Source organism: Eublepharis macularius, chromosome 5, assembly GCF_028583425.1.
Source record: "Eublepharis macularius isolate TG4126 chromosome 5, MPM_Emac_v1.0, whole genome shotgun sequence".
NCBI classification, from domain to species: Eukaryota; Metazoa; Chordata; class Lepidosauria; order Squamata; family Eublepharidae; genus Eublepharis; species Eublepharis macularius.
The window spans coordinates 161,831,985-161,976,163 of record NC_072794.1 but is presented as its reverse complement, the minus strand read 5'-3'; the positions used below and the strand labels follow the sequence as shown (position 1 = coordinate 161,976,163).

The 144,179-nt window shown below is 44.6% G+C and overlaps 1 protein-coding gene across 2 annotated transcripts; it reads left to right on the top strand.

Moving 5' to 3' along the window:
- The first annotated feature begins 73,586 nt into the window (after positions 1 to 73,586).
- Positions 73,587 to 135,389, top strand: GATA5 (GATA binding protein 5). Of its 2 annotated transcripts, none has more exons than XM_054980669.1 (7): positions 73,587 to 73,705; positions 104,251 to 104,920; positions 124,354 to 124,523; positions 127,977 to 128,102; positions 132,868 to 132,955; positions 133,808 to 133,923; positions 134,764 to 135,389. In XM_054980669.1, the coding sequence occupies exons 2-7, from the start codon at positions 104,389 to 104,391 to the stop codon at positions 134,917 to 134,919; spliced, it is 1,188 nt and encodes a 395-aa protein (XP_054836644.1). In that variant the 5' UTR covers positions 73,587 to 73,705; positions 104,251 to 104,388; the 3' UTR covers positions 134,920 to 135,389. The 2 variants fall into 2 exon arrangements, with proteins under 2 accessions (XP_054836644.1, XP_054836645.1); XM_054980670.1 differs by lacking the exon at positions 73,587 to 73,705 and adding an exon at positions 100,048 to 100,134.
- The last annotated feature ends 8,790 nt before the right edge of the window (positions 135,390 to 144,179 follow it).

The following is a 144,179-nucleotide window of genomic DNA, read 5'->3' as shown; positions in this document are numbered from 1 at the left end:
ATGAGGTCTGGGTAACCAGACCTGCATTGAGAATTCTGATGTCTTTTTATGGTACTGATTGGCTAAGGGCTGAGCTGCAGAGCTATTAAGCTGTGCACCAATGAAGGATTTGAGGACCCAGCTGCCAAAATGTAGGCTATATATAGATCCTGGCAAGCTCAGCGAGCCCATTCAGCTGGGGGTTCGGGTGCTGCAAGCCCCTGAAAAAAAATTGAAATTTGACCAATTACAGGGACGAATTTCTGAGACCGTATGAAATGGGTATTAGAGCATAATCTAAGGTCAATATTAAGTATTTCAACCCACTGGCTTATGATTCGGTCACTAAAATAGCATTATTTTAATAACAAACTCTCTTAAAAACTTCATCAATTTTGTTGAAAAATACACTTTTTTTTTAAAGTTTGTTCAAGGCCCCTCCAGAATTAGGGACCCTGAAGCTTAAGATTCATTGATTTCATAGTAGATCCACCCTGGAAAGAACTTCAAGAAATTCTCCTAAATGGCATGGGTTCATGCTGTGCTTTGACATTTAGTATATTATTTATTTATTTATGTACTTTGGATTTCTATTCCGCCCTCCCCATGGAGGTCTCAGGGCGGATTACAACAGTTTAAAAACATATTAGAATTAATTTATACAGTTAAAACCATAAATAGATTTAAAATAAAATTTAAAAGAGAAAATCACTCATAAAATATACACTAATTACAGTCACATGGCGGCAATCAATAGGCAGCAAGCGCAGCTCGACAAGATATGGTGGTTGACAGCCCTCGTAGGGAGGGATTCAAGTATTATATTCTTCTCTGGGTTTTTTAATCCAAAAGTAGTTCTTCTGTCCAAAAGTAGTTCTTTAATCTTTGCTGCATGTGTGTGTGTTATTTGTAGAAAAATTTATAAGCTGCCTCTCCAGAGATCTGTGCAAGGCAGCTCAAAATGTTTTTTAAATTTCAGTAAAATCAGATGTATATGTATATGTATATGTATATGTATATGTATATGTATATGTATATGTATATGTATATGTATATGTATATGTATATGTATATGTATATGTTTGCTCATTCCCCATACCCTAACGGCTCAGATTTCCAACGTATTTCCTCTCAACCCCCATGAGCTGCTTGCAATTCATCCAGTGCTGCTCTGTACATGCAAGATTACCAGGCTCAGAGATTTCACAAGTTACAAAGAGTCAAACTCTTTAATTTTTTAAGAGGCAAACTCAGGTTTGCCACTCATGTGTACATTCAACGGAGAACTGCCACCCATCACAGCTCCCTGACCCATGTCCCTGTAAGATATCGTGGGTTGGCACATGTGTTTGTCGCATTCATTTGTAAGTGTTCACTTGGAAAAGAGAAGTAGTAAAAAAAAATATGTGAAGTCACACTACTCAAAGAGGTCAGGAAGAGTTTGCACAGCCAAAAAGGAAATGACTTTTCCCCAAAACCAATCTGATTGATTTCCCACTGAGATTAAGATCCAAGTGACCATTAGCATTGGTGGGCACGGGATCAGGTCACTCCCGGATGGGAAAAGATACGAGCTAGTGGCATGCCTCCACTGTCGGCAATCCCTTTCTGTGGCTATGACAGACGGATTCCTTTGAAGTGACCTTATTATCCAAAGACAAGCAGCTCCTAACAATGCATCTCCCGCCCTCTCCGGAGAGCTCTGCATAGACCCTGCATTGCAGTCACTGCATCAGGAGCAATCACCATTGCAACTGTTTCTGCATTCTGTCCTCCTGACCCTTTGACCTGAAGGCAGACGCGTTGCCAGCTAAGTTGCAGGCACCAAATCTGACTGTGATCACTAAGTGCGCTGCAAATATGAACTCCAGGGAGCATTCGGGTAACTGGAAATACCATTTCTTTCCTGGGAGGGGGATGGGTTTGAGGGTTTTTTCCCAAGGTCTGTGGAGAACGGGTCGTGTGCAAAAAACTGTGCATGGGCTGCATTTCTGCACGAGTGCAGGGAAAATGTGCATGAGACTCTCAGCTTCACCCCCTTTTTAAAAAATCTCCTAGCCCATATGATTGTGAAGATGTGTCTGGAAGTAAGTTACACCTGGGAAAAGTTCAGAAGCCAAATTCTCTATTCTCTTATTGCTGTCTCCTGCGGATACAGGAGACTATAGGATGCAAAATGAGCGAAAGCGCACACATATGGTCAATGTGCATACATTATAAAGGCTGGGCATTCTTGTAACGCATGACGCGGATGGGATCACTTTCTGTCAAAGAGCATTTGCCATTTTCTTTGGTGGAAACCTGAATGTCAATTGCCTTGTTTCTCTGTCAAACCCCCAAATTACTAGACCCTCCTTGGGGCTTGAAAAAGCCAACCGCCTTTCCACTTTCTCCAGTCTCTTTCCCCTCTCCCTTGAAATGATGCTCAAAGAATGTGCTCAAGTCCTTATCAGAACACTTTGGAGGAAGCAGATTCAGAACAGGGCATTATGCAGGAGAGCAGAGGTGGCCCACCCACTGGGTGGCCCCAATTTGCCTGGGGAACCAGAGAGTGGGGGTGCCAGGGGCCCTAAAAACAGGTGCCCCTGTGCCCAGCACCTCCGCCCAGGGTCATCAGGACAGCCTGCAGCTCAGGGGTTGCCTGGGCAGCTAGCTGGCTGGCAGGTTGTAGCATGCCCTAGTTGGCTGGCTGATCAATGGCTTCAAGCATACCTAGGCCAGATGGCAAGGTGGCATACCCAGGCTGGCTAGTGTAGGGCTTCAAACCCCATAGGTCAGCCCTGCAATGGAGGATTTAAACCCATCGAACCCTACACCATTTCCCATTGCCTATCTTCCACCCCAGCTGCTATTTTCCAATAGTGGCAAGTAGCAGCTCAAAGGAAAGTGTGTTTTGCACTGGGAAAAGGAGTTTAAACCTCCTCCTTTACCCTGTAACTCTGATCCAAACCAGGTCCCCCCTTTGAGGCTGCTTTAATCTTGAATACTGCCCTCAAGTCATAGTTGACTTCTGGCAACCCTTGGAGGGGTTTTCATGGCTAACAGAGGTGGTTTGCCACTGCCTGCCTCTGCAACCCTAGTCTTTGTTGGAGGTCTCCCATACAATTACTAACCAAGGCTGACCCATGCTTAGCTTCTGAGATCTGACAAGACCAGGCTCACCTGGATTATCCAGGTCAGCATTTAATCTTAATCTTGAAACAAAATGGGAAATTCCGGTCATGGGTCTCTTACATCTTGTTTAGTTTGGTCCTTCTCTGGCAATCTTGTGAAACAGTTCAGAGAGATGGGGGATTTACCCAGATGGCAGAGGCAGGATTTGAACCTTGGTCTTGCTGATGCATATGCTGAGTCGCTTGGCCACTACACTACAACACCTCTTACAAGTCTTTCTTCCTACCAATGGGCTCCCCAATTAAACCCTTAAAGAATTTCTTGCCTTGATTCTGCCCTCTCTCGGTGACAGCAATTTATCCCGTTTAATTTCTTCTTCAAAGGAGATGGGTTTTTTTTTAAATCCTCCCCAGTAAAATATGAGGAGTTGGCCATTTAAAAAAATAGTTCCTTCTAAACCTTTACGGCTCAATGTGGACTCAGATCATTAGAAGTGGCTTAATACACAGCTCCATCCAGTGCAAGGGCCAATTCTGCTCATTCTCTACCCAGCAGAAAGAATCCCCTTTTCCCACCAGCAAGAGCACCGTACTTAATCACAACTTCGCTTATTACAGGATTTAACAAGCTGTATTAAGCTTCATCGGCCCGTGCTTGCTTGCAGATTCAAAATGATCGCTCTCGTCTCCCTTATTACAGGACCTCATTTGTTTCCTTTATTCTACAAGGTAGTCACATGCCAGTGAGATTTTACACGCGCGTAATATATGACGGATGTCACCAAGAGGTAATTAGGTTTTTAAAGGTTTGATTGCAGGAGACCCGGCCACCCTTCTGGCTTTACGGCGGCACTGCGCCACCATCGCTTTTATGACGGCTGTTGGTTTTGCAAGTATTTCATAGATCTGTCAATAGGAATAACTGAGATGACATTGGCTTGGACCGTTAATCAGCAGGAAATACAGTCTACCATTCTCCTTGGGCTGGTGGTGACTGATAGAACATTCGCCGGGGTTGAAATGAATTTAGACAAGAGGATAGGGAAGGATTTACTCAGATTCTCAGATCTGGAAGGGAAGGAATCAAAATTTCATAATATGCTTTTTTTTTCAAATTTGAAGCATGACATGGAAATGGCAGGAATTTCATTCTTGCTTCAGACAAACAATGGGTTTTGCCTGACACCTACAATACAATTATGATTGCTAACTCTAGGGATATTTCTGTAAGGTTAGGGTCTGAGGCAATATTTCCCAGCCTATGGGTCCTGCCCCCAAAGTGCACTGCAAAGCTTGTGAAAGTGGGAGAGGAGTTTTATTGGTTTGTGCATGCTCTTGTTTTTTCAAATGGTCACCGTACCAAGTAAAGTTGTGGATCACCATACCAAAAAGGTTGGCCAGCACTTGTCTGGAAGATATTTGTTCTTTTGCAGCTTGCAGCAACTGTGAAGACAAATTGGGGTGTGCGGAAAATGGGGGAACCCGAGATATGAAAAAGTGCTCCACCTTTACAATAAATAACTGACAAATTAATGGGACAATAATAATGTATAATAGAAAAATGACAATCTATTGGGGACACATACCAAAGAAGTGAGTATATCCAAAATATGCCATCCACAGTATATTAATCTCTATTATCTTTATTATAATAATAACAACAACAACATCCGATTTATATACCGCCCTTCAGGACAACTTAATGCCCACTCAGAGTGGTTTACAAACTATGTTATTATTATCCCCACAACAAACACCCTGTGAGGTGAGTGGGGCTGAGAGAGCTCTAAGAGAGCTGTGAGTGACCCAAGGTCACCCAGCTGGCTTCAAGTGGAGGAGTGGGGAATCAAACCCGGTTCTCCAGATTAGAGTCCCGCGCTCTTAACCACTACACCAAACTGGTTCTCTAATCTTTATTATTAATTCTTTATTAATCATAAAACTAATCCAATTGGACTGTAGATCCACCTCATGTGTATTTTTCACTGTTCATTTTTAACGCCATAGCATTCTGTTATCCAACTGGATTCTGAATCTTCTTCTTATATTCTGGGACTGGGGAGGTGCCGGGTTAAACCTCCATTCTGCCATGAAGCTCACGGGATAATCTTGAGCCACAAACACTTCCTCCCTTAGCTTAACCTACCTCACAAGGTTGCTGTGAAGATTAAAAGAAAGAAGTGAGAACTATGTACAGTACCCTGGCCTGGGCAGGAGAAAAATGTGGATAGACAGATATTATATCCTTATTCCTTAATGAGAGATTGGTCCTTTATTTGTTTCAGAATCCTCTTAGAGCAAACGGCTCTTCTTTTTGCACAGATTCAGTGAAATCTTATGCAAAGTTATTCCATTCCAAGCCCACCGAAATCAAACCAATTTATTTCAGTGGGATCACACTGGAGCAACTCTACATACTCATGTTTTCGACATCATAAAAGGCATAAAATGTTAAGACACCAAAAAACGGTGTCATGGTTGGATGAGGATCTGGGAGGCCACAGTTCAAATCCCCTCTCTGCCACGGAAGCTCTCTGGGTGATCCCCAGCCAGTCACATTCTCTCAGCCTAACCTACCTCATAAGGTTGTTGTGAGGAGAAAAATGGAGGGACGGAGAATGATGCAAGCTGCTTTGGATTCCCATTGGGAGGGAAGGTGGGGGTACAAATTAAGTAAAATAAATACATTTTATGAGGGTGTGTCCTAGTAGGGTCTCAGAACACGTTTTGCATAGTCAACATTCTAGTTCAATCTCTGGTATCTTCAAATAAGGTAAGAGGACTGGGAAGGGTAGTTTAAAAAGACAGAGCTGGTGGCAGGGCAAAGGCTTTGCTATACACTGGAGCTGTGTGAAGGGGCTGTGAAATGCCAGAAGGGAAACTTCAGCTCATTATATCCTCTCTAGATCCAAGCCTGGCCCTGGAAGGCAGTTCCAGCCCATTTCCATTCCTGGCTGCCCTCTGGTTGGGATCCCACACACTTTTAGACTGGGGAGGTGAAATTGATGGGGAGGCAAAGATGAAATTAACAAACTTGCTGAGGAGCGCTCTCTGCAGGCTTTGTTTTTTTAAACTACACTTCCTGGCTAACATTGTGTCTCTCTACACTTGACAAACATGTGCAGTCATCTCGTGTAGAGTGATAGTAGTAGAGAGTGCCCTCAAGCCATAGCTGTCTTATGGCAACCCTGGTGGGGTTTTCATGGCAAGAGGTAGTTTGCCATTGCCTGCCTCTGCAACCCTGGTCTTCATTGGAGGTCTCCCATCCAATGCCGACCCTGCTTAGCTTCTGAGATCTGACGAGATCAGGCTCACGTGTAGAGAGACTCACACAGAAATGTGCCTATTGTGTGCCTAAAACACGCAGCTGACAGGCTGCCTCTCTGCATGAATGGAGCACAACGCAAAGGGTTTGGGAAAAGTTTTAGATTCTAAATTCTGTATCTTCAGCCCCATCCAGACACAAAAAGAATATTCAGAGGGACACAGAGAGAGGGGAAAGAGATCACACTCAGAGCCAAACTACAAGTGACGTCTTACACAGGTCGGACACTAGTCGGCTTCCCTCAAATTTTGATGGGAAATGTAGGTGCCCTGGTTTTACAGCTTGGCTCTCCATTACAGCTGCAAGACCAGGATGTCTACATTTCCCATCAAAACTTGAGGGAAGCTGACTAGTGTCCAACCTGTGTAAGACGTCACTTGTAGTTTGGCTCTCAGTGCTCCTGTCCCCTGAACTCTACTCTTTCAGCACAAGGTCTGAACATATCCCATGTATAGACAAACTCTTGATCAAGAACTCTTCCTTCTGTACAGCTCCTGCACAATGTATGCACATAACTGGTACACGCATAGATTCCCTCACACTTCCATCTGAGTAGCCTGGAGTTCAGGGGTAGAGGGATCTTGCCCTTTCTCTTCAGGCACTCAATGAATGCATTAAAAGGATCTCTAAGAGTCCAAGAAAATTTCTTCACATCCCTAACCTATTTTTGACCGATCCAGAATCGAGCCTTTCGTTTCAGAAACATTGGGGAACTGGTGCTTTTTTCTTGTATGTTTATCAAACTGGGGTCTGCTGAGCACACACGTAGCATCCCAGTTATGAAAGCAGCCCACATGTACTAATGCCTCTCTTCAAAATACATGGAAATTGACCTTTCCTGCTCACCCATATGCGTACTTCGAAGGGAAAATAGAATTTATGCACTTATGCAGAAATAGCTGATGTGCTGCTTGTACTTGGGAACCTCAGGTCAAGGCAGGCTTTGCTTTGTAAAGCAAATTCTGAATTGACAAACTGAGAAGGCATCCAAACGCAAGTTAGCAAAAGAATTACCGCTCTCTGGAAGCCTGTTCAGCACATTCTGCCCAGATATACTCCAGCGCTGAAAAAATTAGCTCTATAGGGTTTGCTGCAGAAGCCCGCTGGGCTTAGCACCGATTGGCTGGTAGCTGTAACGTCACAGACCTCCTTCCTCCCCTGAGTATTGTTGCTGGGAGAACGAGAGTACTTGGCTCCCCAGGGCTACTTGTTAGGTCAACCTCTTGTTTATTTTGTAGATCTGCCATGTGTTTCGGATCAAGCACAGCAAAAACGGCCTTGAATCAATGGAACTGAACACAGCAGGGCACTCATTATTTGTCGAGAGCAAAGTTTCCCCACACCCATTGCTTTAATGAAGGGGATTTCTGACTCCTTTGTAATTTGTAGTGATTTGAGGGATTCCTTTGGGCTCCATTATTCTAAGAAGGCACGCACTGGCATTTTTATCCTAAGTGCTGCATCTGTCTTTTATCTGCTGATATACCCCAGAGAATCTTTTCTAGGAGTCCTAATTAAACTACTCTAAAGAAGTGGGGAGGTGGCAGTGGGCTTGGAATATGTTCATAGTAGTCAACTGGGGTGTGATCTTTTTTTCTTTTTCACAAAGTTTGTCACTTGCATCGTCTTCTCCAAGCAATGGGTTTGTTCACACGTCCTAAAGTGATTTATTTTATGTCTAAATTTTTGCTGGTTTGTGAAAGGGCTTGCTGATAGCGAGCATGTGTACCAAGTGAGGACGCTCAAACTACCTGTCCCTTCTTGTACACACAACTGAGAGGAGTGGTAGGATGCCATGTTGAGGTTGCTCAAGGGTGGGAAGGATCCCACAATATAGGTTTAGAGATCTCTGTCCCAACAAAAACTCTCCCTTTCTTCTCACTCTCCATCCAGACTGGTCAATTCCCAATCCCACCCGTTGGTCTTCAAATTCTCCATGTGTGCTTGCAGTATGGACGCCTTCTCCCCACAGTGAGGTCATAACTCTGGCTCCTCCTCTTTGTGCCATGTGACTCAAATGTCAACTGGCTTCCTGTCATGTGTTTGTGCTAAGTGAGTCCCATGCTGCGACCTGGATGGATTTCAGATCCGTAGAAGCTGAAGACTGTCGCTCTATCAAGCTTTCTACTCTGACTGGCAGTAGCTTAGATGTGAACCGTCTATTGTTTGCTATCTGGTGAGGGTTCTTTCATATAGGGTTCCCAGTTCTGCACTGGCCAATGACAGAAGATTTGGGGGGAGGTGCCTGGGGAGGGTGGAGTTTTAGGCAGATGTGAAGCTCTAGGAATTTCCCCGATCTCTATGATAAAGACCATACAGAGTAAGGGCAATTCCTAGAGCATGGGCATCAGTGCCATTTTCTCACCAGCTCATGTTATTAGTAGACCCTGAAACTAGAAAAAGGGAGAGTGTCAGGCAGGAATTTCACCCAAGCATATCATTGAGTTCTACCAAAAAAGAACATGTCAAGAAACTCTGAGATCAGCTGGTGAAGCTCTGCAAAGCTAGATTGTCATCAATAAGGAGCAGAGCTTTCTCTCTGGTGAACCCAGATTGGTGGAATACCCTTCTTTGGGAGTTGTCTGTCTATCTTCCTCTCTATCTATCTTCCTCTGCCTATCTACTCTCCATCTTCCTTTGGGAGACTGATCTTAGGATGTTACGTTTTTACTCTTTTATAATACTTGTTATATTCTTTTTATGAAAATTGCTTTGAGAACTCATGTATAAAAAGCAGCATGTGGATACCGTAAAGATAATAATAAATATATTTTAGTTTTGTTTTACTCAACATGGGGTGGAGCCAAAAGCTTTTGCAGAATGCTGGAAATCATGTCTAGATACCCTTCGGTCTTCAGTGATTTCTGCAGGCATGGACAGTGCAATCCTAAACAGCATTACTCTGGTCTAAGAGGAATTGGTTTCAATAGGCTTAGACTGCATTATCTCTGCTTAGGATTGCACTGGGAATGTCCTAGATGTTGATCATATTGAGTTGCATTGTGTAATCCACCTTGGGTCTCAGTGAGAAATTTATTTTATTTATTTATGTCATTTATTGTCCATCTTTCTCACTGAGACTCAAGGAGAATTACATAGAGTAAGATTAGCACAGTCAGTATCAAGGAAAGGACATTTCAATAAACAATACCATAGGGTAAAAAAGTGCAAGTTTACAAAAGCACATTAGCAAAAATTCAATACAGAGTTGAAGAAATGCTGAAATGGAGTATAAGCAATTCTACGACTGACATTAGTCAATATAGAACTACCCAGTAGGGTCATACTTAAAGCACATAGAGCACATACTTTAAAGCAGCAGATAGGATGTAAGGCAACATAGTAGCGGAGTCTATGGTCCCTAACTTGTTAGTGAACCATTTCTTTGAGATTTTCTCCCTACAATACAGCCCTCCTATCTGAGTAAAAAGTCCTTTTGAATAATTCAGTTTTGATTCATTTGTGAAAACCCCAGACAATAATAATAACAACAACAACAACATTCAATTTATATACCACCCTTCAGGACAATTTAATGCCCACACAGAGCAGTTTACAAAGTGTGTTGTTATCGTCATGAGAATCATCCTGTGAGGTAAGGTGGGTGGGGCTGAGAGAGCTCTGAGAAGCTGTGACTGACCCAAGGTCACCCAGCTGGCTTCAAGCAGAGCCATGGGGAATCAAACCCGGCTCTCCCAATTAGAGTCCTGCCGCTCTTAACCACTACCAAACCAAAGATCCCCCTCAAACAATAAATATGATAGCATCTATAGCATCTATAAATATGAAAAACTCTATTCAAAAGTGTGAAAGTGAAATAGTGCCAACAATGTTATAAATATATAGACCATGTATACAATGAATCAACACAATCCTTGTGCAACAAGTATCAATAAATAGGAATAATCAATGATCTTATACAAAAAGTCAAAATCTATTCTATATAATTTACATAATCAGTGCTTAAAGGTACAGTTTGTATCAATGTTGTAGCTCCTAAAGAATCAGCCTGATTCTTGTTCTTGGTACAGGTCGATGACCTCATACAAATGCTCCAGCCGAAACGCGGTAACTAGTACTTGTAATATTCCAGATTAAACTGTGTTTTCTGTTCAATTTCAGGCCTTCACTCTATCGGCTGAACGCCGCCGGCTGCAGCACCACCCGACAGGTGGCTAGCCCTGCCTGTTTCACACCAAAGTGCCTTTTCGAGGGCTATTTGAAGTATCTGAACAAGAAACTTATATAACAGGCTCATAGCATCTAAAATCTTACATTAAAAAAATTAATAAACATTATTGAGCTGATTAACTTACTGTCTTCATTCACTTCATTTGTACCGACGTACCTGATTTTTCTATCCACCACAATGTTGTTTCCGTGAGCATTACAGGTAGTCCTATAGCTTATATCCTGTTACTACATGCCAATGACTCTCTAAACTTAAAGGGGCCAGTCTCATAAAAAGCACAATTGATCCCACTCCTGGTTCAAACCTTTCAGGTATCTGGATTCAAGCTCAAACATCCAAAATGCTTCCCTTTGCAATAGGTATTTTTGTACAGTTCTACTCTCTCTGTTACGCACTACTTCCAACACAGTATAACGCAATTCCCTTTCATGTTGATGATGCTCAAGAAAATGTGTAACCAGGGGAGCTTCCACCACCTCCCTCCTGATTTTCTAAAGGTGTTCTTGTATCCTATTACAAATCAGCTGCATAGTACTACCCAAGGGTCATTTCGTAGAAAAAGAGCTGCAGGGACTCATTAGCATAACTTATTAGCATATGTCACGTCCCTTGCCACTACCGGAAGTGTGTTATTAGCATAACTGATTTGCATATGCCACACACCCCAGACATCACCTATCCTGGCTGTTTTGGACCCAATTGTGGCCATTCAGGGCCGAAATTGGGCCCAAAATGGCAAAAAGGGACTGAAAATGGCTGAAAAGGGGCCCAAAATGGTCAGAATTGGACCACTGCTGAGCAGGAGAGTGATCCACTAACCATCAGAGGCCCGATCCTGGCCATTTGGGGACCAATCCTGGCTGTTTTGGGGCCCAATCCCAGCTATTTTGGGCCCAATCCAGGCTGAAAGAGGCCTAGAATGGCCAAAAATCAGGTGGGCGGGGCCACCTGATATATGACCTCTTTGGAGAACTACCGGTACTGCATTCCTGTGCGTTCCCCCTCAAAATGAGCCCTGGTACTACCCCCATAAATTAAGGAACAACAGCATTCTATCAAATATACAGCTCCTGGAGTGCTACAGGTTGAAAAATGCCTGATCCTATTAGTCCCATTAATCTCTTAACCACTACACCAAACTGGCTCCAGAAGCTTGCCCTTTGGGGGGAAAACACACAGAGAACTCAGGAAGCTGAATACAGCACCCAATTTCACATTCCCACCGAATGACCAAGGGTTTGATCCAGGCTGAAATTTCCAGTGGTAGACTGCCACTTTCCTGGCTCCACTCTCCCCCTACACACATACATTGCAGGCCGCTGATCCGCAGAAAATGGGGCAATGGGGAATCTGAGGAATGATATGAGGTGGGTCTGCAGTAGGAAGGGGGAATTGGTGAAAATTGGATCCAACCCAATGTACAGCCTTCTTCACAGTCTTCAGGCTCTTTGAAAAGCTCACCAATGGAAGGAGAAGCCTCCAGGAGAACAGCATAGCCCAGGTCTTTTTCATCCTCGCTAGAAATCCCCATCTGTCTGCCATTCCCCCAACCATCTTTGCAGAACTTGACACCGTATAAAGAATCCCATTTCCTCTTTCGACTCAAGTAACACTTTAAAATAATGGTGCATTGATACCGAATCACAAAGCAATTCCTTCAGACGTACACACAGCTTAAGGATTATTAACACTGAGCGCACCTGCTGTGATTTATGTTATCACTTTGATTTTGCATCTCATTTGCCGTCTTCTCCAGATCACTTTGCACTTTGTAGTGATTCTGAAGGTACCCACAAAATTACCATGTGATTCGTGTTCCCTAAATCAATGCAGCTCCCCCCTCCCTCCTTGCCTGGCAATAAACCTTTTTTTTCCTAATACTTCCCAGTAGGTAGGTCCTTGTGAAAACTGTATTACAAAGTCAAAGTCTGGAGTTTGACTTTTGAGGGGCTCCTGCTTTGCTCCTGAACTTCTCAGAGGCATTTGGACGGCCTAGGATAGCCCGAATGAGCCTGATCTCATCAAATCTCCAAAGCTAAGCAGGGTCTGCCTTGGTTAGCAATTGGATGGGAGACCTTCAGCGAAGACCAGGGTTGCAGAGGCAGACAATGGCAAAACCACCTCTGTGATACTCTGATGTTCCCTCGTCCTTAAACAACAGAAAATTCCAAAAATAACTCGTTTGTATACTTTAGAGGGGAAAGGTCAGGTGAAATCAGGAGTTGAAATTTATGAGGTAATATCTGAGTTAAAATTAGAACACGCACAGGCTTTAGTTCTTATGCTCTGCACAAATACTTAAAGGCTTCTGTTTTGAGGCTTTGGTTCCCTTGTTTTTCCCCAAGCACTTTAGTATTCTTTCAGTATTCTATTTCTCTTGTGGAGTTAGGAAAGTGGGTATCCACTTACTAGTACCCAAAGCCCCTTCTCTTCACAAACTGCTTCCCTTCAGTCATTAAGTGAGTCTGAAAATCTCCTCAGTTTCCAACCACACCCAACCAGGGATCTCTTCACTCTCCAGAGCTACCTCCCTGTTTGACTGGGTAGGGAAAATCTCCTCTCCTTAAAAGGTTTAACCCCTTTCTTTGACCCGTTCGGGAGCCTGCACCTACTTTCCCCAACCTCCTTGTCAACTTTCCCCAATTCTCCTCCCGTTGTTATAACTGCTGTCTGCTAGGACTCCATCTCCCAATTCTTCACATTTGATCTCTCTCTGCTAGGATTGAAAACAGATCCTTTCCAGCTCATGCTACCCAATCTGATGCCTTGGAGTAGCCTGTTACTCAAAGCTCTCTCATTCTGTGAGGGATTAACTCTTAACAGTCCTGCAGCTGTGTGTGAGTGTAGCCCTTCCTGGCTTTTTAAAACATGCACTCTGTCACACGTGATCTGGTTCTGTCCTCAAGTTCAGCTCCCTGCCTTAACACCTGGTTCTTCTATGTGAACCCTGCTTACTGGGCCGATACTGGTGGTATAAATGTTTGTTCAGAAATGTTATGCCATCGTTATAAGTATTATATTATTATGTGCTTCTATCTTATACAAAGACACGATCAGTATTACTCTTAACTGTAACACAACTGACATTTGTTTATCAAATGTTTTCCCACAAAAGAAAGGTTCACATGGCCATCCAAAAATCCAAAAGGCAACTGTTAAAATAATGAAAACACCAAATATCAAAAATCCACAAAGCCCCTAGAGGTTACAGTGATGGTCCCCATTTTTATTTATTTATTTTATTCAATTTATATTCCGCTCTCCACTCAAGTGGGCTCACAGCTCATCACAGGTTGTAATAAATACAATAAAAGATAGCCTAAATTAGATTAAAATGTATCAATCAGTACAATAAAATCTAAAACAGACAGTCGCACTCATATTGCACATCCACCAAGCATTAAGACACATCTGTGGGGCAGGGTGGACAGGTGTGAGATGGCAACAATCTGGGGGGCAACACTCTCCCCCCGGGTAGGAGGTTAGTTTTTCAGCCCACCCGCCTCAACCTCCATACGCCTGGCAGAACATCTCTGTCTTGCAGGCCTGGCAGAAAGATAGTAGTTCCAGCTGGGCCCAGGTTTCCACAGGCAGAGAGTTCCACCATGTTGGGGCCAGGACCAAGAAAGCCCTGGTCCTAGCTGAGGCAAAGCAAAACTCCCTAGGGCCAGGGATTACCAGTAGATGTTTATCTGCTGAACGGAGCAGGCTCCAGAGAATATATGGCGAGAGGTCGTCCCACAAGTGTGCTGGTCCCAGTCCACTAAAGGCTTTAAAGGTTAAAGGAGCCTCCTTCCTTGGCACATACACACTGGAAGGCTATCCCGCACACACTAAGCCAAAGCAGAAAACACGAGGCCAACATTAATCTGCCATGTGCTTACTCAGCCCACCTCAGCCAGTTGGCCTGGGTTCATCTAGGCCAGTTTGGTGTAGTGGTTAAGAGCTCAGGACTCTAATCTGGAGAACCGGGTTTGATTCCTCACTCTTCCACTTGAAGCCAGCTGGGTGACCTTGGGTCATTCACAGCTCTCTCAGAGCTCTCTCAGCCCCACCCACCTCACAGGGTGATTGTCGTGAGGATAATAATAACATACTTTGTAAACTGCTCTGAGTCGGTGTTAAGTCTTCCTGAAGGGCAGTGTATAAATCAAATGTTGTTGTTGTTGTTCTCTATCCCATCTGACGAAGAGAGCTGTGGTTCTCGAAAGCTTATGCTACAATAAAGTTGGTTAGTCTTAAAAGTGCTACCGGACTCGGCGCCACGCTGGGATCTTCTATATCCTATATTAGCTCAACTTTCAGTGTTTTCTGATGATTTTAAGGTTCAGTTTCTGCTTGACAACCCAGATGGGGAAATAACTGAAATAGTAGCAAAGTTTCCCTACAGTGCCAAGGCTATACGCCCTGACAAGTAATATTCTGTACTGGTTTTGCTGCACTGTTGCCCTGTTCCTATCTGTAATTTTAATCTCATTCTGTATTTAATATCTTATATTTTATATATGTCAATAAAGGCTTGCTTGCTTACTTGCTACTGGACTCTTTACTATTCTCTTCTACCCCTTCACACTTTGATTTCCTCATTGTCTATGATTACATGCTATAAGGTGATGGTGGAGAGTACCCTGAAGTCATAGCTGACATATGGTGACCCCTGGTGGAGTTTTCATAGCAAGAGACTAACAGAGGTGGTTTGCCATTGCCTGCCTCTGCAACCCTGGTCTTTGTTGGAGGTCTCCCATCCAAGGCCAACCCTGCTTAGCTTCTGAGATCTAACAAGATCAGGCTCACTTGGGCTATCCAGGTCAAGGCATACTATAGGGTGTAAGGGAGGAAAAACAGGGCTGTAAAATTAGGATCCCTCCAATTATAAGCACAGTGCACTCACCTAGTGGGAAAAAATGATTTGCAATCCTTTGTATCTTAAGAGAAAAGGCAAAAAAGGCATTCATTGCCTGGAATATACTGTCACCTTTGTGGTGAGATGCTTAAAAGTGACTTATAACTGGCTGGATATGAGCCTTAATTCTTGTATAACTCCATTCTCCTTTTGGCTTCAAAAGGAATTTCATTTTAATTTCAAAAGGAAGCTGCCCATAAAATGGGATCATTTCACGACAGCTCCTTCGTAACTGGTGCATCCATGTAAACAGAAGGAGGTGTTCAGCTGTCAGTACCCACCAGCGGGTCTAATGATTTTTTAAAAATAATAAAATTGCATGGAATTGTTAGCAGCCAAAATTGCACAAACGGAATAGGGGGAAAGCATGCGTGTTCCTGAAAAAGGTAACCACATGCTCCAATCAATCCCGTCCTTTAAGCCAACTAGTTATTGTCTGCATTGCTCATAAAACACATCTCTCCGGAAACCCCTTCCTGATGGAAGAAGCCATCCATCATCTCGCATTACTATTCATTTTCTGTGCGCGGAGAGAGCAAATGTCATTCTGATCTTTACCGTTCGCTCAAACTGTATTAAAATACATAGTCTGGCGTTACATCTTTTGGAGCCTCTCTGTTCATAAATTGTTGCCACTGATTGGGACATAAAACATATTTTATAACGCCATAAAGCCCCCAGAAGATACAAGATCGCTCAGGTTTGCCTTTATGGCTCAATGCGTGAGGACTTCTTGAAGCAAAAGCCCGGTGTATTTCACACCGGCAACAGCAGGAGGAGAATACTGGTGGAAGACGGCACGGAGCGTTTCAATAAAACATTATGACCGTATTCCGTGATGACTACAGCACTGTTGCAGGGCGAGATTCTAAACCCTTAAATTGTCAGCTCTAAACTGATGGATTTTCTGTATAAATCAGACTTGTTTAGCGGTGGGTGATCATATTCATTGGTCAAAATGTTATAAAAAAAATGTTCTCTTCAGATATTACAGAACATCGGTTTTAGGATGACTTCTGGTACAACTTTGGCCACAGGACTTGCGTGTGGGGCTCACTCCAGCAAACTTTGGTTCAGGCCTTAAACATTTTGGCTCCGATTCAGCTTCCATTCAGGTTTTCTGCAGCGTGCCAACGGGTCTGAGAAGGGGGTGCATGTGGTTCCCTCCCGCACCATGACAGATCTGTCAGTTTCAAAGGCAGCACAATGAGCCGAGAGCATCTTTGCTGCATTCAGGCAACAGAGTGCAAACCGTTTTGCAAAATCAATGGCGTGCACAAGGACCCCAATGAGATATAATAGTGGGAGATCGGAGAACTGATGCTCCTAGCATTTCTAAAGGGAAAGCGCAGCTATGAGAAGCCTTGATTAGGATTCAGCCTGTCTTGTGGAATGAAAGAGGGGTTCACCCTTCCCCTCAGGTGCAATTTCGTTTATCAAAAAATATCGTTCCTCGCTGTTATAAGCCATGGAAGAAAAATAAAACAGGAAAAGAGAGAGCCTGTCTTTTTCCTATCGGGATGAGAAGGGTTAAAGCCAGGGCTTTTTTTCAGCTGGAATGTGGGGGAACGGAGTTCCGGAACCTCCTGAAAATGGTCACATGGCTGGTGGCCCTGCCCCCTGATCTCCAGACAGAGGGGAGTTTAGATTGCCCTCCGTGCCGCTTGGCGGCACGGAGGGCAATCTCAACTCCCCTCTGTCTGGGGATCAGGGGGTGTGGCCACCAGCCATGTGACCATCTTCTCTGAGGACAACCCACTGAGTTCCACCACCTCTTTTCCCAGAAAAAAAGCCCTGGTTAAAGCCATTATCTTTCTCCTTCACATCTACATCAGGGCTTCATCCCTAATTGTAAAGAGGCTAATTCCCTTTAAAAGCGAGGGGGGGGTCGTTTTCTCTCTCACTCTCACTCACACTACATCACATCACTGGAAGGCACCCCCAGAGGCCATCTAGTCCAACCCCCTGCACAATGCAGGAAAATCACAGCCACCTCCCCTACCCCCCCCCCCCGTGACCCCTGCTCTATGCCCAGAGGAAGGCAAAAAACCTCCAGAATCCCCAGCCAATCTGCCCTGGAGGAAAATTCCTTCCTGACTCCAAAGTGGCAATCAGCATTACCCTGAGCACATTAGAAAGAGCCATGAGAGCCTAGCACCAGTGCATCTCTTCCTGTTTTCTCTCTCTCACAATCTACCTAAATTCACACTGAGACATAGAATCAGCATTGCTGTCAGCTGGTCATCTAGCCTCTGCTTAAAAGCCTCCAAGGAAGGAGAACCCACCACCTCCTGCTAATACCGCCCAATAATACAATGCTTCTGTGTGGCCAGGCTCCACATCCCATGGGTAAGACGCTCCCTATATGAACCTGTCCGCCTCTTGAGGCCATCATCAAAGAGTCTACTTTGTATTCCCACAATGCAGGAGGTATCATCGTATGCATCAAGGAGCAGGTCCTTTTTGGTAGTGGCCTTGGGACTGTGGAGCAATCACTCTCAAGGGATGTGGCCACATCTCTCCAGGCTAGTCTTTAGGTGTTTGTATAAGGCCTGCTTATACAGGAAAGGTTTAGAGTTGGTTAAAGTTGGACGGTAAAGAAAGCTGAAAGGAAAAAAAATTGATTCATTTGAAATGTGATGCTGGAGGAGAGTTTTGCAGATACCATGGACAGCCAAAAAGACAAGTAAGTGGATACTAGATCAAATCAAGCTGGAATTCTCTTTATAAGCTAAAGTGACAAGACTAAAGTTATCATACTTTGGTCACATCATGAGAAGACAAGATTCTCTGGAAAAGTCAAGAAATGCTAGGAAAAGTAGATGGCAGCAGGAAAAGAAGAAGACCTAAAATGAGATGGTTTGGCTCAATAAAAGAAGCCACGTCCTCCAGTTTGCAGGATCTGAGTAGGTCTGTTAGAGACAGAACGTTTTGGAGGTCTTTCATTCACAGGGTCGCCATAGGTCGGAAACAACTTGATGGCACATAACACACACACACACACACACACTCTTTGTCCTGCTTTGAACAACAAACGGTGGAGTAGTTGGAAATATTTTTATTGTTTCTATTGCGATGTGGCTTTACTGTAGAGGGTTTATTGATGGAGGGGATGTTGGACTGTTAGGCACCTTCAGGTTTTGAAAAATAGAGCATGACTGGGAGATTAGCACTTTGCCAAGAAACCACCCCCTTCCTGTAGCACTTTTTTTAAAAAAAAATAGCATGGCCAAGCGGTGGAAGTCTGTGCAGTACAGAGAACAGCCGCCAGCGTTTAAGAATTAAAAAGCATTTATTTAAAAAATGAAAGTTCACATGCATACTCGCAAGCACAGCAATAGATTGAGCAGGGGATCCCAAAAGAAAGGTGTAAAAATGTGGTTTGCGTGCCCCTCTCTCCATATATTTCCTAGCTGGTTTTGTTCCAAGGCAGGCTCTTTAACTTAAAAGGTACGGCTTTCTCCCATAACCCTGTAGTCCACCTGGGTTTGGTCTGCAGCCCTCCACGTGGCAATGGCCACAGCCTGTAGGAGCCAGGTGAGAGATCCTCCTAGTTCAATGGAGTCAGTCCAAAAAGGAGACCTTCCAACCTGTGCTAAGAGATTTCATTATCTCCATTTGCCCATCCACTGAAAGAGGGAAGCCAAAGAAGCTTTTTTTCTAAATCCCTAGGAAGAGTGTTTCTAGCATGTATTGTCGAAGGCTTTCACGGCCGGAGAACGATGGTTGTTGTGGGTTTTCCGGGCTGTATTGCCGTGGTCTTGGCATTGTAGTTCCTGACGTCTTTTGGTGCTACACCTCTGAAGATGCCAGCCACAGCTGCTGGCGAAACGTCAGGAACTACAATGCCAAGACCACGGCAATACAGCCCGGAAAACCCACAACAACCATCAGTGTTTCTAGCACTTTGAACCTCGCAGCTCTCTCTTCCCTGCTAGTTGTTATTGTATCCAACCATGGAGCCATTAGTATTTGCAAAAGACAGTTGGATGTGGCTTGATTCCCCCTCCCATTCCATTCTCTACTAAGACAGAGAGAGAGAGAGGGAAAAAGTAACAAGTATTTCTCCACAGCCTCTTCAAGGGAAAACATAGAGATAACTGAGCAAGGTCTGAGTCTAGTAGCACCTTAAAGGTGGTGGAGGTGGCCCTCAAGTCATAGCTGACTTACAGCAACCCCTGGTGGGGTTTTCCTGGCAAGAGACTAACAAAAGTGGTTTGCCGTTGCCTGCTTCTGCAGCCCTGATCTTCGTTGGAGGTCTCCCATCCACTTACTAACCAAAGCTGACCCTGCTTAACTTCTGAGCTCTGACAAGATCAGGCTCACCTGGGCTATCCAGGTCAAGGCAGCAGCTTAAAGACCAATAAGATATCCAAGGTATACACTTTTGAGAGTCAAAGTTCCCTTGTCAGAGGTAGCTGTATATTTCCCCTCTGCCAGGCAAGTTACAATTGGAGGGGAGCAGTTTGCTTCAGGAAAATGTGAACAATAACCCACAACAGAAGGGTCTACGGACCAACAATTTACAATAAATTAATTATACAGTATCGCTTCTATAGCATAAAAGTGCCAAGTGCTTTTATATTTTTGCAGTTCACATACAACAAAAACGCACAAACCAAATTGCATAAACTCCCCCCAAAGTTCGCAATCCCAAGACAGTCTCTTTATTGAAGGACTTGAATTTTCTTCTCTTATCTGCAGTGGTCCCTGACGAACAACTTTCCAGTTACCAACTCCCAACCACGGGAGTCCGCAGTTGGGACGCAGAGCTTGCAGGGAGAAAAGCAGCCACCAAGCGCTCAACAGGGCGCAAGCTGAACTCCTGTTTTGGGGTTTCTTTTTCAAGAGCACAGGAAGTCAGTGGTTGTGCAGTTCCAAAGTTTTACACTCTCTCCTCTAGAAGCCAGATACCTCCTCTGAAATGCCGTCCCTCTTGTACAAGGTGCTATTTTGTGACTGGCTCCACCTAGAAAGCCAAGATCTAGATTGCAGGCTCCTGTGGGAAGAAAATTAAGTAGCTCCCAGAAACGTAAGTTGCCTTCTCCTGACTTAGATGACCCACTTAACCAACCCTTCCAAACATTACTACTGTGATTTGCAATTTATTGCCTAGCCCGAGGTGATCTATTCCTAACTGTGCCTGGATTGTAATCTTCTCTTTTAAAAAAAAAATCCAAGTTTTAAAGCCATGCTGTTTTGGTGAGCAAAAGGAAGAGAGGAACACTCATCTCGCCGCATTTATAGCCTGATAACTAATGGAACTTGCTTAATGGGCATTGATGGGCAATTGATGTTCCAAGCACCCTCCACCTACCACCGCGAAAAACCGATCTTTCAAAACTGATCTTTCAAAAAAGAGTTGAAACAAATTAAAAGCAGCTTGGAGTTGGATGGTAGATAAAGTTTTGGAGACGTTGGGATGCTGATTTTGTTTGGGGAATGCTGTGTGTTTCCTCCGGAGCCCCCTTCATACCTGCTCAATGATATCTCTGAAAATGCACCAGTTATTGCCAGCCGCACCATAAGACTTCAACGTGCACTCTTCCAAAACATATTGACAGTGTGAAATAACAATAATAATGCCCAAAATTTAACATCGCTTGAGAAAGGGGGGGGGCAAGTAAAGCTGTATTACTCCTTGGTGTCCTTCAGCAATGTACTTCTTTGAGTCCTGCAGAATACGTCTAATTTGCTCTGCTCAGCCAGATGTTAGCAACCCAAGAAGTCCATAAGACTAGTGCAAGTTATGTGAGTCTACCATATAACCATCCTAGGCAAATTATTTAGTGCCTGACTACATGTTATACTTTCCATGGGTCTGCCTCATGTTTGCCCTGGGTCAAGTTCTAGAAGCTGCCAAACAAAGGGGACAACTCCCAAACAGACCCAATTGTTGCAAAACCTCTTATGCCACAGGCAAGGATTATCCAAATCAATGTACACTTAAAGAATCCACATCTTCATTCCTTTCAATCCATCTTTATTCTTCCCATTTTCAGGGTAAACATTCAACCCACGATGTGTTATGCAGTGAAATCGTCCTGCCGTGCCGCCCCGAAGGGAGCTCCCGGCAGGAGATTGGCAATGGGCTCGCTTGCATCGGTTTTTCCCGTTTCGCCACAACCGCTTCTTCACAGCCTTACCAATTGCTTATTTTGACTTTGTTATTCTCTACTCCAAAGTTTTTTTGCCTCTAGAAGCTGACATTTACAGCACAACCCTAAACAGAGTTACTTCAGCCTAAGCCCATTGATTTCAATGGGCTTAGACTGGAATAACTCTTCTTAGGATTTCACTGTTAAATTCTCAGGTGTGCGAAGGCCTGATTCACATTGGGATCATGGTGCACAGGCACTAATGTACTGTAGGTGTTTCCAGGGGTCATTTCATAGAAAAGGAACTCATTAGAGGAACTCATTAGCATAACTTATTAGCATATGCCATGCCCCTTGACATCACCAGAAGTGTATCATTAGCATAACTGATTTGCATATGCCACACCCCCTGACATCACCTATCCTGGCTGTTTTGGACCCAATCCTGGCCCTTCAGGGCCAAAATGGGGGTCAAAATGGGCAAAAAGGGGCTGAAAAGGGGCCCAAAGTGGTCAGGATCAGGCCACTGCTGAGCGGGAGAGTGATCCACCACCTGTCAGAGGCCTGATCAGGGCTGTTTCAGCCCCAATCCAGGCCAAAATGGGCCCAAATGGCTGAGAGTCAGGTGGGCAGGTCCACCTGACATGTGACTTCTTTGGGGAACTGCCGGAACTGTGTTCCTGAGTGTTCCCCCTCAAAATGAGCCCTGGGTGTTTCTCCAGCCAAGCAAACAGCAGATTCCCCAGGCCCTTTCAAGTCAGAAACAATGCCAGAAGAGGCTTTATTTATTTCATTTATACCCTGCCTTTCTCCCCAGTGGGACCCAAACAGGATTGCCAGACCTCCTGCTGGCAATCCTTGTTGCTAACAAAAAAAGTTTTTTAAAATATCAGTCTTGTGTGCATCACAATGGCACTTTTGGGGGAAACCCAGAAGTGACTTCAGGTAGATCTAGAGTCTTTGACAGAGTTTCCTCTGTGCTCAGTGCTCAGGACTAGAGATGGGCACGAACTGAACTACGAACCAAAATTAAGCACGAACCAGGCCGATTCATGGTTCGTGAACCGTGGTTCATCAGATCCCAGTTCTGATGAACTGCCACGAACTTTATGCTGGTTCATTTGGTTCAGTTTTTGGTTCGTGACTGCAGACAGCCTGCTGCCAATCAATCAGTTTTCTAGGCAACAGGGGACGGACTTCCTGCAGACCTTCTGCTGACCTGGAAGTGATTATTTTCTGGCCCAGATGTGATGTTTCCATGAACCAAACAAACCGGTTCATGAACCAGGGGCAGGTTCACGAAAGTTCGTGGTTCATGAAATTTGACGAACCACAAACTGCATGGTTCGTTTTTTTTCTGGTTCGTGCCCATCTCTACTCAGGACACCATGCCCCCTCACATGTCCCAACCCTGAAGACCCAAAGCAGCTTACATCATCCCTCCTCCTCCATTTTATTATCACCATGACCCTGTGGGATAGGTTAGGCTGAGAGTATGAGTTTCTCTACATGAGATCGCCTGGTACGAGTATGTCAAGTGTAGGGAGACGCAATGTTAGCCAGGAAACATAGTTTTAAAAGGCAGAGCTGGCAGATGGCTCCTCAGAGAGTTTGTCAATTTCATCTTTGCCTCCCCGAAGGTTCTGTCAATTTCACCTCTTCAGTCTAAAACTGTGTGGGATGGCATCCAGAGGGCAGCGAGGAATGGAAATGAGCTGAAGCTGCCTTCCAGAGCCGGGCTTGAACCTGGAGAGGTTATAATGGGCTGAAGTTTCCCTTCTGTCATTTCACAGCCCCTTCACTCAGCTGTAGTGTATAGCAAAGGCTTTGCCTGCCACCAGCTCTGTCTTTTTAAACTATCCTAGCATTGCCTCTCCCGACACATGTCTTCTTGTGTCAGATGTCTCATATAGAAAGACTCTCAGTGACTGGCCTAAGGTCACCCCTCAAGCTTCCATGGTAGAGTGGGGATTTGACCCTGGATCTTTCAGATCCTAGTCCAACACACTAACCATGCATAACACTGGCTTTCCCCAGACACCACAGATCAGAATTGGGGGGCCCCACCAGAGAATCTAAATTCCAGCAGGAAATTCTAAGCATGAGTTAGAGACCGTAGACTTCATCACTATATTGCCTTACATATTATCTGCTGCTATAAATATGTACTGCTATGTACCACCTGTACTCCATGTTGTCTAATGTTAGTCCTAGAACTGATTATGTTCTGCTTCAGTATTTTTTCTACTCTGTATTGGATTCTTGCAAATACTATGTTTTAAACTTGTATCTATTTACCCTATGGTATAGTTTATGAAAAGTCCTTGATACAGTATTGAAATGTACTTGATACTGATTGTACTAATCTCATACTGTGTAATCCGCCTTGAGTCTCAGTGAGAAAGGCGGACTATAAATGACATCATTATCATCATCATCATTATGCTAGGTTCTGCTCTGGTTGCCACTAGGCTGGGTGCCAGCACGCCTGATCCTGACTCTGGGAGGTCATCAGGGACAACATAGATTCTTGCTCTGTGAAAAGAGGGAGGTATACATCACCCTCGCTCCCTCTCAGTCCACTCACAGGCCTGCTCAACCTAATGGAGTCCTGGCTGCCTCCCCTTCCTTCTCACCTTCCACAGCCTTTGGCCTCCTTACTTCCTCCAGGTTTGGTCTTCCTCCATCTTCCTCCTTCCAGCTCCTCTCCCACTCTACCAAACTCCACCATGCACCTACACAATCCACACCATCCTCCTTCTCTCTCTTCCTGCTCTTAACTCACCACCCCACCTTGTGAGATAACTTCCCTTATATCCACCCATTCCTGGCTCCACCTGCCAGCCACACCCCCAGCACCCCAGCCACAGCCTTGGCTGTCTTAGGCAGCAACACTTGTGGTTGCTTTGCTGGCTGCCGTGGCTTTCTCTGCTAAGGGCCTCAGGCAGCCCCACCTGTGGCTCTTTTGCATTCAGCCCCACCTGGTTCTGGCTGATTCCTTCTAGCCTGCCTGCAGGCTGGGACGTGGCCCTGTGCTGCCCTTCCTCTACTGCAGGTAAGGCTGCTGGCTGTCTTGCTGCTAGTTGGCTGTCCCTGCTTCCTGGGCTTTCTCCCTCTGGTCTGATCCACTCCTGGCTGCCCTCATTCTCCCTGCCTGGGCTCTTAGCCTCCCACCAGAGGGTGGGGCTAGCCAGCTTCCACTTGCCCCATCTAACCCTCTGAGGCTTCGGTGCTTCTTTTCCTCCCTCTGGTGCTGGTGGACTCTGGCCCTGGGTGTCTGCTGGGGTGGCTGGGAACTTGTCTCCCGGCTGTCTCCTGGCCCCTCCTCCCAGCAAGTCTGGGGGCTGAGCCGCAGACCCTGGATAATGATGATGATGATGATGATGATGATGATGACAGCTTATCAAGACCAAGGATGGATATGCAGACCTGTAAATGATGTGACATATAATTAGGCCCTTGATACACCTACCAAATGGTAAAGCTAGATTCTGCGGTGCAGGCTGAGTTTTAATTCCCCAGTTTAAAGGTCCGGCTGCCTCCCGTCCTGTTTTCCCTTGGCTTTTACTGTGCTAGTGCCACCGATCATAATGACTTCAATTTGCATTCAAGTAAGGACTGCAGAGGCTTTTTAGCAGACATTCCACTTTCATTTAGCTTTAACGATTAGACACTTAGAATAATAGGTAACTGGAAGCAAGCAACTTGTGCTTTATTTAGCATGGCCATTTCAAAAAGCAATGACTTTTTAATCCTTTATTCCCCACAGCCTCCACTGGGGGGGAGGGGGGAATGGCTGAAAAATGTGCAAGATTTCAGGTTCAAATAAAAATAAAAAAAGATACTGTCGTGTTTAAACAGTAAAACATGGTGTTTCATAATGGAAAAGCCTTGCTGCCAAGCTAAGGTTGCCAATCCTCATGTGGAGCCTGGAGATTTCCCAGAATTACAACTGATCACCAGACTACCAAGATAAGTTCCCCTGGAGAAAATGGCTGCTGTGGAGGGTGGATTCTATGGTAATATACCCTAATAAGATCCCTCCCCTCTCCAAACCCTGCCCTGTCCAGGCTCCATCCCCCAGATCTCCAGGAATTTCCCAACCCAAACCTGGCAACCTTAGAAAGACCCGCCTTCCCACGAGTGATTGGCTTCTGCTTTTCCCTCCATTTTCTTCAACCCAATCAGGCTTGGAGGGTGCTTGGTGAGCTGTAGGCCTACCAGTAAATTGACACAAGGCCTCAGGCCTTTGCAGAAGGGAGGCTTTCTTGAGACCCACAAGCCGCTCATTTTTCAGGCTCAGGCCCAGGATCATGACAGTGTTATTTAGACAGATGACTGCTTTAGAGGTAGGGTTCCTAGGTGCCCACCAGTGGCAGGCAAACTCTGAGGATTTGTCCCCTCGTCTGCCAATCACCCAGTGATCGGTGGGAGGGGGCAAGCTCCTGGAGTTTGCCCACCACTGGCAGGCACCTCAGGAGTGCACATCGTGTACATGCTCCCAACCGGCACAGCGACATCACTTCTAGAAGTGATGTTGTTGTGCCCCCGCGGGAGCATTCCCACGCTTCATTTGGGGCTTTGGGCCCCAAACAGGCCGAATCGGTCCCGTGCGAAGTGCAGCAGTGCTTGCACGGGCGGTGTGATGATGTCACTTCCAGAAGTGATGTCATCACACCAGCTCCGGCACGCGAAGCACACATGCAAAAGGAGACCTCGTATCCAGAACAAGGTAAGTGCCAGGGATAACACCCTCCCAACCGAGGGTGGACTCTATGGCATTATACTAGGCTTACCAGCCTCCAGGTGATAGCTGGAGATCTCCTGGAATTACAACTGATCTCCAGGCAACAGAGATCAATTCACCAGGAGAAAATGGCTGCTTTGGAGGGTGGACTCTATGGAATTATACCCCACTGAGGCCCCTCCCCTCCTCAAACCCCACCCTCTTCAGGCTCCGCCCCTAAAATCTCCAGGAATTTCCCAACCTGGACCTGGCAACCCTACATTATGTTGAGATCTTTCCCCTTCCCAAACCCTGCCACTCCCACACTCTACCCCCAACTCTCCAGGAATTTCTCAACCCAGAGCTGGCAAGCAAGAATATTGGAACAGGGTGCCTGGTTCTCTCTTCCTCCATTTTATCTACACAACAGCCCTGTGAGGTTAGACCAAGACTGGCCCAAAGTCACTCAGATGTAATGTTAAGCCCATGTTTCCCAGGCCCTGGAAATCCTTAAGACCTCAAATGTGGTGTAGGGATTAGCATGTTGGACTAGGAGCTGAGCGGCTTAGGTTCGAATCTCAGTTCTGCCATGGAAGCTTGCTGGGTGACCTTGGGCCAGTCACACACCCTCAGCCTCACCTACTTCACAGGGCTGTTGTGAGGATAAAATGGAGAAGAGGGGAATGAGGAAATCTGCCTTTGGTCCCCGCTGGAGAGAGAAGCAGGGTATAAATGAAGTAAATAAATAAATAAACAATAAAGAAAATGGTAGCAGAAGGAGAGAGACAATTGAAAGGAACTTATGGGTTGGACAGTGTATAGTTCCACAACCATATGGAGCATGGGGAGCCTTTGACCCCCACTGACCCCAGGCATGGTGTTGTAGTTAGTGGCTCTATAGGATCTGGGAGACTGGGATTTAACTCCTCACTCCTCCATGGAATTTTGTGGGGTGACCTTGGGTCCATTGAGCTCTCTCTTGCTACCCTACCTCACAGGGTTATTCTCAGGGCTTTTTTCTGGGAAAAGAGGTGGTGGAACTCAGTGGGTTGCCCTCGGATAAAATGGTCACATGGCTGGTGGCCCCGCCCCCTGATCTCCAGACAGAGGGGAGTTTAGATTCTAAACTCCCCTCTGTTTGGAGATCAGGGGGCGGGGCCACCAGCCATGTGACCATTTTCGAGAGGTGCCGGAACTCCCTTCCACCGCGTTTCCGCTGAAAAAAAGCCCTGGTTATTCTGAGGATAAAATGTAGGAGAGGAGAATGATGGCCTAAGCCACTTTGGGTGGGTCCCCATGGGGGAGGAATGCATGGTATAAATATCTAAATAAAAAAATAACACACACACTACACGTGCATACTTATTGCAAGGTTTATCTGCAGCATGGACCCTACACTGTGTCGACAGGGAGATAAACAATTATGTTTCAGCTTTTCTGAGCTTGCAACGTTACCTGTGAACTGGCATGTTTAATCTGAAATTTTGAGTCCTCCACCTACCATTCTTCTGATACAGCTGCACCCATCTGGAAATGTCTTTTTTCACTCACTTCACCATAAAGTCTTTTTTTTTTTGGTCTCTCCTAAAAGGCCAAGCATCATTCCTGCTCCTTATTTTTCCTTCTTTTCCATCTGCCACATCTCCTTCGCCATCAACACCATCACCAGCCTGGGCTTTGTTGAAACTGTCACAATTGAGGGCAGGGATTTTTTTTAAAAAAAAGCATCAATCTATGTACTGTTGCAGATAGTGCTTTTATCTGCAACAGCACAGCCCGGAGAGTGCTTCGTTCAGCAGATAAGAACTTGCTGGTGATCACTGGCCACAGGGAGACTCGTTTGGCCTCAACCCGGGCCAGGGCTTTTTCAGTCCTGGCCTCAACCTGGTGGAACTCTGTCTGAAGACGCTCAAGCTCCGCCAAGATCTGGTATCATTTCGGCGGGCCTGCAAGACGGAGATGTTCCGCCGGGCACATGGTTGAGGCCAGTATTAGGACCATCATTGAGCCTCCCGTCGCCTTCTCCTATCCAATGACATCTCGCCCATCCGGGTGTCTCCCTCTTTATATATGAGGGCAGGAATGTGCAATAGGCCATCTGAGTTATGATCTTATGATATGATTTTAATTGTATTTATATAATTATGTATTTTATTAATGTTGTACCCCGTCCTGAGCCCGCTTGCAAGGAGGGAGGGCTAAATACCAAATGAAGAAAAGTTAAACAAGATTGTGAAACTGGAAAGATCTCCATCTTGTCAATTTCATAATTTTGTTTGGATCTCGGTACCCTGGCAGGCTCTTCTTCTTTTGCCTTGTTAATTTTATAAATCTGGCACCGGGGAAACTGGCATTTATGTACTGAAAATCTGCGCTGCCCTTCTGTTAGTTCAGCATAGTTATAGAGGCTAGAGTATTGAATGAAAAAAACAGCAGTCCCGGGTTCAAATCCTCCATTACTTATTTTCATTTTATTTTCATTTTATTTTCACGGTGGGGGAGTGCCAATGGAGAAAGCTTTTGAATTTGTAGCAGGAAGGTGAGCCAGTTGTAATGAGTCCACAGCCCGAAGACATCATCCCACAAGCTCAAACAAGAGCTCAGCCCCGCCCTCCCCCACCTTCTGGGTTTCACCATTACCCAGCGAGAAGTGGTTGGCTGAAACTGACAAGGCTTCAGTGGAAACTGAACAGGCTTAGACAGCAGTTAACTGCAGAGGCATGCATTGTTAATAATATCCTATCTGTGTTTAGTTGAGTTCCATGGGACTTTTTTTCTGATAAGAAGGCCAGGCACATTGCCTGGACAATTATGCCTGATTTAGTATGTGGCTTTCTTATGCTATGCACAATTTGACTAATATTTTTAGTGCTTTCTTGGTTTCTTTGGCGAACCTTGGTGTCATTTCTGCCTGTTAAATGGTCTTTAAGGGCCTCATCAAAAAGAGGTATAGTTTATACTTCTGATGTCTGCTGACATGCAATAATCCACCCTATCAGAGAGGCTGTTAAAGGTCAGCATTCTACCACGCTTCTATTATTAGCTTTGATGTTAGAAAAATCTCTCTCTCTCTCTCCTCTCTCTCTCTCTCATTTTAAAGAGAAAAGGGGCCTAAAAGTCATTGTTTTCTGCCAGATTGTTTGTCGACATAATTGTTAGCCCTTTGAGATCTACTCTTGCTTTCAGCAAAATATGCCATAAATCTAATGAACATAACTGATAAAATTAAATTAAATTAAAAGAAAATCAGATGGAGACAAAGCATACTATGAAATAGTTTTGGGAACAGAGCTAGAAAATGGAAAGAAAATCAAAGAGTCATAGAGCTGGAAGGATCCCCAAGGGTCATCTAGTCCAACCCTCTGCACAACGCAGAGAATTCACAGCTACCTCTCACACACACCCCTTATTATCCACATGACCCCTGCTGTCTTCCCAAAGGAAGGCAAAATACCTCGAAGATCCCTGGCCAATCTGGCCTGAAAGACAATTCCTTCCTGACCCCATAGTGGCGACTGGCATTACTCTGGACATATAAAAAGACCCACAAGTGCCTAACACTGGTTCATCTCTTCCCTCTCACAATCCACCTGAATTCATACTGAATCAAAGAATCAGCATTGCTACCAGATGGCCATCTAGTCTCTTCTTAAAAACCACCAAAGAAGACGAGCCCACCACCTTCCAAGGAAACCAGTTCCATTAAGGAACCACTTTGTCAGGACGTCCTTTCTAATGTTTAGCCAAAAAACTCTTTTGGTTTAATTTTAACACATTGGTTCCAGTCCTTAAAATGGCCAATTGCATTCTTGAGCCGGGCTGCTGCAGCTGTTCACAGCTATGTGAGTAATTACCATCGAAGAGACTCTTTCAATGCTTCCAAATTCTGTCCAGCCAGAATTTCCCGGAGATGAACTTGCCAGTATGCCTGTCCACCTCTTTGGCCTTGAAGACTGTGCAGCCTTCCTCTGGGAGAGCAGCATCCTATTCCATCCTTTGATGACAGCAGCAGTGTCTTCACTTGGCCTGAAGATGGCACTCAAGAACGTCTGTCCGTGAGAGCTGTAATGCAACCCAAGGTTCTCTGCCTGTGATAGCCCAGCCGTCCAGATAGCCATAAACTGAACGTTCATGTAGTTCATTAAAAAATGTACCTTAGAATACCAGACCAGGGAATGATGGAGACAAAGCAGCAGAGGTCAGTGCGGACTTTGCAGAAAACAAAACCCCAAGTTGTTAGGAGGGGAAGCAGTTCCTAACCGGGATCGATGCTGTTCCCCCACATGAATTATTTGCATTTTAAAATGAACATCCAGAATATATCGACATAAGCAAGATAACACCCTCTCCTGACAGTTACAAAAATATTCATCCCATTTCCGTCTCCAAACCTTGCACCTTCAAATATGCCCACAAGCGGGGCTCATTTCGAGGGGGAATGTGCAGGAACACAGTTCCGGCAGTTCTCCAAAGAGATCACATGTCAGGTGGCCCCGCCCACCAGACTCTCCGCCATTTGGGGCCCATTTCAGCCTGGATTGGGGCCGAAATGGCCCGGATCGGGCCTCTGACGGGTGGTGGACCACTCTCCCACTCAGCAGCAGCATGATCCTGACCATTTTGGGCCCCTTTTTAGCCATTTTCAGCCCCTTTTTGCCATTTTGGACCCAATTTCAGCCCTGAATGGCCAGGATTGGGTCCAAAACAGCCAGGATAGGTGATATCAGGGGGTGTGGCATATGCAAATCAGGTATGCTAATGACACACTTTCAGTTATGGCAAGGGGTGTGGCATATGCTAATGAGTTATGCTAATGAGTTCCTCCAGCTCTTTTTCTACGAAATGACCCCTGCCCACAAGCGTCACATTTTAGAAGAGAGGGATAAGGGGGGGGGTGAAAGGGCAGCCTGGGCAGACAGGGAGGAATTGGAATTGACACCCCCCCTTCTTTTCCACCTTGGATTGCTTTTTTAAAAGCTGTTTTGCATTCATAAAATTTACTCAGATAGGAGGGCTGTCCTGTAGGGAGGTGGAGATGCTTCTCTAAAGAGATAGGAACTGTAGACTTCACCATCATGTTGCCTTACATCCTATCTGTTACTGTAAGTATGTGCTATCTGCTGCTTTAAGTATGATCCTACTGGGTAGTTCTGCATTCTTTAATACCACCCTTAGACTTGTGCATGCTCTGTTTCGCATTTCTTCAACTCTGTATCAGATTTTTGCTGACATCATGTCTTTACAGATTTTCCTTTATATACCCTATTACATTTTTTATAGAAGTGTCCTTGATATTGACTGTACTAATATCACACTATGTAATCCACCAGGAGCCTCAGTAAGAAAGATGGACTATAAAAGGCGGGCGGGCGGGCGGGAGGGAGGGAAGGAAGGAAGGAAGGAAGGAAGGAAGGAAGGAAGGAAGGAAGGAAGGAAGGAAGGAAGGAAGGAAGGAAGGAAGGAAGGAAGGAAGGAAGGAAGGAAGGAAGGAAGGAAGGAAGGAAGGAAGGAAGAAAGAAAGAAAGAAAGAAAGAAAGAAAGAAAGAAAGAAAGAAAGAAAGAAAGAAAGAAAGAAAGAAAGAAAGAAAGAAAGAAAGAAAGAAAGAAAGAAAGAAAGAAAGAAAGAAAGAAAGAAAGAAAGAAAGAAAGAAAGAAAGAAATTTCATTTATACCCCACCTTTTTCCCCAGTGAGGACTTGGAAGTGGCTTACATAATTCTCCCTTCCTCACTTTCATACACACAACAACCCTGTGAGGTAGGTCAGGCTGCAAATGTGTGACTGGCCCACGGTCACCCCACAAGCTTCAACAACAGAGTGAGGATACAAATCTGAACCTCACAGTTCCTAGTACTGCACTTCAACCACCACACTGCACTGACTGTCCCAATCTCATAGGGGAAAAAACAGCTGAAATATGGGGAGAGCAGGGGCAAGGTCCCAGTGCCCTCTCCTAGTCCCCCATGCTGTGCTTTAAATCAGGGTTTTGATGGCAGACCTGATTCTGCATGTAGATCTTCCCATCAGTTCGATCCTAAAAGATACTTAGCATATCTTTTATTTAGTAAGGCTGCCATCCTCCAGGTGGGTTCCTGAAGTCATCCTGGAATTACAACTGATCTCCACACTACAAAAGAGGAAATGGTCGCTTCAGAAGGCAATGGAATCACATTCTTGCTGAGCTCCGTCCTTGACCCAAACTCCACCCTCGCCAGCTCCTCTCCCAAATCTCCAGGAATTTCCTATAAGAGAGCTGGTGGTAACTCTACTATTTAGACTCCTGCTGTCTTGGTTGATTGGAACAGAACGAGCAAATTAGGCATGGAGCTATTCTTTACCGGACAGGCTCTGATGCTGGAAGGGTACATAGGTTTCCAAAGAGACATAGAATTGTGTAAGGAGAGGGAGGTAAGGTCTAATTCTTATAAAGAGAAGATGAAGGAAAGCCATGTTTGGGCTGTCCCATTTCAGACCACAACAGGGGACTCAAATAGATGCTCCTCCATATGAAACACATATAGAAACACATGTAGAAAATGGGAGAGAAGGACATGACTTGCATTGCTGCTGCTTCTGCTGCTCCTGCTGCCACTCCTGCTGCCGCTCCTGCTGCTCCTGCTGCTGCTCCTGCTGCTGCTGCTTCTTTGCTATGGAAGAATCTGCTGATATGCATATCGCTTCCATTTTCCATTGCTAATAAGAGATTCTTTACAAAAGCAACCATAGTAATCCAGTAAAATTAATACAAAGTTTAAGACCAGAACAAAAACACTTCTCCACTCAGGGCATCTTTACAATATGGAACCACCAACTATGCACTGACCGGCTAGTATAAATGGATCGTTGTTTGTTTGTTTGTTTATAAAGATCAGGAAAGCACATCAAGTATAAATTTAGGTGGCAACTAATGATAACCAACATTGCACTAATCAGATGCAGTAACGGGGAGTAATAGCATAGTAATAACATAGTAACAGAGGAGGTCACTGAGGGGCGGTGGATGAAAGGGTGGTGCAGTCTCTGTGGTGCAGATGCTATATTGGACGACAACGGATGCTGTTCTCTTTCTGGATATTGCTGGCCATTCTCCAAGAACAGCCCAAAACAGTCTTGGCCACCCCCAATACCTTCAGCACCACCCAGTGGCACCATCTGGTAACTACACAGACCTCTTTCCTCCCGCCGTGAGTCTCACCCACCAGTTCAATTCTTGTCTGTTGCTTGCATATTTAGTGACATAGGGAAGCGCTGTTTTACTTTCATGGGACTATTTTAAAATGTGAAACAGCAGATCCTCTTCTCTCTACACCTTGATAATGTCAAGGAGTTGAGCTGACCAGGGGCAAGAAGTGATTTCTCACCTTCCCCTTTAAAAAAATACTAGATTACTTAAGAGAAACGTTCACCCCCTGATCAGATCAGCAGTTTCCCCTCCCATGCATCTGCAAAATGTCAGAGCCACAACCAGCTTAAATCTGGCTTTATTAATTATAGAGATACCTGGAGTCAGTGGTTGGCTTAGACTTCAAGGTTTACAAAGACACTTACCTTTTAATTCACTTGGGGCTTAACTTTTAGTGCTTGGGAATTCCTAGGATCAGTGCCAGGTTTCATGGGGGAAGGGTGCTAAGTGTCAGAAAAATCTCAGCAAGTCATTGGCTTAGACAGGAAGGCTCTCGGTGGAGGCCTTTCTCTGGAACATATTTCGGCCTGAAAAGATGGATGGAGGGTGCACATCCGTGGGGGTGCACATCCGTAGGAACTTCCATTGACACTGGGCTCTGCACAAAACGGAAGATGTACTTTTCTTGCCTGCTGGCTATAGCTACACTACAAGAACTTCCTGACAGTTAGAGCGGTCCCTCAGTGGAACAGGCTTCCTCGGGAGGTGGTGGGCTCTCCTTCTTTGGAGGTTTTTAAGCAGAGGCTAGATGGCCATCTGACAGTAATGCTGATTCTGTGAACCTGGGCAGATCGGGAGAGGGAGGACAGGGAGGGTTGCATCAGCGCTTAGTTCCTGTGGCCCCTTCTTGCATGCTCAAGATAAGGCCGATCACCGCTTGGAGTCAGGTAGCAATTTTCCACAGGCCAGTTTGACTAGGGATCCTGACAGTGTTTTGCCATCGTCTGGGCATGGAGCAAGGGTCACTGGAGATGAGGGGGGAAGGTAGTTGTGAATTTCCTGCATTGTGCAGGGGGCTGGACTAGATGACCCTGGCGATCTCTTCCAACCCCATGAGTCTATGGTACTGAGACCAGGGCCCGGCAGGATCTGTTATCGTTTCACCAGGCCTGTAAGACAGAGATGTTCTGCCAGGCATATGGTGGAGGTAGGGCTTGGCCTCTGCTGGCTGGAAAAAAAAATAGAGAAGAATATAAAACCTGAAGGGCTGACCGCCACCTTATCTGGTTGAGCCGTGCTCGCTGCCTATCGATCGCCACCATCTGATTGTAATTAGTGTATACTTTATGAGTGAATTCCCTTTTAAATCTATTTATAGTTTTAATTGTATAAATTAATTCAAATATGTTTTTAAACTGTTGTAATCCACCCTGAGCCCTTCGTGGGGAGGGCGGAATAGAAATCCAAAGTAAATAAATGAAATGCTGAGCTCTCTTATATAACTTCAGCTGTCGTGGTTTCCCCCCAAAGACACCTGGAAAGGGAAGTCTGGCCACATTCAAGGCATAGCACCTCCATCAATTTAAGTGGTCTAATCATTCCCTCTTCTTTGAAAAATCTAGGACTTGTAGTTCTATGGGGATGCAATGCCTGGTCTCTAAAAAAGCCTTCTCTGCTCCTTTTGCCTGGGGGAGGAAATCATGTCAACTCAAGTGGAACCCAGCAGCTGAAGTCTTGGGGGTGGATCACTTTCCATTCTTCATGCTTTTCCTGGGGGCGGGGCTGCATTTCCAGCTACATTGGTGTAGTGGTTAAGAGCAGCAGGACTCTAATCTGGAGAACCAGGTTTGATTCCCCACTCCTGTACATGAAGCCAGCTGGGTGACCTTGGGTCAATCGCAGCTCTCTCGGAGCTCTCTCAGCCCCACCCACCTCACAGGGTGATTGTTGTTGTGGAGATAATAATAACATACTTTGTAAACCGTTCTGAGAGGGTGTTAAGTTGTCCTGAAGGGCAATATATAAATCGAATGTTGTTATTATTATTTATTAAGTTGTCCTGATGGGCAGTATATAAATCAAATGTTGTTGTTGTTGTTGTTGTTGTTCTTATTCCAAAGGAATTTGGGGCCTGAGCAAGTTGTACTCCAAATCCCACTGCCTGTGTCAAATTTCAGGAGGATCCAAGCTGTAGAATCCAAGAACTGGAAGGGGTCTAGGCCTAATCACAAGAGGAAATCCGAAACTAAAATATACCGATAGATGGCTGTCCAGTCTCAGCTGCTTGAATAGAAATATGTTTTATAGTTTAGCCAGAGAAATCCATGTAACGTTCCGCAACTCCGACTTCTTCCCTCCCCCCCTCCAGAAACCTTTCCTACCTAACATGCAAGGATATATGGAGGTGGACTTGACCCTTATCAAGACTGAGAGTCCAGCCATAGGAAATATTTCACTGCTATCCTTCCATTCCTCCGTCATCGCCATCATTCTTGGCCTTTAGAGATTCCCTCTGGATCTTCCTTTTGTTTACACTCAGTAATGAGGAGTTAACCGGGAGGGATCTCGAAGGAGAGGTCAGCAGACATAGTTCAAGCAGAATTAGGAAGCCACTTTCCATCCTTGCTTTGATCTGCTAGGAATTTATTCTGCCCAGAGAGGGACGTGAGGAATAGCAATATCCACCAGACAGCCGTCCCTTGGAGCCACTTTGGAGGGCTCCGTCCACGTCTCCCCCACCCTGGCTCCTCCGCTGCTGCGATTTACACCCCGTCCTCTGCAAGTTTATGACTCGAAGGTCTGTGAGTCAGCAGGCCCCGTAACTGGCAGTACCATGCAGAGAGCCTCCTACCCTGGGCGCTCTTGCCGACTTATTTGCAATTGCTGAGGCAGGCTGTTTGCTCCTGCCACGTTTCACAGCAATGCAGGAGAGGTTAACAAAGGGCTAGAGTTTAATTGGGAGTTTCTCAAAACACCCTCTCTGGATTCATTTGGCCTGTAGTCCAAAGTCCGGCTGTTGTTGCCGCGGAGAGATTTGTGCATTGATTCGGCTTTGAATGATTTCTGGTGGGTTTTCAAAAAAATGCAAAAGAAGCACCACATACTTATCAAGTGGCAATTAGCAGTTTTATTTATGACATTTATGCCCCACTTTTCTCCCCAATCGGGACCCACAGAGGCTTACGTCATTCTCTTTTCCTCCAATGTATCCTTGCAATGACCCTGAGAGGCAGAACAGCAGATTTGAGTCCAGTGGCACATTAGAGACCAACAAGATTTTCAGAGTCGTTTGAGGGTCAGAGCTCCTGAAGTACAATCTGTACATGGTCGGAAGTCATTTCAGGCAGATATCTGTGTTGTTCTGCAGTCCAATGGCAAGACTGGAGCCCAGTGGCACCTATAAGACTAACCAGGGCTTTTTTTCAGCAGGAATGCGGGGGAACAGTGTTCCGGAACCTCTTGAAAATGGTCACATGGCTGGTGGCCCCACCCCCTGATCTCCAGACACAGGGGAGCTTAGATTGCTCTCTGTGTTGCTCCAGCTGTATATAAAGCGTAATCATATTCAGAGCTATGCCTTTTAAAGTCTGTAGATTTACTTACTATTTATTTACTTCATTCATACGCCATCTTCATTTGTACCCCAGAGCAGCTTACATCATTCTCCTCTCCTCCATTTATTCTCACAACAACCCTGTAAGGTAGGTTAGGCTCCGAGTGTGTGACTGGCCCAGGGTCACCCAATGAGCTTCCTTAGCAGAGTGGAGATTTGAACCTGGGTCTCCCGATCCCAGTCCAACACTCAAGGCACCACATCACATTGGCTAAGTGTGTTCTAAGCCTGCGGAAGTCGATGAATTTAGACTCTACTCAAAGCCACACTGTGAGTCTTTAGTTTAGGATTGATTGAGACTTTGCTACAGATGCGGGACGTGCAGAAGTGCACATGGTTTGGGGCTCAGGCTCCCAGCTTTGGAAGCAACATGTGGGAGAATTTGCAGAGGAGATTCTTCCTGGCCCAGCCACCCAACCCTGAGGACACAGCCGTTGTCAGAAAATCATCAGCCACTGTGGAGTTTTGAGCAACCTGCACTTGCAAGGTTTAAAGACTGGCCTCAACCGTATGCCTGGTGGAACCTCTCTGTCTTACAGGCCCACCAAAAAGATATAAGATCTTGGTAGGCCTGGGGGTCCTCTGCTGCACCCTGCACTAATGAGCTTCTGAGGCCACCGCTAATGTCAGACAGTCTACACTGCAACCTGCCATGCGGGACTCAGCACCCAACAGCAGCAGATGCCTGAAGCTGCCAACCTCTAGTTGGGGCCTGGAGTTTCCCCACAATTACAACTGAGCTGTAGACTACAGGAGTCAGTTCCCCTGGAGAAAATAGCATCTTCAAAGGGTGGACTTTATGGTATCACATCCCTGCTGAATTCCCTCCCCAGGCTCCAGCCCTAAATCTCCAGGAATTTCCCAACCCAGATTTGGCAATAGAGTTGCCAACCTCCAGGTGGTGCCTTGAGATCTTCTGGAATTACAAGTGATCTCCCAGACACAAAAGATGAGTTCTGCTGGAGAAAATGACTGCTCTAGATGCTCCTGAGGTCCTTCCTCTTCCCAAACTCTACTCTTTCCAGACTCCACCCCCAAAATCTCTAAGAATTTTTCAACCTGGAGCTGGCATCCCAGCTGGCCTCGACCAGGGCCAGGACTTTTTCATTCCTGGCCCCAACCTGGTGGAAGTCTCTGTTGGAGGACACCCGGGCCCGCCAAGATCTTATGTCCTTTCAGCGGGCCTGTAAGACGGAGGTGTTCCACCAGGCATATGGTTGAGGCCAGTCTTCAACCTTCTGATTGCTTAGGTGCCCCCCTACTGGTCTCCCGCTAGAGGGGTGACAAAGTCATCTGCCCCCCGTAAGTGCTGTCACCAGAACTATGGTCCCCACCCACTCCTCTTGGATTGTTATGTTCAGATTGGGGAAATTGGAGGGGGGGCACTATCTGATAAGTTGTTTTAGGTATTTATGTGTTTATGTTTTAGTATTTCAAATCTTATTTATATATGTTATATATTTTAAATGCTCATTCAGCATTTTATTGTACCCTGCCCTGAGCCTGTTTGCAGGGAGGGAGGGCTAAAAATCGAATAACTAACTAACTAAATGAATAAATAAATAAATATAGTTGGCAACTATCGTGTGAAGAAGGGGACTGGGCCCTACATCTCCCTCTTTTGCACAGTGCATCAGAAATAGGGAATCGGTAGCAAGAGCTGCTCTTATTTCTTCAAGCTGCTCTTTTTGGAACACCAGTCCTCTATCCAGGCAAGAAATTCCCTTTGTAGAGCCCTACGACCCACGGAGCATCCTTTAGACAGCTTAGGAAAGCCCCAGTCCCTTAAGGGGCCTGGCCGGGGTGAATGGAGGGTACACTGTGTACCTGCTGCTGATTCCTCTTTTGTTAGCTGTTAATATGTTCCGAGACTGACCTCTTGCATGGAAAAGTGGCTAAGCCCTAACAAGACCTGGTTCAAACAAAGCCTTAGTGAAAGTCAACAGTCTTGCAGCAGAATATACAAAGCCCTGCGTGTCAACGGAAACTGCCAAGGTTTCTAGCTCAGCGATTCTAGAGATTTGCTTTGGATGTGAATATAATTCCAGCAGGGTAGCCGTGTTAATCTGTTGCCACAAATCTAACAGGAGTCTTGGTGGGCAGACTCACACCAATTTATTCCACCTTTTGTAGACTCAGCTTTTGGAGCTCACTTCTTAGCATTGCCAGGTCTCAGCCCTCAACAGCCAGGAGCATTGGGGGCAGGGCACAAGGAGGGGAAGGAGTTGTTGGCATCACAATGTACTTCTGGGCTTCACCTGGGTTTCTGGGTTTCATCATGCTCCGGAAAGTCCCCAAAACTCTATGGTTTTACCATGGAAATTTGGGGAAAATCCTAGAGCATCATGATGTCACTTCCGGATTTCACGACTCCATGATTCTGATTGATCTCATTTTTCCCCATCCTATTTTCCTTCTTAAATGAGCAGTGAGCCTGGGAGGTGGAGGCTGGAGGTCTCCCAGCATTCCTGGTAAGCTGGCACCCCTTCCACTTCTTCAGATTGGATCTTCACTAGGCTTCAGAGCACATATGGAGCTTCCTTGCCTGAAAATAGAGCCAAAGCATGGGAGTGGGAAGAGGTTGGTACGCTTGACTGGGACCTGGGAAACTAGAGGGCCCAAAATAAATGCAAGCTCATTGGTCTATTTAGAAGGACAAATGGAAGGATGCTTGGAAGGACAAGGTCCATTTTGGAAGGACATTGGAAGGACACTTCAATAATCAGACAGACATTTATTTCTTGACTCATGAGATTGTATGTCAAGATAGAGTTGAATAATGGACCTCTTGTTTGCACCCATGCGCCTATCCTCTTTGGGTGGCCATAGGCATGCCAGGTGGCCACCTGTATCATGCAGCCTCCAGCTCCCACCCATTGTCCCATCAAGCAGTGGGAGAGAAATGGTGGGAGGAAATGATGTTGCAAATACCATGACCATGCCTCCTGGGCTATTGCCTGGAAGTGATGTCACTATTTCCACAACACTCTAGACATTTCCCCCATCTCAACGGTCTTTACCTGGCCTGTTTCCTGATACCCCATAAGCAAGGCCCTTCATTTCACACTCCATATCTACTGTGTGTATGGAGCTTCTTCTCCATCAAAGTGAATGGGGCAGCCTACATGAACAGGAGCCCTGTGTATGTATTAGAACTAGCATGGAGCTCCGGACCAGGCAATGTTCATGAAGGTAAATTCATCCAAGGGGGGGAATTTTATCCCATGGAATCATGGCAAATACCTCAAACCAGGTGTCTCTTCCCTGCCAATTCCCTCTGCACATGGCTCATGGTTTTACTTTGCACTTGAGTCCATTGTTCCCTCCCAAAGCTTTTCTCTTTCCTTATCTCCTTCTGAAATGTTAAACTCCTTGAGTCAACGGAACCCTAATGTTTCAGATTGTTGTTTCAAGTGAGTTATCAGCCCCACCAGAGCTGTTAAGGAGACATTATTTGCAAAAGTTTGTTTTAAATATTTGGAAGACAAGGTAGCTTGGGAAAACATGAATGGAAATTTTTGATGCAGTTTCATGGGGGGGCAGGAACAGACAGACAGACAGACAGACAGACAGACAGACAGACAGACAGACTGGGCACGATCCATCTGGATTTTCTTGTAAGCAAGAGTACTTCCATGGGATCTGTTTAGTCTGGAATTTTCAGTCTTTGTTCACTCAGTTTTAAGAATCCAGATGCTGCTATTGGCAACCACAGAATTTCTGTATTTCCCCCCTCTGTCATTCCGACTTTTATCAAACCTGATTTGTGGTGATTTTTTAAAACATAAAATGCAACTGCAGCACCAATTTGTCCCCCATGGATAAGTACTAGTAAGGCTCCTCAGAGCTATTGTTCCTTGACATTTTCCTATTTTCTTTTTACTTCTAGGTTAATTACTTCCTTCCACATGGAAGCCCTGGTTTTCATTTATCAACCGTTAATTTTTAGTTTTTGTTGGGAAGAAGGATGAAGTTCAGTTTTCACACTGAAAGCCTCTTTCCTTTTCAATTTTATTTTTGGAACAATTATATTGCTATTACAAAATTATGAGAGAAAATAAAATTAAAAATAATGGGCAGCAGTTTGTCCTGAAAAGTGAAAAGCAGCTGTTAATTCCTCCCCACACAAAAATCCCACTGATAATGTGACAGGAAAAAATAGGAAGCAATTAATAACACTGAAAGCAGAAGAAATAAAAGGGAAATTACTGAGAATAGAGGTACTTTGCTGAATGGGATTTCCTTCCAAGTAAACATACAAGTAAACATACAATTCTGCCAAGGCAGCTTGGCAGAATGTTGGACAAGTGACAGTTGAGAAGTCCATTGGACAGCAGTCAAGCTGCAAGACCAGGATGCCTACATTTCCCATCAAAACTTGAGGGAAGCTGACAAGGGTCCAACCTGTGTCATTCGTCACTTGTAGCTTGGCCCATAGAGAGCGCAATCCTAAGGAGAGTTACCCCAGTCTAAGCCCAATCATTTCACTGGGCTTAGACTGAACTAACTCTTCTTAGGATTGCTCTATAAAAGATTGTTATGAATACAGTGCCATATTCAGTGGCATGTAGAGATGCAGTTTCAATTTTACTTCTAGATGATTGTAGCAGAATAATCCTTCCGCCATGAAAACGTTCCTCATGGGAAAATAGGAGCTGCACAAAAAGCATGGATCCGCTCAGTTACAGCTCCCAGTGATTTCAAATTGGATTTGCATTGGAAAAGTTCCACACGGCTTTTTCTTTTCTATCCCCTCCTGCCCTGAAAGCCTGGCTGGCAGCATCAGTATAAGTACCCATAAAAAGAATAGATCCAGAGGAGTTACCTGTGTTAGTCTGTAGTAGCAAAATTGAAAAGAGTCCAGTAGCACCTTTAAGACTAACCAACTTTACTGTAGCATAAGCTTTCGAGAATCACAGTTCTCTTCGTCAGTTCTCTTTGTCATAAAAAGAATAAACACCTTAGATCACACATTTCTATTTATACAAAAATCAGCAACCTGCTCAGGATTGTAGGTTGGATATTGGGACTTTGTGTATTTAATGCCACCTGGATGGCAAAATTTAGATATTATTTTTGGGGCTAAATAGAATGCAAAATCATGTGTGTTGAGACATTCTGTGCTTATCTGTGCAGAATTGCTGATGGGGGGAAGTTGCAACTAGTTTCTGAAACTTGTGCACATAGAAATAGTGAGAAATGTAGCCACTTAGGGGAAACCCGTGCGCAAGGCAAGGTTTCCACATGCGTCTATGAGCTGTCAATACAAAACGCTTTATTCTGTGTACTTGAAGTAGACTTGAAAAGAGCCTGGATCTTCTCTGAACGAATCTGACATTTTATTCTTATTTTTTTCTCCACTTTCAGTGGTATTTTGGACCACTCTAGTGTGAATTCCAGATTTCTGTTTGTTGCGGAAATAACCTAATAAATATGAGAATGCTATAAATCAGCCAACCAGACCTTCATGCCTATATATATATGGAGATTACGATGATCAAAGTCATTTCACACATATTTGAAATGTGTTTTCTGAAAACCATGTTGCACTTTTTATTGACTTCATTTATACCCTGCCTTCAAAGCGGCGTACGTCATTCTCCTTCCCTTCATTTTAGCCTCAAGACAACCCTATGAGAAAGGTCAGACTGTGTGACTAACCCAAGATAACCCAGCAAACTTCCATGCTAGAGCAGAGATTTGAATTGGGGCCTCCCCATTAAGACCTGACACTAACCACTATGCCACGCTATCTCTCGCTTCCAAATCAGGAGAAAAAGGTTACATAAGAATCGACTACATAAAGTGCATTCTATATTATAAAAGATTTCAGTTGCTCTTTATCACATGCATCTGACGAAGAGAGCTGTGATTCTCGAAAGCTTATGTTGCAGTAAAGTTGGTTAGTCTTAAAGGTGCTACTGGACTCTTTTCGACTTTATCCACATGCAGATATAAAGAAAGGTACAAAAATTCCTCGTCGATACAAAATAATACCAATAATGTTTCAATTTCATTTTCTGTTCCAGATTCCACGAAGCTGTCCCACCATCCTCATCGCAGCTCCCAATATCTTGTAACCCAGCTGTGACCTTATCAAGGCCTGTCCTTGACAGCCACCTTCGCCAAGCTGACCCCCACACCTAGGGATTCAACAGATAAGCACCAAGGCTCTGCTACACAACTGACCTTTGCTTGACCTGCACCGTTTGGCAGATCACTCAACAAAGATCACTCGGCTTGGCCTATCAGGTCATTCCCAACTGGGATCTTGGGATGGCCCTTCTAATAGTTATTTATTTATGCATATGTTGCCTTTCTCCCACGATGGGATGTTCAAGGAGGGCTGTAACACAATGATGACATCAAAGTCAACAACAGCAGGGGGGAAACACACTCACAGACAAAAAGATTCCTGTAGCACCTTTAAGACTAACCAACTTTACCGTAGCATAAGCTTTCGAGAATCACAGTTCTCTTCATCAGATGTGTGGAGGGTAAGAAGAAACTGGTCAGATATATAGGTGGAGAGGGGAGGAGGGAGTAGATGCAATCAGTAACTTCTGATAATGGGATTAGTTGGCTTCTGATAATGAAATCAGTTACTTCTGATAATGAGATAACCATTCATAGTCTCTATTCAATCCAAGCCTGACTGAATCAAATTTACATATGAATTCCAATGCAGCAGCTTCCCATTGGATTCTGTTTTTGAAAGGTTTCTGTTGATCTACAGTGAATGACCTTTAAGTCCTTGATGGAATGTCCTGGTAGACTGAAGTGTTCTCCCACTGGTTTCTGGAGATTGCTATTTTTAATGTCAGATTTGTGTCCGCTCACAGTGCAATCCTAAACAGAGTTCTCTCCAGTCTAAGCCCACTGATTTTAGAAGGGAGTAATTCTACCTAGGATTGCTCCAAAAGATCAGCGGGCCATTGACCAACATCTAAAAAATGACACAGATGGTGAAGATTCCATGTTTCCAAGGCAACCGGAAGAAAGATCAAGATGGGTAGCCGTGTTAGTCTGTCTGTAGCAGTAGAAAAGGGCAAGAGTCCAGTAGCACCTATAAGGCTAACAAAATTAGTGGTAGGGTATGAGCTTTTGTGAGTCACAGCTCATTTCTTCAGATATCTGAAGAAGTGAGCTGTGAGAAGTGAGCATTGTTTCAGGCAACATCTCTCTCCTTCATCTCCCTCCATCTTGGTAGCATGGATGCAGGACTTGTCCTAGCATCCATGTCCATCCTTAGGCTAGATAGGTAGTTAGGATCTGTCTCTCCTCCTTTCCTATCAGAGTATGGAGTTCCTACAATAAAGAACTCTTATTTCCTTTCTAAATATAAGCAAGTATATGCTTTGTTATTTTCTCTCCTGTGCACCCACCAGCTAGCATAACCAGCCCACAACCACCTATAATAACACTAGACTTTGCTACCAGCCCAAACATGGAATCATTTAATTAAGTTTCTGGGGCCTACATAATGATTTATTTATCAGTTACAAGCTGGATTCGTAGGTCTCTTCCTTGCCCTCATCTCAATGAACACTGTCCAAATATTGTCATTTCTTTTTTTTAAGAAAAAGTTGTTGCTAGGAGCTCTGATATACACGTGGAGCTCTATGTACAAAGAGGATTCTACTTGCAAGGGAGGACACAGTAGGAAGTTCCCATGTTTGTACTCCTGCTTTGACTGAAACTCAAATAGCAGCTCTGGGGTACAACTGAGGACCAGAAAGCATCTGAATCCCTTAAGACACACACAGAGAGAGAAGTAGTTACTTACACTATAAAACTGTGGGCGGCCAACACAGTACAGTAGTTGGGTCTGGGGTCCCCACCCTGTATAGCAGTCAGATATGAGTTGTGGGTTCTCCTCAGTTCTGGCACTCAGAGTGCCCAGTTCGGAATGGGATGGCAGTACACACCAAGAAGGGGTTTCAACATTCCCTCCTGGACTATTTTTTTCCAGTCTGAAGCAGTCAAGGGGGGACCTCTTTGGCCCATTGGGGAAACCTGTGCATATCTGAGGAAACCTGGGTTTTCTCAAAGAGCATCCTCCAGGACAATTCGGGGTCAGGAAAATCAAGTGGCGATGAAGCTCCCTCTCTATGCATGTCACAGACTTAGTCCAAAACTGGTACCCCACATGCAGGAACTGAGGAAGGCCGGCAACAGACCCAACCTATGTACTCCATATTGTATGAATCTTTCACTTTTCACTCTTTAACTAACACCTCTTGTGTCCTTTCCTTCTGTCTTTCCAATAACAGTGGCTTTATTCCCACATCATGTGCCCAACTCCAATTTGAATCCCTCCTTCATATGCTTAAAAAACCATGGGATGTTAGTTCATAGAGCCCTAGGGTCATATCTACCTTAAAGTAGATGAGGTACCTTGAGGTTGATAGATATGCTAGGGGGCACGGGAGAAATCCCTTGAAGCCAGAGTAGGTCCTAGGCCTAGGGTCTCTATTTGCCTAGTTCTACTGTAGCAGCTATCCCTGGAACTTCCCGGCATTCAGGGAAAAGGGAACCCATGAAGGAATCTGAACGTGGATCAACGGTTGGTTTTGAGTTCAGATTATGCTAGAGTATCTGTACCTTGGCCCTCGCCATAAATCAGACAATGATTGAGAAGCCTCTTACGGAGAATGAGAAACTCCTTCCTTAACACCACATCACTCCATCAAGATTTGGGTTGTCCTCTTTCGGCGTCATCGTTTCATGAAAGATGCTAGCATTTAAAACATTGGACCGTTTAGCAAACCCACTCTGCGATGTGTGGAAATGCATTGAGAGGAGGGCCTCCAGAGACCGGGCGGGGGGGGGGGGCGGATAACGTAACCCTGCAATGTCACGTTGAATCCAAACTAAACCCCAGAAGCTTTCCCCTGTTTCTTCCCCTCTCGCTTTCATCTTGCTCGGCAGGTCACGCCATCACTTACCAGCTGCAGCTCAAGACAGCAGTCGCAGAGTGAAGAACCTGGAGTTCAAAGTGAGCCATAAACCTTTGCCTGCGAGATAAATCATACAAATTACTTTACAGAAATAAATAAAACGTTTGGGAAAGAGGTTATCTCGTTGCCTTCAGTTTACATCTCTAAGGACTATAAAGTTCGCAAATGCCTTCAGTCCAGGAATATTAACATTGTTTTCATTGCTCCCCGCCCCCCACCCCTCCATGAATATTGATGACCCTTCTGGTTTATCGCATGGCCACCGTTTGTTTGGAGAGAGAAGACTTTTTCTCTTTACCCCATCAAGGTATTAGAACTAGGACCAGCATAATGATATTGCTTGGCATTAGGAACATCGGCAAATTTCTCTATGGTCTTTACCACAGAGATTAGAGGAAATTCCTAGAGCTCCACCCAGATGTGACATCACATCCTCTCCAAAATTCATCCTCCCTCTCCTGGTATTTGCTAGCAACGCTGCTGGGGCAGTCACTCTCTCTCGGCCTGATCTACATTGCAGGTTTGCTGTGAGGATAAAATGGAAGAGGGGAGAATGTTGTGAGCCATTGGGGAGAAATGTGGGGTAAATAAATAAAGAGGCTTGAATCCTAACTCCGTTTTCCACTTGCAGAAGGAAGGAACTATTTTTGCCAGTTCCTCACTTTCACTGCAGACCCTCCTTTGTCCGACCTTGCTGATCTGGGGGGGGGGGGGGGGGTCTACTCACATCCAATAGCAGGATTTGAGAGTCCTGCTGAGAAATCGCAAGAGAAATCGTGCAAAACTCCCGGATAACAGCGTCTTCCTGGCGCGATTTCACATGAGAAGTCGGTGTCTTCTGGGTCTTTCGTGTGATGTTCCGCAGGCAGGTAAGACGTGTGGAAACGGCCCGGAGCATTTTGAAGTGGGTGGAAGGAGTCGGAAAGTTCCATTTTGCAAGCACTGCTGTTCTCCTAAAGCATATGACCCAAGCTATGATTCTTTACCAAACCCAAATACTTTCTCTGCACTGGACGCTCACTGGGTATCCTTGGGCCAGTTACTCACAGCCTAACCTACCTCACAGGGCTGCTGTTGTGAGGACAAAGTGAAGCAAAGAAGAATGATGTAAGCTGCTTGGGTTCCCCACTGAGAACCAAAGGTGGGGTATAAATGAAGTAAATAAATGAATCAATAGAGCATGATTATAGGATTCCCTGATGTGAGCAGGGCTGGCACGTCCATGAAGGTGGGTCCGGCAACCGCCTCGGGCGCTGAGACACCAGAGAGGGTGCCGGAGCCAGGGGCGCGTGTCATGGAGCTGGGAAGCCGGCTGCCTGCTGCACCTGGCCAGCAGCTGCTGTGCCTGGGCAGGAGCACGTGCTGGCGGGGGCAGTGCAGGGCAGTCTGAGCGGGCAGTGTCCCAGCCCTCCCACTCAGTTGCCCTGTGCTGCCACCGCTGCCGCCTGTTCACAACTGCAGGCCAGGCACGGCAGGCAACCAGGGTGGCGTGGGGCAACTGAGTGGGAGGGCTGGGAGGCCACCTGCGCGCCGTCTCAGCTGCCTGCTGCGCCAATGAGAGTGGCAACCGCCCTGAAGCTGCCCCCAGCCTCAGGCGCCGGAAACTCTGGCACTGGCCCTGGCTGTGAGGATAGCGCCTCGCTTAGAAGGTATTTAATAGCCTTTGTGGAGACCGGGTCTATCAACCAATATTTGTTGTGATAACCAAATGGAACTTCCACATTCAGAAGTAGTGTATCTCTCAATAAGAGGTGGTGCTGGAAACAAAGAGGAGGAAGTCATCTTCTGCATGCTCGGTTCATGAACCTCTGGCCAGCTTCTGCAGGAAAGAGAAGCTGGACCTTGGACTGATCAAGCAAAGCACTTCCTACATTCTGAATCACATTTTATGTCCTAGATAAAGGCGAATGCAGCCAGAAGTTTCCATTCATTTGCTTCCTCCAATACCAGTCCAGGATTAAGGGCAGCCAGCTAGCTGCTGCAGGAACAGAATACTGGATTATTCTGACCTTTGGTCTAGTCAATTTAACATTTTTTAAAAAACTTACGAAATGCAGAATGCAACCTTCTCACATATCGTCTGCTACTTTGCCCATTTACACACGTCTTAAACATCACGGAAAATCATGCAAAACTCACAGAACGAGGCATCTTCACGGCGCGATTTCTGATGTCATCACGCCACAAAAACGGAATCATGACAGAGTGACGTTAGAAATCGTGCCATGAAGATGCCTCGTTCTGTGAGTTTTGTGTGATTTTCCATGATGTTTAAGACGGGTGTAAACGGTCCTTGTTCAAGAAGCTTCCTTGAGCATGCATGTGGCAAAGCAGATACAATTTGAATCATCCCTTTAAATCCATTTATAGGACATTGCTAGCATACAGGGACTAGACTGCAAGCAAAGTAAATGGTGCTTGTAAGCTTTCTGCTTTGTTTAGAAACCACTGAGACCAGGGCCGGCGCACCCATTGAGGCAGGTCTGGTCCCTGCCTTGAGCACTGAGGCGCCAAAGGGGGTGCCAGAGGGGGCACCAGGAGCAGGGGCGGGGGTGTGCTCTGTGCAGCTGCTGCAGCCTGCCAGCCCTCCGCCACCGTCACCACCACCACCAACACACACCCCTGGCCGGGCACAGCAGCCGTGGGCCAGGTGCGACAGGCACCTGGGGCAGCATGTAGAACCTCCCCAGCCACCCACCGCACCCAACTGGGAGTGCGGGCAGCCTCTGTGCATCATCCCAGCCACCCACCAGCCAATGGGTGCCAGCTTGCTGCGTGATGATGTCACATGCAGTGATGTCATCACACAGTCCAGGAGGGGCAGTCGCAGGTGCCAGAAACCCTGGTGCTGCCCCTGACTAAGACCTCAAAAAACTGATGCCCAAGGTCACAGGAGCCATGTAGACAAAAAATCATGCAGCCAGAAAAACTGCAGTGAGGAGGAGAAACCCGGTGATTCCGCATCCATCTCCTTCTTTGGAGGTTTTTTAGAAGAGGCTAGATGGACACCTGACAGCGATGATGATTCTATGATTCTATATTAATGTATGCAGATCGGGAAAGGAAGGGCAAGAAGGGATGAACTGGTACCAGGCGTTCGGGGCTCTTTTTTATATGCCCAGGGTGATGCTGATCACCACTTTGGGGACAAGAAGGACTTTTCCTCCAAGCCAGATTGGACAGAGATCCTGGAGGTTTTTGCCTTCCTCTGGCCACAGAGCGGGGGTGATGGGGGAGGGGAGGTAGCTTCTTGTATTGTGCAGGGGGTTAGACTAGATGACCCTTGGTATCCCTTCCAGCTCTATATTTCCTTTTCCACCCTTCTGCCAAGAGGTTCTCTTGGCAAGGTAGAGGCAGACCTCCAACTCATACGATCCAATCCACAGTCTTCATGAACAAATGTTATTCCCCCAGCTGCCTTTTAGTGGTGGGGTTCCTGCTCCGTGCTCAGGCATCATAAGGGCTGCGGCTCAGTGGTGGTACATCTACTTGGCATCCAGGAAGTTCCAGGTTCAGTTCCCGGCATCTCCAATTAAAAATCCTGGCAGTAGGTAATCAGAAAGACCTCTGCTTGAGACCCTGGAAAGCCAATGCCAGTCTGAGTAGGCAAGACTGACCCTGACAGACCAAGGATCGGGTTCAGTATAAGGCACTTCGGGTGTTCATCAAACCGACAGACTGTGACTCTCTCACATGAACATATGTCTCCATGACCATTTGTTCTGTGCAAGCACCATGTAATTACAGGGTTGGTATATTGGCTGTGGAATTCAGCAGCCCAAGAATATCTGTGTTGTTGTTCTTTAAAGACAGTTTACAGATGCCTTGGCGCGTGTTCAAGTGTAGGGAAGCGTAGTTTAAAAAAATGGAGCCGGTGGAGATTGCTCTTCAGAGGGTTTGTTAATTTCATCTTCACCTCCCCAGGCTATGTCAATTTCACCTCTCCAGTCTAAAACTGTGTGGGATGGCAACCAGAGGGAGGTGAGGAATGGAAATGGGCTGGAGCTGCCTTCCAGAGCCATGCTTGGACCTGGAGAGAATCTAATGTGCTGAAGTTTCCCTTCTGGCATTTCACAGCCCCTTCACACAGCTCCAGTGTATAGCAAAGCCTTTGCCCTGCCGCCAGCTCTGTCTTTTTAAACTCCCCTTCCCGGCTACCATTGCAGGTCCAAATCTCCTCTCTGCTTGCTGGGTGACCTTGGCCAGTCACGCAGTCTCAGCTAACCTACCTCACAGGGCTGTTGTGAGGATGAAATGGAGAAAGGGAGAATATCGTAAGCTGCTTTGGATCCCCATTGGGAAGAAAAGCAGGGTATATAACTTAAATATATAAGTAAATCTTCTCTAAGCCAATTCAGAATGTATAGTTCTTTTCCTGCCTACAATTCTTCTTTGAGACAAGCATCTAGCTACAAATGGAAAGAACGACAGAATTCATTCCCAAAAGAGTTCTTTCCTTCCTTTCTTAATGCATCTAGCATTTGGTCAGATCCGGTCCTCAGCACTTCATTTTCTCAGACAGGAGCAAGAATGCCACACATAAGACATAGCAACGAAACAGATTCGGTTCAAGGTTACTCTCAAGAACCCTTATCTGATCCTTGACAGTCATTTATCAAACAGGCCCCATCATTAGCGTCAAGCTGTTTTATTACCCACTAACTTAACACTGTTTTACTAAGAGTCAAGTGTGATGTCACTCATGTTAAAATAATTTACAGCTAATAGATTGGAGGAAGGAATCTCAGAGGCAGCTTGTGGTACATCCTCCTCCATGCTTTGAGGTTGCAATTCTTTCACGTCTTGCCCAGGAATATCAAGAGAAATCTGCTCAAAGAGAAACACTGGAAAAGTTGACATTTATATTTTTGTATTGTGATTTCTTTGGCATAAGGCACTTACTAAGCACTCTCAGCATGTGTGTGGCTTTAAAATCTTTATCAATAATCCCATGCAGAAGAACATGAATAGAGCCATTCTACAAATTGAGAACTGCGGCTGGGAGATTTGTCCCAAGAGCCATCCAGGGAGGTACAGCTTCAGATATGCTTTTCCCAAGGATACTGAAACACAAAAGCCTCGACCCACTTAAATGGCCACTTCACATGTTACAAAACCTTTGTGCACCCCCACCCCACTCGTCCCACCACAGGACAGCCAGATGTGCTTGAGGAGTTCTGTGATCAGAATTTAATTCCCAGATATGCAGAGCCCTGGTTCAGAGTGGAATTGTGGCACACAAGGAAAGGGGGCTGTAAACCTCCCCCCAGGCCACTTTTCCAACCAGAAATAACACCAGGAAGCTGCTTAAGAAAATGTGGATGTGCTGATGGGCTACATGCAAGTTTCCCCAAAGGGGGAAAGAGCAGCTCCTTGGAGCATTTCAGGCAGGGAAAATAAAGTGGTGGGGTGGCAGGCTTAAGCCTTCTTTCCCCACATGCCAAGATCGTATTCCAGACTGGGCTTGTATGCACCTGGGAATTAACTTCCCAATACAAAATTCCTACAACATGTCTGTCAACCAGACATGCAGGAGACACAAGGACTTCATAATGTCTCAAATCCTCATCACAAGTTGCAGCGTATGCATGTACAGTCCACGTAAAGTGTTCGCTTGATTGTTCTTTGTAACAGCGTTGAGTAGAGATGGGCACGAACCTAAATACGAACCAAAGTTCATCACAAACCAGACTGGTTTGCAAACCGGCAGTCGTTGGAGCTCATTTCTGACAAACCGCAACAATTTTTAGAGCAGTTCGTTTGGTTCATTTTTTCCGGTTCGTCCTTGCAGACAGACTGGCACCGATCAATCTGTTACCTTGGCAATGGGGTGGATGGGCTTTCTGCAGACCTTCTGCAGCCCCGAAAGTGACATACTCACAAACCAAACGAACCGGTTTGCGAACCGGGCAAGTTGATGGAGGTTCATGGTTCGTGAAATGCAACGAACCACAAACCGCAATGAACCACCATTTTCTTGGTTCATGCCCACCTCTAGTGTTGAGTAATTTTCATGTTACGGACGGTCAATGCATGTACAGCATTTATACAAAATAGCAAAGAGTCCAGTAGCACCTTTAAGACTAACCAACTTTATTGTAGCATAAGCTTTCGAGGGCCACCGCTGAGATAACAAAGAGAGCTGTGGCTCTCAAAAGCTTATGCTACAATAAAGTTGGTTAGTCTTAAAGGTGCTACTGGACTCTGCTATATTGCTACTGCAGACTAACACGGCTAACTCCTCTGGATCTATAAGCATTTATATAGGTACTGGTCCTATCGTTTCTTTTGTAAAGTAAACATGTGTTCGCTCTTCTTTACAAATAGATGTACACATATGCAGGCAGAACTGACACGAGTTCACTGTAAGATGTGAGCAGGGCTTTAGTAATTTGTATTTCAAAGTGAAGCGATTAGGACTTTCTTTTCCCAATACTAGCCACAGGCAACGGAGTCTGGTAGCTGGAACTAAAAAAAAAAAAAGACCTTCCACATTATTGATCGGTTTTGAAATTGTTGGTATTTGAAGTCACTTTGGCTGTGGCCTGATTGCCACAGCAGGAGATTCTCTCATTTGATTTCAATGGGCTTAGAGTAACTGGAGTAACTCCACTTAGGATTTCACTGTCTCTATTCCACACTCACAATGTAGAGATGGTCTTTCCTTCTAAAAATTAGGATTTAAAAAAATCAGTTGTAACGTCATACCAAATAGAAAGTTTTTCCTTCTTTCATTAGCCTTTGGAAGTCTAACATGCAAACAAATGCGTATGTAATCTATTAAGTGATTAAAAACTAGATGACAAATCAGCAAACAAACTCTATAACCGAACGATAGTTTTGAAATGTACAATATATACTTGAATTAATCTATAAATATTCATTATACTCAATATACTACACCTTCTTACAGCACGATTAGTGAAATTTATTAAGATAGTGCAGAGATAGCAATAAATATTCTGCCGAGTGAGACAGGAAATTTGTTGCTTTTGGGGTCTTGGAACAACAAACTCCTGCAGTTGAACACAGATAAAGATCAGGGATGAAGCCTGATCAGATTTGGGTCTGGAAGTGTAAGAGGAAACAGGAAACGTTTGCTTGGCACATAGTGAGTGCAATGGGTTAGATTGGACTAATGGGATAGGATAGGATAGGATAGGATAGGATAGGATAGGATAGGATAGGACAGGATAGGATAGGATAGGATAGGATAGGATAGGATAGGATAGGATAGGATAGGATAGGATAGGATTGTCTGGAGTAGGTGTGTTCATGATGCCATATCTAATATTAAGAAACACCGTACTGGCTTTGAAACAGAGTCATTCTGTGATGAATGAAGACTATTAACTACAAACAATTTTTCTTTCACCACCCTCCTTTTTCTTTCCTGCCATTTCACACCATCCAAAGGTCAATCCCAGCTCAGGGATATGCTGTTTTATAATAATAATAACATTCAATTTATATACCGCCCTTCAGGATGACTTAATGCCCTCTCAGAGTGGTTTACAAAGTGTGTCATTATTATCCTCATGACAATCACCCTGTGAAGTGGGTGGGGTTGAGAGAGCTCTGAGAGAGCTGTGATGGGCCCAAGGTCACCCAGCTGGCTTCAAGCAGAGGAGTGGGGAATCAAACCCGGTTCTCCAGATCAGAGTCCTGCCACTCTTAACCACTATACCAAACTAGCTCTCTTTTGAATGCACATTTTCCATTTCAAAATCTTGTTATATATGTAGTGAATATCTTTGCTGAAAACCCCAGATTCTATATTTTAGACTTGCTAGAACTTTCAGAACTAGCTCTTAATGATATGTATGATAGGGTGATTAGATCTCTCACTGTAGCAAGAGGTCTTCTTGCTTGACAGGGCAGCCAGGGAAAAATGAGGGAGGGGGTAATTTGGTGTCTTGCTGACACTGAAATGTCACTTCTGTTGCAAACTGGAAGTGATGTCATTGTATCTGCATAACGCTCGATGGATAAACATGAGCTCCTTCTAGGAAAGGCAGAATAAAAATGTACAAAATAAATAATAAATGTCTCGCCTCCCAAGCATACTGAGGCTAAAATGTACCCCCAAATCATTTTTAAATTAGAGATCTGGTGTAGAATGGAAGAGGAGGTCTCTCTTCCTAGTGTTGTAGCTGCAGGCCATCACAGGCTTCCCTTTCACAGCTGCCAAAGAACATCCTAGGAGCTCTAATCAGGGAACTCCATCATTTGTACCAATAAAGCCCAAATCTGTTCCTTGTGGGAAAACTGTTTCAACCCCTGATTGCTTCTCTTCTTCTTCTCCAGCTCTACAAATGAGACAATCAAAATGGTAGATCTTTTAAATGAGACTGTTCCTTTATGTTGCCATACAGCTCTTTCTCTCGCCCACCTAGATCCTGTTTTGCTTTTTTAAAAAAAAATAATCCTGTCCATTGTCATGGACAGCCACAGGGGAAAAAAACATGGCAGCATGAACTGTTATTTCCAAAGAGCCCCAGTGGCTAACTGCTTTAAGGATTAAAATTTAACTTCCCTCCAAATCTCCGGTAAATATCTTTCTTTTTACAACACACCTGGACAGTAAATCATTGCGACGTTCGCCCTGTCAAAAGCCACATCGGACCTGTCAATATCTGTCTTGGTTGGCAAATTCTGTTTGGTCAACAAGCCTTTGGACAGCGTGGCTATTCAGTGGTGACCTCAACTTCAACTCAGGAAGTAGCATACAGTCAGGGGAGGTCTCGGCACAAGTTGATTTCAGCATTTTTGAGCTAGATATGGGTAAGACTGGTCAACCAGTCAAGGGAATTAATTGAGTTATACTCTGGCTATGGAAATCTAGGTGACCCTGGGACAAGTACAGGTAATAATAATAATAATAACTGCACTTATATACCACTCTTCTAGACAGATTAGTGACTCACCCAGAGCAGTGAACAAGTTAGTGTTATTATTATCCCCACAATACAGCTGGGGAGCTGGGGCTGAGAGGAGTGGCTTACCCAAGGCCACCTACTGAGCTCATGGCAGTCATGGGATTCAAACCAGTCGAGTGCTGGTTCACAGCTGAACCATTTAACCACTGTGCTACAGCAGCCCTACAGCAGTAGGAGGGTTAACTTAACCACTTCTTTCAACATCTTTCCTAAACTGGAGGAGTACAGCAGATCTGGCAGCTTTATACCAGTGTAGGACATACAAATTTAAAATGAATCAATAAATGATAGTCAGGAGCTCATCATGACTCGTGCTCCAGTGTTGCCTCATGCTCTGGCCCAGGAGAATTCTTGGTGGTTGTGTGAATTAGCAAGTGTCCTAGCTTGAATTGCCTGCAGTTCCTTCCTTTGCTTACTAGGCTTCAACCAATCAACATAGTTGACATCAGAGCTGTGGGATATCAGATAAAAATTCCCACTAGATTGTCTTCACAGATCCAAACCAAATGTCATATGGAAACAATGTACTTTACTTGAACAGCTCCAACCATTCCCCCCACCTTGTTCAATCTGCCTGAAACTTGGGGGTTCTTTAGATTAGAGGGAGGGCTCTGTTCTGTGCAATTTTGGTGCTCTTAAGCACAAAAACAGCTGCCCCAGAGACTCCAATTGGTCCCCCTCCCTTTCCCCATTGAAAAGATCACCCACGAAAATCATGAGAATGGGGAAAAATGCTAACAAATTGCATCTCCAACCCAGCAATGCCCCACCAGAAAACTACCAATCATGATAAATATTTCACTCCACAGCAATGAAAAATGTCTTGATGCATGCCCCTGGTAGACAGTCTTTCAGGTACCTCAGTCCCAAGCCGCATAGAGCTTTAATGGTCAACACCTGTGCCTTGAATTGTGCCCAGAGACAAATGTGGGAGCCGGTGTAAATGGGTCAAGACTGGAGTGACATGGCCCCTCTATGGCCCACTCCAGTCAACATCCTGGCTGCAGCATTCTGAGCCAAGTGAAGTTTCCAAACACTTCTCAAGGGCAGCCCCACATAGAACGCATTGCAGTAATCTAACTTAGATGTATCCATTTTCAGGAAGGTTGCCTTGTTGGTCTGTAGTAGAAGAGCAAGATTTGAATCCAGTATCACCTTAAAGAGCAACATCTGTAGCTGGTCTTTAAGGTGCTACTGGACCCAATTCATGCTCATCTATGTAGCTGTAACTACAGCATATTCCACAATAGCCAGGTATTTCCCGTCCAGGAAAGGTCACAGCTGATTTGCCGGTCAAAACTAGTAAAAGGCACTCCTGGTCAAAGCAACCACCTGCTTACTCAACAGTGTTAGTTAGTTAGTTAGTTAGTTAGTTAGTTAGTTCGTTCGTTAGTTCGTTAGTTAGTTAGTTCGTTAGTTCGTTAGTTCGTTTGTCGTTCGTTCGTTCGTTCGTTCAATTTATATCCTGCCCTCTCCACAAGCAGGCTCAGGGCAGATCACAACATCATAAAATCATTAAAAACACAATTTAAAAACAATAAATAGTTAAAATCATTTTTAAAAAATAAAATAAAATCCACAGATCTCATTAAAAAGTGGGGTGGAACAAAGGAAAACAGGCAAGGGATCAGCGGGATAGTTTGCCAGCTCCTCAACCACTCTCATAGGCCTGGCGGAACATCTCCGTTTTACAGACCCGGTGGAACTGTAATAAGTCCCGCAGGGCCTGAGTCTCAACTGGGAGGGCGTTCCACCAGGCCGAAGTCAGAGCTGAAAAGGCTCTGGCCCTGGTTGAGGCCAAGCAAACATTTATTTATGTTATTTACTTATTTACTTTGGATTTCTATTCCGCCCTCCCCACGAAGGTCTCAAGGCGGATTACAACAATTTAAAAGCATATTAAAATTAATTTATACAGTTAAAACCATATGAGAGAAAAGTTTCTCCCGCACTTAAAGAATGTACGGGAATGGAGAGCATTATCACGGAACGCTTTAAGCATGTGCTAAGTGGACATGCATGATGGGATACCATTCGCGCATCTGGGAGGAAACTCATGCCAACACGTGCACGGGATCAAGTACAGGTCAATAGTCTGGGGGTAGGCCTGAGTCCAAGAGCACCCCCAGACTACATACATGTTCCTTCAAGTGGAGTGAAACTCCATCCCGAATGGGCAATATGTTGTCAGCACTAAACTCACACCAGCAGAAAAACCATTTGCCAACATACAAGGCCAGCCCTGGAGCAAACAGTGCCTGAAGTAAGAAGCAGCTCTGACACATACACACTTCTCCAGTTGTTCATAGTTGAATACTTTATTTTTATTGCTTTTATAACCAATTTCATGACCACGATAAATAATTTGCATACATGATTTATCCCTGTCATCCTGGCAATAAATTTGCATGCTGGGAACTATAAAAGTGTATTTATTCCTACCATATATACACAAATAAAAACAAATGTGTTTCCTCTAATCTTACCAAAGCTTTAAAAAAAAAGAAGAAGAACGGAAATGTTCTAGCATCAAGAAATCGAAATGGGCACCAACATGGGGTAGAACTGCATTTCAGCAACAGACAGAACGGGAATGTTCATCGTTGTCCTACCATTTATCTGTCGTGTTTAATCCATCGAGTAGGGCTCATTTCGAGGGGGAACACACAGGAATGCAGTTCTGGCAGTTCCCCAAAGAGGTCATATGTCAGGTGGCCCTGCCCACCTGACTCTCAGCCATTTCGGGTCCGTTTTAGCCTGCATTGGGGCCGAAACGGCCCGGATTGGGCATCTGACAGGTGGTGGATCACTCTCTTGCTCATCCGTGGCCCAATCCTGACCATTTTGGGCCCCTTTTCAGCCATTTTCAGCCCCTTTTTGCCATTTTGGCCCAAATTTCGGCCCTAAATGACCAGGATTGGGTCCAAAACAGCCAGAATAGGTGATGTCAGGGGGTGTGGCATATGCAAATCAGTTATACTAATGACACTTCTGGTGATGGCAAGAGGTGTGGCATATGCTAATGAGTTATGCTAATGAGTTCCTCTGGCTCTTTTTCTATGACATGACCCCTGCCATCAAGTCTCAGTTGTGGCCACCTGGCAACTATTCACTCCTGAGAAGACTCACTCACGGATCTTCCCCATTGAGGCTATTTTTTGGTCCTTGGCCTAAAGATTTTCCATCATTTTTCAGAGTTCAAAACTTGAAAAATATAAAATGCCTCAATATTAGTGTGATGGTGATGGAGAGTGCCCTCAAGTCATAGCTGACTTATAGCGACCCCTGGTGGGGTTTTCATGGCGAGAAACTAACAGAGATGGTTTGTCATTGCCAGCCTCTGCAACCCTGGTCTTCGTGGGAGGTCTCCCATCCAATTACTAACCAAGACCGACTCTGCTTAGCTTCTGAGATTTGATGAGATCAGGCTCACCTGGGCTATCCAGGTCAGTAGAAAGCTGAAAATTAAGTTGGTTGGTTGGGATGAAGCTGCATTATACCGAACCTGACTCTTGGTCCATCAAGGTCAATATTGTCTACTTTGATTGGCAGTGGCTGTCTAGGGTCTCAGATTGAGTCTTTCCCATTACCTGTTGCCTGGTCCTTTTAACTGGAGATGTTATCAATTGAACCTGCATGCAGAGCAAAAGCTCTTTCTCCGAGCTACAGCCCTTCCCATGGAAGGCACAGTCACAGCAGCAGTAGAGGATAGCTCTTTGCCTACCTTTCTATAGTCACACACCTCTGGCTGTTAAGGAACGATAGTTCTTCTGCACGAAAAGGTAGAGGTGCGGAGTCAGGGCAGCTGGGGGAGCCAGAGAAGAGCCAAACTGACCTTCATTCAACTATCCTAGAATATATACTAGAAGCAAGTTATGTGTCTGTATGTGCATTATTCAATATATGGCTTTCCTTGATGTGAGCAGATGCTACATATATATTGAAAGTGTCATTCTGTTGCATTACTCATAAAGATTTTTGATGTTCCTTCATGGGGAAGATTATTATACTCGTAATAGATGAGCAGAGGAAACGACATGCTTGAAGACTAAAAGAGGAGCCCAGAATACGAGAGAATCATCCTTTTGAAGACCACTTACATACAGCTTCAAGCACTCGTAGATAAAGCGATTGCATTAACTCGATGGGTATTTCAGTGTTTATCACATCAGTGTTTTTATTAAATAATTTTGCGCAGGGCTCGGAATCAAGGCAGAGAAGAGGCACTCATGGGAACAGATGGATGCGGTGCTATCAATAATAAATGAAAAGTCATATTTTCATCTCGTTGCCGCAGGAGTTTTTACAGCACAGGAAAGCACAGCAATCCAGAAATGACACTGGAAGAAAATGGCCCCGGAAATGAAAGCCAGGTGGTTAAATGGCAATTGGAAAGTGCACTTTCACTTTGTCTTCAAAGACATACCGTCTTCGTTCGTGGATGTGGAAATGGGTTTCATCCGTAGGTCAGCCCTCCTTGCATATGAGAAACTGGCACAGCACAGAGAAATGTATGGCAGAACTAAAGAACACAGGGCTGCTGCTGAAAATGGCAGCTCTGTTGTTATATCATTGCAATGTTGGCTTCTCTTCACCTCCGCTGCACATCATTGTCTGCCGCTCATGGGAAGTGGGAAAACGCATCAGAATAATATCAGGACAAATGATAAATTGAGCCTTTGCAATGGGGTAGTTAGGGCATTGGTCGAGGACTACAGAGATCTGGGTTCGAATTGCCCATCGGTCATAAAGCTCACTGCATGATCGTTGAGTAATCATTTGACACAATGTACACCTTGGTCCCTCCCACTAGGCCACTAGGTTTCTTCCTGCATAACCCCTTATGGAGGGGCCAGGAGATTTTAGCTCACCTGCATCCTACTTTTCTTGATTCCTCTCCTCCGTAGCCTGGAGCAGGACACTGGTAAATCCTCACTGCCCACCTCCTCTGTCCTCTGTAGGATTGCCACTCAGCACATTCCCCATTATGGCTTCCTGAGAGCCACAGGGGAGGAAAGATGGTGTGGTATAGCGTGATCTCATCAGATCTCGGAAGCTAAGCAGGGTCGCTACTTGGATGGGAGACCACTAAGGAAAACTCTGCAGAGGAAGGCAATGGTGAAACGTTGGTTGCAAGTTGACAGCACATTTGTACATAAGAGCCATAGAGCTGAGAAATAGGTTGGCACAGCCACCCGCCCCCACCAGGCCTCAGCTGAGCCGCTGCCAATTAACTATAAATAAGACATTCTCTTGTGACCTAACCTACTCCATAGCATTGTTTTGAAGATTAGATGACGATGGGGAGGATTCTGCCCTGTATGTATTCTACTGTAACATCCATAGAGGTAAAATAGGATAAAAATATGATTGATAGAACTGAGCATTGCAGCGAGAGAGAAGAGCAATTGACACAGGGTTGCCAATTTCAGCGGCAGTCCTCTGATCTCTGTAATATGTCCTTCTCTCTCAGAAACTAGCCCCTTCCTTGACTTTTTAGTTTTCTACATGCGGAATTCTTTTTCAATGTGGGGAAAACATTCTGAAATATGGCTACCTACATGCCCTTTGAGGACATATTGAGAGTCAATGTGGTATAATGGTAATAGGGAGACCTAGATTCAAAGATCCGTTCATTGATGAAGCTCACTTGGCGACCTTAAAGAAGTTGTTCTGCCTTTGCCTAACCTCCCTCACAAAGTTGTTGTGAAGATAAAATGGATGTGAGGAAGAGGCTGCCGTGAGCTCCTTAGAGGAAAGGCAGGATACAATTTTAGTAATAATTATAAAAATGGTTCAGACTGCTAATGTTTTATCCTGCATAACGTTTAGTAAATTTATAATCTTATATCATGAATTTCCACAAATCTGCAAGCTAGCATGCCTGTCCCATCACCTCCTCATAAGAGAGGGACTTATCTAGATGCAGAGTTATGGGTCATTGTGACATTAACATCTAACAAGCCAACCATCTCCCTTCTCTTTCTTCTATTTGCATGTTAGAACATTCCAATCTATAAAGGTTAAGTTGAGCCATATTTCAGATTTTGAATGCAAATAGCATTCATAGAGGTCACCATAGAGGTCTACAAAATTACGCATGGTGCAAAGAAAGTGGACAGAGAGAACCATTTCTTTCTCCCCCCACCCCTAATACTAGAACTCAGAATCACCCTACAAAAGGGATGGACAGTGGACTTGAGACAGACAAAAGGAAGAATGAACTTCACACAAATGAGTAGCTGAACTTGTGGAACTCACTACCACAAGATGTGGTATTGGCTAGTGGCTACTGCCTTGGGTATGTTTAAGAGTTGCTTGGGCAAATTTATGGAGGGTATAGGTCTTATCAGCCCTGGCCTGGATAGACGAGGTTAGCCTGATCTCATCAGATCCCAGTAGCTAAGCAAGGTTGGCCTTGGTTAGTAGTTGGATGGGAGACCTCCAACGAAGACCAAAGTGGCAGCGGCAGGCAATGGCAAACCACCACAGTTAGACTCTTCCCATGAAAACCTCGTCAGGGGTTGCCATAAGTCAGCTATGACTTGAGGGCACTCTCCACCACCATATGTCTTATCAGTGGTTATTAGCCACCATAGCTGAACAGAACCTCCATGTTCAGTGGTGGAATGCTTTTGAATGTTAGGTGTTGGGCAGCAGTCAGCAGATATGGGCTGCAGGCCTCAGTCCTGCTTGTGGACTTCTTTATGGTATCTGCCTGGCCACTCTTAGAAACAGGAAGCCAGACTCAATAGACTAAAGTTCTGATCCAACAACTTGAAGAACCAGTTTGGTGCAGTGGTTAAGAGCAGCAGGACTCTAATCTGGAGAGCCGGGCTTGATTCCCCCCTCCTCTACCTGAAGCCAACTGGGTGACCTTGGGTAAGTTACAGCTCTCTCAGAGCTCTCTCAGCCCCACCAACCTCACAGGGTGATTGTCGTGAGGATAATAACAACACACTTTGTAAACTGCTCTGAGTGGGTGTTAAGTTGTCCGGAAGGCCAGTATATAAATCAAATGTTGTTGTCATTGTTGTCGTTGTTGTCGTTATGGGCAGGAAGTGGGTTTGGGGGGGATTGCACAGTCTACCAGCTTGGAAAGAGCAACTTTACATCAGGGCCGAGATGGGTACCCCTTTTCCTTCATCCCAGCTGAACAATAGCCAGCTGGGCCGCTGCTTCCCCCGCCTGCCCTCCATCTATAAATTTGCCGGAGCGAACAGTTCCCAGGATCTGGCAGAAGGCGAGAGCGGGGAGTGAGCTGAGAGATAGGGAAATGACAGTCTGAAATGAAACACAGAACTGCTGGGGCAGCAGCCGTCAGACAGGAGCCTGGCTCTCTCTCCAAGATTAGTCCAATCCCTTTGCCGGAGCCCTTCGCATTCCCCAAACCCCTAGCAACAAAGTGCTGTCTCCCAGCCTCCAATGAATCATGTGAATTTAACCTTTCACCTGGCCACAAGGAGGTTAATAAACCAAAATAGCCTCTTTGCTTCTCTCCCCTCCCTACCCCCATTGTCTTTGGGGGGGGGGGTATCCAGCAATGGTCAGTGGAAACCAAGCACTTCTAAAAGAGGTTTCATTTTTTTAAAAAATGTTTGTTTGTTTGTTTGTTTATAATTCTCCTTTCTAGCTGAGACTCAAGACAGATTAAGCAGTGGTCTATACAAATCAACAGGATGGGACGTTCGATAAACAATGCGATCAGATTGCCAAAATCTGGGGCCAAGCAGAAATCTGGACAGAGTTGAAATAAAGCATAATTTGTAACATAACGTGCTAAAGGGTGCAGAAATGACATAGCAGGATCCTACTAACAGACAGCTGAACTTGCCTCTCCAAAGGTTATATTGATTATAAGAAATTAAGGAATGGCCCAGCTAACATTGAAGAATGACTTAGAGAGGACGTGTGGTGTAGTGGTTAGAATGTGGTAGTAGTAGGAGTTAGGAGAGACCTGAGTTCAAATTTCCGCATAGCCATGAAGCTCACAGAGTGGACTTGGGCCAGTTTCCCTCTCCCAACTTAAACTACCTCACAAGGAGATAGATCAAGCTGGGTTGTCATGTTAGTCTGTGCGTAGCAGTGGAAAAGAGCAAGAGCACCTATAAGACTAACAAAATATGTGGTAGGGCATGAATTTTTGTGAGTCACAGCTCACTTCTTCACTTTAGATATCTGAAGAAGTGAGCTGTGACTCACCAAAGCTCATACCCCGCCACAAATTTTGTTAGTCTTGTAGGTGCTATTGGACTCTTAGTCTTTTCTACTACCTCACAAGGTTGTTGTGAGGATAAAACAGAGGTAGGGAAAATGAGGAACACCCTCTAGAGTTCCTTGGAGGAAGGGGGTGGATTAAAAAAATGAGAATTAATCAGAATAATACTAATAATACTAATTATTAAAGAATTAATTAATTATTATTATTTAATTAATAATACTAATTAAAGAATTAATAACAACAACAACAACATTTCATTTATATACAGCCCTTCAGGACAACTTAACGCCTACTCAGAGCGGTTTACAAAGTATGTTATTATTATCCCCACAACAATAATCATCCTGTGAGGTGGGTGGGACTGAGAGCAGAACCACAAGTGACAAAAGGCACAGATTGGACACTTGTCTGCTTCCCTCAAGTTTTGATGGGAAATGTAGGCAGCTTGGCGGAATGTTGGACAAGTGACCGTTGAAAAGCCCATTGGACAGCAGTCGGAGAGCCAAGCTGCGAGACCAGGACGCCTACATTTCCCATCAAAACTTGAGGGAAGCTGACAAGTGTCCAACCTGTGCCTTTTGTCACTTGTAGTTCCGCTCTGAGAGAGCTCCTAGAAGCTGTGACTGACCCAAGGTTACCCAGCTGGCTTCAAGTGGAGGGGTGGGGAATCAAACCCAGTTCTCCAGATTAGAGTCCCACACTTTTAACCACTACAGTCGAACTGGCTCTTCAGCACTGGTTCTTAGCACAAATGAGGCACTAGGCATTGGAGGGAGATGAGAATCCCACCCCCGCCACCATAGTTTCAATTAATTCTTTCCCCATTGATTTTGTTTGGTGTATTTGTTTCAATTAACAGTATTTACATTGCCATTTCTGTGCCTCTTCATGATATAATCATATGATCAATTTAATCTCCCAGAAGGGGTCATCCAGATAACCTCTTTATCAAGCATTTTGCCTCATATTTCCCCCTGGAGTGTGAAAAAATCACTACTGCAAGATGATTTCCCAAGCTCTGTCTGAGATTGCCACACCTTCTACAGCTTGTTTTGCCACACATTTGCACCTGATGTGTGAAAGAACCCTCTTTAGTCCTGTTCATGTTTTATAGTGATTGCACATGCGTCCTGCCTGTACACACATACATCTGTTTGGAAGAAAGAGACAATGTGCGTTAACTTTACAAATGAAACTGGGAACTAGTCCCTGGATATATCTGTGGTTTCAATCAGACATTCAGCTGTGCTGGCGTTGCATGTACCATGTGAATTACAAAGTGCACATATAAAGAAAAATGAAATGTATGCTGTACATGAATTTATGTACATTCACTGTAACTTGTGAACAGGGCTTTTATTGAATGGGTGACACAGAGTAACACACAAACTACCAAGCTATGAGTCTCTCTACATGAGACGCCTCGGGCGTTTTGTGGGGAGATACAATGTTAGCCAGGAAGTGTAGTTTAAAAAAACAAAGCCGGCAGAGAGCGCTCCTCAGCAAGTTTGTTAATTTCATCTTCGCTTCCCAAAGGCTCTGTCAATTTTACGCCTCCAGTCTAAAACTGTGTGGGTTCACAACCAGAGGGCAGCCAGGAATGGAAATGGGCTGGATTTGCCTTCCAGAGCCAGGCTTGGATCTGGAGAGGTTATAATGGGCTGAAGTTTCCCTTCTGGCATTTCTCAGCCCCTTTACGCAGCTCTAGTGTATAGTGAAGCCTTTGCCCTGCTGCCGACCATCTTTTTAAACTACCCTTCCCTGCTATCATTGCATCTCCAGAGACATGTTCTTCATGTGTGAGATGTCTTGCGTAGTATAGAACAACAGCTCATATGAGGGTTGTCAGAATTTTTTTTCCCAAGAGATAAAGTGAACACCACTTAGTCAAATGTTCAAATATGTCCGCCTAAAGTAACTATGGTCAAGGGCCTTCTGTGACATAAAGCTGCAATAAAGTTCAGTCAAGAGCTCCAAATCCACACAGATAGCATTCAAGACTTATGCACACGTGCATTACTTCCATGTTAACTCCCTGTGGAAGGAAGCTTTTTAAACATTGTTTTGGACTGCTTTTTTCCCATTTCAGACGGTTGCTTGCCTGGGCAAGCAACTTGCAACAAAGTGTGTGGACTAGTAACTTTCGAAGGTTTGATCCACATTAGTCTGTCCTAGCAAAAATGAACCAGGAGCCCAGAAGCACCTGGAAGGCGAGCAAAATTGATTTCAGCACCAACCGATCCCCTTCAGGCATCTGCAGAAGCGAGCTTGGACTCATGACAGCTTATGCCGAAATCAGTTTTGTCTCTCTTTAAGGAAGGGGCTATAGTTCAGTGTCAGAGCATCTGCATTGCATGCACAGGGTCACGGGGTCAATCCCCAGCATTTACAGTTTAAAGGATGAAGTAAGAGGTGATGCGAAAGACGCCTACTTTAAACCCCAGAGAGGTGCTGCCAGTCAAAGGAGGCAATGCTGACTTTGGGAGACCAACTCGGTATAAAGCAACTTCATGTGTTCATGGTACCACTGGACTCCCGGTTTTATTTGGGGGATTAACCACTGCTGTTCTTGATTTCAGAGGTATTAAATAATTTAAGAGCATCCACCAGGATAGAAAAAAGATCATGGATGTTTTGTCATTATTATTAATTTTTTTAAAGCTGTTTAATGATTTTTAACAGAAGAGAGCATTCAATGTGATCTGGACACCATGAGCATCAACCCTCCCGCATTGGCAACTTTGACAGCACCGGTCACCCGTTCGGAAGTGACGAGGACAAGAACCTCACCTTCTCTTCTATTGAGAAAGGAGACACCAGTGTGATGTCATGGTGAGAGACTCAGATCTGGGAGACCCAGGTTCGAATCCCCACTCTGCCACAGAAACTTGCTGTTGTGGCCCTGGGCCAGTCATTCACACTCAGCCTAACCTACCCCACAGGGTTGTTGTGAGGATAAAAATGGCAGAAAAGGGGACTATGTATGCTGTTTTGTGTCCCCAAATTGGGGAGAAAGGTGGGCTATAAATGAAGTAAATAAATGAATAAATAAAAGGAAGGCTGGCTTCAGTTATTGGCTTCCCCAAACAGGTGGTTGTCACTTTCCAGCACCAGGCAGCTGTTTGACTTTTCCTGTGCCATTCACAATCTACTACTGATAGCTATAAATAATAGTAGTAACAACAACAACAACAACGATGACAACGATGGTGATGATGATGTAAGGATCCAATTTTATGTAGATATCTCCTGATCCAACAAGGGAAGAGTGGATAGAAATTTGCTCCCTTTGTGCTTAGTCTTGGCTACCAAAACAAGAGCGCTTTCATCCAACAGGCTTGCTTGCACACACACTTTGGCCACGTCCACATGATACATTTCAAGTGACCATTTAAATCATCTGAAGTAATAATCTGAAACTGTAGTATGTGCAGCAGTTTTAAGTTTGCTGTGAAAAGATGTGAACACAGTAGACAAGACCTGGTAAACTGGCCTGCATGCAGCAGCAACGATTGAAAGATGCTGTGAGCCTTTTATTCAAAAAGGGGGGAGACCGACGTGCTCGATTTAGCCACTGATTTCATTCGAAGAGGCGTAAGCCTTTGTTTAACTTGAGCTAGATTGTGTGGGACATATTTTTCCAAAGTGTCTGATGAAAGGAAGGCATATCTGTCTCTGTAGTAGTGCGTGCAAATTGTCCACAGAAAATGAGTTCTGAGTTATGATTATGACCTCCTGAAAGAGCTGGTTTCTACAATGCTGTAATGTCCATACTGAACATTCACTCCAGTAAAATTCTGGACTTCATAAAGCTTATGATTAGATTGATTTATTAAATACCGATAAATGCATTTTAGGTGTCAGTTAAAAAAACTGTGGATATGGAATTGACTGGTGGTGGAGAGTGCCCTCAAGTCATAGCTGACTTATGGCAACCCCTGCTGACGATTTCATGGGAAGAGACCACTGCCGGCCTTAACAACCCTGGTCTTCACTGGAGGTCTCCCTTCCAATTACTAACCAAGGCTGACCCTGCTTAGCTTCTGAGATTTGACAAGATGAGGCTTACCTGGACTATCCAGGTCAGAGTATTGAGTTTCTTCGTCGGGCAGACTAACTTGGCTACTGACATGGTATATATATCGCCAGCATTCACTCAGTCACAGGATGAAGTATTTGAATTAAACGTGGCACTCCCATCAAGGTAATGCAATTTCTCCCTGCCCTTTACTTCCTCGATCATTATTACAACCCATGACTCCTTATTCAGCTCTTTCCAATGACCTGCCCTTACAATAAACTTGGAAGTCCTTGAATTGAAGGTGGCTGGCACCTGGATCCTAAACACTTTGACACAAATGTAAGGCTTAATGGTTTAGTCGGCATTTACAGTGCAATCCTGTTTTCAATGGGCTTAGACTGGAGTAACTCTGCTTAGTATTGCAGTGTTCGTTGCTTAAGTAAGTTAAGGCTCAGCTTTCAGAATTTTTGGAACTTTCAGGAATACTTTTAGACCAACTGGTTCTTCTAAAAAAAGAAAAGAAACCCCTTAAGGTTAAATCGATAGGGGTTAATTCTTTGGAAACTGTGACACCTCGCTGGTCAAATCATATTTTGCATCCAGCATTATATTTTTTACAAATCATATTTTACAGCCGCCCTACCAACTCTGGAATCGTCCAACAAAAATCAAGCTCCCCCCCCCCCAGTCCTGTGGAAATGAGAGACATTTAAGACCGTGTTTGAACTCCTTAATTTCCTGCTAATCCCAGAATGCCAGTCCCTCTCTCTTGGATTTTAAGAGATTTTGCTTAATGGATGACTGGCATGCTTTTGGATACATTGTTTTCCCTTCTCTCCTCCCTGTAATTAAACAATGTCCTATGATTTCTCAACACACACACTTTACACAAGAAAGCACGTTTTTATCGAGACTGGAATAAATTGGGCCCCCAGACAGAGAAGGCGAAGTCGCACTTTTCAATGCAATCCTAAAAAGAGTTGCTCGAATCTAAGCCAACGGAAATCTCTGGTCTTAGACTGGAGTGACTCTTTTTAGGATTGCGGTTGGGCCATTGAAATCAACGCGATTTCAGTTGCCGTGCTTACTAACCCACAGGCGTGTCGGCGGGCCGGCTCCTGGGCGTGTTTACTCGTGAGTAGGTCACACTGAGTTCCTCGGGGCTTACCCCAAGGAATGCGTGCCTGGGATCGCAGCCTTCGGCTCGATCCATTGGCTCTGAATGGAAGTCCTGACCTTGTTAGGCGCATTCGACCCGGTTCGAAGCCGGCGCAGGAAACTGGATTTCCCTCTTGTTCCGAGCGGGCCATTCCAGGCGCTTCCAAGATAAATATTTCCCTGCTGGGAGATCTATTTGTTTAACCCTTTCCGGGGAGAGATTTCCCCGGCTGGCCAGGCGCCTTCCGACCAACCCTCTCATCGCCCCTACCAAGCCAGAAGGCAGTTTCCCCTCGCCCTGCATCATCCATCTTCCTCTCTCTGCCTTCTCTCTTTCTCCCTCTTCGATCATTTTTTAAAAAATCTCCACCTTCCAACAGCAAAAAAAAAAACTCTCTCTTTTTCCAACAATCTGCTTGTTTTCCGTTGCTGAATGGCCGGCGGACATTGCCTCCTGGGCTTGGCCACTGTAAATGCAAGAGGGACCTGAATTCAGGATATGCGAAGCTAAAAAGCCTAGAAAAACTGCCTTGGACGGGTAGAGGAAAAAAGGTAACATTGTTGACGGGGGGTGGTTGGCTTGCTGGATTAATCCTTCAACTGATTTAAACCGGAGTTGTCTCTGCATAGGTTTAGCTGGGAGGTCAATTTCACAGGGACGCCGCCTGGAAATGAATCGACCGGAGGTCCAAGCTCGAAAAGCTCCCATCTCCGTGCAAGCTATGGCCGGGTTGTCACTCAAGTGGTTGCGGGAGAAGGCGCTTCCCTGCCCGGCTTAAACCCAAGCCTTTGCCTCGATCTGCTCCGTTGAGCCTTGCGGAGCAACGAGGCAAAAGAGAGCGCTAAAACTTCCTCCAAAACGCACGCTGGGCTCTTCCCTCCGCAGCAAAAGCTTGGCTGGCAAACCGAAGTAAATGGCTTCACACCGGCTTGATACCCCAGATCCCAACTCCGGGCAGCCGGGAGCCATCGGATCGAGCTCTTTTGGGAATCCTCACCGGGCTATTCATTTTATTTGTTGCATTTGATTTATGTTATTTATAGTCCGCCTTTCTCGACGAAATTCAAGGCGGATTATACAGTGTAAATCAGTACGGCATCAATTTCAAAGGCATTTCGATCATCACTATCACAGAGCATTGTTTTATCGTTTTAATTTTTATTTATTGTATGTGTGTTTATTTTTATGTATATTTATTTATATTTATATAAACCATATATATGTGGTTTTATGATATTGAGACCCACCTTGAGCCCGCTTCTGGGATGGATGGGATATAAATCCAACAAATAAATAAATAAATACATGCAAATCTGCAAAGATTTTAAATCAGCAGAAATCCCCAAAGTTGTTCTTCTCTAGCCTTTGAGACAGGAAACAGGGGGGGGGGTTGAGTCCAACCCACAAGCAGCCCCTTGTGAGGTGTCAGAAGTGTTTTTTTAAAACGAATAATTAAAATATTCATAGTGGTAGTGACAGTAGTGATAGAGCCTGGGGCTGTCTGTGACTTAATAAACCTCCTCTTTGTCTGGAGCTGGTTAGCCGTGTTTACAAATGCGAAGTTTTAATTTTTTTTAAAGGGAAAAATGTAATCCTTAGATCTCTTTAACAAATAGGCAGCTGGATAGATGGGCATAGTGACAGACAGACCGATAACTAATTCCATATCTCAGTCGCCCGGTCCTTATAATAATGAATGGGCCTCACTAAAATCAGAGACTTGGCATTGAACGGTCCAGTACAGAACCGTGGCCTTGGTTTGGACCGGATGAGGCACTCAGATCATTACAGTTAATGCTGAAGAAGTGCTAAAAGGAACCTGCTCGATATTTGACTGGCTTTCTGTATAACTGTTTCGGGACACCTATAAATTAGTTTCAGGTCTGTAGTGGAAGAACAAGATTTGATTCAAGTAGCACCTGGGGAGGACAAACTCGCTTTCCAGGGTATAGGCTTTCCACAGTCAAAGGGAGCTTGAAAATCTAGTCGATCTTTAAGGTGCTATTGGACCCGAACCTCGTCATTATAAATAACAATATCTGAAGAAGTGAGCTGTGACTCAGGAAAGCTCATACCCTACCACAAATTTTGTTAGTCTTATAGGTGCTGCTGGACTCTTGCTCTTTTCTACAAATAATAATTTGTTTAATTGGGACGATCTCTTGTCTCTCATTCCCTTGACTCGTCAACGGACGTTCACACACGTTGTAAATTGATATTGCTGCTTATATATTCCCCCGAGTCTTTTTTTTTAAATCCGCATGAAGGCATGAAAGCGTTGCTTATATAAAAAAAGATAATTTAGGTTTCCCAAGACAGGTTGCGCGACGTTCCCAAAACAAAGCAACAGGCGCGCACACTTATTTTAAGCCATAGCGGTATCTGCTTTAGAAAAACGAAACCGAAGTCCAGCGGCACCTTAAATACTAACAGTGAAATCCTAAACAGAGTTACTCCAGTCTGAAATCAATGGACATAGACTGGAGTAACTCTGTTTAGGATTTCACTGTAAGGACATTTGTTCCAGCGTGAGTTTAAGCCTTATATAAATTGATGTGTTGAGATATCTTTACATCCTATGAGGCTTAGGTAAACTCAGTCAGAAAATTATTCTGCGTCTATAAACTTGTACTAAACAATGGATTATCTATTTCTATGTGCAGTTACCACCGCCGCCTCTCAAAATATCTGACGTGTGGATAAAAGCAGTCTCTAACTCACAGAATATCAATATACTGGACGTCTCCACATTAATTGTATATACAATTAAGGACCAGGTCAGGCGAGGGAATAAGTAATGCATTGGGGGGGGGGCAGCCTTCTTCGCGTTTTTAAAATCGAAAACGGTGCGTGACAATCTGAAAAATCAGGAAACAAGAAAATGTCAAGGGCTCTTTGAGGCTCCAGGTGATTTTTCACCTCTAGGGGTGAATCGCAGTTTTGTTTTGTTTGTTTCTTTTAAGCTGCCTTCCTTGTATCAATTTTCACATTTTGGCGAGGAGATCTGGAAGGTTCAGAAACAGGAGAGCGGGGCAGAATCGGGTCCCAAATTAAGTACTTCGCAGGCCATAAATTGTACGTCCCGTGATTTGCCAGTAAACCTCATTAAAACTCAGTGCGGCTCCACCGCCGAGACAAAACGTGCGGGCTGCTCTTCAGTCGAAGGAGCCGAGCACATCGTTAACTCTGCTGCATTTGAAAGGAACTGGGCTTCTCTCCATGGTGTCCTCATAGGTTTGAAGGCCCGGTGTCAATCCTTCCCCGGTTGCCACAAACTGACTGCTGAGCCTTAACTCAAAGAAATGCCTTGGGAAGAGACAGGGACTGTAGACTAGGCTACTGGGTACTGTCTGCTGATCTAGAAACGCTCCTACTGGGTAGTTCCATGTTGCTGAAGATGTCATGTTAATTACTTATGCTTTAATTCGGAAAGGTTTCCTCTACGTGTTTTCAAATTTGCGGCTACCATACCCTATTGGATCTGTTTTCATTGAATGTTCCATCTGCTCTGTGAACGTCCTAACTATTGATTATATCGTATTCACTTGCGGTATGTAATTCGCCTTGGATCTCGGTGAGAAAGGCGAACAATAACAACAACAATAATAACAATCATAATTAGGACAACAACACTACTACTACTACTACTACTACTACTACTACTACTACTACTACTAATAATAATAATAATAATAATAATAATAATAATAATAATAATAATACATCTTCCAATGATTTGGAGAGGACCAGCGAGAATTCTCGCTTTAATTTGCAAAACTGGCTGCATCAAGAATGGAAGACTAGCAGCCAGCCACTGCCTGCCAAAAGCTTCCTCCGAGAAACAGCGAGATTTTGAATATACGCCACAATTTCATTGTAGCAGACGCTTGTAGGCGCCCAGTTCTATTAGGCGAGTCTTGAGGGACTTAACGGGCCTTCTGTCGACTGGGGGATTGTTCAGCTGCAGGCATACCGTATTTCCTGGAAAGGAAGACGACCCTGAATGTAGGAGGACCACCCTAAAATGTTATTATAAGCACACGCACAAAATAATTACTGGGCACAGCTGTAACTTGTATGACCAGCCTTTCTTCTTCTTCTTCTTCTTCTTCTTCTTCTTCTTCTTCTTTACAAACTGTTATTTTATTTATTTAGATCTTTAATTTTCCCTGCCCCGGTGACATAAATAAGTCTTTTTTTTTTTACTTTGCTCCAAATATAAAACCATAAAATTTGCGGGCTATATTTGTTGTTTCCAAATATATAGTCAACAATATTCTTCTGTTCTTTAACGTGTATACATCCTTGGAGGTTGAAGTGTGTGAAAGATGAGCATCGCTATTAACTGCCTATGATACATTCTGTCCACTTCTCGGGGGAAATAAACCTAGGCTTGCATTTGAGTAAATCCAATACACATGCAGGGACGATTGTGAATCTCAGATACTTATTGGAGGAAAAAACTTGACACCCGTCCCCTGAAATCGTTTCTTTGGACGGGAGCAAGATTTGGGTCCAGTGGGACCTGAGACCAACAAGATTTTCAGGGCACAAGCTTTCCAGACTCAGAGCTCCCTTCTTCAGATACAAGCTCTGACTCTCGAAAGCTTATACCCTGATAACCTTGTTGGTCTCTAAGGTGCCACTGGACTCAAATTCTGCTGTTCTCCTGCAGACCAACGCGGCTACCTACCTGAAACTACCTTTGGAATTGCAAGGCAATTCAATGAGATTAAAGGTTGAGGGGGTATCCAAGTCCCGTAGGCTCCTGCTCTCAGGTGCATTGTACAGGGGAGGTTGACCAGGCGCTTAAAATGGCACGTGTGAATTGGGTGACACGGTGTGCCTCCCCTCCCCTTTGCTGTGATTAATCGACAGCATTGGAGACAGGGAGTCATTCTCGAGGCAATCCCTCCGTCCTATTTGGGCGTTTAAAGAATCGCTGGACGCTCAGTTTAGCAATAATCCGGAGCGCTGGCATGCAATGGCTCAGCAATCCTTACAAGCAGCCCTGGAAGGTAGGCCAGCCCGATTCCTTTCCCTATTGCTGAACCCATTCCGTGACTCTTGACGGAGGAGAGAACTGAACGCGTTCACAGCGGGCAATCCTAGCCAAAGTCCAGCGTTCTTCAGTCTCCTGGAGAGACTTAACACTCCCCTGGGAAATCAATAGGACTTAAAAGCGCCCATTCAGCTCTGGGTGGATTTTACCGTAATTGATTTAGCAGAAGTGAACATAACGATACAGCTAGTGTCGGATCCGCGGCTGGGATCTCCTGCCCCAAGGAAGAGAGAAACCGGCTCCTGTCGCCGAGGGAAAGTGGCTTGCCAAAAGTGAGTGAAAGTGAGATTGGGGGGGGGGGATTATTCAACATTCCAGGCTTTTAGCCCCTTAGGGATGCCAACAGACCTGGAGGGAAGGGTCCTGTCCCTTTAATGTGTGTCACTGGGCAGTTCAAGCTTTCCATAGCATGGAAACCACCTGGTAAATAACATCCCATTAATCCTCTATTAAAAGGACAGGGCATCCCCCCCGCTTTAGAGCAGTTGGCAACCCTCAATAGAGATGTGAAGTCTGAAATAGGTATACAAGAGCCAAATGGGTATTAACTGGGCATTGCCTCTGAGCGTGACATGAGTGAGTTAGTTTCCGATGGGCGACGGTGTTGGTCTACAGTAGAAGTGCAAAAGATTCGAGTCCAGAAGCACCTTAGAGACCAACAAGATTTCCAAGGTATGAACTTCAGAGAGTCAAATCTCCATTCGTCTCCAGACCTACGTGTATCTGACAAAGGCGCTTGAAAGCTTACACCCTGGAAATCTCGCCTGAAAATCTTGCTGGTCTTTAAAGGGCTTCTGGACTTGAATCTTAGTTTAACTACTACGTGATCAAGGACTGCCCGGTAAATCTAGGATTAGGGACTGGCGTGTGCGTTGTGTCGTCAAGTCGCCTCCGTCCTACAGCGACCCTATAAATGAATGACCTCCAAAACGTCCTGTCATTAACAGACTTGCTTAGATCTTGCAAATGGAGGACGGGGCTTCTTTTCTTGAGTCCAGCCATCGCCTTTTAGGTCTTCCCTTTTTCCTTCCGCCTTCCACTTTTCCTAGCATGATTAATTTTTCCAGAGCGTCTTGGCTGCTCATGGTGTGATCAAAGTAACATAGCCTCCGTTTTGTAATTTTAGCTTCCGGGAAGAATTCAGGCTTAATTTGATCTAGAACCAAGGGACTGGTAGGTTCTAACATTTTTAAAAAATTTGGACCCTGCTCCTATGTCAATTGAATCAAAAGTCAGCTCTCGAGCGTTCAATGGGGTATACTCCCGGGTGGGTGCGCAAACAGTTGCAGCCTGCGCGACATTGAACACACAAATGTGTAAATGAGTAGAACACAATGGGCTTCCTCGAGAGCTCCTGCTTTCGTTTTGGAGAAGCTGGTGGGAGTTCTTCCCTCGCCAGCCTCACTGAAAAGGGCCCTCCAGGGAGATCGCAGTCGTTTCAATGGGAATTTGCAAGGGGGGGGGGGGGTCCCAAAGGATTGTGTCCTATGCGTTTCTCGAGTGCCTGCACTATAGGCTAGCTTGCTCAAAAGGAAGTCCCTCTGGCTTCAATGGGGATTACTCCCTAGTAAGCGGTGCTTTCCACGGTCATAGATCCAGAGAAGTTAGCCGTGTTAGTCTGTAGTAGCAAAATAGAAAAGAGTCCAGTAGCACCTTTAAGATAAACCTTCTTTACTGTAGCATAAGCTTTCGAGAATCACAGTTCTCTTCGTCAGATGCATCTGACGAAGAGAACTGTGATTCTCGAAAGCTTATGCTGCAGTAAAGTTGGTTAGTCTTAAAGGTGCTACTGGACTCTTTTCTATTTCCCTAGTAAGCGTGTTTAAGATTTCAGCCCCAAAGTTCGTTTTAGTTCCACCACCACCGCTGAGCGAGAAGACGCCAATAAACCCCTTTGGAATCAATGGGATTCCAAGTAGATACATTCAGAAAAGAGATCGTTCCTATTTAATTCCTGAATGCATGTTGATGGTGGAGGAAGCAGAGAGAAATGGGCAGGATCCAGCGAACGAGGACGGCGGGAGAGACTCCATAATCCTGTCCGTATAAAATGGACTTGCTTAACTTTGCTTTGCCTTTCTACGTTTTCAGCTCTTCATCACGTTTAGTTTTTCCTACTGAAAAAAGTTACCTTTTTCTAACAGTTCTTTTAACTTCCTCGCTCAAATAGGTGGTTTATATGCAAGTGAGTGGTAAAAGTCGACATTTAAGAAGCAGCGAAGTAGGGGGGATAAGGTACAATATACACAATTCCTATAACAATATGTATCATTCCCATTTTATGACATATACAATTCTTATTCGAACGTAAGAATAACACATAACTTCTCCTATGCGGCACAGATATGCATTTTCGCCTCTTTTTATGAGGCTCTGAGCTTTTTCCACCCGACAGAGAAGGTATGGGGGGGGGGGCAAATGTTAAAATGGAGTATCAAAGGTTAAAATGATGGTGTCGGTGATGAATCTAGCACTTTGGATTCGGAAAAGCGGGTCACAGTCGGCATCGCCTGGGCAGCATCCAGGTGAACACAAAGAGAGAGCGCAAAGGGAGCACAAAGCGATTTGGATAACAGAATCTGAAACAGGGGGTGGGAGGGGGCGGTGTTAAGGACCCGATTCAACCCCACCGGAGGGACTTCTTTGGTTTCAGAAAGGAGAGTGGAGCGTTTTCCGAAGCAACCGTGTCCTGCCCTTCGTACTGCTATAGCGATCTTAGGCAGAGCCTGACCAGACAGAGCCTTTGCAGAACCGATGAGGAAATTAACAAACCCTCTAAGGAGTAATCTTTGCCGGGTCTGCGTAGAGAGGTGAAATTGACAGTGCCTTTGGTTCTGTCTTTTTAAACTACTCTTCCCGGCTGACATTGCGTCTCTCTACATTTGGGCGTTCTAGCGTAATATGTCTTGTGTTCAAGTGTGTCGCAGGGTAGGTCTGCAGTCGAGAGCAAAATCCGGGGTCCAATAGCACCTGAAAGACCAACTAGATTTCCAAGATATGAGCTTCAGAGTGTCAAAGCGAGCTTAGAAATCTAGTTGGTCTTTCAGGTGCTATTGGACCCCGGATTTTGCCCTTCAGTTTTGGGCATGTCTACTCGGAAGTAAACGTAACCGCAACCCAACGAGCTCATATGGGGTTGCAAGAGTGACTCTCTCCCCAGCCTAATTGTCAAACCCACAAGATAGGGTAGCTGGGACAGAATAATTAGCAAGCCAACAATTATTTTATTTTTTACTTATGTCATTTATAGTCCGCCTTTCTAACTGAAACTCAAGGCGGATTACGCAGTGCCAGTTTAGTGTAGTCAATATCGAGGACATTTCCATAAACAACACCATAAGGTAAATAAATACAAGTTTACAAAGACATAACATTAGCAAGGGAGTTAGTGGCTGAGCCCAGATTCAAGACTGACACTCTCTCTCAACCTTGCTGAAAACAGCTTGTGTGGTTTTTCTTTTTCCAAATTTTGCGGATAGGAAAAGGAATGCGGGAAAGAACGTCTCACTCAAAACCACTCACTGGTTCACTGGTACAGGTAGCATTGGAACCCAGGACAAGTCTCTTGATTTACCAACCCGTTCTTAAGCAGGTTTTTAAAAGTACAGTCCTATCACTCCTGTCTTAATACTTAATATTTCGCTCTGCACCTTCTTGCAAAGTAATGCTTAGGGCTACCCCCTCCCTCTTCTGGTTTTCTGGAGCCCCTTTCTCATCTGAAGGCCCAACGCCGCCTGTTTAGGACGCCTCGTGTCTCTGTAGGGCAAAAGCTCTACAAATCAAAAGGGGAAAGAGAGTGGATTAACCGTGGGGCGTGTAAGGGCGCCGCGGTGTCTATCCCGAGGTCCTGGAAGAAAACTCACCTGGTCGACTCAGCCTCCTAAATCTATCCCCCCCCCTCCCCAGTGTGTTTAGAGTTTATTATCCGCCCCCACCCCCCAGCTCTGGATTAGCGATACCTAGCGCTGGAAATATTTGGGCGCATGCGCTAGACGATAATTTACGGTAATTAGGGCCCCCATCTCTTATCATATATTATATATAGAAATCACGAGTATAAGGGGGTGATTTTTAAAAGAGAGATAGCGATAGAAACAGAGTACTGTTTTCTCTACTAAAGGGACGATCTTACCACAATTAAAATGAAAGAGGTTAGCATAATCTGTATCACAGCATATTTGAAAACATCTGGAAACTGAGTTGTTGTGTTTTTTCCAGGCTGTATTGCCATGGTCTTGGCATTGTAGTTCCTGACGTTTCGCCAGCAGCCGTGACTGGCATCTTCAGAGGTGAAGCACCAAAAGACAGAGATCTCTCAGTGTCGCAGTTGTTGTTGTTGTTATTGAACAATTCAGAACTTCTGAGAGTTGGGCCTCTTCCCAGCCAGTCTCAGGGAACTTCAGGATGGTTTAAGGGTGGAAGTAATTGATAAGAAAGGGAGTGGGTGGGTGACTAACTAAAATACCAAAAAAACGTCCTAATGTTCTCATACGTTTCCACGTGCATCCATTCAAGTCACCGACGCATGTAATTTTATTCCATTTAACTGTAGTCTGCCGTTCTCGTAAAGACTCGAAACAGATGACACAATGTAAACTGATGCAATCGATCGGCTGAGACATCTAATTTTGATTGATTGATTTCATTTATAGCCCGCCTTTCTCACTGAGACTCAAGGCGGACTACATAGTGTGAGATTAGTACAATCAGCAGCAAGGACAAGAGCAGGCATTTCCATAGAGTGTCAAGAACATTTCCATAAACAATATCATAAGGTAAATGAGTACAAGTTTAATAAGCAATGTACTAGGGCTACAGTAATCTGAATCAAGTGCAGAATATTAAACTCAGAACGCAGATATAAGGCAGGAAAATGTGTTAGCATGAAATGTGTCATGTATATAATGAAATATATAATGTGTAGTTGTGTTATTAGAAGTTTGGTAGTTTAGGAATTTCAAAATGCAAACAGGTTTCCCACTGGGAGAAAGACAAAGTATAAATGAAGTAAAACAAACAAATAAATATCTATTAGATCTTCGCAGTATTTTCAAAGCCTGTATCTCCCTTAATTCCTTTCTTTCAGATAAGCTTCCCACTCCCCCAACACTTCCCTTCTGTCCACATCTGCAGTAGTGAAATCTTCTGTTGTGCAGTGCATGCAAATATGGAGGAATCACTTGTGCCACTAAAAATATACCCATATGTAAACCTTAATGGATTTGTACTGGAAATGGCTTTGTAATGGCCAAGACTGAACCTAGCAGAGTTCTAGTTGGGAACTCTTGTTAATATGTAACAGCATAATGCAATTGGAGAGTCCAGTGGCACCTTAACTCCATCCAGAGGAGTTAGCTGTGTTAGTCTGTAGTCGCAAAATAGTAAAGAGTCCAGTAACACTTTAAGACTAACCAACTTTATGGTAGCATAAGCTTTTGAGAACCACAGCTCTCTTTGTCAGATGCATGACGAAGAGAACTGCATCTGATAAAAAGAGATGTATGAAGAAAGCTGTGGTTCTCGGAAGCTTATGCTACTATAAAATTGGTTAGTCTTAAAGGTGCTACTGGACTCTTTACTATTTTAAAGCCAACAGCATTTATTCCAGCATAACCATTTGTGGGTCAATGCTCACTTCCTCAGAAGATGAATGCTTCTGGTAGAATAAACAGTTAGCCTTTTTAGGTGTCCCAGGACTCCTGTTTTATTTAACTAAAAGAAGATGCTTGTGGTCTGCTCAGAGGTTCTGGATATTTTATTTTTCATTTCACTTCATTTACACTCTGCCTTTCTCCCCACTGGGGGAACCAAATCTACCTGTGTCATTCCCCTCTCCTCCATTTTTCCCTCACAACAACACTGTGAGGTAGGTTAGGTTGAGAAGTGTGTGACTGGACCAAGGTCAACCAGCAAGCCTTCACGGCAGAGTGGGGATTCGAACCTGGGTCACCCAGATGGCAAGTCCATCACTCTAGCCAGTACCCCACACTGGCACCACACTGGAGAGACCCTTGTTTGGAGTCAGCAAGGCACTTCTTGAAATTATGCAAGAAATGAATGGAGGGATGGATCTGTTAACAGAATATTTAAGGACAGAACTTCCATACTCAGAGGCAGTGTACCTCTGTATACCACACACTAATGATAAACAATGTGGCGTGTCTCCATTCTTGTGAGCTTCCCAGGAAAATCTGTTTGATCATGTCACAAACACATGTCCAACACCTGCTTGGGCTGATCTTCCCCTACCCTGAGGTAAAACTTATCCTCTCTAAGCCTATGAAGCTGTATACCGGGCTGGGGAGCCTCTGGTAGCATGGTTGATGTGTAGCTTCAACTTTCTTTCTTGTCCCACCCTTATGGAATATTAAAAATGGTTACCCAGCCAAGTCTTAATAGGGGACAGATCAGGGGTTTGTGCTTCTCTTTAGCAGAAACTGGCACACAAGGCTTGAGGAGGTTCAAAACGTAACAAAATAATAATAATAACATTCAATTTATATGCTGCCCTTCAGCACAACTTAACGCCCACTCAGAGCAGTTTACAAAGTATGTTATTATTATCCCCACAACAAAATACCCTTTGAGTGGGTGGGGCTGAGAGAGCTCCTGAGAACTGTGACTAGCCCAAGGTCACCCAGCTGGATTCATTTTTTTTAAAGATTTTATTGGTGAGTACATCATTAATACATACATTCCCCCTCCTACTGAATTTATTTCAACCCCCACCCTTTCCCTCCCCCCTCCTTATAGACTTCCAACAGCTTTCCAACCCTTAATTTATCTTATTGCTTAACTTATTTTCAACTATATTCTTCTAAAACATACATATACTGTATCTCTTAATCTAAGCCTATTCCAATTCTTTTATATATACTATATCGTCTCCACTAATATATCCATTATCTACATTATTAATTAAACTAAGTATTTTTAATAAAGTCAAACTAATAATATTACTAGCTTAGGTTGATTAATAGCCAAATTTTCCCATTAATGGTAAAGTTACTTCTCTCTTCTATTTCTAAAATCACAAATTAATAGTTCTCAAACTGCCCCAATCCTCCTTTCACATCCCATTTTTTTTCTAGATATTGTTTCAATTTTCCCCAGTCTGCAATATATTCTCCTGGATCGAGATCTTTCCATTTTCTTGTCATTTTGTCCATTTCTGCCATGTACAGCAATTTATATATCCAATCTTCTATAGTTGGTACTTCTTGCACTTTCCATTTCTGCGCATATAAAAGTCTCGCCGCTGTAGTCATATAAAACAACAGTATTCTATACTGCTTTGGAACAACTTCCATTCCCAAGTTCAGCAGCAGCAATTCTGGGTCCTTATTTATTTGGGTTTGCAAAATCTCATTAATTACTTTGGTTATATCTCCCCAGTATTGCTTAGCTACCTCTCAAGTCCACCAACCCAGCTGGATTCAAGTGGAGCAGTGGGGAATCAAACCCAGCTCTCCAGATTAGATTCCCATGCTCTTAACCACTACACCAGACTGGCTCTGAAGGTTTATTTACAGTAGGTGAAGTCAGAAGGCAGGTAGGCAGGTGTTTGAACTGAAGTAACAGAAAGGGTTTTGTACAGAAACTTCACTGGTGTGAGGCACAAAACACTTGGTTTCTTTGAGAGGTTGGCACTGCTTCACAAATGTTTCACTTTTTACACACAAACCCAGCACAACTTTCCCTCCTCTCCAGACCTAGGGTGCGCCACTGATACTAGGGCGCTTACTAGATACTGGGCAGGTGTTATAGTTATGAGCTATAACCAGGGGTCATTTCGTAGAAAAAGAGCTGGAGGAACTCATTAGCATAACTCATTCACATATGCCACACCCCTTGCCACCACCGGAAGTGTGTCATTAGCATAACTGATTTGTGTATGCCACACCCCCGACATCACCTATTCGGGCTGTTTTGGACCCAATCCTGGCCATTCGGGGACGAAATTAGGCCCCAAATGGCAAAAGGGGGCTGAAAATTGCCAAAAAGGGGCCCCAAATGGTCAGGATCATGCCACTGCTGAGTGGGAGAGTGATCCACCACCTGTCAGAGGCCCAATTCAGGCCATTTTGGCCCCAATCCAGGCCGAAACGGGCCCAAAATGGCCGAGAGTCAGGTGGGTGGGGCCACTTGACATGTGACCTCTTTGAGGAACTGCGTGTTCCCCCTCGAAATGAGCCCTGGCTATAACCCTGTTCCGGGCACTGAAGGGGAGACTCCTTTCTACCCACTTCCTTGGCCCACTATAATTCCCGGATCGCTGAAGTCTAAGCAGGAGTTAGTGCTGGTTTTCCCCACTTTAGTCCGAAGACTGAAAGTGCTTCATAAACATTACTTCCTCTCACAGAAGATTCTCTGGCTGACCCTCTCTGGTCAAAAGCCAGGCTCCAACTGCCTCTCAGTCTGCAGTTTTTTCTCCAACTGTCGGCCCCCTCAACATTCCATCCCCAACGGCCATTTCAGGCTAGCTACATAGGGTGGGGGGGAGAAACATGTCAATCATACACTTTCTGTCTGGCAGTCTCAGCATCTGAAGCTGAGTCCATCACAGATCACTATCAGGACCATTGGAAATGATGAACTCTGAGCTGATCTAATGTGCAGTTCTTGCATTCTCCATATGAAAAAACTCTGGGGAAATGATAAAAGTCAGACAGGAGAGGGTAGCATGGAGAGTAGCAGAGCATAGCTGTACCTTTAAGAACTGAACTGTTCTCATGAAGGGACTCCTACTATAATTTTCTCTTCTATCCCTTTAAGAGTGACATCGAAGCCTGTCCAATTTACTGCAGAATAAAATAATTCTAATATCAAGAGATTGTTCACAGCCAGCAGAAGAAAGTCAGATTCCACCCCCCCTCTTGAACAGACCTAACAATACTTTTAAATCTGGTTCACAACCACCTTCATCCGAACTGAACTTAAATTCAGCCCACTGACAAACTCTCTCTCTCTGGGGATGGACAATGATCAGTGGATTTAGGGAAATGACAATCGCAAGATACCAACGACTCTTCTCATCTAAGCATTTGGGGTTCCATAGTGACTTTACTGCTAGCCAGAGGAATTGCATTGTGTAATCTGCCTTGGATCTCAGAGAGAAAGGTGGCCTATAAACAAAATAAATAAACAAAAAAATAACTTCACGTTGGTTTGAAATTATTTTTTTGTTTATTTATTTTGTTTATTGTCCACCTTCCTCTCTGAGATCCAAGGCAGATTACACAATGCAATTGAAATACAATAATGAACTCAGTTAGGACGTTCAGTGAAACAGATACAATCAGATACAGTAGCAGAAAGTTTGGAAACAAGCATAAAGTTGAGCATAGAGATGAAAGCTTTCTGAAACAACTATTAACTAATTTACATGGAGTGTTAAACAATGTGGAAACTCCCTAGTGGCATATATCTACACCAGCATACAGTATCCAGTAGCATAGCATACAGTCTCTGTCTCGACCAAAGATACAGAGGAGTTAGCTGTGTTTGTAGTAGCAAAATAGAAAAGAGTTCAGTAACACCTCTAAGACCAACCAACTTTATTGTAGCATAAGCTTTCGAGAACCACAGTTCTCTTCGTCAGATGCATGGAGGGTATGAAGAACTGGTCAGATATATAGAGATGGTGAAGGGAGGGGGGAGTAGATGCAATCAGTAGCTTCTGATAATAGGATCAGTTTGCTTCTGATAATGAAATCAGTTACTTCTGATAACGAGATAACCATTCATAGTCTCTATTCAATCCAAGTCTGACTGAGTCAAATTTACATATGAATTCCAATTCAGCAGCTTCCCGTTGGATTTTGTTTTTGAAAGGTTTTTGTTGAACTGTGGTGACCTTTAAGTCCTTGACTCCTGATAGATTGAAGTGTTCTCCCACTGGTTTCTGGATGTTGCCATTTTTAATGTCAGATTTTTGTCCATTTATTCTTTTGTGCAGAGGTTGGCTGGTTTGTCCAATGTACAGAGCAGATGGGCATTGTTGGCACATGAGGTCATATATCATGTTGGAGGATGAGCAGCTGTCTCAACCAAAGCATCCCTTTGAGTTCTTTCTTATGACACAGCCCTATAATCTGGACAGAAAGCCCTCCTGAATAATTCAGTTTTGCAAAGAGAAATTCCTGGGAAATATGTTTATGAATGTACTTCAGCCACACAATAGCTAAGAACAGAACTTCCTTGTTCAGAGGCAGTATACCTCTAAACATCACATGCTGGGGCAAACAACTGGGAAAAGTTATGTTACTACACAAAGCTTTTTTCAGTGGCATCTAAAACTGGAGTAGGTCCCTCCAGATTGTGCCCATCAACATGGAGCAGACATCAGAGAAACTAATAGGGTCCTCTTCCATTCTGCTTTGTAAGAGAGTAGTTACATGTTTATGGGCCAACCTGTGCCTAATTCATCTTCTCATCTGATGGATAAACCTGTCTGAGCTATGCTAATTCAGAAGGCTAGTCCTTCTCTGTAACATCCTAAATTTCTATGGGCTGGGATTTTTTTTTCTTACATGGGAGCTAATAATGGCACAGCTCAAATACTATCAAGAACTAGGAAGGATTAGCATAGTACATCGATTCTGGAACAGCTCCATTGATTGCCAGTTAGTTTCCAGAGCAAGATTTGAGCTCAAAAATTGAAGGTATAAGCTTTCGAGAGTTAAAGCTCCCTTCTTCAGATGCATGTAAGAATGGAGATGAAGGGAGCTTTGACTCTCGAAAGCTTACACCCTGAAATTCTTGTTGGACTTTAAGGTGCCACTGGACTTGGATCCTGTTGTTCAACTGCAAATGAACATGGCTACCCACCTGAAATTAGTTTCCAGGTTAACTTCAAGTTATTACCTATCAAGCTCTTCATGAACTGGAACCCACATATCTGGAGGGCTGCCTGCCCCAAAATGCTCTGTGTTGACAGCTCGGCTCATGTGAGCAAGGCCTTTGAAAGGTACAATATTGCAAAGGGCTGCAGCCTGTATCTGAACATTTTCTATTAGAATAAATTCCCTGTTAAAGTCAGGCAGGCTCCCATACTAGTCCCCTTCTGTAGAATATGCAAAATGGAACTCTTCTGAAGGGCCAAGCTACAAGTGACGCCTGACACAGGTTGAACACTTGTCAGCTTCCCTCAAGTTTTGATGGGAAATGTAGGCAGCTTGGCGGAATGTTGGACAAGTGACGGTTGAAAAGTCCATAGGACAGCAGTCAGAGAGCCAAACTGCAAGACCAGGATGCCTACATTTCCCATCAAAACTTGAGGGACGCTGACAAGTGTCCAACCTGTGTCAGGCGTCACTTGTAGCTTGGTCCAAAGTGGGTTTATTTTCAAAACCTGCTGAATGTTTTCAAATGGTTGTCATTGAGTTTATTGTTGGCTGTTAAGCTTTTTCATTGTCTTTGAATTTCCGTAAGAAAAATGAAGTGAGTACGCACATTCCTTTGTGTCACCCCTTCCCCTGTCTGAAATGTATGCAGCCTAGACATGCATCTAGCACCTGGTGAAAATTGAATAGCAAATTGTGGCTTTGATAGATGGTTTGTTAATGTGGGTTGGTGGAGAGCTTGGGCATTCCAAGGGGCAGAGAGATGTGCAGTGGAGAATTAAAAACTGCCCTAGCATGTAATGTGTACTTCTATGCCTTGAGAACTTCAGCTTGCTCATTTCTATCCATTAAGCACATCTTAAGGGGGCAGGACATTTTTTTCTCAGGCCTAGTTGGCAGCCCTACTCCCCAGAAGAAAGATCTACAGCTCTGAATATACTTCTCAGGATAAGCATTATGAGAGATTCTCTCTCAACAGAAAATGCTTCATGCTGGTTGTCTCAGAAGCTTAATAAGGCCCAGCAGCCTGGCTATGTAACTTCCAGGATGGGAATGTCAACTCTTTTTTTAAAAAAAATAATTTTTTTAATTAAGCTTTATAACATACAACAAATAGAAATCAACGATGAACATCAACTGTAACACAACAACTAATCAATAATAGTTTACAAGTTTTGAAGAATATGAACATTACAATAACTTTTAAACTAAGCATACATAATATTACCAAATATCAGAAAACTGAGTCAACGTCTGAGCAATTCTTATTTTGGGATGTAAATCGTGCATGTCTATAAATTCAAGAAAAGGGAACCATTTCTCATAGAAATTAGACCTGGCGGGAAAGCGTTCAGCATTGAGGATATTGTCATCAATTTTATCCAGGATGAAATGGTCCCATATCTTAGAGAGCCACATCTCTTTAGTTGGCACTTTCTTCAGTTTCCAGACTGAAGCTATCGCTGATTTCGCTGCAACTAAAAAAATTGCTATAAGATTCCTGATAGCTTTTGGGATCTGCGGAATATTCCATTGGATGTCAACTCTTTTTGCTAGCACTGCTCCTGTGCCTGATATGCTGAAATTTTAGCTTGTTCCTTGGCCTGGAATAAATGGTCTCTTAGGGCACAGGAGCAGAGCCCATTACATGTGTGTTGCAGGGAGTGAGACATGGATTACATCCTTAGCATTTCCAATGTAAAGGATTCTGTCTCGGTAAGAGCCACTTTTACTTAAGAGATGTAGCTAGGTGGACCACCAGTTTGATTTCATTTAAGGCAGCAGTAGTGTGGAATAGCAGTTAGAGTATCAGAGGACGATCTGGAAGACCTGCTTTGCCATGGAAGCTTATTGGGTGATCCTGGGCCAGTCACACCTACCTCACTGGGTTGTTGTGAGGATAAAATAGAGAGAACTATGTTAGGAGGACCCCATTGGGAAGAAACGTGGTGCATAAATGAAATAAATAGTAGTGGAGCTGAGTTGTTAAATATTCCAGATGGGATTTAAGGGCTCTAGTAGAGCTGTTTCCATGATATGGGGATATGTCTGAAGGGCTGGAGGATAACAGCAGAGAATCTCAAGCAAAACAACAGAGAATACTCTGGCACCTTAAAAGAAGATAACTGATTGATTGTGGCATAAACTCCCTTGGACTAGACCTCAGTGTCTGATGTATGAAGTGTTATTTTCACTTGACAGATAGATGGGTATACATGAGTGAAGAGAGAAATGTTTTTGAATAGCAGACAAGGGGTAGCAGATCATAAAAGAACTGCAAGAGGCTGCAGTCCATTTACTCCAGAGAAACTGTATGAAAGCCAACAGGGATTCTTGGTGCTGTAAAAACTGGAGGCTGCCTTCTAACAAAACAGCCCAGAACCGATTCCTGCTTCAGTTAATTGAAACGTAACTGCATGGCTGGACCCGGTACACACATGTATGAATATCATTTGACTTGCCTGCTCTGCAGTAAATGAGGTGACTGTTTGGAGAAGGCAGAAAGCTTCTACCCCATGGCCTATTAATGAAGGCAAACCATCATCAAGCAAGGAAACTGCATGTGTGAACCAGCCCTTTATCAGAGAATGTCCTCATTTATTAGAAAAAGCTGGCTTGGCTTTCTCAATGAATTATGGTTTAGAATTGGCTGCCACCAGATATGGCAATGGCTTTCTAGGGCATTCTTAGGAGATCAAGCTGTCAGCCTTGTACATTTTATCCCAGCCCTTTCTCCAAGGGGCTTGGAGTGGTATACAAGGCTCACTCCTCCCCGGTTTGGTCCTTGTAACAACTTTGTGAGTTTGGTTAGGCTGAGAGCAACTGGCCCAAGGTCCTAGGCTGACTCTCTAACCACTAACCATCCTGGTTCTTTTAGCCATGATAACTAAATGGAGCCTCCATAGGCCGAGGTAGTTTACCTTTGAATTCCAAAACCTAGGGAACAAACTGGTAGAGTGGGTATTGCCTTCATACTCTACACAGGCATCAAATGACTACTGGAATTACAATATTAAACTTGGGAGGGGGTTATTTTTTGTTATTGTTATTACTTTCTGTTCACCAGAGATCGACTTCTGCTTGCAGAATTTGCTTGAAAATAAAACAAGTGTCCCCTGCTTCTAGTAGTTGTGGTTGACAGCTTTTGCTGGGATGCTTCCTGGTCCGCATTTTAAAAACCTTCTTTCTGAGATTTCTACCTATTTGATACCAGTTAGAACTAAGACTGCCAACAACCAGAAGGAAAAATATGTCCTGTCTCTTCTTTAATGCAGGCCGACTGGGTTAACTTCATGCCAGGAAAAGCTCCGACTGTCCATTTCCACCCATGAAGCCTTTCTTAAAGGGACAGGACACTTCCCCCCTCCAGTTAGCAACTCTAGTTATAGCATTCCTGATTTAATTGATCTGAACACTTCTTGGTCTGCAGCCGTGCCCCTACCTACCTGGGAGAAAATCCCATTGAACTCGGGAGAAATTACTTCCGAGTAAATGTCCACAGGTTCTATCTGCAAAGCCCATGTTCACCTACATCGTCCCATTTTGTGACAAAATCCCTAGTTCTGCACATTCGTAAATGCGGGTTAAGAATGGAAGAGTTCCTCGTTTATTAACTCTTTCAGCACCTTGACAGAGGATAGGACAGAGCGGTTATAGAATCAGGAATGCTTAGAAGTAACTAATCCGCATTAGAGATCTTGAGTATATTACTCGGATGAGATAAATGGGAATTACTTTTCGAGTGTACATGATGAGTGTCAGGGTATATATTCAAGATCTATAACGTGACAATCTCTAGATACGGCAAAAAATAAGCACCCGTTACCAGCGTTAATGGAATAAAATTGTGTTTCTCGTTCTCTTACCTTACTGTATTTAATTCAGCCTGGGAATATATTTAAGGCTGGTGCTTTAGAAATATAATGGGTGCGACTATGAAGGGACCCGATCCCAGACCCAAAGCTTGCTATCTAGCTTTCTAAGAATCCCTCTACATCACAGCCAAGCCCATTCCTTTGTTACACAGCTGCGTGACTCTTCGCTGAGTATAAGACCCCCTGCCCCGAGGATCTTGCTATCTAAATTGTTCGTTAAAGGCAGAGGGGTGGCTGGAGAAATGGGAATGCAAGCGTCAGTTCCCAAATTTACGCAGAAGAAACCTGCTCAAGTCGTGGGGCTTACTGCCCAGGAAAGAACTGTACGTTTAAGAGCAAGTTTCGAGTCCAGCAGTACTTGAGAGACCAATTACATTTCCAGGGTATAAGCTTTTGAGAGTCAAACCTTCCTTCTTTAGATATAAATAAACCCTCACCTTTGTCAATTACAAAAAAAAACCGCCTTGCATAGCTACAGACTGATATCATTTTTCTTACCAAATGCAAAAGACTGGATATTATTACTTAAGGGGTTAAGAATTAAAAGAGTATCTGACGAAGCTTTGACACTTGAAAGCTCATAAGGTTTCTAAGGTGCCCTGGACTTGGATCTTGCTTTTCTACTGCAGACCAACAGCTACCCAGCTGAAACTATAAGTTTGGTTTTGGTAAAGAAGAGAGGATTACTTTCCCGTGGTTTTTACAAAGAACTGGCTTCATCCAGGAACAAAATACCGTGTGAATGCTCTTCCAACGACCAACGATCAACGAAAACAACACAAAAGATTGAGCCCAAGTAGATTTCCAGGGTATGAGCTTTCGAGAGTCAAAAGCTCATACTCTGGAAATCTACTTGGGCTCTAAGTTGCTACTGGACCCGAATCTTGCTCTTCTACTGCAGACCAACACGACTAAAGAGGGAGTTCTCCAGAACTACAGCCCGGAAAACCCACAACAACCATCGTTCTCCAGAACTCTTCACCCCAGAATAGATGTTAAAGGAAGGGGCTGGGGGATGGACCAGGACATGATCTTAGGGCTGTTAGGGGACGTCTTTGGGTAGGTGCTGAGCAGGTTCGGGAAGGCTGAATAGCACCAAGTGTCCTGAGAAGAAGTAAAGGGAAGAATTTCTCATCCAGACCATCTGTCACGGTTCATCCTTCATTGTTTTTATTTCTGCAAAGTGATTTCAGCGGACGAAAAAATTGCTTTCAGAAAGGAGAAGTGTCCGTTTGAAACGAAATGGCTAGGGAATTTTGGTTTTCCCTCGATATGCAAAAAAAAAAAAAGTGCTACCCACGCGTAATTGAAAGGGGATTGTCGTAGATATTTGAATGCCGCCTCTCTAGAGGGAATTGACTGATTAGATGTAATTGGCTTTCTAGAGCGAATCGGCTGATTAGATCTAATTGGCTTTCTAGAGCGAATTGGCTGATTAGATGTAATTGGCTTTCTAGAGCGAATTGGCTGATTAGATCTAATTGGCTTTCTAGAACGAATTGGCTGATTAGATCCTGTGTGGAAAGAGAGGAGCGTTATTCGACTTTCTGTTTAATCCATTCCAAAGGACCGGATCCGCGTCCAGAGTCCTGTGCCCCCATTCCCAACGCTTTTTCCAACCACTAATCAGAACTGAATTTTTAAAAATCTCTGAGGGCTGCAGTCACAGAACTCGAAGTGGAAGTTTGGGAGGAAGTGTGGGGTCTAGGGTGAGTCACTTTAGATAAGATCAAATTTGCTTCTGAGTAATCCTGCATTCTCTTGAAGCGCATGGAAGCCTGGGAAGTATCTGATTTGAAGGTTGCCTTTGGCACAAATTTACTCTGGACGACCCACAATGCAAGTCTCTGCATGTTTACTCAGAAGAAAGCTCCGCTTTATTCGAGGAGGCTTACTTCTAGCTAAGCCTGAGTAGGGCTGCAACTCCCCCTTCTCTGCTTCCCTCTGAAATGCGGGGATACAGAGACCAGCCTGCATTACAGGGTTGTTGTAAGGATCAGAATCAAGCCTGAAAGCGCTATAGATAGTCTAAACATATTGAATGGTAATCGGACATGTCCGTTAAAAAAAGGTAAAGGTAGTCCCCTGTGCAAGCACTGAGTCATTACTCTCCCAGGGGGGACGTTTTCTTGGCAGACTTTTTGTTACGAGGTGGTTTGCCATTGCCTTCCCCGGTTTCCGTTATTGTCGGTCATTTCGGGAGCAAGCCTAAACAGTTCTCCTCAGAACTAACTCCACTGTATTCAATGGGGCTTACTCCCAGGAAAATGCTTGCAGGATTGCAACCGTTATTAATTAACTGGCTGGTTACCTTTTCTTCCTCCAAGCCCCTCCAAGTCTCCAATATTAATGTGTTTGTTCGTTTTCATTATTATTTTTTAAAATCCCTTAAAAGGTTCAAATTAAAGAATATTAATCCGTTTCAGGAAAAATGTGTTTAATGTTATCTGAGGATATAGCCACAAATCTGCGTAAAAGCCAGAATTTATGATTCTCAAGAGTTAACAAATATTTCTACGATGCTTCAAGGGTGCCTTTAGGGCATTACTGTATCTAAGACTAAGCCCCATGGGGACTTGCTTCCAAGTAAACATCTTTAGGACCAGGGCTGTACATATGCAACGTGTTTGCCAGCGTTCCTGTCCTGTACACCCCGACCCTGAAGCATGCTTACTCAGAAGTAAGTTCCACTGAAATCAATGGGGCTGGCTCCCAAGAAAATAGCTACGGCGCTTTTCTTCTCTCCAATCCAATCCCTTTTGGATTCGCGAATATTTCTGAACTGGGAGATTATTCCAGAGCACTCCGCGTATGCTCAAGGGGCCTCGTTTTACACTCTCTTTATACATCATGCGACTGAACCTCGAGGTGGCAATAATCAGTGGGATGTGCCTTTGAGAGCAAGCTCCACTGTGGAAATGCCTCCGGAGTCAATTCGCAGAGGATGCGTTGAAGGGGCTCGTTTGGCAGACGCGTCCCAGAGAGAAAGACGTTCAGATAAGAGAATCTCCTTTTGACTTTTCTTCTTCTGCGCAGTAATGCCTCTCCGAGCATCGCAAGAGACAGGAGGGGGTGGGGGGGACTGACTCGATCTTTCCCATTTATGGCTAGGCGTTATCTTTTTACTTTGTCGGTTGTTTTTTAACGCGTTTAAATCATGTTGCAGTTTTGATGCCAGCCTCTTTTTGTGGGGGAGGGCGCCCGAGTAATTTAAAGTACCTTTTAATCTAACGCGAGTGCTCTGGGTTCAGAGGGGGCCTTTGAAAATCCCAGCAAATATATACAATCGGCGCTCGTTTACACAGCCCTGTCTACTGGGGAATGGCTAAGGAGCAACGCTTGACAGTTTGACAGATACCTTTTTAATAATAAAAAAGCTCTCTATAGGTGTAGATATTTTAAATAGTATATTGTCCAAGTACATCAATCGTGACCATTCTTCATATAAAATAATAGCATATAAATAGCATCGACTGATCCGGCTCATACTGAATCTAGTCCCTGAACCTGTTTACTCAGAAGTAAGTTTTCAGTGAGCAGTCCTGTTGGTCTGCAGTAGAACAGCAGAATTTGAGTCCAGGGGCAATTTACAGACTAACAAATTACGCTGGATTTAACTACTCTATTGATTGCTAAGGCTGTGTTGCCATTGTAATGGTCTCTGGCCGCAAATAAATTCATTCATTCATTCATTCACAGACTAACAAGATTTTCCGGAATCTTATTAATCACTAAGCTGTCCCTGGACTCAAATCCTGCGGCTCGGGAGTAAGTCCCACAAAGTTTCTATGGGGTTTACTCTAAATAAGCATTCGCAACATTGGAGCATTTACTCCAAATGCTCCGAATACTCCAATTTGGAGCACTTACTCCAAATAAGCATTCGCAACATTGTGGTCATGCATGTCGCTCTCCTGAACATTTACTCGGGAGTAAATCCCTTTGGGGGTTCCTCCCAAATAAACTGCTGGTCCGGAGAGAAACTCTCTTGCCACAATCGCTTGGGTTTCATTATGTTCTACAGCGGAATGCTTTCATATTCATGAAGGAACATGATTATATTTTTAAAAAAGAGGGGGAGGGGGAACTTTTGGGAAGGGAATTTGAATCGTTTTCGGGTGTTCCAGGCAGGCTGCTCTGAACCCCGGGTTAGATCCCTCAAGAGGCTGAAGTGAGAGAGTTATTTTAGCCTAAGGTTGCACAAAGGGAGCTTTCTGGTTTCTTGCAAGGGCGACGTTGCTGCGTTTTAGCGCTGTACGAGTCAGCAAGATGCCCCTAAGTCTCACCGTTGCTGCCTGTCTCCGATCCTTCCTCCATAAATTCTGTGGCTTTCCATTCTGCAGTTAGAGACATCCGAAGTATTCTTTCAGAGGGGTGGAGGGAATTCATTGCATTTTGCTAATAGGTATTTCTTATCAATTGTTTCTACCGCCCTGAGTTCATGATGGGTTATTTTTCCCAGCGGTGGGTTTGTAACCCGCCCAGGATTGCTAGCAGCCTGATTTTTTTTAAAGAGACCCATACCTTTAACAGAGACTTAATGGCTGAAACTAGTTTTCATGACTTGGAGGAAAATAACAGCCTCGAGTAAATAACATCCCATTAAGCCCCTATTAAAGGGACCTTTCCTCCTATGCTGTTGGCAACCTTAAACCTGCCCCTCAAAGTGCCTGAGTGAACACCACTGGCAGACCAATAAAGCTGCAATCCTACCTACAGTTACCTGGGAGTAAACCTCGTCGAGTAAAGCGAAACTTACAGCTGAGTAAGAGTACATAGGTTAAACCGTTTGAATCCGGGAGAATATTGGCATTAATTTCAAGTGCGTGAACACGTAGTACGACCATATGGAAAAAAGCAACGTTAGGATAAGGTCTTCGAAGAGTAGCTAGCCAACTTCGGGGGTTAGCAACACTTTTCTTCGCTATGGATGTTAAGCAAAGAAAAACCAAATGGTGGAGATGTTTAGTGGCATGACCAGAAACCTAAATCTACACACACTATCAGTTTTCAGAATGGATGAGTGATGCCAACTTATATAGACCATGCAGAAAAAATTGCCTGCTAACCAAAGAGTATTGGTACAGAGAGGTGCCCTCCCTACAAAAATGTAAAGGGCAGCAGTAATTCGGAGCTCTCTCTTTTACCAATTGGAGTAATACAGGGGCTCTCTTTTAAGTAAAGAAAAACATGGTAGTCCTTGTATTAGCAACACTGGAGATTGGCCTTAGGTGAAAAAGACCCAACAGAAGCTAAAACAGGAAGTAGAAAAATCGGCTCAGGGCTTGGGTTCTCCAGGCCCATAGACTTGGAGAAAAATGTCCAGCCTCTTTAAAAGAGGCTTAACATGTGGAAATGGACAGCAAAAGCTTTTCATGGCATGGAAGCAAATAACATCACCTGGAAAATAACATAGTATTCAGAGTTAAATGGGGAAAAGATCATGAATCTCCAGGCCTGTTGGCAATCTTAGTCCAGGCACAGTGGGCTGGTGTTTGCTTGGATAACTTCCACTTGTTGCAAACCTAAGAAACAGGCAAGTTGCTTAGAGTGGTATGGCTGGTCATTTCTTCACTCAACTTTTGCCCATCTTGAATTTTAACAAGGAGTCTGGAGGAGAGATGGGGGCTACTGACCTGGGTTCTATCAGTGGTCCATATTTGGAAGGAATGGGGAAACCCCACTTTGAAGGGGGTACTGATGAGGTCTCTCCTGAAGATGACTTTGGTAGGCCCAGATGACTTACAGTGAAATCCTAAGCAGAGTTATTCCAGTCTAAGACCATTGATTTTGAGATTGTGGTGGATCTCTTTTGGGGGCAAGGTGCTCCAGGCTGTTCTTGGCGTTGTTTGGATGAAACTAGTTATCACAATATCCATTTTAGGCCTGGTTTGGGTTCAGAAAGTGCCTTAGGCACCTGACTGATGGCGACCCTGCTGCTTCTCAAGAACATAAGTTTAGCCATACTGGATCAGTCCCCCCGTATTTCCACCAGTGGTCCCTATGGATGTCCCCAAATGGCAGCCTCTTGACAATTGTCCTTTCATCTACCACCTGAAAATATTAACTTTCTGAGATAGGAAGTGGAGGCACTGCCTTCCATTGTATTTTTTTACTACTGTCTCTTAGGTCATTGCCCGAAGGGGGTGTTGGGGGACACCACCATCACCCGTTGCTGTTTAACAGCTACATGAAGCCACTGAGAGAGGCCTTGGGGGGATATGGAGTATGATTACCAGTGACACTCGGCGCAGTTTCATCCCAGCCAGATGGATCGGGAGATGTCCTGGGATGGAATTAGAGATGGTAATAGGTTGGAGGAAGACCAAAACATTAAACAGCAGATCAGGATAAGACTGGGGAGTTGTTAGTCTATGGTAAACTTTCTGGCGGAACACAGAGCAGCCTAGCTTGGGTGGGAGCAAGCAGGCTGGGTGGGAGCAAGCAGGTAGTTAGATCAAGAGTGACAGGCAGAGAATCAGATCTTTTCTGTGACAAACAGACATTTTGCCCAGCTTATGGTGGTGTGTGCCAGCTGTGCTGTTTCCTCAGGAAACATGGGCTGATTCCGCACACGTTGGATAATGCACTTTCAATGCACTTTATCAATCGTTTGAGGTGGCTTTTTGTTCCGCACACAAAAAAATCCATTCCAAGTGATCTATAAAGAGGATTGGAAGTGCATTATCCAACGTGTGCAGAATCACTCATGGTTTTGTCACAGTGGTCCGTGCTCTGATCATTGCACTGCTCTATAGGTGAGGCTGCACCTTGAAAAACCTTCCATTGGCTTCAAAGCTTCAGTTCATACAAATATATTTTATTTACTTGATCTATTCCCCACCTTTTCCCCCAGTGGGAACCAAACTTGGTGTACACCATTCTCCCTTCCACCATTTTATTCTCTCGACAACCCTGTGAAGCAATTTAGACTGAGTGTGTGTGTGACTGCGGACACCCAATGAGCTTCCATGACCGAGAGGGGATTTGAGTCTAAGTTTCCAGTCCATCACTCTAACCATTATGCTGCAGGGAGATAATTTTCAGAATGTGTCTAATTACTTCCATGCTCCATTCAAGGTAGTGGTGATTACCTTTCTGATAATTCTGATATAATTCTGATCAGGGCTCATTTCGAGGGGGAACGCACAGGAACACAGTTCCAGCAGTTCCCCAAAGAGGTCACATGACTCTTGGCCATTTTGGGCCCATTTCAGCCTGGATTGGGGCCGAAACAGCCTGGATCGGGCCTCTGATGGGTGGTGGATCACTCTCCCGCTCAGCAGCAGCCCGATACTGACCATTTTGTGCCCCTTTTCAGCCATTTTCATCCTCTTTTTGCCATTTTGGGCCCAATTTCAGCCCTGAACGGCCAGGATTGGGTCCAAAACAGCCAGGATAGGTGATGTCAGGGGGTGTGGCATATGCAAATCAGTCATGCTAATGACACACCTCTGGTAATGGCAAGGGTATGGCATATGCTAATGAGTTATGCTAATGAGTTCCTCCAGCTCTTTTGCTATGAAATGACCCCTGATTCTGATCTCTCTCCTGGCACCCACTTGCTTCTTCCCCAAAACAACTCATTTTGATTTTCCTCCACTTTGTTGGAGCAGGAGATTCTTCATAGGACCCCAAAAGGCATCACTTTTGGATAGATAAGGATTCTCCATTCCAAATTAACAGAAGTAAACTTGGAACTTCCTGATCATTTCTAATTATCTCCCAATGGTAGCCATTTTAAGATTAGTCCCATTTCTCATGGCAGGAGTGTCCGCTACTCTTCTTCAGAACCCCAGAAGTGCCTACAGTTTGGAAACCCCTACCCTAAGCCATCTGGGACCAGCATTGCCCTTTTTTATATATTTCAGCCAGCCCAGTTCTTCTCTCTGTGCCTCCCAGAGGTGGGTCTGCACAATTTATTTGTTCTATTTCTTTGATAGCTCAGCTTTTTAGCAGCTACTCCAGGCCTTTAACATGATAGCACCAACACTTATGGAAATCCCTCCCAGAAAACATTTATTATTATTGCTTAGTTTATACTTGTGAGGACCCAAAATGACCTACATGGTTCTCCGCTCTGCAACCTGTGAGGTAGGCTGATCTTTAATTAAGGGATTAATTTTTTAAACACTATTTTAATCTGGAAACCCTTACTTTAAGCTGTCTGTGATTTCAGGGTCTATGTTTTTATGCTGAGATTTTAATACTGGATTTTAATATCTTTTTTTAAAAAATAATTTTATGTTGGTAGATGCAGGTTCCTGGAAAGCTGACATCATCATCATAGTGCTTATATACTGTTCTTCTAGAAAGATTAGTGCCCCACCCAGAGCGGTGAACAAGTTAGTGTTATTATTATCCCCAGAATACAGCTGGGGAGCTGGGGCTGAGAGGAGTGGGTTACCCAGGGCCACCTGCTGAGCTCATGGCAATAATGGGAGTCAAACCATCAGAATGCTGATTTGCAACCCAACCACTTAACCACTGTGCTACAAAAATGGGAATAGGTGACTGGCCTAAGGTCACCCATGAGCTTCCATGTCAGAGTGGAGATCCAAATCTCGACATTCTAGTGCAGCACTTTAACCACTACACCACACTGGCATTCAGTTATAGTATTTCTTTTATAAGGATCTAAGGGGTCCTAGAGGAACTTTGCTCACTCACACTTTGCGCACACCTTTTGTATAGACTTTGTATTAAGAGATTTTTGATATGCATGAATTATGTGAAATGAAATAGTTGCTCTAGTCTTTTTTCCAATGATTCTCTCATTGCATCTGGTCCTATAGGGAGGCTGGAGGGGAGTGAATTAAAACTACCTCTGGTTTCCCTTTAAGATAGTGATCCCATTTACAGCTGCATTTTCTCTCTTAGTACAACTGGGTTTGGTGGATAACTTGGAACTAGGAGACTTTCTGGCTATTCTATTGGAAAACTAAGGGCTACATTACGCTTTGCTGTTGTGAGAAATTGCTTGATGGGGTACATATGTTTAAACCACTTGCATGTAAGAACACTTGACTCTATGTCATGTATGTCCTCACAAAAAAAGAGCAGCAAAAGATTGTTTAGAATTAGGAGGGAGAGGGAAAGTGAACTAGAAAAGGGTTGTACTTTTCTCATGTCATTCCTGTCAATTTTCTACTCAAGCTGCTTAGATGCTTATCTTGCTCCTAAGTAGACCTATGGACCTGAATATAGAAATGATCTGATTTCTGAATAAAATCCATTTGACTAAGTACCTGTGTCTTACTGCAAATGGGCCAGGGATGCGTCTGCTGTATCCTGTCATCCATAGCCTGACATTTTAGGGCCTGCCAAGGCTGAAATCTGCAACCAGGTGGGCTGGGGGGGGGCTACCCTGCTGGAATACCCCCATTCTTGCCTGACATAAACAAGCTTGTTCCATTTGCCTGTAGAAGTCCCTGTGAAGCCAACGGAACTCGCTCTAAAATATCCCCAGCCATGTAAATTTAGCTGCATATAACCCCTTGAAATGAGCTCTTCCTTTTGAATAAACAGTTTGGACTAGCATGTGAAGGCTGCACTCCTACACTTACTGCAGAGTAAACCCCATTGAACTCAACAGGGTTTAACTCCAACCAAACACTCCAAAGTGGAGCTGGGAAAGGGACCGGGTTAATTTTGAAGTCCATTTCAGCGTGTTTTTAATTAAAAGACTGACAATGCAAAATAAAAAAACATAAATGATATTACAAACTTGAAACGGGCAGCTAATAATAATATTAACGGCATTGTTCGGCTTCATCTAACACCCTATTCAGAAAAGAAACTGGGATTTTCCTTTAAAAAAAAAAAAGCTGGTCTTTTCCCCATGCGGCCAACCCAGCGCTGTCATAATTTTTGGATTTCAACCCATTGAAACTAAAGGGCCACAGTCATCTCTATAGCTCTACTAAAGCGATCATTTAAAAAATAGTAATAATCGTTCACACCGTTGCTGGAAACGGAGAAAGCCAACCAGTCCTGACCTCTTGACTTTTAAAGGAGTTTTTTTTCACCCACTCCGAAAGCCTGTCGTGGCCGGTTCCGGTTCCAACTCTAGAAGTCCAGAACAGCAAGTTCCAAGCGGCTTGGGAGAGAGGAGATTCTTGAAACTGACACGATCTTTTCTTCACCCTGGAGCGCAGCCAGGGCGCATTCAGTCCGGGTTTCAAGTTCACTGGAACTTCCAGCAATTGCTTATTAGTGCCAGATATTTTTGTCTGTCTTCTGATTTTTTTTTAAAGGCATGGTGGAGATGTTTCTGTTAAGAGAGGAGATTTTCAAGAGCTGGTAAACTGTGAAAGACGAGTCTAGAATGCATAGCCAACAAAAAAATTCTGCTAAAGTTAAAAATAAAACATCAGCGCTGAGCGTTTGATATTTTCTTCGCTGGGGAAAAAAATATCCAATCAGCCATATTGCATCTATGTGATAAGGCCGATCTAGTTCTTTCCCCTAATTAAGTATTATATAATGTATGTACAAGATGGCCGAGAAGATTTGTGTGTGTGTGTTTTCATGGAAAGACTATTCTCTGACCATTAAAAAGAAGTTCCAGTTTAACTTGCCTGGTGGAAAGCAAATCAAACGTGAGCCCTTACAGCATTTCAAGAGCACGGGTTTGTTTGTTTAAATAAAGGTTTTTGAACAAGCGTACACATGTTCTGACCTTAGATGGATGCGATGAATTGAAAATATCTAGCGGGGTGGATAAAATACATTTTAAAAGGAAAATAAAAACATCAGAAAGAAATTTCTGAAGGGGGTCGGCGACCGTGAAAATCAATAAAAACAAAAAGCGAAAGAAAAAGAGGAAATCTAGCACCAGAACCGAACCCTGATCCTTCTGGGCCGTTCGATGTTGTTTAACATATGTCAGTCTTAGAACGGCTTATGGTCTCCTCCAGCATCTTTTCAACTCTGTATTGGATTCCTGCTGGTTTTAAATCTTTGCAAGTGTGTATTTCTATAACCTATTTCATGACTGAAATGCCCTTGAAACTGAATGTACTATGTAACTCGCCTTGAGTCTCCCTGAGAAAGGCAGACTCTAAATAACGTAAATGAATAAAACGAATAAGTCGCCTCTCCAAGAAGTCAGAGCGCAGCCCAATCCAGCGCATCACAGCAGTAACTCCCGCCGAGCTCAGGGCGACTATTTCCAAATAAGGGCGCATAGGATCGCAGCCCCCAGTTTTTAGGAGAGCGCGGGTCACGAATCTAAACCGGGAAGGGCGTCGAAGCCTACGATTCTGGAGCGAACTTTCTGAGAAGGGCCGATCCGGACCGCAAATTAGCGTTGGCGCGAAGAGCCGTTTCTGATTGGCGACAAGTTCTAATCATTAACCACCACCCTCTATGGGAAAGGCCTCTGAGTCTCCAGCAGTCCGACTAGGGAAGGAGAAAACAGCTCCTTAGCTCTAAAGGCACACCAGAGAATCGCCACCCATCCGTGGCTTCTGCGACTCAAAGCTCCCTAAAAAGGAGGCGCCTATCCGTGGTTTTTGGACTCACCCCCCCTCCCAAAGGGGGGCTCCCATTCGTAGTTTCCTGGAGCCAAACCCCTCCCTTCTGCTAGCCACCCAGCCTCGCACAGCCTGAAGGGAGGGGTGGGGAATCACGTGACGCAGCCCCATTCCTCCCCCCCCCGCAGTAAAGGGGCCGAGCCACAGATGAAGGGAATCACTTTAAGTCCGAGATTAGGCGAGAGAGGAGCTAGTTAAGACAAGATAGGCGAGCCGGGTCAAAAGGCGCTATCAGGGGATCGGAGATAACAGAGCGCAGGAGCAGCGGCGCGCTCCGGCTTCAAAGGGCGGGCTGCTCTTAAAAGCTCTGCCTTGGGGGGTGGCTGGGAGTCAGCGCTCCCTCCCCCCCCTTCTTTTTTTTGCTGGGATTCTCTGGTTGGAATTTTTTTTTTTAAATCGACCCGCCTCGCCATGCAACTTTCCTCTCCTCCTTGTTCACTGCGACGTAAGTACTTCTGTCTGTGTGTGTGTTGCGGACTTATCTGCTTTCCAGACGGGTTTATCTGGCCAGATAATGACACGCTTTGGGAGGCACCGAAGGGGGGGGGGTTGATTAGCCCAACTATTGATAACCGCTCCTGTGATTTACGGGTTTGCTGATTTAAATCCCCCCTCTCCCTTTTAAAAGCCCGTCTTTTGCAGATTGTTTTGCAAACATGGGCGATGCTCTCATTCTCTCTCCCCCCAACCCCCACCCGAGGTTGCTTACTGTTGCACCAAAGAGATCTTCGAAAGCCTTTTTTAAAACTTTCCCGAAAGCCTTTATCTTCTATACCCAGATCTTACAAGAAAAAACTAAGTCCTATTATCCGTAAAGCAGGCAGTTTTCTATCCAACACGTAGTTGAGGATCGTAGCCTTTTTCTTTTAAAAAAACATAGTGCTTGCAATAGGGACGTGTGGGAGCTTGCATGGTTTATGTGGGTTTACTCTCAAGTAAGTGTGCAACTTCGAAAAAGCCGTTTTAAAATTTCGGCAAATCCTTCTAGGGGATGTCAAGATTTTTATTTTCCCGAGAAGCATGCGGCCCGATCCGATGCACGTTTACTCGGAAGTCTCTGTAGATTCAGTGAGATTTGCTGCTAAGCAATCCGAGCGGATTTATTCGGTGCAGGAGGATCGGGCGGTAAAATCAGATTCGATTCTGCTGTTACTTGGAGGTAAGCGTCAACTGAGTTCAGGAAGGTATTTTTAAACAGCTCACAAGTTTCCCGAAGGAGTCCTATTGACCAGCTAAGCGAGCTTCCAACGAATAAGCTGCCGTTTAGGCTGCGTTGGGGATCCCAAACCACAATTGTGGAACTCTTGGGAGAAAATGCCACATACTGAGAAGGCTTATTTCCGAGTTAAGGAGCCATTAAAAACCAATGAATCAGGCAACCTTGAGTAGCAACTCTCCGGCCCCGATTTCATTGTTGTCCCCCTTTCCCGGGCTCATTCTGGCTCTAGAGATTTTTTAACTTGCAAGACTCCAGAGAAGTTTGGGCAGCCCGAGAGGGTAACTGACGACCTTTCAAATATAATCTAAAGTTCAAGTTTCTTGAAAGCAGTCCTCTTGCAGAATTATAGGTCGCGATTTCAGCCCGAATACTTGGGCGACTTGAAGTTAATTTCTATTTGGTAATTTAGCGATTTCCAGAGTCTATTTTTTTTAATAATAATAAGAAAACCCTACGCCTGTCTCTTGGTTAATATAATAATTGCATTGAGACAGCCAGGTCGCCTTGGAAGTCAGCCCCGATCTTTCACCAAAACTCCCGGACTCCCGTTCTTCTCTTTGAAATAACCCTTTGAGGGCGGGCTAAATCTAGAAAGGGGGCTCAATAGCACCCGGTGCACTTCATGGCGGGATTCGAACCCGTGTCTCCCAGGGCCAACGTCCACACTGACTTTCGTGCCAGGTTTTTTTGTCGGGAGGTTGGAGCGCTTGGGGGTTGTTTGGAAGCTTTTGGGGTTTTGGTGCTTTGGCTTAATCTCCCCTTTCTGGATATTATGGATCTTCCCGCATTGGAAATACGGGGTTATTATTTAAAGGGGTGAGCAGCTGCTCGGAAAAGGGCTTCTTTGCAGATCCGACGACCGCGAAGTGGGAGAGAACATATTGGAAAGGAAAAGTAATTATGAACTTCACATCTTAGGGGTTATTTAGTTTGGTTTCTCGTTCTCAGCAAGTTACTTGGAAAGAAAGCCCACCCAGTTCGAAGCGTTTTCCGTCCTAGCAAGTTAGGTTCGAGTCTGCAACCAGAGGCACACTTAGGTAGGAGGAAAGCCCCATTTCTTCCGCGCAGACCTACTTAGGGAGTAATCCTAAACTGTATATTTAAAAGAAATTGACTTGGGTGGCGATTCTTAGGTTTGGGCTCCATTTAGGTCACTACTACAAGCGCGTTCACCGGCAAAGCGGACTCGAATTTGCGTTGGGACTGCGGTCCAATCCACCGGGAACCAGGCGGGCTTCGTATTTCATCTGCCCCGTTAATCTGTCAAAACTCAGAGCGTATTCTTCCGTCGAAACGGCTTGCGGCAGTTTGAGGTTTCGGTTTAACCTCAGCCGGGCAAGCCGCTTCCACATGCGAGTAACTGTTCGCATTGATACCGCGGAAAGGCAACGCTTTTCGGATCGGCATGTGGAGGAGTTTCAGTTGAATAGCCACTCTGCTTTCCTTACGCTATTAGTCGCCTTGTGGATATTTGCCCTGTCCAGACAGAAGCCACAGGAGTTGCCTTTGTTGCAGAATTCTGTTCGGATCCGTTTCTGGGTGCCTCTAGAGCAGACCCATTTCTAGCTGTGCTCCTAAATAGGAAGGCCGTCTTTCCTCAGCATTGTCCTTCTGAGCTATACTGCTCCTGGAACTGGAGGTTCTATTTATCATGGCCAATCACCTTTACTACCCCCATCGTCCCAGAATGTGCCTAATTTTTTTAATGATTGATGCAAGACAATTGCCATTATCAACCACATCCTGCGGCTGTGAATTCCATGTGTTAATTAGGTGGTGTGTGAAATACTTCTCTTTGTCAGCCCCAACTGTATAGGGGTGACGACTAGATAGCGTTAAGATATGGCAGATTTATACTTTAGCCTTGTTCTGTCTTGTGACTTCCCACTGAGTTATAGCAAAACTTGTTTAAACACCCAAATGTTTTTCTTCTCTAGCAGTTTCAAAATAATGGGATTTCAGAATAGCATATCCTTAAAAACTGCAATTTGACATTTTAGTCCCAAGGACGCTTCGCTGGAATAAAGGCCCATTGTCCTTCTCAGAGCAGTGTGTTCCAAAGTTCCTGGCTTTCCTCTGTGATCCTATGCATGTTTTGTACCGAACACCCCACAAGTGCAATCCTAAGTAGAGTTACTCCAGTCTAAGCCCGTTGATTTCAATAATAATAATATTAGATTTATATAGCGCCCTTCAGGACAACTTAATGCCCACTCAGAGCCGTTTACAAAGTATGTCATTATTATCCCCACAACAAAACACCCCAGAGGTGGGTGGGGCTGAGAGAGCTCCAGAGAACTGTGACTAGCCCAAGGTCACCCAGCTGGATTCAAGTGGAGGAGTGGGGAATCAAACCCGGCTCTCCAGTTTAGAGTCCCATGCTCTTAACCACTACACCAAACTGGCTGGTCTTAGACGGCGGTAACTCTTCTTAAGATTGCACTGCAAGTGAATTTAATGATGAGTTCCAGAGGGGTTTTGTCTCTTGTGTCAGAGACAACAGAGAATCGTATGGTTCCTTCTATCCCCAAATAAATCTGTTGTGCTTTATCTGTTGTGGATTTATCAGATTTTCTTGATTGGTTGGGACTTCTTGGACACCATGTGTAAATCTGGGCTTCTAGGTACGATCCATGAGGATTCCATTTGCGTCCACAGAATTTGTTTTTAATGAAGCAGAATTAAACTAATATTCTTTGCTCTATATGCAGTTGTGGTTGTGACTGCAACCCTGGGAAAAAAACAGCGCTGTTGTGCTGAGCAATGAAATGCATGGAGATTGCCAGGTCTCCTTGAAAGTCAGTCCCACTTGCTCCCTTCATAAGGAAGTAAAGTTCTAGAAAGGAGCGCAGGTTTCCCTTTGTCTTAATACTGTGAAGAGTTTGTGCAAGAGACAGTGAGGTGTTATGGAAAGCTTGCTAGGCCTGGATTTTGAAGGGAACAGATCTGCCTTCAAAAATGTGCTTGGCCGTGAAGCTGCGTGGGTGGGTTTGGGGCCAATCTGTGTTTGTCTCTGTTTGGCCTCCCTCGCAGGGTTGTTAGGAAGATAAAACAGGGCAAGTCCTGAGTTCTTCTGCAGAAGGATGAGAAAGGTAATGCATAATTACGTCTTCCTGCAAGCCTGGCTCTTCCTTGGTTTCACATGGACCAATTAAGCTAGGAGAGCATTTCCCATGGCTTTATCTCCTGCCAGGCAAGCACGAGCTGGTAGCAGCTCACGCCATTAAAAATGAACCCAACCTTCCAACTTGCTGTGGCTGCTCTCTTTCCGTGGCTAGGGGCACGCAGGCTGGAGATCAGTTACAGCTCTGGAACCTTATTTCTTTGCTCTCCTGTTTTCAGGTGCTTGAAAGCTGCCTCAACTGCAACCGCTGCAGAGGACCTGCTCAGCTCTTCATGTCCCACTTCCTGGACTTGCCCTGATTGCACCCCGGGCAGTTGTGGCTTCACCCTCTTGGCCCCCGGTTTGAAGGATATAAAATGTACCAGAGCTTGGCTCTTGCCCCTAACCCTGGCCAATCGGCATACTCCCATGACTCCAGCAACTTCTTGCATTCGCCACCTAGTCCAGCTGTGTATGTGCCCACCAGCCGGGTGCCCTCCATGCTGCAGGGCCTGCCTTACCTGCAGAGCTGTGAGCCTGCCCACCAGAGCCACCCCCTGAGCAGCCACCCAGGCTGGGCACAGGCAGCCGGTGCTGACACATCCCACTTCAATGCCAGCAGCCCTCACCCGCCGTCAGGGTTTTCCTACTCGCACAGTCCCCCAGGTGGTGGCAGCACTGGACGAGATAGTTACCAGAGCCCCCTGTTACTGGGTGCCGGAGGACGCGACCAGTACGGCAACACTCTGGTGCGTTCCGTCAATGGATCCTACTCCAGTCCTTACCCCGGTGCCTATGTCAGCCCCGCAGAGATGCCGCCGTCTTGGACTGCAGGGCACTTTGAAAGCAGTGTCTTGCACAGCCTCCAGACTCGGCAGGGGACCTTGCCTGGCAGGAGATCCACATTTGGTACGTACTTCTTTTCCTCGGTAGAAGTAATTCCAGCTTCTTTATTCTCTGCCATTGGGGAGCTTGGGAGAGAGAATGGTGCATTGGTTTTCTGTGAGTCAAAGATGTAAAAACTTAAGAAGAACCCTACAAGATCAGACCAGTAGTTCATCTAGTCTGGCACCCAGTCTTATATAGTGGTCAACTACTAGTTGCCCTGGAGACCAAACAAACAAGGCCTTCATTCTAGCACCGGGGTTAGCAGCTTTACTGTCTTGAGCTCTCTAACAAAACGTTTTCAGGACCCTCCAAAACAACCACTCTAGCATTAAGATGTCAAACATAAAGCACATCGTTAGATCAAATCCCAGTTAGTCTAGATGAAGATGGCACCACATACTAGGGTTTGGTACAAAGTTGTAATTTCAAACTATGAGTTGCGGCTGGTTCACGAACCACAGTTTGTTCTAACCAAGGTTTGTTGTGACATCAGATGGGACAGCTCATAATCTTTCTTTGTAGCACAAAGAGAAGGATGTTCTATTTGCTTGGAGGTGGAAGAGATATGGAAGAGACATATATCAGAACGGTGCTCTTTGGATGAAGTAGCAGAAGCATGTCTGAACCTGGTCTGAAAGTAACTCATGTCTGCAGTGCACTAGATTTTTTAAAAAAGGATAATCCCACCTTTTTTGAATGCAGTCTCCCCATTTCTAGTCGCTGAAAACAGTGCCAAATAGTATCATTAGAGAGATAAGGAGATCCTGAGGTCAGGGAGGTGAAACTGGAGAACTTCTGGCCTTGACCATCAGAAGTCCTTCCCACCCCCTGCTCCTTTGAAATCCTAGGCAAATGCTGAAAACCAGACTGGAGACTTTTCAGGAATGGGAAGCGTACATTGGCTCCCCCTTTTTGATTCCTGATTGGATTGCTGGCATACAGTGAACTGAAAGTCACTCTACGCAAGACAATCTTACACAGGAACGATCAAGCAAGATCTTACACTTGTTCTCCCATTGTGGATACACAGGCACTGCTAGGGAGACAGAGTACACTTGACTAGAAGACCGCACAGAAAGTAAGTCACTTGAGCATCCCTGAGTAAGATGTCTTGTGTAGAGAGAGAGAGAGACGGAGTGTTCTTTCTACAGAAATCACCACCAGTGGGAAACATCCAGTGATTATCTACCTGGATACAGGCATAAAATTACCTGCATTCAAGTGGCAGAGAGGCTGGTATTGAGAAGGGGTACTGGAATTATGCTTATTGTCTACAAGGCAAGGAAACCTGTAGGAACTACAAGGGGATTATTTCACTACAAGGGGATTATTTCACATTATGACTACATGCTTAAGCATGACTATGTGCGTATCTGCTGGGATAATGTGGCTAAGTATACCTCCCTAGTGAATATATATGTAGGCAAAGGTATGCGCATGGGCTGGGTTTATGCCATGCCTTGTGAGAAGTGATCATTTATGAAGGATCCTTAGGGAAAGAAGGACTGTTAGTAAGTGTGTAGTACTATTACAGTCCATTGCCAGGATATGGACTATTTTAATAATCCTTCCAACAGGCCTATAAGACCAAGATTCTCTCTGCAAGAATAATTACTTTATGCCCTTTAATTTCCGTGTTTAAAGTTAATGGGACTGACTTCCTTGTCAGTAAGTGTACTTAATGTTGTGACTCTAGCATGAAAGTTTTTTTTAAAAAAAACACTCCCATCTTCTCTTTTTAGTCCTGCTGTCTCACTGGATCACGTCTTCATAGATTTCATAGTGAGCAAACAAGAAGGAAAGTTGGGAGTCAGATTTTGATACTGTGTGACCGATAACGGTCTTGTTTTGTGTTGGGGTGTGTGTGGCTCACAAACTGGTAAAGAGATACTCCCATCCTATTTAGTATGCAATGGTATTTCAATGATCAACTATTTTAAAAAATGATGATTGAGAGAGAAGTCAAGAGGACTAGCACCTTGGCTGGAACTTCTATTGTACCAGCTGAGCAGACCACAGTACTATATTTACTCATCATTTAACCAAATACTGCAACTGAACTAGGTTGCAAATGAGGCCGGGATGGCAGTTTATTATTTCTTTCTAGAGGGGTGGCAGTAAGACAACCCTGGGAGAGGATTTTAGGTTCCCTGTAACACTTAATTTCTCAGCCTTGGCTGTCAAATCCACATCGAATCCAGGTTGTAATATACTTGTATAGAACTTGTGCTGCTCTTGAAAACAGGAGTTTTTTCCTAACATGCAGAATAAAAATAGAACAGCGTTCCCTTCATTACACATCCATGGCCTGCTAAAGGTGCTGGAGAACCAAAACCCATTTTCCAGTTGAAAAGGATCTTTCCTGCCAAAGAGGCCTACTTCATGTTTTCTTTAGACTAGCTTTTATTGTGGCTGCCAACTTTTAATATTTCTACATCTTTTTGAGGACTCTAATCTGTGGGCTAGGGAAAATAAGTCAAAAATGTTAATAAGGGGAAGACTGACAATCTCACAGCTAGAGGCCAGTCCTCTGTGGGTTTTCTTTTTCTTCAGATTTCTGCAACAAACAAACAAAATCCTTTTCATCTGTCTCTGCCATGAAACCTGTACACGGAGTAAATTCCTTCCAGTTTAATGGAGTTTACTCTCAGGTAAGGATTGCAGTCCTGCACTCCAACAACTTGCTGAAATAATATTTCCTGGGGCGGTAATTCACGGTTTTCAAACAAATGGCCACTTTAAACGGTTTTTTTTAATGGGCCTGTCTTGCCAAGTTAAGAAGGGCAGGAAAAAAAAAACGGGGCGGTAGAGGCACGTGAAATGAATGCCCGTTTTCATATTCTTGGTAAGAAAACTCGAGAACAAATCTCAAAGAGGGGTAACCGTATTAACTATTAAATGCCCCTCCCCACGGGACCTGCCTCCTCTCCCCACGCTATCAACGCTGTACTGAGGCTGGTGTTTAAAATTGTCTGGCAGATTTATAGTCGGGTGGCCTTTAAAAGTAATTTATCGCGGCAAATGAATTTCGGTTGGGACAGAGGCCGGGGCTCCTAATTCGCCTTCACCCAAACAAATGAACCCCCCGCCCCCCGCCCCCCAGCCGTGGCCTCCATCAACTGGGAGCTCCAAAGCGCCCAGGCGCAGCGCCACCGAAGCCGCTTCGCTCCGTTTTCCGTCCACACGGTCTTGAAAACGCGAATCGACACAGACCGATGTTGTTCCCGAAGTTCGCGTTGGGCTAATTTTTGTTTTTTTATGGAACAAACCTTCACGTGGGATTCCGTTCCCTAAAAAGTCAACTGAAACCTCTTTCTGCTTTTATTAATCCCATCGACTGCCCCCCCCCCCATCTATCTTTATAAGAACAACTGCCGAAGGGAGCTTTGATTCTCCAAAATCAAAAAGAGTCCAGTAGCACCTTTAAGACTAACCAATTTTATTTTATTGTAGCATAAGCTTTCGAGAATCAAGTTCTCTTCATCAGATGCCTGATCAGGCATCTGATGAAGAGAACTTGATTCTCGAAAGCTTATGCTACAATAAAATAAAATTGGTTAGTCTTAAAGGTGCTACTGGACTCTTTTTGATTTTGCTACTACAGACTAACACGGCTAACTCCTCTGGATCTATGACCATTGATTCTCCAAAGCTCATACCTTGGAAATCGAGTTAGTCTCTAAGGTGCAACTGTACTCGAACAACCAAGGCTGCGATCCTAAGAACACTTTCCTGCGAGTAAGCCCCATTGAATAAACTGGTACTTATTTCAGAGTAGACCTGCTTAGACCTGTCTCGCAGATCCGCGGAGCCCTTTTTATTAAAACAGGGGTCTTACTTTGAAGTAGACCCACTGCTGTCAATAGCAAAAGTTGTTTCCTAAAAGCGTGCTTTGCCTTTCGAGTTGCAGTTGCAAACTCTGCGCTCCCACCCGCTTGGTGGAAGAGTTGTGTGTATTTCTTTTAGAAACACGAAGTTGCTCCTTAAGATGCAATTTAGGTGTTCCGTCAATTAACCGCCCGATTCTGCCTCCATTTGTTCGCAAATCGGGCCCATAGATGGCAATGCGACCGCTTTCCAGCAAGCTTGTATCGGATTCGAGTCTAAAACACCCGATCCGAGCACGTTTTTTGGGAGGGAGGGCTGCAATTTTACTGATCGCTTCGGAAGAAGTCCACAAATTAAGTTTGCTTTGGAGTAAAAACGCACGCGGCGGGTTTGCCCAGCTTGTGGGGCTCTGTAGGGTTTACTCTTAAGTAGGTAGAATCGTAGCCCTTGTTTTGGCTGACGGTGTTTTCGATTTTGGAGCGGGTTCTATAAGCCGCCACCACCCAACAACAACCAAAAAACCCGCCCAAACCTAATCGCTGACATGTAATATACTGAAATATTTGGACATACAAATTTATTTAAATAAGGGAATATTTAAAAAAAAAACTGTATTATTGATGTAATGCGACAGTGCAATCCGATTGACACATTCACCCTGCAGCAAGATCCTTGTAACTATTAAAAACTTGGATATAATGTTTATATTGTCTATTTTTAGTTGAAAAAAGGAATGCAATCAACCCCTCCCCCTCCTCTATCTTTCTGTTTATTTCTTTAACAGTTTAGTAGATTCAGACAATTAAACCAGATAGTCTTTTGGACTCAGCAGGACCTCAGCTGAATTCGCTGGGCTTGGCAGGCATCAGAATTTGCTTGGAGTCCAAATAGATGTCCTGCCCTAGACTGGGCGGTTCATATGCCAGGGTCTTATGGCAGCACCAGAGAGGGGCAGCTTTGTTTTGTAAACTATTGATAACCGTCTCGGGTAGCTTGCCCCTCTTTCAAAGCATGTTTTACTGGGGACGGTTGCTATGCTAACTCTATATGTTTCCAAAGTTCACCACAAGGCTTTATTATCTCCAGTGTGTATCTGTGGCTGCATATACCTACAGACATCTGCTACGGGGATCGTTTTTTAGAATGGAGCTCAATAGGTTCAACTTGGCTGGCAATGCCAGTAATGTACTTGGATGTGCATTCAACCTGTGTTTACTCAGAAGTAAATCTTATGGTGCTCACTGACATTTACTCCCCAAATTCTGTGCATGTGATTGCTGTCTTGGGCTTTTTAACTGACACATGCGTCTAGTTTGCTTTAGCTCACCTAGGCTGGGGGGTGGGTGGGCGTTCTTACCTTCACGAAATTTCAGAGTGAAATCTACCATTTGGTACAAAATATGCTTCTTACTAGATATGCATCATCAAAGCTGATGTGTCTGCATTTAAGTCAACTAAGAGCAGAACTACAAGTGACAAAAGGCACAGATTGGACACTTGTCTGCTTCCCTCAAGTTTTGATGGGAAATGTAGGCATCCTAGAGCAGAACCACAAGTGACAAAAGGCACAGATTGGACACTTGTCAGCTTCCCTCAAGTTTTGATGGGAAATGTAGGCCTCCTGGTCTCGCAGCTTGGCTCTCTGACTGCTGTCCAATGGACTTTTCAACTGTCACTTGTCCAACATTCCGCCAAGTTGCCTACATTTCCCATCAAAACTTGAGGGAAGCAGACAAGTGTCCAATCTGTGCCTTTTGTCACTTGTGGTTCTGCTCTCAGTCTGCTCATTCCTTAAGGGTGACCAGGGCACCCTTTTCAATAGTACTGCATCTGGTAAGTCTCTGTATCAAGGGTGCGTTTGAGAAGTGCCTTAAGAGTGATGGAACCCTCTTCCCTAGATCTTCCAGGGAGGTAAACCTGGTTTATTGTGTAGCATAAATTGTCCTCTCAGTAGGAGGCATTCGATTGCTCTCTGGCTTTAACCCTCAAACAGGGTTGCTAGCTGGCCTGGAGAAAAAGTCCAGCCCCTTGAATAAACGCTTGATGTGTAGAAATGGGCAATTGAAGCTTTTCATAATGAAGATAAATAACACCCCATTAACTAGATAGGGCATTTTTCTCCAGTCGTTTGGCATACCCTTCAAGGAAAAGCAGTTAGGAAGAGAAATTAAATTGCTACAAAGTTAGCATTTTTGTTCTATCAATTAGAAAACTCCTCTTGGCCTTCAGATAATTATATTCTCTTCACGGTCTTAATACGTACTGGTATTTGCGCAAGTACCTTTTAACGGTCATATATGAGGCACCCTTGCTCACCCCCAAATGAAGCCAGTCTTTTAAAACATGGACTAAAAACTATTTTAAATATTATAATTAACTGGTAAACATTTCTTTTTATTTACTACATTTATACCCTACCTTTCTTCCCCCACGGGCACCCAAAGTAGCTTATATTTGTCATCCTCCATTCTGTCCTAAGAAAAATCTTGTGAGGTAGGCTGTGGGTGTGCGACTGTCCTAGCTGGAAACACACAATGTGTAGGCAGATATCTAGAGAGAGTCCCTGGATAATGGTCCCACATGCATGTTCTTGGATATCCAATGAGGCATGTATGAAGTCTACCAATATGTAGCCATGTTTGGCTGAACTCCATTAAGAAATTGCTACTTGCAATATGCCGCAGGAGTCTTTTGACTCTGTTTCCAAGTTAGTTTAGAGAGCAGGGAGGGAGTTATTATTCAAAGGTGAATTTATTTATTTTCATTATATTTCTATTCCACCATCCCTGCAAATGGGCTCAGGGCAGATTACATCAGTTAAAAATATAATCACAACACAACGGAGAATTGCAGATTCATAAAAACGTATTAAGATCACAGTTTACATATAAATATTTTAAAAAGTATAAAGAGGGCGGCAACCACAGTACGACTCAACTTATCTTCACTTGGATAAAAACAGAGTTCTGAAACAGAATGGTGACCCAAAAAATCTGGTGGGGGCGTATTAAGCATTCATCCCCCTCCCCCCCACATGGCCTGCGGAGGCCAGGCTCAACCTCAATCATACATCTGGTGGAACATCTCTGTCTTACAGGCCCAGCAGAAGGACAAGAGATCCTGCCAGGCTCCGGTTTCAAAAGGCAGAGAATTCCACCAGGCCGGAGCCAGGACTGAAAAGGCCCTGACTTTGGTTGAGATTCCCCCCAGTTGCAAGCAAGTTTTTGGGGAATGTTCCAGATGGCTGATGTCACAGAAGTCCATGTAGCAGGTTTAGTCAGTTGAACTGTCAACCAATTAATTTTATATTCACATACTTTGTGAATATAAAAAGTCATGAGAAGACAAAATACTCTGGAAAAGTCAATAATGCTAGCAAAAGTAGAAGGCAGTAGGAAGAGAGGAAGATCTAAAATGAGATGGTTTGACTCAATAAAAGAAGCCACATCCTCCAGTTTGCAGGACCTGAGCAAGTCTGTTAATGATAGGACGATTTGGAGGTCTTTTATTCATAGGGGCACCATAGGTCGGAGATGACTTGATGGCACAAAACATGCACACACATTTTTGTACTGCTTTTCCTAAAAGGGGCTTTAAGCTATCATCTGTTTTTAAAAATCAATCAAATTTCAATAGTTATGGATGTTACCGAAGGAGAAATAAGGCCCATGCTGTTTTGAGGTGTTGGAGCAAAAGAAATTGCAATAAATGAAGGCTTCCTTCTGAGAAGGAAAAAGGGCCATGTGGAATATTTATATTTTTGTGATTCCCTTGGTTCTGAAGTATCATCTCAGAGGATGAAAGAGAAACAAACAAGTGTGTGTCCATAGCTCTCAACTTTCACCGGCCTACTGGATCAACCAACTTAAACACTGGTTGATTAATGTAACCCATTCCTTGCTTACGTGGAGTACAGTAACATACGTTTACTTCTGTTCCTCCCTCCGAACTCTGTGTTCAAGTTCTGTGTCTTTGATGGGGTCAGGGTTTGGCGTAAGTTAAAGCTGTAAAATCGACTTGGAGAGGGGTGACCCCCTTTCTCTGCTGCGAGTCTGTCGTTTGTCAGCTCTGAGCTGTCGGCGTGATTGATATCTGGCCCGCTCTATCCCCCAACCTTCTCCATCAGCCAAAGACATTCCACTGGGCCTGGCCCAGCCTGCCTGTCGCCACCAGTCAACAAGCAACACCGTTTGATTGAAATCAGGGAAGTCTCCTTATCCTCCCCCACCTCCTCTTTTATCATCTTACAATAACATCATCCCGATCATTTATTTTTACAACCCAGCCGGGCTGCACTTCCCTGCCCCATTCAAGTTGTTTCAGACAGAGATTCAGGGGGATAAATTTAGCAATGCCAGGTCTCTGGAGAGGTCGATTGCCATTAGTTACTGCCACATCAATTGCTAAGTTATTTATTACTGATTTTTTTAAAAAAAAAAATTTAAAAGTGCATTGGAGAACGCTTTCTTAGGTGTCTGTTTCAGGAAGGGGGGGGGAAGAGAACTACCTCTTCAAAATGCTGCAGAGGGAGTGTAAACTGATAGGTGGAATTTGTGATCTTTATGCCAAGATTGCAAACCCATTGGATGAAATTTACATGTGCCTCAGTCTTCTCGGCATTACTTGGAAGCAAATTTCATTAAATGAATATATATAAAGTGAAATGAAACCCTGCCCTCAAGTCATAGCTGACTTATGGCGACCCCTGGTGGGGTTTTCATGGCAAGAGACTAACAGAGGTGGTTTGCCACCAACTGCCTCTGCAACCCTGGTCTTCATTGGAGGTCTCCCATCCAATGACTAACCAAGGCCAACCCTGCTTAGCTTCTGAGATCTGACAAGATCAGGCTCACCTAAGTACAAATTCACAGTATATTAATTAGTTATAACAGAACAGGCTGAGGATCTGGAACACATTTAACCAGGAAACAGAGTAGTGAATAAAATGCTTTGTATTGTGTTGTGGTTACACGGAAAATGGATAGAATGAAATGTTTATTTCTATTATAACCATTAGTATACTGTGAATTTTGCACCTAGCACTTTCAGTAAACACTATAAAGTAAGTTACATTGTTATTTGATGCCAGTCTTATTTTGGTAGGGTATCCCTTTGTAGTGTAGATTTACCACAGAGACCCCTCTGTTTCTTGGCCCAGATGCAAAAGAGGCAAGCCACTGCATAGTTAAAAAGTAGCTTATCGCTTCTGTAATCATTCAGAAGTAACCCCTAGTGTTAGGGAAGGTTCTTTCTTTCATGCATATATACAACATCTCTGGATCTTGACTCCTTTTTTTTTAGGGTTGTTCTGTATACTGGTCTAATCTATCCCAGGTTTGAGGGGCAATTATTTTATGTTTAAAAGTTTTTAAAAACCCACTAAACTACTATCTAGGTTTCTCCATTATCACTTAACTCTAGCCAATATTACAAGCAAAATGTAGACCAACCACTGTGAATAGACCGCACTCCTGTGTGCACCCAGGCATCTCCTTTTATAGGATTTTGTCTCCAGCTTTTAAATTTCCCAGCTGAATGGGAAGTGATAGAATATCTTCTTTTTTTAGTGCAGTTGGACATAGGATCTTGGGGTGATAGTAGAACTGCACTATTGGCTGGTTTCCATGATAATTTGGAGAGGGGAGAATTGTGTTGGTCTGTTGAACCAAAATAAAACATAAGGCCAGGGGTACCTTAAAGACTAGCAACCTTTATATTCACATGAGCCTTTGTAAGCCAGAGCTTGCCTCTTCACAGGGTCAAGCTGGAATAAATGTTGTTCATCTTTAAGGTTCCCCTCAACTTCCGTTTTACTAAATTGGTTCAACTCTTTTCCGTGGACAACAAGGAACTATAGAATTGGGTGGGTGGGAAATACATTTTGAAAACCAAGCAAAACTTCATTCATTTTTTAACTTGGCTGTTAAATCATTAGCACTTCCTTCTACTGGAGTCATTAGATGTAGTACTAAGTCCCAAAAAATTCATGCAATGTACACACCAGTCCTAAATATACTGGGATTAGGGGGAAATTGGATGGGTACAAAGCTAACTGAAGTATGCTTTTGAAAATCTGGCCTGTGGTAACCTTGGTGTCAATTCAGCAAAATTTATTAAAATTCATGTGGGGGGATTCTTTACTAGTGTCTCTAATGGAAAATTTTAGATTCTTTCATGTGTGGCCTTTTTGAATTAGTTTGAGGCATGGTGACTCAATTTTAAGACCAGAGTAACAAACAACATATTCAGAGGGCCAAGACTGCCAATTCCTGGGAAATTCTCGGAGCTTTTGTGAAGTGGAGCTTCAGTGGGATATAATATTGTAAAGTCCACCCTCCAAACCAGCCGTTTTCTCCAGGGGAACTGATCTGTCACCTGGGAGATCTCCAGGCCCCAACCTGGATCTGGCAACCCTGGTTGGCAACCTTACCCAGGACACAGAGTGAAAACTACTGCTGTAGAGGGTGCCAACCTGCCCGTTCATGTTCACTAGTTAAGCCAACAGAACAGGGGAGATCTTTCTTCACATTATGTGTGTTGGTTTGCAAGGCCCTCTGCATTGAAAAGAGTTCAGCCACTTCCTTCAAAAGAAGCGTTTAGTAGGCCTCTTGGGTGTATACTGTCAAACAAAGCAATTCCATGATGGTGATGAAACCCTCTTCATTCTGTCTAGTTCATTTTTGTCCCATTCTTCTCCAGTTACTCCAGGAAACAAGCAAGGCCATTCGTTTATGGATTTCGGCCATTTATTTCCAAGGAACAGCTTTCATATTAACTTGTCCAAGTAGTTCGATCTCTTGGACATTTACCCAACGTTGCTGGTTCAGGTTGGGAAACATATTCAAAACCTCTGTTAAAGAGACAAGATAGGTTTCTCCAAGCCTGTTGAAAACCCTCAAAAAGTTAGACTGGGAGCGTTGCTGGCCCAATGTGTCATTCGTCACTTGTAGCCTGGCCATGAGATCTGACAAGATCAGACTCACCTGGGTTAGCTCCTAGGAGATGTTTTTTTCTTTCCATTGATTTGTCAGTGATCAGCTTCATCCATCCAATTACTTTGCTAACGTGCCCTGAAAGATATGGCGTGCTTTGAATCTGCATTTTTAAAATGCGACTTTGCATAGCTTCTACAGTTTCCTTGGACCACATTCTGTATTTTTTTTTATGCAAGTGGCAGGTTATACATCTGATGGCAAGTTGAAGAATAATCATTTTTATTCTGGCGCTTCAACTGGGTTGACAGTCAGTGTGATGTAGTGGTTAGTCTGTTCTCCTTGGCTCAAATTCTCATGAAACGATGAAGCTTGTGGGGTGACATTGGGCCAGCAACGCTTCCAGTCTAACTTTTTGAGGGTTTTCAACAAGCTTGAAGAAACCTATCCTGTCTCTTTAACAGAGGTTTTGAATATGTTTCCCAACCTGAACCAGCAACGTTGGGTAAATGTCCAAGAGATTGAACTGCTTGGACAAGTCAATATGGAAGCTGTTTCTTGGAAATAAACGGCCGAAAGCCATAAACGAATGGCCTTGCTTGTTTCCTGGAGTAACTGGAGAAGAATGGGACAAAAATGAACTAGACAGAATGAAGAGGGTTTCATCACCATCATGGAATTGCTTTGTTTGACAGTATACACCCAAGAGGCCTACTAAACACTCCTTTTGAAGGAAGTGGCTGAACTCTTCTCAATGCAGAGGGCCTAGCAAACCGACACATACGATGTGAAGAAAGATCCTCCCCTGTTCTGTTGGCTTAACTACTGAACATGAATGGGCAGGTTGGCACCCACAGCAGTAGTTTTCACTCTGTGTCCTGGGTAAGGTTGCCAACCAGGGTTGCCAGATCCAAGTTGGGAAATTCCTGGAGATTTAGGGGGTGGAGCCTGGAGAGGGTGGGGTTTGGGGAGGGGAGGTATAATACCAAGGTATAATCTGCTACGTATAATACCATAGTGTCCACCTTCTGAAGCAGCCATTTTCTCCAGGGGAACTGATCTCTGTGGCCTGTAATTCCAGGAGATCTCCAGCTCCCCTAGAAGAAATGGCTACTTCGGAGGGTGGACTCTATGGCATTACCCCCTGCGGTGTTCCTAATAAAACCTGCTGTCCTCAGGCTCCACCTCCAAACCCCTAGGAATTTCCCAACCCAGATTTGGCAACCTAGTCCTGGGAGAAACCCATGACTCCCCAGAACCTTACTGGAGCTCCTTAGCAGTAATGGCAAATCAGCTTCTCCAAAATTGTTAAGGAGGATCAGCGGAGGCCATCTTAAAAATCTTACATAGCCAGTATGGTGTAGCAGATAGTGTCAGACTAGGATCTGGAGATTCAGGTTCAAATTCCTACCTTGCCATGGAAGCTTGATGGATGACCGTGGGTGAGTCACACACTCTGAGCCTCGCCTACCTCACCGGGTTGTTGTGAGGATAAACTTGGAGGAAAGGAGAATAATGTAATCCACTTTGGGTTCCCATTGTGAAGAAAGCCAGGAGATAAATGAAGTAAGTAAGTCCGTAGCTATTCAGCATGTCCTCAAGGGCCAAAATGAGGGACAAAGCCAGGGCAGTGGTGTGCTAGGGGCCAGGCAGGAAATAAAAGTCTGTACCCAATAAATAAGGCTGGTTAAAGAATAGGTAGTGCGGAGCTGCCAGCAGAGTGTTGCTTGTAGAGTAGCAGTTATGAGGTGTCAGGCTAGGGTTGAGGACTCCAGGTTCAAATCCTGCCTGCTCACTGAATGGCCCTAACCCAGTCACAGTTTCTTCTCTCTCAGCCTAACCTACACTGCAGGGCTGTTGTTAAGATAAAATAGAGAGGGAAGAGCCATGCACAGACCTCTGAGCTTCTTCATGGAAAGGTGTGATGAAAATGTGATAATGTTCTGCTTGACCTTGCCATTGCTAGGTGTGAACTTCAGATGTGGTTGGTTCCCTGTGTATAGCCCCTAGGGTTGCCAGCTCCAGGGTGGGAAATTCCTGGAGATTTGGGGGGTGGAGCCTGGAGAGGGTGTGGTGTGGGGATGGGAGGGACTTCAGCAAGGTATAATGCTATAGACTCCACCTTCCAAAGCAGCCATTTTCTCCAGGGGGACTGATCTCGGGGGCCTGGAGAGCAGTTATAATTCTGGGAGACCTCCAGCCACCACCGGGATGCTGGCAACCCTATTAGCCCCCAAGGCATGCCTCAATCTTTTGCAGCATGCATGACGGGACAGGGTTCAAGTTAGAGGGCGTCCACGACCCCAGCTTGGTTTTGGTTGTCAAGCCCTCTCTGTAAGCCTTGCAGGCCATCTGGTTGATCTATCTGGGGAACAGAATTATGGACCATTCGGAGCCAGCAAGATCCATTTACTGTTCCAGGTTTCTGTACTACATTGCTTACTTCTCAAGAGCACCTACATTTCTCATTTCTATGGGGCGGTATTAAAAAATCAAACACTATGCTTGTTTTCAAAATATACTCCTTTTATGATGGGGTATTCATATTTTAAAATTCAAATACACTTGTTCTACATCAAGCATGTTGCTAAAATATGCTGCTTTTATTATGGTGTGGTTAAAAAAAAATCAAATACAGTTGTTCTGTATCAAGCATGTTGTTAAAATATGCTACTTTGATTGCCCAGTCTTGGAGGAACAGAGCTTTCATTGTTTGTGTGAATAGGTTTCCAAACCTCAAATGGCACTCGTAGTCAGAGGTCCAAATAGAGTTGCCAGCTCCAAGTTGGGAAATTCCTGGAGATCTGGGGGGTGAAACCTGGAGAAACCGGGGTTTGGGGAGGGAAAGGACCTTGGTATGGCATAATTCCATAGAGTCCACCCCGCAAAGTTGCCATCTTCTCCAGGTGAACTGATCTCTGTGGCCTGGAGACCAGTTGTAGTTCTGGGAGATCTCCAGCCACTACCTGGAGGCTGGCAACCCTAGGTCCAAAGGATTCGCTTCCATGACAAGTTAATATGGAAAATGTTCTGTAAAGTTAGATGCTCTCAAAGCCACTGCATGAGGGCCGTGCTTGTTTCCTGGAGTAAACTGGGACATTAATGGCTAACAATTGTGTTCGCTCCTGCTATCTGTATTGGACAGGGGTAAATGATCTGCTAATCAATCCAGAATGGGGGGCCTTCTCTAGGGTCTGAGACCTGTTTCAGGAATACCATTTTAGGCTACTTACAGTGCCCTCCTAAGCAGAGTTACACTTTTCTAAATCCATTGAAGTCAATGACTTTAGAAGGGTGTAACTCTCTTTAGGACTGCAGTTAATCTTTTTGTGTTGGTTTTTATGCCTCTGTAGGGCATCTGGCTTGTTTGAATATTGATAGTTTGTGCATGTGTGTTCTTTTCATCCATTTTTCTCACTGAGACGCCAGGCAAATTACAGAATTATGAAAATAATGTAATAAAACCCAGTATGATATACACAATGAAAATGCAATAAAACTGGATTATATTTCTGGAGAATGATGAAATAAACAGTATAATATATCTAATGAATACTTGCGGGCGGGAAGGGGGGCAGCAGGGAATGCCCTACATTCTTTTTTTCCAGAAAATTAAAATTACATCCTGTTCCCAATGTAAAAAATGCCGCCTTGCACATTTCTATTTTGCTACCCTCTTCTTTTTGTGCAAAAGTGGGTTTTTTAATATTCTGCAGTATGATAGAAGTGTGGGAGCCTTCCTGACTACCTCAGGCAGGTCATTCCACAAAGTCGAAGCCACAACAAGGAATACACAGACACAGACAATTGCTGATCTTACCCATTTGCAAGGTGGCACCTTCAAGATGAATGTAGCTGCGGCAGCAGGCCATACCAGAAGAGTTGGTCCTCTGGATAGGTATCTCCTAGGTTGTGCCGGGCTTTTTAGGAGATGACCACCACTATCAATTGAATCCAAGAACTGGTACCTAACCAGTACCTTAAACTCAGGGGTCATTTTGTAGAAAAAGAGCTGGAGGAACTCATTAGCATAACTCATTAGCATATACCATGCCTCTTGCCATCACCAGAAGTGTATCATTAGTATAACTGATTTGCATATGCCACACCCCCTGAGATCACCTATTCTGGCTGTTTTGGACCCAATCCTGCCCATTCAGGTCCGAAAGTGGGCCCGAAATGGCAAAAAGGGGCTGAAAATGGCTGAAAAGGTGCCCCAAATGGTCAGGATCGGGCCGCTGATGAGCAGGACAGTGATCCACCAACCATCAGAGGCCTGATCCGGGCCGTTTTGGCCCCAATCCAGGCCAAAACAGGCCCAAAATGGCCGAAAGTAAGGTGGGCAGGGCCACCTGACATGTGAGCTCTTTGGGGAACTGCTGGAACTGCATTCCTGTGCGTTCCCCCTTGAAATGAGCCCTGCTTAAACTTAACCCCGGAATTGGAAATTAATGGAATGACTATAGAACAGATAATTTACATGCTCCTGAGAGCAAATGTGCTGTATTATTTTGTACCATCTGGAGTCTGAGTTGTCTTCAAGGCTGCTCAGTCCAAGATAACCCCCAGTCTCCATTAAGAGTCAGTAAAGGTCAGCTGAACCTCTTCAAATGTGGGAAGTGCCTCCAAGACGGCAAACTTCCCCACCAGTTTCAGGTTGGCAGCCATGTTGGTCTGCAGTCAAACAGCAGGATATGAGTCCAGTGGCACCTTAAAGGTCAACGAGATTCTTCAAGGGTTTAATCTGAAGATATCTGAAGAAGGATGCTTTGACTCTAGAAAGCTTATAACCTTAAAAAATCTTGTTGCTTTCTAAGGTGCCACTAGACTCAAATTCTGGTCTTTCCCACTGGTATCGCCTCTGCCTTGTTAGGATTCAGTTTCAGTTTGTTCACCCATAGTTATTTTGCCACAGCAGCCAGGCAGTATCTCAACAACGAAGAGCAAATCCAAGAGGGGGTGGTCCCAAAAAAATGAAACAAAGCTGAAGAACAGGACCATGTACAAAAGAGTTTAATTTTCTTGCTATCAAAACTCAAATATAAGGCACAACAAAATCAATTTTCTTGCTTCCAGAACACAATTGTAAGGCACATAATAAGCCAAAATCAACCGAGGCGTTGTGAAGAATTCCCAAACTCCTGGCTGAAGGTGGCAACTTCATGAAGTAAAATCATTCGGGAACAGAAGCTTCTAAGAGAAAAGTAGCAGTAGCAGACTATAATTGATTTACATGTCGCTTCTATGTAAAAGAGAAAAGTAGCAATAGCAGACTATAATTGATTTACATGTGGCTTATGACAAAGCACATTGTGCGAAACGGGGCCTAATTTCCAAGCCGGCAAACCCGTTGTCACCTTCAGCTGGGAGTTTGGGAATTCTTCACGCCTCGGTTGATTTTGGCTTATTATGTGCCTTACAATTGTGTTCTGGAAGCAAGAAAATTGATTTCGTTGTGCCTTATATTTGAGTTTTGATAGCAAGAAAATTAAACTCTTTTGTACGTGCTCCTGTTCTTCGGCTTCGTTTCTTTAGTATCTCAACAACAGCATCAAGTGGCCCATCAGCATGTTGATACATACTGAGAAAGGGGTTAGAGACCACAGATTCTTCTAGGAGTAGCAGAGTAAACCTGCTACTGCACAGAATCAGAGACCATCTTGATTCAATTCCCAAAAAAGGAGAATTTGCTCTCTGAGTTGCCGTGAAGACAGGTTGCCAAGCCCAGAGACCTAAAAGAGTCTGTGTCAAGGGGCGTGTCACAGGCATGAAGCTGTGGCATGCCTTCCCAGAATAACTTGAGTGGTTTCCAATTATTCAGCTGGCAAACAGAGACCCCGAGCTTCCTGTTCTCTTTCTTTCCCTTGTCTTATTCAAGACCCTTTGCATTTTATCCCCCAGATTTAAGAAGCAAGAAGATTTCAGGGAATACATCAATGGGTGCCATGTTGGAAATCAGTCCTAAGTAGGGTTGCCAGGTCCAGATTGGGTAATTCCTGGAGATTCAGGGGGGTTGGGGCCTGGAGAGGGTGGGGTTTGGGGAGGGGAGGGGCCTCAGTGGGGTATAATGCCATAGAGTTCACCCTTCAGAGCAGCCATTTTCTCCAAGGGAACTTGTCTCTGTTGCTTGGAGATCAGTTGTAATTCCAGGAGATCTCCAGCTACCACCTGGAGGCTGGGAACCCTAGTCCTAAGTAACTGATTCCATCCTGAAATGGTTCTTCTCACTGTTAGAAAGTTTCTCCCAATATTGCAAGTCAAGCTGATGCAATTCTTGAGCACTGATCAAAAATAATCTTCATTCACAAATGCGCTGCATGAAGAATTGCATGGAGTCATCGAGAACTTCTGAACATGTCAGTGAAAAGGAAGTTGGGAGAAATGGAAGCCTCTTCCATTTCTGGAACCAACTAAGTTGCAAGTTGGCCAATATTTTAGCGGTGTGCAGATGTGGCTGCCCTACAGTTTGGTATCCCATTATCCAATAAACGATCTTATCAGGAGCCTGTATTATTTCCAAGAAGAATCTGACTTGATGACTTCTCCCTCCCTCCCCAACCAATAACTACTGTCTCCTAAGTCTTTAATGCATTCCCACCCTGTGTGCTTGAGTACTGTAGAATTTGGAAAGATCTATTGAAGGGGCCTTAAAACCAAGCCACCGCATTAGATGCAGCCGTCAAAATTTGAGAGACTCTTGGTAGCAAAGAATCCCTTCTCTTCCCACCAGTAAATGGGCAATCATGTTATCCTGAGAGAAGGTATGATAGCTTTGAGGAATCCAAAGCAGTTGATAGCTTTGGAGGAATCCACTCCCTAGAAAGTACATTGCTGTCCCTGGGCTTTGAATGACTGGGTGAAGACCAAGGGCTGGATGCTAGACAGCAATACTCCCTGATATCTCTTGCTGTAACAGGAAGACTGCCTGTCTGTTGTGCTGGACATTAATGAGAAATGTATGCAATGTGTAGGAGATAGGTGGTGACCTAAAGAAGGGTCTTCTCGGTTGTGGCTCCAAAGTGATGGATTTTCCTCCACAAGGAGAATAGTTTGTCCAAGTCAGTTAGTCTTTCCTCACTGGCTCTTCTTCCTGTCTGTATTTTGTTTAGTATTTGTTTTCAAGAGGGCTTTTTTTCAGCTGGAATGCAGTGGAAAGGAGTTCTGGCACCTCTTGAAAATGGTCACATGGCCAGTGGCCCTGCCCCCTGATCTCCAGACAGAGGGGAGTTTAGATTGCCCTCCGCACCACTTGGCGCAGAGGGCAATCTAAACTCCCCTCAGTCTGGAGATCAGGGGGCAGAGCCACTGGCCATGTGACCATTTTCGCCGAGGACTGTTTAAACTTTAACAAACAACCCCCTTGTTCCCGCTGACCAAAAGTGACATCATTGTGCAGTCCTGCATTCCACCACCTCTTTTTCCAGAAAAAAAGCCCTGGTTTTCACTTGTCTTATGTATGTTTTGATGTTTTTGATTGTTCACTGACTTGGGGACCCTACTGTAAGCTGGGTGGGGAGGTGACACAGACACGTTTTAAATAAAATATTTGTTTGAATGTGCGGAGAAGCATCCTCCAATTTTAATCCAGGAAAAAATTGGAAACACACCCTGCCCTCTGAGTTGAAACTGGGGGAATGTTGATCTCCTTAGTCCCTTGGCATCTTAAGTATCTTAATACTTACCAAGGCAGTATCATAAAATTGCTTCAATACGGAATCCATCGATGTATGTTTGGTGTTAAGCTGCGACTGGTTCTGTTCCTTGAATTTTCTGAAACTTTGAGATCCACAAGACTGATTTAAAAAAAAATAAAAGACAAACTGAATTTTGAGGAGGGGGTGTTGAATGGGGTGATGAGAGAGAGAGCATTGTGCATGTGTTCTTGGAGCCAATTGTAGATGTGAGGGGCAGGAAGAGAGAAAGGACGGAGGCATGAGACCACAGGAACTTGAGAATGGTGGAGATGGTGAAGGAGGATCTCAGGCAGGGGAATACCAGGAAATGAAAGCAGAGCGCCAAAGAGGAACAACAAACAAGAGGAGAGAATCACGGTAAATACAGCAAGAGTACAAGAAGAGGGGGGCAAAGCCATGCAGGTGCTTCAAACGTAAAGAAGAGATGGTTCGTGCTGGATCTGGGAGAAGATAAGAAGGCAACATTAGAATTTAGGATCAGGAAGTACAGCAGAACGATGAGAGGAGACTTCAGCAACAGAGGATAGGAATGAGAGAGCGAGGTGTAGCAGCATGAACATGTTTGCAGTAGTCAAGGCAAGAGGTGCTGGAGCATGAACTAGAGTTTCCACTGTGGAGCTAGAGAGAAAGTTAGTTATAAAAGATAGATCCAGAGGAGTTAGTCGTGTTAGTCTGTAGTTGCAAAATAGTCAAGAGTCCAGTTGCACCTTTAAGACTAACCAACTTTGTTGTGGCAGAAGCTTTCGAGAGCCACAGCTCTCTTAGTCAGATGGATCTGATGAAGAGAGCTGTGGTTCTCGAAAGCTTATGCTACAATAAAGTTGGTTAGTTTTAAAGATGCTACTGGACTCTTTATTATAAAAGATAGTAATTCAGAGTAGAAGTTCAGTAACTTAAAATCATCTCTGTGCTTCTTAATATTAAAAAAGGCTCCAACTTGAGCTCCAAGCATATAACAAAACTCATCCTCTTCTCCCCCCCGTCCTTATTTCCATTTCAGAGTTTTTGGAAGAATTCCCGGGCGATGGCAGAGAATGTGTCAACTGCGGAGCAATGTCCACCCCACTCTGGAGGAAGGATGGCACCGGGCACTACCTGTGTAACGCCTGTGGGCTCTATCACAAAATGAATGGCATTAATCGGCCTCTTATCAAACCCCAGAAAAGGCTGGTAAGGCTAATAAAGACTTTGTGTGTGTGTAAACAACCTTGAAACTGCTGATTGTGTGAATTCGTGAGTGGTTTAGTCTGATCGTTATATTTGGAGTCAGAAACATTTTCCTCTCCTGCCCATTCAATCCTTCCTCTGATGTCCTAGTCCCACGTGCACCAATTCACAGCTTGGAGTATAACATCTCTCTTTAGCTATGGTGGGTGGTGGAGAGTGTCCTCAAGTCATAGCTGACTTACAATGACCCCTGGTGGGGTTTTCATGGCAAGAGACTAACAGAGGTGGTTTGCCATTGCCTGCCTCTGCAACCCTGGTCTTCTTTGGAGGTCTCCCATCCAATTACTAACCAAAGCCGGCCCTGCTTAGCTTCTGAGACCTGGCAAGATTGGGCTCTCCTGGGCTACGGAGCATTAGAATTTTTGTGCAGAAGCATCTTCTAGATAGCTTTATGGGCCTTAATTGCTTTGATTCACCATTCCTGGGTGAGGGGCATGTTCAGAAGAGCTATATGCCTCAATCCCTGTGTTCTGTTTTCGGTCAATCAAGTTGCCCACTAGATCTTAGAAGTGGCAGTGCCATCATTCTTGCCTCTGCCCCATACAGAAATCTATAGGGCTACCATTCCCCCACCAGGTGCAGGGGATCCGCTGCTCCCACCCTTCCACCCCCTGCACCCACTTACTTGGCTGGTGGGGGGTGCGCCCCCCTGAGCTGTACCCCGTGTGCTCCTGCACCCACAGTGGACCCGTTTGGGGGGGAATCGTGCCCCACAGGGCCCAATCTTGCCCTTGTTGAGTGCAGGAGCACTCGCGGCCAGCCTTTTACTCCCATGTGAAGACATCACTTCCAGAAGTGACATTATCGCGCAAGCTGGGAGCATGTGCGCGAAAAAGAAAACCCCTTGAGCGGCAAGGTGAATGCCAGGCTCCCAATCTCCTTCCGGGGGAGTAAAGGGACCTGGAAAACCCCTGGTTTGGGCTCCAGGGGACCTGGCAACCCTAATATTTAACAAGATGCATTGCTGTGCTCTTCTATCTGTAACAGTAGAAAAGAACAAGAGTCCAGTAGCACCTATAAGATTAACAAAATTTGTGGAAGGGTATGAGATTCTAGGGAGAATTCAGGCTGGATTTGATCTTGTGCCCACTTATTTGTCTTTTTGGCCATCCTTGGTGTCCGTAAAACTCTCCTCCAGCACCACATTTCAAATGAATCAAGGAGAAAGAATTGCACATTGGAACACCACATTGTAATGCAAGCCCAAGTGGTACTGGAATCTCTTTGCACAGCTCTTTGGGTTTATGGCTGAGCCTTTTTGTGACACTTTTCCTACATGTTTTGCATAAATACATGGAAGTCCATAGTGCGGAGGGCTTATCAGCTGGCTGTCAAAAGCACTTTCTGTTGAAGGGCTGAGCCCAGCTTTGTATAAACAAACACTGTAGGGCACATGGTTGAAGCAGCATCTTCCTAGGCAAGGTCAAAGCTCCCTCCAAAGGGAAATACTGGGAAAGGAAGGAGCACCAATTCACTTTGGCTTATGGATAGAATTTCAACAGCCTTGTGATGTTCCTCCCCCAGAGGACTGAAATAACTGAATCTTTCTCATTTCCCTCCGTGACCAATATTGGAGAGAAGCAATGTATAGTTCCCCCTTTCCCCTCCTAGAACAGTAACAGCCAAGACTCAGTTACTAGCCAGGAAAATTTCAGGTTTTGCCTCTGCAACCATGTCTTATCGGTATATATACATTTTGATTCAGTCCTTCTTTCATATGATTTATTTATGTCATTTATGCAATGGTTTCTCCTGCCTCATTATCCTCATAATAACCCTGTGAGGTCAGTTAAGCTGAGAGTGAGGGACTGCTGGGAAATTTCTAGGCCCCACGTAGAGGTTCGTAAACTTAATGGGAACGAATTAAAACTCCAAGGAACCCATAGGGTAGATGCTATGACTGTGGTCAACCAGATAGGAATGGAACCACCAGTATTCATCTTTGCCAACCTGTCCAAAAATATACCATGGTCAATGGTATTAAAAACGCAGGGCTTCCCTTGGGCCTGACCCGGAAACTGCAGCAGCTACCCCGGCTCCCCGTGGAATTCCGGATCAGGTTCAAGGTTCTGGTTCCGACCTCTAAAGCCCTAAATGGACTGGGACCAGCATACCTGAGAGACCGCCTCTCCCCATATGTACCTCAGAGGGCTCTTAGATCTGCTGGTAAACACCTACTGGTGGCCCCTGGCCCCAGGGAGGCTCGGCTGGCCTTGACGAGGGCCAGGGCATTTTCTATATCTGGCCCCAACCTGGTGGAACTCTCTGTCGGAAGACACTCAGGCCCGCCAAGATCTTGTATCTTTTTGGCGGGCCTGTAAGACGGAGATGTTCCGCCAGGCATATGGTTGAGGCCAGCACTGGATCCATCTAATTAGCCTCCTTGCCGGTCTCCTGCTGGGGGGAGGGGAACATATGGTCCATCTGCCTCCCCATGCTTGAGGAGTTAGAGCTTCACCAACCCACACCTCCACACTTTTCTTCCCTTGTGTATGGTGGGCAGGGACAGGAAGAAGGGTGCACCACCTGGAATGCTGAAATCCATGTTGGTACTGAGATGTATTTTATTGGTTTTATTTATTGCAATTTATTTATGATTGTAACCCGCCCTGAGCCTGCTTGCAGGGAGGGCGGTCTTAAAATCTAATCAATCAATCAAAACCATCAAGAGATTCAGGAAAATTTTCAGAGTTGTATCACCACCTTCAGTGAAGGTACCACATATCAAGGTAGTCAAGGTATGGCTTCCCTACTATAATCAGGGCTGACACTAGACTGGAAGAGATCTGGATAATTGAAGAATACATCCCATTAGGAACTGGATGTATTCTGCTTGCAGTTTGATCTGTTGATATCCTGTAGCCCAGACCTAAGCACATGACCAGCCCCTAATTAAGTACCATTTGTGTTTAGTATTCCAAAAGCCCCATCGCAGATGCGACTTGAAATTTGCCTCTTTCAATTTTGGAAAATAGAATGCAGTAGAAAAAAATTGGAGCTGGTTGCTGCTTAGTGAGAAGAATATGTCCCCGCAGCAATCTAATATTAGGCAACACTTTCATTAAAAATTCTTTGGCTGTTCTTGCCCTAGATCTGCAATATCTTTGTTGGCAAAAATCCATTTCACTTCAGTGGAAGGGATTAAAGGGATATGACCAAGCTTTGTTGCAGGCAGCAGTTTTTTAAAAAATTGCACATCGAAGTGATCTCAGCAGCCAGCTATTTTGTACAAATGAGTTTTGTTATCTTTTGTGTCAAATCGGCATTTTTCATTTTTCCAGGAAATGGGTTTAAGCTGAGTTTCCCTCCTCCTCCTTTCTTTAATTTTGTTATTCCGTCTCCCTCATTTGGGCGCAGCAACAGTGTCTAAGGGTATTTGTTTGCTTTCTTTTTCAGTCTTCCTCTAGACGTGCAGGTCTCTGTTGCACGAACTGTCATACCACCAATACGACGCTCTGGAGACGAAATGCAGAAGGGGAGCCCGTATGCAACGCATGTGGATTATACATGAAACTCCACGGGGTAAGCAGCCGGCTGCTTCATATACTTGAGCTTTCCTGTCTGCCACCAGAGAGCCTTGAGATGCCTCCATTAAGGGTGCCTTCAGGCATTTTGCAGAATTACTGGAAAAGGATTTCCAAACTCCAGATGGATTTCTCTTAGAGTCGCAACTGATTTCCAGACAGCAGAGGTCAATTCCTCTGGAGCAAATGGCAGCTTCGGAAAGTGGACTGTACGGCATCCCATCCCCATTGAGCTGCTGCCGTCCCCAGCCATCACCCCAAATCTCCAGGAATTTTCCAAGATGGAGTTGGCAACCTTGCCTAACTGATTGCTCAGCCTGTGCTTGGAGGTGGGCCTCATAGGTGTGTAGTGCTGCCAAGGAAATTCATGGAAATTTGGGTGGGGTGACCAGAATTTGGGGAGAGAGCTAGAGTTGCCATAGGGTTACCAGTCGCCTGGTGGGAGTGGGGGATCCCCTGCTCCCAGCCTCTGCCCCCCCACTCACCAGCAATTGGGGGGAGGGACAGCAATTGGCCCAGGAGCTCCTCAGCATGTGCATACTGTGTGAATATGCAAGGTAAGTCCCCCCCCCAGTGCCCCAACCCCCCCCCCCAGTCCCTCCAGGTTGGGCTCCCTAGGATGCCCAGCCCTCTAGGGGCCAAATGGATGTCAGGCAGTAGGAGCAGGGGGCAACAGGGTACTTACCAGCTAGCGAGCTCCCACACCCACCCATCATGCCAGAAAATGATGTCATTTTCCAACACGACAAGGAAACCTCAGGCCATGCCAGGGGACAATTCAGTAAAAATAGCTCTCAGACTTAGTGTTTGGGAGAAATTTTCACTGAATTGTGCCATGACACTTAATGTTTGGCAGTGATTTTTACTGAATTGTACCCTGGTGTGACCCGTAGTTTCCATGTAATGAGGAACCACATGCCCGTGTTGCATATGTGCCTCTTGTCCCAGGTGCCTCCCCCTGCTGCTTAGGTGTGAGGAGTTGTGGGGGCAGGGTCTCAGAGCAGGAGATGCTCCACCTCCAGAAAGATGTAATGTCATACAGTCCACCTTCTGAAGCTGCCATTTTCTCCAGGTGAAGTGCTACCTGTAGTCTGGAGTCTCCCAAAGGGGAGGTGAAATTGACAGCACCTTCTGGGAAGCGAAAAAGAAATTAACAAACCCTCTGAGGAGTGATCTCTGCTGTCTCTGTGTTTTTAAACTATGCTTCCCAGCTAACATTGTGTCTCCCTACACTTGAGCATTCTCATGTAAGATGTAGAGAGACTCTAAGTGTGCTAGTTTTAGAGGTGAGATTGTTGTATGTGCAGGAGAAGACTTTCTCCATGGTGTCCCCCAGGCTCTGGAATACCTTTCCCAGGAGACCTAGATGCCCCCAGATTGATGACCTTTCTGAGAGCAGTTAGTTCTCTTTTTATTTTATTTGTTTATTTTATTTGTTTTTTTACACCTTGCTTTCTCCCCAGCGGGAACCCCAAAAATACTTACAACATCTTCTCCCGCTCCATTTTATCCTCCTATGAGGTAGATTAGGCTGAAAGTGGGTGGATGACTGGCCCCAAGATCACCCAGCCATCTTCCATGGCAGGGTGAAGACTTGGAGGTGGGACTTCCAGACCCTGGCCTAATGCTCTAATACCACACTGGCTCTTTTTCTGCAAGGGCTGGGGATGGTGATAAACTATTCCTTGTACCAAGTTTTCTTTTTGAAGGCCGTTCGGTATATTAACGACGTTTGTTTTGGATGGTGTTTTGTACCATTGCTTTAAAAGAGGAATATGGAGAGAAGTGTCTACCAATGAGCGTTATGATAACAAAATTGTACACCCATGCTCAGAGACTTTGTAGGTTTTACCATAGAGTTTTGGTGGAATCCTAGAACATCACACTGCTGAGCTGGTTTCACTTCCGGGGTCCCACTAGAAGGGATGTTATGTTGTTGCCATGGTATCAGTTTTCCCACAATCTTCCTCTCCCTGCTGCAACAGACAACAGTGTGAGGTCAGGGCCATAAATGAGGGAAGCTTCCCCAGATAAGAAGTAGACAAGAATCTGCATATCACTCCCTTTCTACAGGCATTCCATTGGGGGACTATAAATGAAAATGATAACTCTTGTAGTTAGTGTTCAAAAAAAGAGAAAATGTGTATTGAATACTGTCTCCTATTGGCAATGATTGCAGAATCTTCTGCTGTGAAATATCAGTAACAAATATTGAATCATCAGGCAAATCTTTCCCCATTCATTTTTTTTTTCATTTACAAATTTTGGAGACAGCTCGGAGAGTTGAATTCATTTCAGCTCTCAGTTCCAAATGTCTGTGAAGTCCAGACCTAAAGCAGCAGCAAGTATTTAAAACTTGCCAAATATTCAAATTTGCGTGTGACCTTTTTAAAAATCACAAAGTTCAAGTACTCTAACGTTTGGTACTGTTTTTATAGTGTTTGAGGGTTTTTTATAAATTGGATATGATATCTGATAAATCCTGTCTGATAAAAAAAACCCCATTACATGTCAGATACAGACCACTTATAACTGTATATAACCGCAGCTATCAGCACAGCCAACTTTTAAATACCATTGCATGTCTCCTATCCAAGTAAGTTCAATTTACACAGTGCATATTCAGAGGAAGTTTTGGCAAAACATCTGAAATAATATTTGACATCATAATGTACAGAAAAGTGTTGAATGAAGAATATTTTCAGCTCTACACCACTTGGTTGTCTCTTCTGTTTGTCAAAATTTAGTCTGCAAACTCCTTAGGACATTGACCAAGATATGGCCTTTTACATCATTTACGGTTTTAAAAAAATCATTTATTATAAAATGTCTATTCTACCTTTCTCCTAACAAAACAGTGCTTAGAGGAGACTACAGTAAAAGAAACTTAAAAAAAATAGAGCAGTGGTAAAACAATAAAATGACAGTATGTGCTACAACTAATCTTCCTAGGCCAGTAAAACCAGTGTTGTGTAGTGGTTAGAGCGACAGATTAGGATCTGGGAGACCCGGGTTCAAATATCCAGTCTGCCACAGTAGCTTCCTCGATAACCTTGGGCCAGTCACACACTCGGCCTCACGGAGTGGTTACTTTGAGGATAAAATGGAAAGAGGAGAAAGATGTAAGCCACTTTAGGTCGACAATGAACAGGAAAACAGGATAACAGATACCCTAAAACAATAACATCACACTAGACAACAACACAGGAGCTACTCAAAGAAAACCAGAAAAATCAACAGGATGCATCTCAGTTCAAACTATTAAAAGCCATTCATAGATCTCCAAAAGGCTGACAGTGAGACGGTAAAGCAAGGAATGCCTGTCTAGGACATCTTTATCCAAAATGCTCAGAGCACTATACAAGCACCATACATGTTGCTCCCTTTCTCATTTTGTCGTCACAACAACTCGGTGAGTTTTGCCATGGTAGGTAGTGGCTGCTCCAAGATCACTGGTTTCATGGAAGACTGACATTGACTTAGGGCTCAATGATGAAAAGTCCTGTTCTATCTACCCACCAATCCATCTCTCAGAGTCAGGGACATGTTCTCGTCTGATACGCCAATGCTGCTCCTTTAAATGTGCTCTAATTTGAAAATAATGGAAAATCTCAAGATTGGAGGGTAGGAGCTTAAATCCTCTTAATTTTTTTTTTAAAATTAGAAGGCATCAAAACGTGGTAATCTAGATTTGAGCATCAATGCAGCTCTCTCAGGGACAGAGGAGTATTTTATTCTATGGCTAATGCTCCAAAGCCAGGGGTAAGGGGGCTAGGAAATGAATAACATCTATCAGGAAGTTCTCCAAACACTGTGTCTCATACATCTGTTACCCAAGGACTGCCGCTGAGAAAAATAGCCTCCCATGAAGGACAAGGACATTTTCTAGTGTGTATAAGGAAGGGAGAGAAAATGTATGTGCATAGAAATGCCGATCTAAACCAACAAAAAATCTTGGGGTACCTTAAAGATTTATTGTTGTTTGAGCTTTCATGGGATATGCGGAGCATTCTCAGTTGACAGATACAGCTGCATGGCAAAATTGTGAATAGCTGTGTGAAAAGCCAATGAAAAGTAAGAGGTCTAGTTTTGGACTTTTTCAGTGCACATCAGAGGGCCAAGCTACAAGTGACGAATGACACTTGAACAGCAAGTGTATTTCTCCCTGTTCACTTGCCCTCCACTCAATCCACTTGCCATTCAAGTGTCATTTGTCACTTGTAGCTTGGCCCTCAGATGTGTAAAACAGAAGTGATCTTGTCAGTACAGCAGTAACTGTTGTTGAGATTCCCTTTAGTATGCTAACCTTATTTCCAAAGTAACAATTTCAGAAATAACAATTTAGCATCTCAAATAGTTCACATTAGCCCAAGCATGTCAGAGCTTGGAAATTAAGCAGGGTTGGTCATGGCTAGTATTTAGACAAGACACCAACAACAAAGATCTGCTATGCAGAGGCAGGTAACAGAACGTGGACTGATTCCGCACATGTTGGATAATGCACTTTCAATGCACTTTCTCAATCGTTTGAGGTGGATTTTTTGTTCTGCACACAAAAAAATCCGTTCCAAATTATCTATAAAGAGGATTGAAAGTGCATTATCCAACGTGTGCGGAATCACTCTTAGTGACTATTATGCGAAGCTTATTTCCAACATACTATGAGAAAAAAACATGGTCTCGATTAAGATCTCAATGAATGGAATCACATTTGCTAATTAATCCAGATCTGACTAATACCTCTCCTCTTTGTTCATGTCAAGGTGCCAAGGCCCCTGGCGATGAAGAAGGAGAGCATCCAGACAAGAAAGAGGAAACCTAAAAATATCACCAAAGGCAAATCTTCAACAGGTAGCAATTTTCATGCCTTTCTTCCAACAGCTGTTGTGCTTGCGCAGCTGCTTCTTGACTCAATGGGAGATTAAACTGTGGAATTCACTGCTAAAGGACGTCATGATGGCCACGATCATATATGGCTTCAAAGGGGATTAGACTGACTAATGAAGGAGCCACACTTCATTGACACATTATCCTCTGGATCTTAGATCTTAGATCTCTGGATCTGGATCTAAGATCTCTTAGATCTTAGATCTCTGGATCTTGCTACTACAGACTAACACGGCTAACCCCTCTGGATCTTAGATCCAGAGGGGTTAGCCGTGTTAGTCTGTAGTAGCAAAATAGAAAAGAGTCCAGTAGCACCTTTAAGACTAACCAACTTTACTGTAGCATAAGCTTTCAAGAACCACAGTTCTCTTCGTCAGATGCATTTCCTCTGGATTACTCCTTTTCTGGGGTTTTGGCCTTTAGGGGAGGACTCAATGGGGTCCGGCCCAGCAACTCTACCACTAAACCACTGCCCCTCCATGAGCAGAAGGTCAGCCCAGATCTCATTAAGTTGGCAGAAATGAATAAACAGAGGTGGGTGCTATCCAAATCTGAGTAAAGCTCCGCCTCAAATCTTTGCCGGTAGTTTTTGTGTGAGTGTTATTTTTTTTAACACTTCAGAAAATTAAGATCTTAGGCATAAATGCAGGTAGAAGCAATACCAGAATGATGGTTGGCCAGGAAAGGCACGCAAGGTTATGAGAAGAGCTGGAAGTCAATGAATCGTGGCAGTGAATCTAGCAAAGGGTAGTGACCATGAGATTTTGCTTCATGTCTTTGTTGCCGTCTAAATCTGTTAAAACCATTCCCTTTCAGGGTCCACAACTTCAACCACCAATTCCCCTTCTTCCATAACGAACTCTGAAAGCACCGTCACTTTAAAAACGGAACCTACCGTCACATCACAATATCCAGGACAATCTACTTCCCAGGTAAAGTATAGCAGGAACCATTGCACCTTTAGCTTACGAGCTTATCAGACATACATACAGTCCCTTTATACCAACTGTAAAATGATTTTTTTTGTAATCCAATGACTGTTAACTCAAAAGGCAGAATCAAAACTAGAACACCTTCTTCAATGGTCCATTGGAATGGCTCTGGCAGGCCTTCCTCTGGGAAGCATTTGACAAATATGTAGCCGCCACCGAGAAAGCCCTGTTGCTGGTTGATGTATGCAACACCACCTTGTCTCCAGATTTGAAGAGCAATTGGGAAAATGGGCAGAGGAGAAAGGCAAATGGCCAAGGGCTATACTCTTCCTCACAAGACTGAATGCTACATGCTTGATTGGCATTAACTAGCGGTGGGACGGCAAACCAGCACTTTGCTGGTTCAAATCCCACTACTGCCACAAGCTTTGTAGGTGGCCTTGGGTAAGCCACTCTGCTCAGTCCCAGCTTGCCAGCTGTATTGTAGGGATGATAATGACACTGATTTTGTTCTCTGCTCTGAGTGGGTCACTAGTCTGTCTAGAAGAGCTGCTGTAGCACAGTGGTTAAGTGGTTGGGCTGCGAATCAGCTCTCTGATGGTTTGACTCCCACTACTGACATGAGCTCAGCAGGTGGCCCTGGGTAAGCAACTCCCCTCAGCCCCGGCTCCCCAGCTATATTATGGGGATAATAATAACACTTATGTTCACCACTCTGAATGGGGCACCTGACTGTCTAGAAGAGCGGTGTATATAAACACACTGCTATTAAATGGTATACTTGTGCCCAGAAAGCATCACCTCTAATAGTGACAAATATGTTGGTTTCCCTGCTTGTAGGGTCCAAGCCAGTCTGAAGATGCCTTAACTGATGGCCATACTCAGTTCAAGTACGAACCGGAGGATTATGCCTTCTCTTCGTCCACCATGCCCCAGCAGTCAGGACTGAGTGTTGCTCTTCGTCAAGACTCATGGTGCGCACTGGCGCTGGCCTAAAAACTGGTCTTCCATTTTGAAAGAAGCATGCTGCAGAACAATCTTTGATTTTTAGGCGGCCGGTGGATAGCAAGCCAAAGGAATCTCCCGCCTTAGTACTTTCAGCCTGAAAAGGCTTTCTGTAATCAACACAGTGCGATGTTTTAAAAGATGGATGTTTATTTTCCCCCCCGATGGATGGCAAGTCGTACAAATATCGATTGAGTACAGCCAGAAGCGTTCTTCTTGACCCGCCCAGCTCTCGTGGTACTTGGTTCTCTCAAAGCTTTAACTCTCACCTTCACTAATCGAAAATGGGAGAAATGGGGACTTCTGTTCTTGGGAGGAAGGTTTCTCTCTTCCCTGTGATGCAGTCTAAATAAATAAATTTCAGAATCTGTTTTATTCACACTGATTCTCCCCTCTCCCCCTTATGACTCAACTGTGTGCAATTTTACTCCACTTCCCAATAAAGACTACGATAGAACATGGCACCAAGTAACTTAATTTTTTTTTAAATGTAAACAGTGTTTTTTCCCCTGATGTCTGTTGGTGGGGGGCAGGTTAAAGAGGAGAGAGAAAGCCTTGTTTTAAAACATTTGCTGTTTTATATTAAAAAGAATCCTCCTAAGAGTGTGCTAGCTTCTGAAGAGTGTTAATTTATCACTGTTAAAAGTAGGGCACATGTGGAAATCTTCTTGCTACCCTTCTGTTAGGCACAAGGGAATCTCTCTCACATACACTCACTGTATCGATCAGGAGACGCCAAACTCTGGCACAGAATGGTGGGTGCAACCACAAAATGGCTGCTGTGGCTTACCTTCAGTCACTCCTTGAAGAGCCTTGTGTTGTGGTGGCAGCTGCTGCCAAAGAAACTTTAAAAATAAAATATGCACAGCCAATCAAATCTTCAACTGCCAATCAGAAGCCTTGCCGGAGAAGAGCTGATCCGGCATGGCCCACTTTCTAAAAGTTCTTGGTGAGTGCCATAGTGCTCACGGGCACCATGTTGGGGACCCTTGGTATAGATCAGGGGCGGCCAAACTTGCTTAATGTAAGAGCCACATAGAATAAACATCAGATGTTTGAGAGCCGCAAGACATGATGCATTGAAGTGACTTCAGATGAAGAGGTGGGTTTGGCAGAATGTCTTGAAAGTGACATCACAGGAAGAGGTGGAGCTTGGGAAGAGCCATCACCTGACCTTTGACTTGGAAGTGATGTCACATCCTTGCTAGGCTTCACCCCCAAAGTCCTCAGGTATTTTCTGAGTCAGACCCGGCAACTCCAACATTTTTATTAAAAATATGAAAGACATGGAAAGAAAGAAGGAAAGGGAGGGAGGGAAAGGCATGAAAAGAAAAGAGGAAAGGGAGGGAGGGAAATAAACTAAACTAAAATAAAATGTATGGCCATGGCACTACTCAGAGACCACCAGGAGCCACACAATATGTCTAGAAGAGCCACATGTGGCTCCCGAGCCGCAGTTTGGCCACCCCTGGTATAGATAGTAAGTTATAAGCCAGTTCTAAACATTGTCATACTTTAGTATGACTGCAGTGATCTTAAGCCAACCAGAACCAATGAGTTGAAATGAAATTTCTGCTAAACATTAGGAAGAACTTCCTGGCAGAGTGGTCCCTCAGTGGCACAGGCTTCCCTGGGAGGTGGTGGGCCCTCCTTCTTTGGAGGTTTTTAAGCAGAGGCTAGAGGGCCATCTGACAGCAATGCTGATTCTGGGCAGATCATTCCTTGGCTCAGAGCCAAACTACAAGTGACGTCTTACACAGGTTGGACACTAGTCGGCTTCCCTCAAGTTTTGATGGGAAATGTAGGTGCCCTGGTTTTACAGCTTGGCTCTCCATACAGCTGCAAGACCAGGATGCCTACATTTCCCATCAAAACTTGAGGGAAGCCGACTAGTGTCCAACCTGTGTAAGACGTCACTTTTAGTTTGGCTCTCAATCATCAACCAAAAGGGAGGCTGCAATGAAGAAATCAGAAGAAGACTGAAACTTGGAAGAGCAGCTGTGAGGGAGCTAGAGAAGATCCTTAAAGAGAAAGATGTCTCTCTGGGAACCAAAATCAAGATAATCCAAACAATGGTATTCCCCATTGCTCTGTATGGACGTGAAAGCTGGACGGTAAAGAAAGCTGAAAGGAAGAAAATTGATTCATTTGAAATGTGGTGCTGGAGGAGAATTTTGCCGATATCATGAACCGCCAAAAAGACAAATAAGTGGGTACTTGATCAAATCAAGCCTGAATTCTCCCTAGAAGCTAAAATGACAAAACTGAGGCTATCATACTTGGGTCACATCATGAGAAGACAAGATTCTCTGGAAAAGTCAATAATGCTAGGAAAAGTGGAAGGCAGTAAGAAAAAAGGAAGACCTAAAATGAGATGGCTTGACTTAATAAAAGAAGTCACATCTTCCAGTTTGCAGGATCTGAGCAAGTCTGTTAATGATAGGACATTTTGGAGATCTTTCCTTCATAGGGTTGCCATAGGTCAGAGGCGACTTGATGACACATAACACACACACATACACACAGACACACACATAGGGAAATAATGAGAGGGAGAGCACGAAGGGTTACATCAGTGCTTAGTTCTCATGGCCCCTTCTTACATGCCCAGGGTAATGCTGTTTGCCACCTTGGAGTCTGGTAGCAATTTTCCCCAGGCCAGTTTGGCTAAGGATCCTGATGGTGTTTTGGCATCTTCTGAGCATGGAGCAGGGGGTCACTGGGTGTGTGTGTGGAGAGGAGGAGGTAGTTGTGAATTTCCTGAATTGTGCAGGGGGGTTGGACTAGATGACCCTAGAGATCGCTTCCAACCCTTTGATTCTAATCAAAAGACAGCTGCATGTGTTGGTTTATTCTTGTTTATATACTGTTGAAATTCCGCACCCAAAAAGGACCCAGAGAAATAGGGAATGGCGGCGTATCAGGAAGTCCTCTTTACTAATTGTGAAGTGCTCCAATATAGCAATCGCTATTTATAACCAGGAAGTTGTCAAGCATGTTTGCTATGGAAACGTGCTGGTACAGGACTTCCTGAACAGGTTCTTTCCTCTGTCAAAGAGAAATATGTCATTTGTTCTGTGAAGGAGGGTGTATGCAATGTCCCAGGGAACTGAATGAAGGAGTGACGTTACGGCAAGGTGAACTCTGCCCTTGTAAATTAGGAAGCCATGAGTTCAAGGCACTGCACAGAAGCCATATGGGAGGAAGCAACCAGAAAGTGGGCAATAACACCCACAAAGACAAGGTCGTACCAAGGGTGTAACGTGCACTGTACACGGCAGATGTGCTTGTCTTAGTGAATAATGTTGTTAGACGCCCTGAGCCCATTTGCGGGGAGGGTGGGGTATAAATGGAATAAAATAAATAATAAATAAATAGTAGCATCAAACACAGACAGGGCTTTTTTCTGGGAAAAGAGGTGGTGGAACTCAGTGGGTTGCCAGCACAGGGGACAACTTCTAGTGGGAGGTGGTGCCCCTGGTACCACATGTGCATGTGCAAAGTGCGCGCACGTTCCCAGGAACGCATAATAACGTCACTTTGGGTCCGCTGGAACAAGGGGGGAGTTTTTTAAAGTTTAAATCACCCTCAGGGAAAATGGTCACATGGCCAGTGGCTCCGCCCCCTGATATCCAGACAGAGGGGAGTTTAGATTGCCCTCCATGCTCGGAGATCAGGAGATCTGTCTGGAGATCAGGGGGCGTGGCCACCAGCCAAGTGACCATTTTCAAGCAGTGCCGGAACTCCATTCCACTGCGTTCCAGCTGAAATAAAAGCCCTGAGCATAGGACATGGCGGCACATGGCTGCCCTAGAGTATGCCTGGCAATCCTGGGAACTTGGGGGAGGTGGAGCCAAGGCGTTTGGATGAGGAGTTGTACAAGGCATGATGGTATCGTTTTCAGGGGAAGACCCAGAAGTGACATGGCTAATTTTATTTATTTATTTGGTTCAACTTTTAGCCCACCCTCCCCACAAGCGGGTTCAGGGTGGGTCACAACAATCATAATAAAACCAATAAACACCACATCGTCATACAGCACAGATTATGGTTTCCCCAAAAGTGCAGTTCATTTTGTTCATCTCTGCCCAAACTGTGTAGAGGAGGGGGTTTCAGCTGTTCAGATTGTGACTTCTCATGAGAGGGAGGGGTACATAACTATACAACCCCCCCCCCTAAAAGGATACCGGTAGGGAGGCTTATCAGATGAACACGAGACCGGCCTCAACCATATGCCTGGAGGAACGTCTCTGCCTTGCAGGCCCGCCAGAAGGATAAAAGTTCTTGTTGGGCCTGAATATCAACAGACAGGGCATTCCACCAGGTGAGGCCAGGACCGAAAATCAAGCAACACTCTAGGAATTTCCCCAATCTCTATGGTAAGGTAAGACCATAGAGATAGGGGAAATTTTTAAAGTGTCATTCACCATGAAGGTATCACCACATTGTGCACCATTTTCTGCACCCCATTTTTCTCCTGCTCCTTCACTGAGGGCCAAGCTACATATGACGAATGATACTTGAATGGCAAGTGTATTTCTCCCTGTTCACTTGCGCTCCACTCAATCCACTTGCCGTTCAAGTGTCATTCGTCATGTGTAGCTTGGCCCTGAGTGAGCACAGGAGAATGTCCAGGAATATATATTGTCGAAGGCTTTCACAGCCGGAGAACGATGGTTGTTGTGGGTTTTCCGGGCTGTATTGCCGTGGTCTTGGCATTGTAGTTCCTGACGTTTCGCCAGCAGCTGTGGCTGGCATCTTCAGAGGTGTAGCACCAAATGTCCAGGAATGTTTGCCTACCAAGGCCAAGCAAATGGTAAGGCTATGGAGGCAGCATTTCATTGGGCCTAATTACCCGATACCTTGTACCCAGGTCTATTCACGGATCAACCATGGGTACTAAATGGGCTGTGAGTTCCTTTTTTGGATTCTCACTGATTTTATAAAAATGAATCTTAAGGTTTGTGAGGCCCCAGTTCAAAGCAGGATCGTGGCGTACAGGGAGAGGAGGTTGAAGTTCCCCCTGTGCCCTTTTCCCCACCTTAAAAAGCCCTTGGAAGTTATGTGCTCTGCTGAGAAACTTAGGGCTGAATGTGTACCAATTAGAGTTGCCAGCCTCCAGGTGGGGCCCTGAGACCTCCTGGAACTACAACCGATCTTCAGACATTGCAGATCAGTTCCCCTTGAGAAAATGACTGCTTTGGAAGGTGGACTCTGTTGAATATGATGAAGTCCTTCCGCTCCCCAACCCCCGCTCTCGCCAGGCACTACCCCCAAATTTCCAGGAATTTCCCAACCTGGAGAGAGCTACCCTAGTACTAAAATGGCTACAAATAAGATTTTCAGGTTCTGTTGCAGATTTGTGGATGGACAAGGGATCGTGTAGTGAGGACCTTATCAGAAGGGTGAGGTGACAGGTGGTTCTGTGGCCTTGGAGGAAATGACGGGCATTAGGACCCAAGGGCAGACAACAGAACTAAGTGCAGGGCAAAGGTAGACATACCTGGGAATGGAAAGTGGAAAAGTAATTAGGCACAACAGTATGATTGACTGAGTGATTGATTTTTAAAACATTTGAACCTTGCCTACCTTAGAAGCAATCGAGGCAGAGAACAACCTAATTAATCAAACCATTTCATAAAAGTAGTCCAGAAAACTCCTTCAAATGTAAGTTAAATATAAGGCCTACCCTTTAGCACAGCTACAGACCAAATAAAAATTTAAAAATCACACTCCAATATCTTCTGTCCTCAATAATAAATACAAAATCAGCACTGCTAAAAACCAAAAAATGTAGATGCTCTCTAGCGGGGTTGCCAGCTCCAAGTTGGGAAGTTCTTGGAGATTTGAGGGGTGACGCCTGGAGAAGGCAGTTTGGGGAGGGAAAGGACCTCAGCATGGTGTGATGCCACAGAGTCCACCCTCCAAAGCAGCCATTTTCTCCACGGGAACTGATCTCTGTGGCCTGGCGATCAGTTGTAATTCCGGGAGATCTCCAGCCACCACCTGGAGGCTGGCAACCCTATGAGGCTCCACATTAGCAAAAAGCACTTTGAAGAACACAAAACGGTCCAGCTACTCTAGAGAGCTGTGAAAACACAAAGAGAGGCTTGCACGCATGATTTCAGTTTTAGCCCAATCAGCAAAACAGGAAGAAAAACAGAATTCTGGGCAGATCTAAGGAGGACCATAAGAAAGACAGCTCTTCAAAGAGGGTTGCCAAGCTCCAGAGATCAGTTCTCCTGGAGAAAACAGCAGCTTTGGAGGGTGGACTCTGTCATTCCAACCCCATAGAGCTCCTTCCCCTCCCCAAACTCTGCCTTCCCCAGGCACTTCTCCCAGATCTCCAGGAATTTCCCAAACCAGAGCTGGCAATCCTGCAGTCTTCAGATATGTGGGCCCTTAGCGGTGAAGAGCTTTGCAGGCAAGACCCAGCACTTCCAACAGAGCAGCAAAGAGACGATGTTTGTAGAGACCAGACACAGTCAAGAGGCGAGCAGCAGCTGCGTTGTGTGTCAGCCGAAGCTTCTGAATTCCCTTCAAATGCTGAGTGGTGGCGGAGAGTGCCCTCAAGTCAGAATTGATTTAGGGCGACCCCTGGTGGGGTTTTCATGGCAAGAGACTAACTGAGGTGGTTTGCCATTGCCTGCCTCTGCAGCCCTGGTCTTCGTTGGAGGTCTCCCATCCAATTACTAACCAAGACTGACCCTGCTTAGCTTCTGAGATCTGTGCAGGAGCAGAAAAGGAGGAGGGGGCTGTGGTTGTATAACAGAAATTCAGCTGGAAGAAGGGTCAAGAATGAGAGAAGGGCCCACAACTGCTCATATATACTTTATTTCTGTGCATTATAGATATTATATACTTATATCAATATATATATCTGTATTTATCTCTATCTCTCCATCTCCATCTCCATCTCCATCTCCATCTCCATCCCCATCTCCATCTCCATCATCTCCATCTCCATCTCCATCTCCATCTCCATCTCCATCCCCATCCCCATCTCCATCTCCATCTCCATCTCCATCTCCATCTCCATCTCCATCCCCATCCCCATCCCCATCCCCATCCCCATCCCCATCCCCATCCCCATCCCCATCCCCATCTCCATCTCCATCTCCATCTCCATCTCCATCTCCATCCCCATCCCCATCCCCATCCCCATCCCCATCCCCATCCCCATCCCCATCCCCATCCCCATCCCCATCCCCATCCCTAGATGGATAAATAGATGAAAACTTGCCTCTTTCATGACACTTGGAAGCAATTGGCTCTGCTTTTTTTGACGCACGCTCGCCACTCCCGTTGCTTGCTGTGTGTCAACTGGCCAAGAGAGAAATGTCCTGTTCCTTTAAAAGAGATTTAATGTGCAGAAATGGGTGCAGGTTCCCTTTACCCTCCAGGTTGGAGGAGGGGAACCTGGCACTGAGCATGGGTGAAGTTCTTGTGGGCGTGATGACATCACTTCTGGAAGTGATGTCATTGTGCCTGGCAGCAGGTGTGCTCCTACATTTCACAGGGGCTGATTGGGGCCTCTCACTCCCCAGCAGGCCAGGTGAGTGGTGTTTGGGGCAGAGGCTGGGAGCAGGTGATCTCTTGCCTCCATCAAGGGACTGGCAGCCCTAAATGGGTGGTAGAAACTGTTCAAGTCATGGAAGTGAATAGTACTCACTGGTATTTTCTGCGGATCAGACTGATGTTAAGATGGCAGTGAGAGGGACCCACTTAAAACTTGGCAAGCCATGCAAAAATTTAAAGTATTTCTCTCTCTTCCTTCTGTCATCTTCCTCTCCAATGCGCCTGCAGAGAGCAGGTCAAATATGTCTCATTGGGTGAGCGTTCTGTGGTCAGGGCATAGAGAAGCGACTGAACATATAACAAATGACGAGGAAACACATCTTTGTTGGCGCAAGTGGTCGAGAGGTTTGATGCTGCCTGAAAAAGCCAAAACACTAGGAAAAAGCAAAGCAAACATACAGCAAAGTGTACAACTCCCGAAGAGCTGTTTACATCCAACAACCCAGCCGAGGCCGTGGCAGGATGACGTCCACCAACAATAGCCACATGTTCTCGACGTTGTGTGTGACCCTGACAGAACAACTCATTTTCCAAGCCAGGCGCAGAGACCCGAAACTCCGCCAAGAGCCCGACACCAATGGCTCCAGTCGAGTTATTTATGAGCTGACAGTAAATTCAGCCCACAAGCTCGTAGCTCGGCAAAAGAGACAACCTGGCCAGAGATGAAGCAGTTCTGCAGTTCTGACCTGCAGATGACCAGGCTGGGAAAGAGTTACAGTGCAATCCTAAATATGTTTACACCGAATTCTGCTCAGGTTTACTCAGTGGGGCTTACACCCAGGAAAGCGTTCTTAGGGTGCTAGTGGTAAAGCTCGTTTATGATTCCTGCGATATAATGCAACATTTTTTTGTCTCCCAAAAGTATACTTTCTGCCTGCGTACATTCCCAAAGTGGGTTTTCTATCTTAATTTCAGTTTTACCCACTGGGTTGGATCCTAGGCCCCCTTTTTATCAACCTATGGCAGGGATTTACCTGTCCCCAGCTTAAATTTCCCTCCCCTAAGTAATTGAGTAGCAGGAATAAAAATGGCATTCACATAGTAGCGCTGGAGGAATTTCCCCTAGTCTCTATGGTAAAAACCACAAAGACTAGTGGAGGCGATCTGCAGCATCACCAGGAAGTGGCATCACATCTTCCCAAACTCTGTCCTCCCCAGGCACCACTACCCCAATTTTTCTGGCATTTGCTGAAGCCATGTTGAGAACCCTTGTTCCATTAATGGTGGTGCTTTGCTGCGGGCCAAGAAGTTGTTCTATGGGAGAAGTATTTTAGTTAATGCAGCAAAGATGCACAGTCAGGAAAGCATGGAATAATGTGTGGTAAAACACTCTTCGAACCAGTATATAGCAACAGATAAAACTTATTATTATTGAAGCTGATTTGCATTCACTCGCATTTTTGTAGTAGCAGAAGAAAAAGAGAAATCCAATCTCAATAACACTATTCCCTTTCACAAGTGGCCAGCTAATCCCACTGCACATGAGTAGGGAGTCTGAGAGCACGGGTGTGCCTCTTGCAAGTTTGCACAGGAGAGCTCTGCAGAAGTATCTTGCTTCTTGCAAGACCAGGAGGAGAGAGATAACAAAAGGCACAGAAAGAGAAGGAGGGGTCAGAGAGAAGCTTCAAATTCAAACAAAAAAGACATCACAGATAAGATCTGGTTCTAGTACC

Excerpts from the sequence above, each read along its gene's own strand:
- GATA5 (XM_054980669.1), top strand. The coding sequence starts at position 104,389 with ATGTACCAGAGCTTGGCTCTTGCCCCTAACCCTGGCCAATCGGCATAC. Across the intron at positions 124,524-127,976 it reads TCAAACCCCAGAAAAGGCTG|TCTTCCTCTAGACGTGCAGG; the intron begins GTAAGGCTAATA and ends TTTCTTTTTCAG. Across the intron at positions 132,956-133,807 it reads CAAAGGCAAATCTTCAACAG|GGTCCACAACTTCAACCACC; the intron begins GTAGCAATTTTC and ends ATTCCCTTTCAG.